General features: G+C 34.7%; 3 protein-coding genes across 3 annotated transcripts; 1 reads left to right on the top strand and 2 right to left on the bottom strand.

The window, feature by feature from the left end:
- Positions 1-15,780: 15,780 nt before the first annotated feature.
- LOC123558421 (retron Vc95 probable ATPase-like) lies at positions 15,781-38,725 on the top strand. Its single transcript, XM_053544615.1, has 3 exons — positions 15,781-15,859; positions 35,575-35,883; positions 35,915-38,725. The coding sequence occupies exons 2-3, from the start codon at positions 35,590-35,592 to the stop codon at positions 37,475-37,477; spliced, it is 1,857 nt and encodes a 618-aa protein (XP_053400590.1). The 5' UTR covers positions 15,781-15,859; positions 35,575-35,589; the 3' UTR covers positions 37,478-38,725.
- Positions 38,726-66,210: 27,485 nt separating this feature from the next.
- On the bottom strand, positions 66,211-84,848 carry LOC123557252 (uncharacterized). Its single transcript, XM_053543615.1, has 9 exons — positions 84,350-84,848; positions 79,334-79,517; positions 78,902-79,005; positions 77,679-77,804; positions 73,764-73,952; positions 72,362-72,462; positions 71,273-71,402; positions 70,084-71,019; positions 66,211-68,948 (listed from the first exon to the last, which is right to left on the bottom strand). The coding sequence occupies exons 1-8, from the start codon at positions 84,417-84,419 to the stop codon at positions 71,003-71,005; spliced, it is 921 nt and encodes a 306-aa protein (XP_053399590.1). The 5' UTR covers positions 84,420-84,848; the 3' UTR covers positions 66,211-68,948; positions 70,084-71,002.
- A 4,220-nt stretch (positions 84,849-89,068) lies between these two features.
- Positions 89,069-113,336, bottom strand: LOC128557331 (uncharacterized). Its single transcript, XM_053544614.1, has 7 exons — positions 112,790-113,336; positions 94,765-94,945; positions 93,886-93,992; positions 93,236-93,364; positions 92,105-92,293; positions 89,797-89,915; positions 89,069-89,221 (listed from the first exon to the last, which is right to left on the bottom strand). Exons 1-7 carry the CDS (start codon positions 112,866-112,868, stop codon positions 89,069-89,071), a joined length of 957 nt encoding a protein of 318 aa, XP_053400589.1. The 5' UTR covers positions 112,869-113,336.
- Between the last annotated feature and the right edge of the window lie 538 nt (positions 113,337-113,874).

Here is a 113,874-nt window from a genome sequence, read left to right as displayed (position 1 = left end):
CCTCGAAGTACCACCTTGACTACTGCATGACATTGTCTCATTGTGGGGGAATATTTGCGCCAACTAATAAATTAAATATTCCCTTGAAGTTCATGGATGACAAAGTTACAGACCGGACATAAAATCTGTTACGAACGATCAAGCGAATGGACACTGCAATTACTATATGCCGCCCCGAAATGGGGACATAAAACTTAATTCATCCACACATTATTCAAATAAGAATATATATATGCAAATGTTAATGTTATATTTTTCTGCCATATCACTATCCGCTGACAGGTAAAAAATAATATATCAAAATCATAAATCAGTTTCCATCTTGTTTACCAGTAGGAAACAATAAACACAATTTTGCTGCCCCGGTTAAGCAACAGTGGTACAAAAGCAGTGACTATGGGTAAGAGTTTCATGCATTTTTATACTGATATATACAAACATTCCACACCAGTAATTTGACCAGATATTTACACATTAATTTTAAGGCTTAATCTCATTACATACGATGCAAAGGTCTTAAATCGTTTCCGTCTGCTCACATTTGCATGATATTGTGACAGATGAGACGGGGAACAGTAAAAGATAAATAATCATTTCTCATATTAAACTCACAAATCCAAAGGTAAAGACTCACTGGTTTATTAGAAACAACTCGTACTGCACCAAACAGGCACATTTTTTTCAACTTCTTAAAGCATGCTATAACACGAAGCTTGAGTTTCCCTTTTTTTTTTTTTGACACGCCTAATAGATTAAAACTTATCAGACTGTAACAGTCTCTATATATCGGGGCAAACTATGAATTTAGAATTTTAAAATAATAATTGCGATGACATAAAAGCACGACTTTTTTCCTCCGGTTACCATAGTTTTAGTGCCGCTTTTGCTTAACCGGGGATACAGCTAATGGATAAGATAGCTGATTTTGTTATTTATAATCATATTGATATAACACACACAAATCTGATGTGAGAATGATCTGGATGAGAAGTATCTAGGCATTCAAAATAAAGTGGGCATCGGCATCCACTGTCAGTCCAAGTGCTTGAAAACTGATATGCTGTTGGTAACATAGCCTAGTTAGAAGCGTTTCAATATCTACATTTATAATATACCTATATAAATTCTGTCAACAAAATATGGCTTGTATTTCACAAGTTATTAAAAAAACGTATTGTACCTTTTTTATTGTATGTTGCCGGTGTACTTTGATTTAATATGCATGAACTGACACCGTTCTATAAATGGCACACACAACAAGTACTCTTATATTCTATTTAAACATCGATAAACACTGAAGATTACGTTGGATAACAAAACAAGATTTAGTTGGATAACAAAACAACAAACAACAAGGTGCAGGCATATAACAAAAGGGTCATCATAACAGTATCTAGATCTGGGACTTTTGTATTCGGCTCTCGTTTATTTTGCCAGGTGGGATCACACACGACGCTTACGCGCCTCATGTGATCAGATCTGGCAAAATCCACTTGAGTCGCCTACAGCATCCCAGATCATGCTGCTATTTTATTAACCCTATTATAGTCGTAGGTCTTGTATTGGTTACCAGTGATGTCCATTAAACTCATCGTATATCACTTCAAATTACCTATTGAGGAATACGTACACTTTGCCTGCAGAAGTGTTTTAAAATTATATCCTCCTCATATATTTTAAAAGTAACGATTTCTACAAATATAAAATGCAAAGTTTTGCTATTTTCCATAATTTCGAATGACTTTTTATCAAAATGTGAACATTTATTGCTCAAACTAAGTGCTAATGATGTTCGAACACTGTTTCAAAAAAAAAAATCACATAAAGATCACTTTCAAAATATAACACTAAGAAGACCTATAAGCACTAACATATGACATCGGTCATGGTACAATCTTCACAATCACTTGTAAATGGTTTGGAAATAAAGAGGTAAATGAACATTCGTGTGAGGTGAAATTAGGTAGTGCGTGAACACAGGTGAAAGAGTGAAGTTGGAAGGCTCGTGTAAGTCTTTATGTGGAAGTCCAAAAGTATCAACGCTAACACATCTGACTGGTTGCTTTTTTAGTGAAGCTGACTAATAAGAATACTGCATTATGAGACTTGTTACCATTTCAGTTCTGGTATTTTTGACCAAGAAACAGCCTGCATCATTTGTAAATGATATATATACATGTAATAATTTCGCATATTCTTATATGCTGTTATTCTCTGATGCCATATTCAACTATTCTCCTGTATAAAACGATATACATTACGTTTAAAGATGTCATATAACAGAACTAATGAACACTACTTTTTGGCAAAGCTACCCACAGCTTGTTCAACTCAATTTTTGTCTTTTCTACAATCAACACAATCTGAACTCATGGCGTTGTTTTGCTGTGCTCAAACTTAGACCTCGTTAGAGTTTGACTTCAAAATTTACTTAAATTAGCCCAAAAGGGAAGGGAATGAATACTTAAACGTAGAAATAAACGTAAAAAAATAACGACACAAAACTATTCTTATTTATAATAATTACAAATGAGTGTCACGTGTTACTTGTGATTTATTGGAGGAAGCACACGCGGTGACGGACGGCACATTGGTGTCAGGTTTTGTACATATTCAATGCGGACGTATATTTTGACGACAATCTACCTAAAAACATATTGCACGAACGGTAAGGCTTAATTTTGAAACGTTCAGTTTTGAAGAAATATATCTTTTCTCGTTTCCAATTTTGGAAACATATTGTACCGTCACGAAGTGCAAACGAGAACCATAGATTTGAAGAGGACAATAAGTAACAATAAGTAATTAACGAAAGCATTTATTCACTGCCTAAAACCTTTGGTAATGTTTCAACAGGTAGGGACAACTTGCGCGTTTCAGCTCTCTGAAATAACGTTCCCTGGAATATGAAATGTGAAAAAGACATCAATTAGCATATGTACTATTTTAAAATCATTTGACGTGACATAAGTCTATTATAATTACACTTATACGATACCACACCACATTAAAACAAATAACGTAAACGTTTGTTTTTTTTTTTTTTTTGTTTTTTTTTGTTTGTTTGTTTTTTTTTTTGGTTCAGATGCGTCCAACTAATCACGCAGGTCTTCGACCTTCGTGATTAGATTACTAAGCAATGAACTCAAAACCTCGTTTTATTTCCCAACAAAGCATGCAAAACTAAACTCTATTTCCTAAATAAAACATTTAAGTTAAATGTTTTCATTAATGTAGGATAAATGAAATCTGCACTAACGTGGATGTTGGTAAGACTAATTCCTTAGAAGACATGTTAGAAATATTTCAGATTATACAGAATAAAACATTTAACTTTAATATTTTAATTAATGTAAGTTAAAATGTAAAAGTAAACGAACTTAGACGAATTTAAAATAATTCCCTTGAAAGATGTTCCAGATCATACCTGGATTTTATTTTTCTGTATCATTATGTGAAATATCAGATTTTTTCTTGAACTTGAGACAGTAGAGGACAATGATTCACAATGGCAACAGCTCCGACGCCAGCACCAGCTATAATAGAAATGATGGATCCATCACCAACAGAAGAGCTTGTTGATGATCCGGTAGTGGGCGTAGAAGGTGTAGAAGGTCCCAAAAAAGCTACAACATTTCAATGTGTCATTTTAAAGGTTAGTGGTGATTTCCTTTTAAGATTTTATACGTTGTATAACGTAAACTAGTAGGTTACCGTTTAAGAAGAAGGGATATAACCTTTACCTAGATCAAAACCCTTCATGTTTAATTTCATTCGAGTGAGCATATTATTTTCACCTTACGAATGTTTTACATTATTTCATGTTAATTCAAACATTTAGATTTTTTTGCAATGCCGTAATCAGTGAAAGCAATACATTGAATTTTCAAAGGTTTTAGCATTTTCAATTACTTCAAGGACATCGGACATTATGCTAGGGATTTTGCCCAAATTTCAATGCCATTCCATGACTTAGGGGACTGCCTAGGTCACTGGGTTCAGGGGTGCCTGAGTTTGAGCATTTAATGACACATTTGGGCACGTTCAAGATGCATCGTTTGCTCTTTTCAAGGTCACTTGATATTGCATTTTTAGTTTTTTGGTTTTTCAGTTTTCGAAATTATCTGTAGGCACTGTCCTTTGTGCTTAGATAATAGCGCTACGCCACATGGCCATGCACATTAGTCCTGTATTTTTTTAATGCCTAGCAAACATTTAAATAAAACAACATAATAATACAATGTAGTAATAAAATAATGACTCGTCCAATATATCAATGGAACAGAACTTCACTAGCTTTTTATGACATTAGACATTTATGTCGATATTCCTTGGGGGTCGTTACTACTATTTCGGTCAGTTTCGGAATAAGTTTCAGTTCAGACTTGTTGGTGAATTGGTGTTAAATCGAGGGGTGTCAGTGTCAGTTCTGAAGGCACCCGGGTCAGTTCAGGAGTTGGTGTCTAGTGAAGTACTGTAAGAGTTGAGGATGCTGGATCCAGTGCTTCTTTGGTTCGAATCAAAGCAAAGGTTGCTCTTAAAATGCATTCTAGGTGTGCCATAATTGTATCATACAACGGGTAAAAAAGGCATTTGCACCACAGTGGCACTATTCCAATAGAAGTTTGTCTATATCTCTTTGTCATGTTAGGTTGAAGACACATACATCTAGTTGTATATGTATAAGCAATTTGCTTGGTTCATGACTTGCGACAGACGCAGTTGTCTCAATCCTGATGAAACGCAGTTGTCTCAATCCTGATGAAAGCCCGCCCGCTTAGCTCAGTAGGTAAGAGCGTTGGTCTACGGATCGCGGGGTCGCGAGTTCGATCCTCGGGCGAGGCGTATGTTCTCCGTGACTATTTGATAAACGACATTGTGTCTGAAATCATTAGTCCTCCACCTCTGATAATTCATGCGGGGAAGTTGGCAGTTACTTGCGGAGAACAGGTTGTACTGGTACAGAACCCAGGAACACTGGTTAGGTTAACTGCCCGCCGTTACATGACTGAAATACTGTTGAAAAACGGCGTTAAACCCAAAACAAACAATCCTGATGACACACAATCGACGGACTTACACTGTCAAGAGGCAGCAGACATGATTGAAAAATTTGTAAGATATATATATATTTCACGCATGACTTTGTCTATGTTTACTATTTATTTATTGCAGTGTTTTCTATGCTTGAAATATTTACAAAAAAAACGAATAAGGCTGTAGATATGTAAGATTGAATAAACACATGCAATAAGTGTCAAAATATTTTAAGTGAAATTCATTTGCTGACACCCTGTATGTAGTTTTTTTCATTTTTTACCATTTTTCCCTCTGTGACCAAGTACCATTTTTGCAACATATGTTTATAATAATTATCTACAAAGGCATGTGAAATATTTTGTTGCGTCTATGGAGAAAAGATGTTTAAAACATAAAAATAATTAATGTTCATATTTCAGTAGAAATGAGAATGAGAAATGTCTACAAAAGCATTTTTTTTTGCTAACAAACTTGTAACATTCATTCGAATATATCAAGAAATGGTCTTTAACTATCCTTATTATGCTAGTTCAGAAGTCTAGCCCTAGGCCAGTTTTACTTGATTTGATAGGAAATCTGAATAGGAAAATTCCGAGGTCCTTTTTAAGAGTTATGGGTGGTTGGTTGTAAGGGTCATTTCAATAAGTGCAGGACGTTGTCCATTTGAAGGTTACGGTGTTTTTTTAACGGACATGGTACGTTATATTTTCAAGCACTGTAAATGATTACATGTATAATATTTTGTTAAGGAGTACATGTATAATATTTTGTTAAGGAGTGAAATAGTTTATCTAGTTCAAGGTTCTAAACTGTTTTCATGGGAATTAATAATAGTAAAACGATCCTTAAAACCTGTCTGTAATAATTTCATAAAGAAAGTGCAAACTACCTGCGGAATTACATAAAGAAAGTACAAAATTTATGTAGAAAAATTATGAAAAGGATTCATTAAAGAAAGATTACGAGAGGGATCCGTTAAAGAAAGAGAAAGAGGCTGATCCGTTGAAGAAAGATCATGAGAAGAATCCGTATAAGGAAGAGAAATAGACTGATACTTTAAAGAACATTTTTGAGAAGGATCCGTTATAGAAAGATTATGAGAGGGATCCGTTAAGGAAAGAGAAAGAGGCTGATCCGTTAAAGAAATACAATGAGAGGAATCCGTAAGAGAAAGAGGCTGATCTGTTAAAGAAGGGTTATGAGAAGGATCCGTTAAAGAAAGATTATTAGAGGGATCCGTTTAAAAAAGATTATGAGACTGACCCGTTTAAGAAATATTATGAGACGGATCCGTTCAAGAAAGTGCATGAGATTTACTCGGTAAAAAAAAAATTATGAGAAGGATCCGTTAAAGAAAGAATATGAGACTGACCCGTTTAAGAAAGATAATGAGACGGATCCACTAAAGAAAGTGTATGAAACGGACCCGGTAAAAAAAGATAATGAGACGAGTCCGTTCAAGAAAGAGTATGAGACTGACCTGGTAAAGAAATATGTTAGACAAATCCGTTACAGAATGAGAATGGGACTGCTCCGCTAAAGAAAGAGTTATATACTGCATTAAAGGAAGAGTGTTAGACTGACCCGATAAAAATATTATGAAACTAATCCGTTAAAGAAAAAGAATGGGGTTGATCCGTTAAAGAAACAGTATGAGACAGATCCGTTACAGAACGGGTATGAGACTGACCCGTTCTAGAAAGCGTATGAGACTAATCTGTTAAACAAAGAGAATGAGACTGACCTATTTATGAAAGAGAATGAGACTGTTCCGTTTAAGAAAGAAAATGAGACTGTGCCATTGAAGACAGAAAATGAGACTTTTCCGTTTAAGAAATAATTTTAGACTGTTCCGTTAAAGAAAGAGTATGAGACAGTTCCGTTAAAGAATGAAACTGAGACTGTTTCGTTTAAGAAAGAGAATGAGACAAAGCCGTTAAAGAAGGCGTATGAGACTTTTCTATTAAGGAAAGAGTATGAGACTTATCCGTTAAAGAAAGAAAATGAGACTGTTCCATTTAAAAAAGAGAAGAAGACTGTTCTGTTTAAGAAAGAGAGTGAGATTGTTCCATTTAAGAAATAGTATGAGACTGTTCCGTTTATGATGGAGTATGAGACTGTTCCATTATAGAAAGAGTATGAGACTTATCCGTTAAAGAAAGAAAATGACACTGATTCGTTCAAGAAAGAGTATGAGACGGACCCGTTTAAGAAAGATAATGAGACGGATCCACTAAAGAAAGTGTATGAAACGGACCCGGTAAAAAAAGGTAATGAGACGAGTCCGTTCAAGAAAGAGTATGAGACTGACCTGGTAAAGAAATATGTTAGACAAATCCGTTACAGAATGAGAATGGGACTGCTCCGCTAAAGAAAGAGTTATATACTGCATTAAAGGAAGAGTGTTAGACTGACCCGATAAAAATATTATGAAACTAATCCGTTAAAGAAAAAGAATGGAGTTGATCCGTTAAAGAAACAGTATGAGACGGATCCGTTAAAAAAACAGTATGAGACTGACCCGTTCTAGAAAGCGTATGAGACTAATCTGTTAAACAAAGAGAATGAGACTGACCTATTTATGAAAGAGAATGAGACTGTTCCGTTTAAGAAAGAAAATGAGACTGTTCCATTGAAGACAGAAAATGAGACTTTTCCGTTTAAGAAATAATTTTAGACTGTTCCGTTAAAGAAAGAGTATGAGACAGTTCCGTTAAAGAATGAAAATGAGACTGTTCCGTTTAAGAAAGAGAATGAGACAAAGCCGTTAAAGAAGGCGTATGAGACTTTTCTATTAAGGAAAGAGTATGAGACTTATCCGTTAAAGAAAGAAAATGAGACTGTTCCATTTAAAAAAGAGAAGAAGACTGTTCTGTTTAAGAAAGAGAGTGAGATTGTTCCATTTAAGAAATAGTATGAGACTGTTCCGTTTATGATGGAGTATGAGACTGTTCCATTATAGAAAGAGTATGAGACTTATCCGTTAAAGAGAGAAAATGACACTGATTCGTTCAAGAAAGAGTATGAGACGGACGTTTATGCCCAATGGAAAGCAAAGTTAGTGGAAAAATAGTGCTCTAAATGCATCCAAAGTTTAAAAGAAGAAGACTACACGCAAGAAACTCTTTCTGCGAGATAATATGAATTTAGAATTTTAAAATAATAATTGCGATGACATAAAAGCACGACTTTTTTCCTCCGGTTACCATAGTTTTTGTGCCGCTTTTGCTTAACCGGGGATACAGCTAATGGATAAGATAGCTGATTTTGTTATTTATAATCATATTGATATAACACACACAAATCTGATGTGAGAATGATCTGGATGAGAAGTATCTAGGCATTCAAAATAAAGTGGGCATCGGCATCCACTGTCAGTCCAAGTGCTTGAAAACTGATATGCTGTTGGTAACATAGCCTAGTTAGAAGCGTTTCAATATCTACATTTATAATATACCTATATAAATTCTGTCAACAAAATATGGCTTGTATTTCACAAGTTATTAAAAAAACGTATTGTACCTTTTGTATTGTATGTTGCCGGTGTACTTTGATTTAATATGCATGAACTGACACCGTTCTATAAATGGCACACACAACAAGTACTCTTATATTCTATTTAAAAATCGATAAACACTGAAGATTACGTTGGATAACAAAACAAGATTTAGTTGGATAACAAAACAACAAACAACAAGGTGCAGGCATATAACAAAAGGGTCATTATAACAGTATCTAGATCTGGGACTTTTGTATTCGGCTCTCGTTTATTTTGCCAGGTGGGATCACACACGACGCTTACGCGCCTCATGTGATCAGATCTGGCAAAATCCACTTGAGTCGCCTACAGCATCCCAGATCATGCTGCTATTTTATTAACCCTATTATAGTCGTAGGTCTTGTATTGGTTACCAGTGATGTCCATTAAACTCATCGTATATCACTTCAAATTACCTATTGAGGAATACGTACACTTTGCCTGCAGAAGTGTTTTAAAATTATATCCTCCTCATATATTTTAAAAGGAACAATTTCTACAAATATAAAATGCACAGTTTTGCTATTTTCCATAATTTCGAATGACTTTTTATCAAAATGTGAACATTTATTGCTCAAACTAAGTGCTAATGATGTTCGAACACTGTTTCAAAAAAAAAAATCACATAAAGATCACTTTCAAAATATAACACTAAGAAGACCTATAAGCACTAACATATGACATCGGTCAAGGTACAATCTTCACAATCACTTGTAAATGGTTTGGAAATAAAGAGGTTAATGAACATTCGTGTGAGGTCAAATTAGGTAGTGCGTGAACACAGGTGAAAGAGTGAAGTTGGAAGGCTCGTGTAAGTCTTTATGTGGAAGTCCAAAAGTATCAACGCTAACACATCTGACTGGTTGCTTTTTTAGTGAAGCTGACTAATAAGAATACTGCATTATGAGACTTGTTACCATTTCAGTTCTGGTATTTTTGACCAAGAAACAGCTTGCATCATTTGTAAATTATATATATACATGTAATAATTTCGCATATTCTTATATGCTGTTATTCTCTGATGCCATATTCAACTATTCTCCTGTATAAAACGATATACATTACGTTTAAAGATGTCATATAACAGAACTAATGAACACTACTTTTTGGCAAAGCTGCCCACAGCTTGTTCCACTCAATTTTTGTCTTTTCTACAATCAACACAATCTGAACTCTTGGCGTTGTTTTGCTGTGCTCAAACTTAGACCTCGTTAGAGTTTGACTTCAAAATTTACTTAAATTAGCCCAAAAGGGAAGAGAATGAATACTTAAACGTAGAAATAAACGTAAAAAAATAACGACACAAAACTATTCTTATTTATAATAATTACAAATGAGTGTCACGTGTTACTTGTGATTTATTGGAGGAAGCACACGCGGTGACGGACGGCACATTGGTGTCAGGTTTTGTACTGAGCAATGAACTCAAAACCGCGTTTTATTTCCCAACAAAGCATGCAAAACTAAACTCTATTTCCTAAATAAAACATTTAAGTTAAATGTTTTCATTAATGTAGGGTAAATGAAATCTGCACTAACGTGGATGTTGGTAAGACTAATTCCTTAGAAGACATGTTAGAAATATTTCAGATTATACAGAATAAAACATTTAACTTTAATATTTTAATTAATGTAAGTTAAAATGTAAAAGTAAACGAACTTAGACGAATTTAAAATAATTCCCTTGAAAGATGTTCCAGATCATACCTGGATTTTATTTTTCTGTATCATTATGTGAAATGTCAGATTTTTTCTTGACTTGAGACAGTAGAGGACAATGATTCACAATGGCAACAGCTCCGACGCCAGCACCAGCTATAATAGAAATGATGGATCCATCACCAACAGAAGAGCTTGTTGATGATCCGATAGTGGGCGTAGAAGGTGTAGAAGGTCCCAAAAAAGCTACAACATTTCAATGTGTCATTTTAAAGGTTAGTGGTGATTTCCTTTTAAGATTTTATACGTTGTATAACGTAAACTAGTAGGTTACCGTTTAAGTAGAAGGGATATAACCTTTACCTAGATCAAAACCCTTCATGTTTAATTTCATTCGAGTGAGCATATTATTTTCACCTTACGAATGTTTTACATTATTTCATGTTAATTCAAACATTTAGATTTTTTTGCAATGCCGTAATCAGTGAAAGCAATACATTGAATTTTCAAAGGTTTTAGCATTTTCAATTACTTCAAGGACATCGGACATTATGCTAGGGATTTTGCCCAAATTTCAATGCCATTCCATGACTTAGGGGACTGCCTAGGTCACTGGGTTCAGGGGTGCCTGAGTTTGAGCATTTAATGACACATTTGGGCACGTTCAAGATGCATCGTTTGCTCTTTTCAAGGTCACTTGATATTGCATTTTTAGTTTGTTTGGTTTTTCAGTTTTCGAAATTATCTGTAGGCACTGTCCTTTGTGCTTAGATAATAGCGCTACGCCACATGGCCATGCACATTAGTCCTGTATTTTTTTAATGCCTAGCAAACATTTAAATAAAACAACATAATAATACAATGTAGTAATAAAATAATGACTCGTCCAATATATCAATGGAACAGAACTTCACTAGCTTTTTATGACATTAGACATTTATGTCGATATTCCTTGGGGGTCGTTACTACTATTTCGGTCAGTTTCGGAATAAGTTTCAGTTCAGACTTGTTGGTGAATTGGTGTTAAATCGAGGGGTGTCAGTGTCAGTTCTGAAGGCACCCGGGTCAGTTCAGGAGTTGGTGTCTAGTGAAGTACTGTAAGAGTTGAGGATGCTGGATCCAGTGCTTCTTTGGTTCGAATTAAAGCAAAGGTTGCTCTTAAAATGCATTCTAGGTGTGCCATAATTGTATCATACAACGGGTAAAAAAGGCATTTGCGCCACAGTGGCACTATTCCAATAGAAGTTTGTCTATATCTCTTTGTCATGTTTAGGTAAAAGACACATACATCTAGTTGTATATGTATAAGCAATTTGCTTGTTTCATGACTTGCGACAGACGCAGTTGTCTCAATCCTGATGAAACGCAGTTGTCTCAATCCTGATGAAAGCCCGCCCGCTTAGCTCAGTAGGTAAGAGCGTTGGTCTACGGATCGCGGGGTCGCGAGTTCGATCCTCGGGCGAGGCGTATGTTCTCCGTGACTATTTGATAAACGACATTGTGTCTGAAATCATTAGTCCTCCACCTCTGATAATTCATGCGGGGAAGTTGGCAGTTACTTGCGGAGAACAGGTTGTACTGGTACAGAACCCAGGAACACTGGTTAGGTTAACTGCCCGCCGTTACATGACTGAAATACTGTTGAAAAACGGCGTTAAACCCAAAACAAACAATCCTGATGACACACAATCGACGGACTTACACTGTCAAGAGGCAGCAGACATGATTGAAAAATTTGTAAGATATATATATATATTTCACGCATGACTTTGTCTATGTTTACTATTTATTTATTGCAGTGTTTTCTATGCTTGAAATATTTACAAAAAAAGGAATAAGGCTGTAGATATGTAAGATTGAATAAACACATGCAATAAGTGTCAAAATATTTTAAGTGAAATTCATTTGCTGACACCCTGTATGTAGTTTTTTTCATTTTTTACCATTTTTCCCTCTGTGACCAAGTACCATTTTTGCAACATATGTTTATAATAATTATCTACAAAGGCATGTGAAATATTTTGTTGCGTCTATGGAGAAAAGATGTTTAAAACATAAAAATAATTAATTCAGTAGAAATGAGAATGAGAAATGTCTACAAAAGCATCATTTTTTGCTAACAAACTTGTAAAATTCATTCGAATATATCAAGAAATGGTCTTTAACTATCCTTATTGTGCTAGTTCAGAAGTCTAGCCCTAGGCCAGTTTTACTTGATTTGATAGGAAATCTGAATAGGAAAATTCCGAGGTCCTTTTTAAGAGTTATGGGTGGTTGGTTGTAAGGGTCATTTCAATAAGTGCAGGACGTTGTCCATTTGAAGGTTACGGTGTTTTTTTAACGGACATATGGTACGTTATATTTTCAAGCACTGTAAATGATTTTTAATGATTACATGTATAATATTTTGTTAAGGAGTACATGTATAATATTTTGTTAAGGAGTGAAATAGTTTATCTAGTTCAAGGTTCTAAACTGTTTTCATGGGAATTAATAATAGTAAAACGATCCTTAAAATCTGTCTGTAATAATTTCATAAAGAAAGTGCAAACTACCTGCGGAATTACATAAAGAAAGTACAAAATTTATGTAGAAAAATTATGAAAAGGATTCATTAAAGAAAGATTACGAGAGGGATCCGTTAAAGAAAGAGAAAGAGGCTGATCCGTTGAAGAAAGATCATGAGAAGAATCCGTATAAGGAAGAGAAATAGACTGATACTTTTAAGAACATTTTTTGAAGGATCCGTTATAGAAAGATTATGAGAGGGATCCGTTAAGGAAAGAGAAAGAGGCTGATCCGTAAAAGAAATACAATGAGAGGAATCCGTAAGAGAAAGAGAAAGAGGCTGATCTGTTAAAGAAGGGTTATGAGAAGGATCCGTTAAAGAAAGATTATTAGAGGGATCCGTTTAAAAAAGATTATGAGACTGACCCGTTTAAGAAATATTATGAGACGGATCCGTTCAAGAAAGTGCGTGAGATTTACTCGGTAAAAAAAAAATTATGAGAAGGATCCGTTAAAGAAAGAATATGAGACTGACCCGTTTAAGAAAGATAATGAGACGGATCCACTAAAGAAAGTGTATGAAACGGACCCGGTAAAAAAAGATAATGAGACGAGTCCGTTCAAGAAAGAGTATGAGACTGACCTGGTAAAGAAATATGTTAGACAAATCCGTTACAGAATGAGAATGGGACTGCTCCGCTAAAGAAAGAGTTATATACTGCATTTAAGGAAGAGTGTTAGACTGACCCGATAAAAATAGTATGAAACTAATCCGTTAAAGAAAAAGAATGGGGTTGATCCGTTAAAGAAACAGTATGAGACAGATCCGTTACAGAACGGGTATGAGACTGACCCGTTCTAGAAAGCGTATGAGACTAATCTGTTAAACAAAGAGAATGAGACTGACCTATTTATGAAAGAGAATGAGACTGTTCCGTTTAAGAAAGAAAATGAGACTGTGCCATTGAAGACAGAAAATGAGACTTTTCCGTTTAAGAAATAATTTTAGACTGTTCCGTTAAAGAAAGAGTATGAGACAGTTCCGTTAAAGAATGAAACTGAGACTGTTTCGTTTAAGAAAGAGAATGAGACAAAGCCGTTAAAGAAGGCGTATGAGACTTTTCTATTAAGGAAAGAGTATGAGACTTATCCGTTAAAGAAAGAAAATGAGACTGTTCCATTTAAAAAAGAGAAGAAGACTGTTCTGTTTAAGAAAGAGAGTGAGATTGTTCCATTTAAGAAATAGTATGAGGCTGTTCCGTTTATGATGGAGTATGAGACTGTTCCATTATAGAAAGAGTATGAGACTTATCCGTTAAAGAAAGAAAATGACACTGATTCGTTCAAGAAAGAGTATGAGACGGACCTTTATGCCCAATGGAAAGCAAAGTTAGTGGAAAAATAGTGCTCTAAATGCATCCAGAGTTTAAAAGAAGAAGACTACACGCAAGAAACTCTTTCTGCGAGATAATATTACATATGAAACATTTAAACAGGGATCAAATGTCCTTTAGAACAGTGCATTTAACAATCATCGTATTTATCAGTAAAATACCGTACCGGGTACAAATACTCTACTCGTATTTCGATGCATATCACTAGCTTAATTAATTCGCGAATTGATTCAATTTGGTATACTAAATTATCCATTGATCTTTTAAATATATATATAATATGTTTTAGCCCGTATATTTTTTATATAATACTACAGAGAATTGTATAGCTTATTGTGTGTAATTAAGTAATAATCTATTGCAAAACAGTGTTTTAACACTATTAACTATTTATACACGATAGGCTGTTATACGTCGAGCGTAATAATTTCACGTGGGGGCCTCCGTGGCAGAGTGGTTAAGGTCGCTGACTTAAAATCACTTGCCCCTTATCGATGCGTTTCGAGCCTCACTCGGGGCGTTGAATTCTTCGTGTGAGGAAGCCATCCAGCTGGCTTACGGAAGGTCGGTGGTTCTACCTAGGTGTCCGCTCGTGATGAAATAATGCACGGAAACCTTGGGTCTTCCTCCACCATCAAAGCTGGAAAGTCTCCGCAAGACCCATAATTACGTTGGAGGGCGTTAAACCCCCTCCCCCAACCAAAAAATAAATAATAATTTCACGAGGGCGTAGCCCGACTGAATTATTTCGTACGTTGTATAACGACCGGAGTGTATACAGTTTACGGCTTTGCTATAAATTAGTTAGATTCTGACTTTTATAATAAAAATTAGTTCAAAATATGATACAACTCTTTCTTCGCGGATGTATGGCGCCAAATGTTAGGTCGTCACGCTCATTTGTTTATGCACGCCTGGACCGGAAATGGTAATTCCTCTTGCGGAATAGTTCAATTAAAGCGCAAATGATGGCAAATTATTCTGCACAGCGAATTACCAACTCGGTGTATGTGTAATCAATCAAGACAGTTGTGCTATGTGACATTTCGTTTTAAACGCGTTATAAAGTAAAATATTTGATCAAATTTGAAAGCGCTATTTGTCGATACGTACATGGCGCTAAATATGACGTCGACGTGACGTCAACATTATATCGTTGAGAAGGTTTAAGTATTGCCTGGTCTATTAGAGTAACTGTTATTAAACCTTGATGAAGTATAACATTTTTGTATTGGTTTTAGAGTTGCAAGTCTGTTGAGATGCAGAACTCTGTAGTAAAGATTCTTTCTTTCTTCATAATGACGGTCATATTTTCTCATAATTTTTTTCTCTGTCTTGGCTCATCTCAACAGAGATAGAGTGGAAGGAAAGAGATACCGTTACTTTTGTTTAGAAAGTGCTTACAAAGAGGAATTTATGGCAAAGATATTTATTTTCAAGGACTCCAACGACTGATACCAATCTGTATTGTTTTGTATTGTATTGCTTATTGTCAAGAGACAATCGTTTATATATATGAAAAAACAAGCGTTAGCACGGTGCACTTATTTTATCAAAGTTTGAATAGCTGATAGATACAGTAACCAAAACATAATTACAATCATTAAATATTGTATTGACTCTTATTGAGATATTTATTATCTGACTTGTCGTTAAATAATCTGTATGTATTTTACAGGACCTCTATTATTATGACATAACTTTGGATAAGTTCGTGTATGTAAGTTACTCTATATAATTTTTAAGACAAAACATTTTCAAAAATTTGTTGAATGTGTTTTGATATTTATATGCATTGTAGTTCATGAATACCAAGTTGAAAATTAATAATGGAACCATTTCTATGCCCTTATTGCAAGCCACTCGATTTCTGTAACAATAAATGTTTAATGGGGAATAAAATTATGCTCTTTTAGTTTTGGAATGTGGCCTTCCTTGACCACCATGTCTTTTCATATGCAGTACTTTGTAGCAAACCAAATACTGTGTGTTAGCTTACATATGCAAAATGGAAATAAAGACAGTGAACTTATTTCTCTTTTTTCTTTAAGTTAGAATCTGTAGGATATTGATAAATGTTTGGACAAGGTAGAGCGCTATTATTTTCGCACAAAAAATATTAATTGCTGACTTTGAATGTACACAATAAATCGTATGTAATTCAACAATAACTTTCTTGTTTGAGTTTTTTTTTCAGTTTTATTTTAGTGAGCAATCCTTTGTGTTTGTGTGAAGCTGATCCGTTAAAGAAAGTGTACGAGGCTGTCCCATTTAAGAAAGAGTATGAGGACTCACCTTAAAGAAAGACTATGGGGCTGTTCCTTTAAAGAAAGAGAACGATGCTATTTCGCTATAGAAAGTGTATGAGGCTGTTCCCTTAAAGAAAGAGTATGAGGATGATCCCTTTAAGAAAGAGTGTAAGATTGTTCCTTTAATAAAATGAGTACGAGACTGTTCCCATAAAAGAGGAGCATGAAGCTTTTCCCTTAAAGAAAGTGTATTAGGCTGTTCCCTTAAAGAAAGAGTATGAGGCTGTTCCGTTAAAGAAAATAGTATGAGGCTATTCTCTTAGAGAAAGAGTATGTGATTGTTCCGTTAAAGAAAGAGTAAGAGGCTGTTTTGTTAAAGAAAGTGTATGTGTTTGTTTCTTTAAAGAAACAGTATGAGCTGTTCCATTTTAGAAAGATTATAAGACGGTTCCTTTTAAGAAAGATCGAGTATAAGACTGTTCCCTTAAAGAAAGAGTAAGAGGCCGTTCCCTTAATGAAAGAGTATTAGGCTGTTCCCTTAAATAAAGAGTTTTACTTTTCAGATTATATTTACTTCACAACGATGTTAAGTGCTGTGCGGCGGCCGTAAAATGTCGCCCCGACTTCATCTCAGTGTTGTTATATTTTCTGGTCCTTCGGGATCATTAATTTCAACTCATTTAGATTTGAAGATTGAATACTGCTTCAGCCGGTGCTAGGGGGTGTGGGCAGTGTTGCATTTTCCATTACTGCTCATGAACAGACTCAATCAAACCGAGTCTGCAATTTTGACTGTTTGCCTTGTTCTCGGTGCTTCCGAGGGATCTTCTTTTCAGATTATACTTAGTCTGTTTCGTTAAAGAACGAGTATGCGGCTGTTCCCTTAAATAAAGAGTATGAGCTGTTTCGTTAAAGAAAGAGTATAAGGCTGGTCCTTTAAATACAATACAATACAATACAATACAGTTTATTCGTACTAAAAGGCATCGGGCCCAAAATACATTTAACATGGCAAGTTTTATCGTACAGAGTAGTATTGTGGGATATTTGTTTCCGTTAACAAACCTTGTTATAAAATAATTATATCATTAAGCAACGTGTTTAAATTGTAATATACATATAATCCAGTCTTACTACAGTTAAATCATAAATATTTATGGGGGACTAAATTTCATGGATTTCGTGGTTGAGTCAATTCACGAAATTTAATCCCAACGAACAATTTAATTCCCATTCGTTTTGTGTTCAAAAGTTGAAATCCACGAATTCATATCCGCACGAAATTGCCGTTTAGACCAAAACCAAGAAATTTCATGCCCATGAAATTAAATGATTTCACAGTATGTGCTAGTCTCTATGTAATCTTCAAGTAAACTAATTGTGTACATATTTAAATAAAATGCCGTTAAAATGGTGTCATATACTACTGGTATAATTTACAAATATGTTGAAACAGTTCACTAAATAAAAACGACATAAAGCATATATACAAGTACAGTGCCAACATATTGAAATTCAACTATCATTGTTTAGTCATTAACTTTTGACTTTCGTGTATGAAATGCTTTTATCAAAAACTTTGAAAGCAGAAAAATAATATCTTTATCAGTGTCATTATATTCATTAACAACAGATTATTTATGACAACTAACCAGTTCTTGATAAACACCGAGACACCACCTGACCCTCGATGACCTTTTGTTCTAGAACGCGTACTGTCATAGCTTTTATAGCCTGGAATAAATTCGTTAAAATCGTCAAATAATATTTGTCATGTTTCACATACACTTACCACGTCGAACTGTTTGCAATAATTTAGGAATTCCTCCTGGTCCCAGTATTTTCTTAGATCTCGGATATTTATTGAACATATTTCAATCACGGTATTGTATTTTGGGTGTCAGCTCACCCCTATTTTTTACAAGGGACAACAGTTTTCCTCTCTTTGTCGAAATCATATTTTTGACCATCTACTATAAGATAGTCATCCTTAAAGTAGACATGTCTCTCTTCTTTGCGACATTGTTGAAAGAAGGGGAAAAGGTCCCTACGAGCTTTCGAACTCCGTTCCGGTAGATCTTCCCCAATTCGAAACTGTAAAAATCCGATTTGCCACCCTTGCGCTTCTCACGAAATGCACCCAGGATTTTCTCTTTAACTTTCAAATTTGAACATTTGACTAACATTGTTTTAGGGGAAGTTTTTCCCGGGAGCCTATATACATTCTCAAAAGAAATTTCAGTCTGAGAAAGCCTTTGTAATTTTATCCGTAACTTTCTCTTCTAATTCTATCGATTTTTCGTTTAAAGTTTCAGGAATATTGAAAACTTTAAGATTTTTTATTTTACTCTGTTTTTCGAGGCATTCTTGTATTGTTTGTCAATGTAGTTTCAACTTCACACAGCTTTAATGATAACGCGTTTACTTCATTTTGTAATTTTGCGTTCTGAGCTTTTGATACTTTATTATCCTTTTCAGTCCTTTCATTGAATTCTGCATCATTTTTCTAACATCGTCTCTAATTTCTGTAACAGTATAAACACTACCGATTATTTATGTGGACCATTAAGTAAATGTCCAAGCTTACTTTTGAAAACAAAACACATAACACTTGAGTAACCACGAGTAATCAAGTCTTACCTTGAATTTGGTTTTCTCAGCTAGCACGATGCTCGGTGATACGACAGGACTATGATAGACTGAAATCTGGAAGGAAAACTTATTATTTTAACATGTGGTAGAAGTATTGCAAAACAAAGTTCCCTGTTAGCAATCTATAACAGGAGATGCCTCTTGAAATTCATGATAATTTACATTTTAGTTCTGAATAAGTTTCACTATATAAAAAATGTTGTAACAGTAATGTGATTGTTTCGAGCCAGTTAAAAGTCCCTCTAAAGATTTCTTGCAGTGTATTTATTTCTCTTCACTTTTAGACGTGAACATATAACATTGAAATATGAATGAGACCCAGTTACTGTAGCAGATGTCTCTTTAATTTTGAAATATTTAGTTTTACTAGTAATAAAGTTTTGCCTTGAATTGGGGTTTCTCTGCTAGCAGCTAGCTTCACGGTAATGTAGGGCTGACTGTATGGTAGCCTGAAATTTGAAAGGAAACTTATTATTTGAATTACACATATACTTTGGATCGGTGTTAATAGAAGTAAAAATAATTATACCATTAGATATGTAGGTTCAACCTTAATCAGACCAGCTTTGGCTTTGCACTAAAAATCGGTCCGGTCATGAAATATTCTGACATAAGTTAAATAAATGACCAATGCTGCTCAAATGGCAGTTTCAATCAGAAAATAGTCTTATTCAACGACACAATTTGTGGTTGCTCTCGGCCAAAGCACTCTGAGAATGCTCAGAACCATAGCAAAGTTGTGTTTTTCCAGAAACGAGTCTAGCATTTACTTTCATATTTTCCTTTGGGTCAAAACCGAGATATAATAAGGAAATTATGTGCAATTCAAGTTGCTAGTGGCTTTTTCATTTTTTGTAAATAAATCTCAGCAATTCCCTTTATATTTCCGGCTGTCGAGGGTGTATCTTTGTTTGGAACAGGGTTAGTCTTTGGTTTGTGAAAATCCACCGAGTATTAAAATAAACGACAATAATGTTACCTGAATCGAGCCACTTTTTGTTCGATTTTACTCGCAGTCTTAGATAATAAGTCAGGTGGTTTTGCCACCACGGTTTAAGAAGGAGAATGTGACTGTTCCGTTGGCGAAAGAGAATGAGACTTTCCGTTAGAGACAGTTTATTAGACTGAACCATTAAAGAAAGAGAATGAGACTGTTACGTTAAAGAAAGAGAAAGAGACTGGCCAATCTAATACCACAGTCACACATACGGCGCGGATAGCTAAGTCTAGCCACAGATAGAAACGTTGTAATCCGTATCGATCTGTACCTGAGCCGTACCTTAAAGTAGTATCAATCCGTACCAATCCGTACGGCTCAGGTACGGATCGATACGGATTACTTCGTTTCTATCCGTGATTAGACGTAGCTATCCGCGCCGTATGTGTGACTGGGGTATAAAGAAAGATAATGAGACTGTTCCGTAAGTGAAAGTGAATAATACTGACCCGTTAAGAAAGAGAACGGGACTGTGCCGTAAGAGAAAGAGAAAAAGACTGACCCATTATAGAGAGAGAATGAGACTGTTCCGTTAGTGAAAGTGTATTTGACTGACACAATAAAGAAAGAGAACGAGACTGTTCCGTTAGAGAAAGAGAAAGAGACTGACCCATTAAAGAAAGTGAATTAGACTGTTTCGTCAGAGAACATGTATTAGACTGACCCATTAAAGAAAGAGAATTAGACTGTTCCGTTAGAGAAAGAGACTGACCCATTAAAGAAAGAGAATGAACCTGTTCTGTTAGAGAAAGAGAATGAGACTCTTCCGTTAAAGACAGAGAATTAGACTGAACCGTTAGAGACAGAGAAGACCCGTTAAAGAAAAAGGATGAGACTGTTCCGGTAAAGAAAGAGTATGAGACGTTTCTGTTTAAGGAAGAGAATAAGACTTTTCTGTTAAAGAAATAGTGCCAAAAAGTAGGACGATAAAATTAGATGTATTTTTTCTTCTAGACGAAGAAGAGACTGAGGAAAGAAAAGAAATGTTTAATTACGAGAATAACGTTTCTTTTGTGAACTGAAATGTTTATGTCTAATGAAAAGCAATCTTAGTGGTAAATGCAGCCTACGTTCGAAAGGAAAGACTACACGCAAGAAACTCTTCCTGCGAAAAGATATTACAATATCAAACATTAAAGGGATAAAATGTACTTTAGAACAGTGCATCTGTCATACATCTTATTTATCTGTAAATTATCGTATTCATGTTGCGATGCATATTACGAGCTTGAAGGTTTAATAAATATGGAGATTTTCAAACTACCTGAAACAAAAGGCAAGTTTTAAAACAGCTTGTAGCGTCGGAATTCACCTATTTTCAATCTATCTTGGTTGCGCAACCGAGATAGACAAATGGAGGTAATGATGATTTTATAAACTTGCATTTCTTATTAATCATTAAGTTGACAACGTATGTAATTGTCAATGCACCTCTAATATAATAAAGCTAATATTCCTATTATTCCTTAGGCAAAATATATTATTTTGATTTACACTAATGCTAAGTTAACGCAATCTTGGCAGGACAACAAGGTTAGGAAAATCAAATTCTAAAGATAATTCCGGTGTATTAAAAACTCAGTGAATACGAATAAGTGTAAATGATCAGCTGGTTAAGTTTTGAGCAAATCCATTAGTTGACCAAAATCTGAGTAACCACCTTTAAAGACAATGCGCAGTTAAATGAAGAAAAAATGCTCAATGGAACATATTTTCTTGTTTCTTTTACAATCCTCGTTCTTTATCTTTAACAGCTCCCCTTGTCTCTCTCGATGTTAAAATGAATATTAATCATGATGACACTAAATACGATAGCAGAAGTAAGAGAAACGGTTGTGATAAAAAAAAAAGTGAGAACTTAAAGACAAAGTACTGGGAGAATGTTAAAAAATGATAACTTTATCAGTTTTATTAACAAACACGTCTTTGGTATAGCACTGTTTAGTGCGTGGCATAGAGCGCAACGTTAGTTAAACTTGATATTCATCCTGAATCCATACGTGCAGTGTAGTCCCTTTATCAGAATTTTTGTTATCCGTGAAGTTAATACATTTTATTACGAGCTTGTTTATACCAGTCGATAGTTATTATTGGTTTAAACAACCTAGCTCTTTGTTACAGCTTTTTAAAAATCTTTTTTATCATTCATTTAGGCCTATACATGAATTTGTCAGAAGTTGTAGGCTGTAAAAGGAATGCATTTTGATGATGGGAAAGTAGTTATTACATGCAGATGATGTAGTTTTGATAGCTATCTCAGAGAAATATCTTCATTGTTTGTTAAACATATATGAGAATGGACCAAGTGCTGCAGTAGTATTTTAATTTCGGTTTGTTTAACGTCACACCTGACAGCATTTATTTACATCTGATCAAAAGAAATTAAAAACCAGTAGTAAAACTGAGAACAAAACAACTAAATAGTTGAACTTCATTATCTATCTACAAAAATTAAGAAAATAAATCTTCAGTCTGATTCCATTTTCTGACCTATAATTATTTTACTATTAAATGATATTTTCTTTATGGAACATATTTTCGTGTTCCTTTTACAATCCTCCTTCTTTATCTTGAACAGCTCGTCTTATCTCGCTCAATGTTAAAATGAATATTAATCATGATGACACTTATATAATAGTTGTCTTGGACTAAGTCAGAAACTAAAATGCCAACATGTACTATTATCGTTATATCAAATCAAATTTCAGTTTTACCCAAATCAACCCTATATTGTTTTGTAAGTACGACACCTGACAGCATTTATTTACATCTGACCAAAAGAAATTAAAAACCAGTAGTAAAACTGTGAACAAAACAACTAAATAGTTGAACTTCATTATCTATCTACAAAAATTAAGAAAATAAATCTTCAGTCTGATTCCATTATCTGACCTATAATTATTTTACTATTAAATGATATTTTCTTTATGATTTACCTTTGCTATTTAATTCTACTTGATAATGCAGAATGCAGCCAAACAATAAGTGTCTCTAAAATATTGAATTTATTGACATGAAAGGTTTATACGCATTAAATAAGTGTACAAATATAACTTATTGATCAAGGTTATTGACAGACTGATAACAAAATTTGGTGCGCACTTTTTGTAATAATGTCCTTGTGCATGATCTCTTTAATTAAATGATATTCAAGATATGCCGCCATTTAAGTTTGAAACGATATAAACTATCGATATGCACTGTTAAAGATTTGAAGAAATAGAAACAAATTCAGATAGTGGAAAGTTTGATATTTTAACATTTGTCTTCTTCGGTAATGTAATATGGTAGATACATTCCGCAACTTACGAACATTAAGTAACCAAAACTTAATTTTCTGCTTTTAGTTTTCATTTTATGCCAGGAAAACACAATTAAGATTATGTGGTAACTTTCCGCTTTGAGAAGAAATCCACAAGTGATCATAGGCATTAACTTTGGAACGGGGGAACACGTTGATAAACTAGCTTCATTGCTACCTGACGTATTTTGGATCATGTGTTTTGTCATTCAGTAAAATGTTTATATAGAATTTACATCTTATACGAATAAGAATATGAAAATACACTATCATATAAGCTGCATGTTATCGAAGGTCATTTCAAGTGTGATTCATTAAGACAAGAGAACTGTTTTTATGTAAACAGAGAAATGTAGCGTACTTATCTTATCCTGGGTCTAAAGATTACCTTTCGAACCAGATTTAACCAAAACCTTACTAGACTTACTAGAAGAGTTAAATTTATGTCGGAATATAAATATTAAGTAAGTATACATTTAGTCAATAATCCCTCACTAAAACTAAAGAGTTTGTAGGGGTAAGCGCTATATTTGTAATTACTTCGTCTAGTCCGCCGTTCCATCCGTCCGTCCGTCAGTCCTTCCCGAGCAATTTAAGACTATAGGTTTATCTTCGCAAAGAGGAGTCTAATGTAACTTGATACACAAAATAAAGTAAAGAGCTCAATCATTTTAATTCTTTTTGAATAGTTTTATAATTAACTGCCTTTTGTTCTTACTTTTTCACATTTTGAAAATTTAAGACAATAAATTTGGATCCGCTCATGGGAACTACTCGATGTAATTTGATAAATGAAAGAAGACAAGATGACAATAAGGGATAGTGAAAAGAATAAAAATATAACATTCAGTAACTTTTTAAATAATCAAGGTATTTACGTGGTTTATTGTCCCGTTTACTACGAATCAGAGTTCAAATGCGCAAGAATTGGACCATGAAGCGTGTTAGAAAAATGTTCTAAAATAGCACTTTTTTTGCAGCAATAGATTTATCAAATGAGATAGTTCGTTCAGTTTTTGAAACCAGCTTTTAGTATGGATACGAATCAGCTTTAGTGACAGCCCTATAATAATGTTATTAAAAATCTGTGTTGCACATTTCTTTGCTTCTTTCGTCAGAACCGTTTTCAGTATTACTTTGTTCACTTTCATTTGTTCTCCTCTATTCCATATTATTACTAACAAATTATTTATTCTAAAATTGTATTTGATAGACTGTGTGTGAAAGGTAAGGTAAGCTACAAAATTGTTAAATATAGGCAATGCGAAAGAAAAGAGAATTGAGAGTATTGAGATGCTATTATGGAGCTTAGATCCAACTTGAAGCTAAAACACTACGTTTCAATTTATCTAAATAACTGACACGGATTTATAACAATAGTGTTTGAACAGAACACAGCATGGATAATCTTTTAGAAAAAGATTTATCTAATAGATTAAGTAGTAATGCAAACATATAAAAAAGATAAAAATTCAACAGGAACAGCCACGTTCAAAAGACGTAGCACCCAATAAAACAAACCCATTATTTGGGTATTTATTGATATGTGTATAATAGATATGTACTTAAAAATACATGGTCACGATAAGATAAGTATACGAGGACAAAACAAACACTTACATGAAGGTAATGGTGTATAATCATTCAGTACTTCAGGGACATTATTATCATTCAAAAATACACATCCTAAAATATACTTTATGTACTTTTATCGCATTTATATAATTGGTTAAATTCGGTAGATGTCTTCTCTATACTTGATAAAATTTTTGAAAAAAGCCTATAACCTTGACTCCTTTCTCCTCCGAAAGCAACACGGATTCATCGCAAGGGTTAAAATTCTGGTTTGCTGAAAACCCATGTTTCTGATTAGATATCTGTCTGTGTCTTAGAAATGCCCAACGTTACTGTTGGTGTCTTCCGCCACCATACAAACTAAACAGTAAGCATTTGTTGACGCAATTTCCTCTTTCCGAAACAAAATTATTTTAAGTAACATGATAGAGGCATAATGGGGCTCAAGTAAACGAGCAAACTTAAACAATCGAAATGCTAAGAAGTGTTTTCTTAAGAATTTTGTTCACTTCTAAAGAAAACAGTTCCTAGACTTTCAGGGTGCTTGGCCTGTTATTTTCATTGGTGAAAATGGCTTATTATTATACCAGATTTATATAGCGCCCTTTTCATGATCAATTTCATGTTTAAAGGCGCTTTACATAGTTCAAATGCAGCCACACAGGGCGCATAATTCATCCTCTACTAGAACAGACACAGAGCGATCTGACCAGAGGGACAGAGTGAGACAAATTCCCCACGACAGAGAGATCAGAAATCAGATACAGGCTTGTCCGGCTAACTTAGCCTAGCTCATTGCGAATAGACAGCCTGGTTCTTTAACGTGCCCAGTGTATAGCACTGATACACGCAAGGAGTGCCTGGGTCCCTGACCAGTACACCTCTAGTTGGGTGGGAAACACTGAAAAGCGTTTCTGAAAATTCCAGAGTAGCTGCCGGGGTTCGAACACCTAACCTCAGGATTGGAAGGCCAGTGTGCAAACCACTGAGCTATCCGTCCACCAGGAAAGAGTTCTGTTTTGGAGTGAATACGACAGTGCCAAAAGACAGAGTTAAGTACTTCAGCCTGGTCGTCATTTGAGAATAGCAAGTTACCGTATGTTTAAGAAAGAGAATGAGGCTGATCCGTTAAATAAAGTGTATGAGACGGGTCCGCTAAAGAAAGGGAAAGAGATTGTTACGTTAAAGAAAGAGTATGAGACTGAATCGTTAAATAAAGAGTATGAGACTGCTCCCTTAGGGAAACAATATGAGGCTGTTTTTTTAAAGAAAGAGTATGAGGCTGTTTTGTTAAAGAAGGAGTATGAGGCTGTTTTGTTAAAGAAAGAGTATGAGACTGAATCGTTAAATAAAGATTACGAGACGGATCCTTAAAGAAAGAGTACGAGACTGCTCCGTTAAAGAAAGAGTATGAGACTGCTCCCTTAGGGAAACAATATGAGGCTGTTTTGTTAAAGAAAGAGTATGAGGCTGTTTTGTTAAAGAAGGAGTATGAGGCTGTTTTGTTAAAGAAAGAGTATGAGACTGAATCGTTAAATAAAGATTACGAGACGGATCCTTAAAGAAAGAGTACGAGACTGCTCATTTAAAGAAAGAGTATGAGACTGCTTCCTTAGGGAAACAGTATGAGGCTGATTTGTTAAAGAAAGAGTATGGGGCTGTTTTGTTAAAGAAAGAGTATGAGGCTGATCCGTTAAAGAAAAAAGAATGAGACTGTTCCGTTAAAGAAAAAATAAAAGACGGATCCGTTAAAGAAAGAGTATGAGATTGGTCCATGGAAGAAAGAGTATGAGACTGTTCCGTTCAAAAATGAGTTTGAGAGTGAACCGTCAAAGAAGGAGTTTGAGACTGCTCCTTCAAAGAAAGAGTATAAGGCTGTCTCGTTAAAGAAAGAGTATGAGGCTGTTTCGTAAAAGAAAGAGTATGAGACTGTCCCGCTAAAGAAAGAGTATGAGACAGTTCCGTTACAGAAAGAGAATGACACTATTCTGTTTAACAAAGAGTATGCAACTGTTTTCTTAAAGAAAGAGTATGAGACTGTTTCGTTAAAGAAAGAGTATGAGGTTGTTTCCTTAAAGAAAGAGTATGAGGCTGTTGCTTTCAACAAAGAGTATGCGACTGTTTCCTTATTGAAAGAGTATAAGGCGATTTCCTTAAAGAAATAATATGAGACTGTTTCCTTAAAGAAAGTATGAGACGGATCCGTAAAAGAAAGAGTATGAGGCTGTTTCCTTAAAGAAAGAGTACGAAGCTGTTTCGTTAAAGAAAGAGTATGAGACTGTTACGTTAAAGAAAGAGTATGAGGCAGTTCTGTTAAAGACGAGTATGAGGCTGTTCCGTTGAAGAAAGAGTATGAGGCTGATCCGTTAAAAGGAGTATACGATTGTTCTGTTAAGGAAAGAGTATGAGGCTGATCTGTTACAGAAGAAGTATGACACTGTTTCGTTAAAGAAAGAGTATGAGGCTGATTTCGTTAAAAAGAGGATGAGGCTGTTCCCTTAAAGAAAGAGTATGAAGGCAATCCGTTAAAGAAAGTGTATGAGGGTGATCCGTTAAAGAAAGGGTATGAGACTGTTCCGTTAAAGAAAGAGTATGAGTCTTATTCCTTTAAGAAACGGTATGAGGCTGTTCCCATTAAGAAAGAGTATAAAACTGTTCCTTCAAAGAAAGAGTATGAGACTGTTCCGTTAGAGAAAGAGTATGAAGCTGTTTACTTAAATAAAGAGTATGAGGCTGTTTCGTTAAAGAAAGAGTATCAGGCTGAATCCGTCAAAGAAATGAATTGAGGCTGTTACGTTTAAGCAAAAGACTGAGGCTGTTCCCTTAAAGAAAGATTATAAGGCTTTTTCATTAATGAAAGAGTATGAGGCTGTTCCCTTAAAGAAAGAGTATAAGACCGAACCTTAAAGAACGAGTACAAGACTGTTCCGTTAAAGAAAGAGAATGAGATTGTTCCCTTAAAGAAAGATTGTGGGGCAGTTTCGTTAAAGAAAGAGTATGAGGCTGATCCGTTAACGAATGAGAAGGTGATTGTTCCGTTTAAGAATGAGTATGAGATTGTTCCCTTAAAGAAAGATTATGAGACTGTTCCATTCTAAAACGAGTTTGAGAGTGAACCGTCAAAAAGGAATTTGAGACTGTTCCTTCAAAGAAAGAGTATGAGACTGTTTCGTTAAAGAAAGAGTAGTATGAGGCTATTCCTTTAAAAAAAGAGTATGAGGCTTTTACCTTGAAGAAAGAGTATGAGGCTGTTCCCTCAAAGATAAAATGTGAAGCTGTTCCATTAAAAAAATTGTATGAAGCTTATCCCTTAAAGAAAGAGTATGAGGCTGATCCGTTTAAAAACGAGTATTAGGCTGTTCCGTTAAAGAAAGTTTATGAAACAGATCCCTTAAAGAAAGTGTATGAGGCTGATCCGTTAAAATAATGCATGAGGCTGATCCGTTAAAGAAAGAGAATGAGATTGTTCCCTTAAAGAAAGATTGTTTGGCTGTTTTGCTTGTTTACCTGTATGTTTCGTTAAAGAAAAAGATGTATGAGGCTGTTCCTTTAAAGAAAAGGTATGAGGCTGTTACCTTGAAGAAAGATTATGAGGCTGTTCCGTTAAAGAAAGAGAATGAGATTGTTCTCTTAAAGAAAGATTGTGGGGCTGTTTCGTTAAAGAAAGAGTATGAGGCTGATACGTTAACGAATGAGAAGGTGATTGTTCCGTTTAAGAAAGTGTATGAGATTGTTCCGCGAAAGAAAGAGATTGAGACTGTTCCGTTCAAAAATGAGTTTGAGAGTGAACCGTCAAAGAAGGAGTTTGAGACTGTTCTTTCAAAGAAAGAGTATGAGACTGTTTCGTTAAAGAAAAAGATGTATGAGGCTGTTCCGTTCAAGTAAGAGTATGAGGTTGTTACCCTGAAGAAAGAGTATGACGCTGTTACCTTAAAGATAAAATGTGAAGCTGTTCCCTTAAAAAATCGTATGAAGCTGATCCGTTTAAGAAAGAGTATGAGGCTGTTCCGCTAGAGAAAGTGTTTGAAGCTGATCCCTTAAAATACGAGTATGAGACTGATCCGTTAAAGAAAGAGTATGAGGCTGAATCCGTTAAAGAAGTGAATTGAGGCTGTTCCATTTAAGAAAGAGAATGAGGCTGTTCCCTTAAAGAAAGATTATAAGGCTTTCTCGTTAATGAAAGAGTATGAGGCTGTAAGAGACAGAACCTTAAAGAACGAGTACGAGACTATTCCGTTAAAGAAAGAGAATGAGATTGTTCCTCTAAAGAAAGATTGTGGGGCTGTTTCGTTAAAGAAAGAGTATGAGGCTGATCCGTTAAAGAATGAGAAGGTGACTGTTCCGTTTAAGAAAGAGCATGAGAATGTTCCGTGATAGAAAGAGTATTAGACTGTTCCGTTCAAAAATGAGTTTGAGACTGAACCCTAAAAGAATGAGTTTGAGACTGTTCCAAGACTGTTTCAAGAAAGACTATTAGGCTGTTCCTTTAAAGAAAGAATATGAGACTGTTACATTGAAGAAAGAGTAGGAGGCTGTTCCCTTAATGTTAAGATATGAAGCTGTTCCCTTAAAAATCGTATGAAGCTGATCGCTTAAAGAATGAGTATCAGGCTGATCCGTTTAAAAAAGTGTCTGAGGCTGTTCCATTAAAGAATATGTATGAAGCTGATCCTTCAAAGAAAGGATATGATACTGTTTCGTTAAATAAAGAGTATGAAGCTGTTCCCTTAATGAAAGAGTATGAGACTGATAGGTTAAAGAAAGAGTATCAGGCTGATCCGTTAAAAGAGAGTATGAGATTGTTCTGTTAAAGAAAGAGTATCAGGCTGATCCGTTAAAGAACAAGTATGAGTCTAATTTCGTTAAAAAAGAGTATGAGGCTGTTCCCTTAAAGAAAGAGTATCAGGGCAATAGGTTAAAGAAAGAGTATGAGGGTGATCCGTTAAAGAAAGAGTATAAGGATGTTCCCTTTAAGAAAGAGTATAAACCTGTTCTTTCAAAGAAAGAGGATAAGACTGTTCCATTAAAGAAAGATTATAAGGTTGTCCCCTTAAACAAAGAGTATGAGAATGTTTACTTAAATAAAGAGCATAGGTCTGTTTCGTTAAAAAAAGAGTATGAGGTTGATCCGTTAAAGAAACGAATTGAGACTGTTCCATTTAAGAAAGAGAATGAGGCTGTTCCCTTAAAAAAAGATTATAAGGCTGTTTCGTTAATAAAAAGAGTATGATATTGTTCCTTTAAAGAAAGAGTATAAGACTGTCCCCTTAAAGAAAGTGTATGAAGCTGTTCCCTTAATGAAAGAGTATGAGATTGTTTCGTTAAAGAAAGAGGATGACACTGCCCCGTTAAAGAAAGAGTATAAGACTGTTCCGTTGAAGAAAGAGTATGTGGCTAACACTTAAAGAAGAGTATGAGGCTGTTTTGTTAAATAAACTGTATGAGGCTGTTCCCTTCAAGAAAGAGTGTGAGGCTGATCCCTTAAAGAAAGTGTACGAGTCTGTCCCATCTAAGAAAGAGTATGAGGATGTGCCTTAAAGAAAGGGTATGAGGATGTTCCTTTAAAGAAAGAGGATGATGCTGTTTCGTTAAAGAAATACTATGAAGCTGTTCCCTTAAAGAAATAGTATGAGGCTAATCCTTTTAAGAAAGAGTATAAAACTGTTCCTTCAAAGAAAGAGAATGAGACTGTTCCCTTAAAGAAAGAGTATGAGGCTTTTTCCCTTAAAGAAAGAGTACGATAATGGTCCGTTAAAGGAAGTGTATGAGGCTGTTTCGTTTAAGAAAGAGTATGCAGCTGTTTCGTTAAAGAAATAGTATGAGTCTCTGTTCCCTTCAAGAAAGAGTATGAGGCTGTTTCATTAAAGAAAAGGTATGAGACTGTTCCATTAGAAAACGAGTATGAGGCTGTTTCTTTATAGAAACAGAATGTGACTGTTCCTTAGAGAAAGAGAATGAGACTGTTCCGTTAGAGAAAGAGTATGAGACTGACCCATTAAAGAAAGAGAATGAGACTCTTCCGTTAGAGAAAGAGAAAGAGACTGACCCATTTAGGAAAGAGAATGAACCTGTTCCATTAGAGAAAGAGAATGAGTTTGTTCCGTTAAAGAAAGACTGTTCCGTTAGAGATAGAGTATGAGACTGACCCTTTTAAGAAAAAGGATGAGACTGTTCCGGTTAAGAAAGAGTATGAGACGTTTCTGTTAAAGGAAAGGAATGAGACTTTTCTGTTAAAGAAATAGTGCCAAAAAGTAGGACGATAAAACTAGATGTATTTTTTCTCCTCGACGAAGAAGAGACTGATGGAAGAAAGAAATGTTTAAATATGAGAAGAACTTTTCTTTTGGGAACTGAAATGTTTATATCTAATGAAAAGCAATCTTAGTGGACAAAAATTGTTATAAATGCGTCCAAAGTTCGAAAGAAGAAGACTATACGCAAGAAACTCTTTGTGCGAGATGATATTACAATATCAAACATTAAAGGGGTCAAATGTACTTTAGAACAGTGCATCTGTCAAACATTTTATTTATCTGTAAAATATCGTATTCATGTTGCGATGCATATTACGAGCGTGAAGGAATAACAAAGTGATATTAAACCTTCGCAAATTGATTCAATTCGGTATATTAGATTCTCCATTTATCCAGATTATCCATTAAATATACATGTATATGACATGTTTTAGCCGGTATATTTCTGATATAATACTATCGAGTATTATATAGCTTATTGTGTGTGACCATTGTTATTAAACCTTTAGGAAATATAATATTTTGAATGGTTTTTATACTTGCAAAGTCTGTTGAATTAAGTTATCTATAATAATGCTTATTTCTTTTTTCATAATGACGCTGATATCTTCTCAATAAAGCCTTTTCTCTCTAGGATCAAAATCAGAGATACGAAATATTGTTAATTTTGTTCAGAAAATGGTATTTAATAGGATCTTATGGCAGAGATGTTAATTTTCAAGGACTTTAACGACTGACGACAGTCTATATTGTATTGTATTGTATTGTATTGCTTATTGTATAGAGACAGTCGTTTATATGAAAAAAGTTTAGCACAGCGCATTTATTTTATCAAAGTTTGAACAGCTCATAGATAAGTAACCAAAACATAATGTTTGAACAGCTCATAGATAGAGTAACCAAAACATAATTACAATCATTAAATTAAATATTGTATTGACTCTTATTGAAGTGTTTATTAACTAACTTGTCGTTAAATTATCTGTATGCACTTTTACGGGACCTCTATCGTAATGACATAATTTTGGATATTATCGTGCGTGTAAGTTACTCTATATAATGTACTTTGTTTTATTTGTATAAGCATTCTGACATTTCCATTTCATTTCACAGTATTCATGTTGAGCAGATTGTTGTTTCTTCAGCTTTATATTTACAAAGAATCAATTACAACTAATATGCAAAAGCAGAACAGACATTTTATTATATCTTTAACATTTATATTTTATCGTTATCATCGTTATATAAAAAATCGAACGTAGATATGAAAGAAACTTTGCAAGCGATAAGCAATATTTGCATACGCCCTATTCTTTTCCATTGAAAATTTTGACGTTCATTTTGTATGAACAGCAAAAGGAAAGACAACGCTGCCTAGTGATAACGGGCCCCTGTTTTGACGACGTCCGCGTATAGTCAGAGAGAACTTCCTTGGATGACGTCACAGTTGTTCCGTCTGGTGAACAGAATTGCCGAGAAGCTGATTGTAATGTTAAATGCAACAAAGTGTGTGAAATTTATAATATAAGCATGTTTACAAATGGAAAGGAAAAATCATGTAAATATAAGAAATAAATTCAAATTTTTCGGAGTTCAGGCGAAAGCGGGATTCATGCATTTGTCGATCCTATTTTGTTGCATGAATACCAAAAAAAAATAATTTCTAAATTGAATTCAAACTGCTGGAAAGAATAATATCAGTTAATCTCAGTTTGAACAAAAGAATGATCTTTAGCATGTTACGTGCCTTTTATAGTATTTCGGAATATACTGATTTCTAAATAAAGGATTAATTGCACAGAGTAACACAAAGACATATTCATTTCCAAAGTCATTATATACAATAGAATAAATATTCGTATCAAGAATGTTTATCGATGAAACAACGGTGGTAACGTTACATTGAGTTTACTGAAAAATCACGAGAACGGTAAAATAATAGCGAATGAAAATGTTAGTTTAGGGAACGACAACAATGTCATTGAAAATACATTCAGACTGATTCAGTGAAGAATTCAGCTTTGAAACTATGCAACAAAGTCGCTTCGTTTAACAGTTCACGCGTGTCCGTTGTCTGTGTAAAACCAAGAAATGAAGTTCTGCAGGAAGATTGCTCTTCATTAAATAATACTAAAATGCAAACACAATATTTAATTGTGCTGTATATAAAAATAATTAATGCTGACGTATTTACGTGTCTTAAGTAGCTTATTGAATTAAAACAATTTTAACTGATAGTTACACTTGAAGGCGAAAGAAGACCGGAAAGTCTTATAAAAATATAATAAAGATAAATTTAATAGACATAATTCTTACAAGAACAAAATGGATACACAACATTTTATGAGAATGTTGGAGTTAATTGTACAGTCATATCCCAATTTATTGTGAATGCAAATATTCAAAATTTTGTTATTCTGGGAGATATCATGTTACATGTACCACTGGAAGTTCTGATACTTTTTAAAGAGGCGGACTTGCAAATTTGAAATATTTGCAAATTAAAATCATGCATACGTTAATAAAGCCTTAAAGACCTTAAATAGGATTATTGTTTTATTTAAATTTGTAGAACTTTTGTCGTATCATATCTTTTTAGTCACTTGTAAATAAATGGAAATATTACATTGTAGAAATTAACAAACACTTAATTTCAAACTGTCCCCAAAGAAAAAAATACAATAAAAATAATGTACTGATAGTAAAAACAGAAACAATGGATCATTTAACAATCGCTGTTCCAGAAAAAGCTGATTTCAAACTTCTAAAATATGTCAACATTTTTTCTCAAAAATTTCCGCACGCAAAACATCGTCCACCATTTGCAAAGATGTTGTGACGTATACGACAGGCGTTCAAAACCAACGACACTAGCCTCATGGATCGGAATCATGTTCACGATATATTAATAGAAAGGTCTATTTTTAAACCTTAAAAATTATCAAAAAAATCTTATATATATATATATATATATATATATATATATATATATATATATATATATATATATATATATATATATATATATATATATATATATATATTCTAATCCAGTTAATTAATATAAAATAATTTAACTCGACCGGTTTCATTCGTTTACGGAATCTTCAGGAGTAAAACTGTACTGTTGACGTTGGTAACGTCGCTTGGTAACGGCGTCGCCTCATTGTAATAAGGGACGTTACTCTTTTGAGTTGTTGTCATACATGTATATATATATTCAGATTTACCACGATTTAGAGGCGCAGGAATTAAATAGAACGTAATAAAATGGAACTTTCTGTAGCAATTTAATTCCAGATGTGATAATTCGTTTGAAACAAGTTTTTTTTTTAAAACAAATGTTTCGTATAGGTACGAATTACCCCTAGTGGTAACTCCGTAATAGTCTGTGTTTCACATTTCGTTTTCTTCTTAACCGGTATCAATATTATTTTGTTCACTTTTATTTGTTATTCTGCTATATAATATTATTACTAACAAATTGCAGAACTTTAGCAGACGCTTTAAAGATTACTGAATGTATTGCTTCTTCCATAATTAAAATCAGCGCCAATATATTCTTATATAGGCATACGAAATGCGAAAGAATAGAAAATAAAGAGTATCGCGATGCTTCCGGGGAATATAAATCCAAGCTTAAACATTATGTTTCAATCAACGATATCTAAATAACTGATATAGATTTTTTACAATAATGTAAACAAGAACACAACATAGATAACCTTTTTTAAAAAAATAGATGTATTTAGACGAAGTACTAAAGCAAACATTTAAAACAATGATAAAGATCCAACAGGAATAGGCACATTCAGAAGACGTAAACCCCCGTTAAACAAATCCTTCTCAACACGGTTTTTATTGATATGCATATAATAGATATAAATACAAAAACAAAACAAAGATGTGCTAAAGAGAGTAAACGAAAACAAAAAAGCACATTAATAAAGGAACACAATGGTGCATATTCAGTACTTCCAGGAGATAATTATCATTCAAAAATACAGTGCCTATAAAACGATACCTTATATACATTTTTCGCCTATTGTTTATGTTAGATAGTCTTCTTCTTTGTACTTACTTGATAATACTTTTGATACAGTCTTGAGCGTTGACTCCTTTGCCCAAAACCAATACCGAGTCCTGACAGGGATCAAAATTATGGCCAGTAGAAAGTCCATGTAAATGTCTAGATACCCGTCTGTGTCTTAGAAATGCCCAAAGTCGCAACTGGTGTCTTCCGCCACCATAAAAGCTAAATACATGTAGTAGATATTTGTTGACGCAATTCCTCTTTCCGAAACAAAATTATCTTTATGAAAATGATAGGCTCATGATGGGGCTCAAGTCAGCGAGAAAGCTTCATTAAAAAGAAATTTGTACATTGGCATTTCATTATCCTTCCAGGTACAAACAATCGAAATGCTAAGAAGTGTTTGTTTCAAGAATTTCGTTCACTTCAAAGAAAAACAGTTTCTGGACTTCCAGGGTGCCGGGCCTTTTATTTTCATAGGCGAAAATGGCGCAGGAAAGAGTTCTGTTTTAGAGGGAATACGACGGTGCTTACACACAGAGTTAAGTACTTCAGTCTCGTCGTCATTTGAGAATGACAAGTTATCGTATTTTATATGCATTTTTGAGACTGAACCGATGAAGAAAGAGAATGATGCTGGCTCGTTAAAGAAAGAAAATGACGCTGACCCGTTAAAGAAAAAAAAATGAGACTAATCCGCTAAAGAAAGAGACTGGCACTGACCCGTTAAAGAAAGAGTATGTAATATGCGGGGTAGTTGTTATTCCAAAATCTTGGGAAGATATGACTCTGAGATACAAATTTGCTATGTACTATCCTGAAAGGAATAAGCCCATGCAAAAACATCTTCTCTGTGTAAATACAAAAGATGGTCGCATACATGTACATGCCTTCAAGACACCGGGTTCGAAAGAAAACGTCGACTCTAAGCAAAAGTTCATCAAGGCTATCTTCGAAAATACACCAGATATCGATGAATGTATTGAGACATTTTTGCTATCTGAACTGGACCCCGCAAGGCCTATCGAGGAGACTGAAAATGAAGATGGCCCATTAGACTTATTAACAAACAGGATTGTATTTACCTTTCCTCTCCGTTCTATTGGTCCATTGCAATGGTCAGAAAGTGAGCGCATTAGACACGATAAACGAGAAGAAAACTATGCTGAAGCAGAAAGAAGATGTGAAATTATTAAAAGCTTCCTTATGGATGAGAACCAAACACGATTTGATAGAACCAAGGAGGGTCAAATATTCAAAGCATTAACAAAGTCTGAGGCATACAGTTTTGGGCTCAGTGATGACAGCAGTAACAGTGACAGGCAATTGCTTTTGAATGGCAGTACGTTCGCCCTGCTGAAAGCCCCTGAAGGCATTTTAGAGGCAAAAGCCTTTTCCATTCTAATGTCTGGTAAACAGTACAAAACAATCATTCTTGAAGAACCTGACAGAGGAATGCATCCTCAATTTATTGAAAGAATGGTACACTTGATTAAACAATATGAAAGCGAAAAACGTGTTATTCTAACAACGCACAATACGGCATTCATCTCACCATGGACTTTATCCGACTGTTTCGTTTTCAGGCAAAATTACAACGAGTGTTGTATAGTTTCTGGAAAGGCTATTGCTATGGACACCAAAAAGCCTAAAAAACAAAGAATCTTTATGAAAAAGTTAAGACTTCTCACATCTGATCATCTGTCAGATATATTATTTGCGAAGAAAGTCCTGTTTTGTGAAGGAGATTCAGATTTTCTATTCATAACTGAACTAAAACAGCAAATTCTTTCTGGGGATGCCAAAACAATATGTATTTTCAAAGGGGATACATTTGACTACATGAAACTTGAAGACAGTCTTGTTGAACTCACAATCGTAAAACTGAATGGCAAAGGAAATACTAAATTGTGTCAATCAGTTAGTAAGGAAATAAAACTGGATGCATTTTTTCTCCTCGACAAAGAGACGGGAGGAAAGGGAGAAAAGTTTGGAGATGACACGAATGTTTTCATTTGGAAATACGGTGATATAGAAGACATGGTAATTAAAATGTGCATGTCCAATGTCAAATTGAAAAGCGATCTTAGTGAGCAAAATGTTACTGTAAATCTTGACAAATTTCAAAAGAAGAAGGAATCAAACGAAAAACTGTTTCTGCGAGAAGATGTTTCAATAGCAAGCATAAGAACAGGGGTCAAGCTTATTTTAGAACAGTGCAAACCTGAAAGTGATCTGGTTTCTTTCATCAGATTCTTGTACTTGGGAAAAGCCTAACATTGCGCGTAAATTCATTTCATAACAAGTATGCTGTAAACTCGAAACAATTCTAGAGAGTATGCGACATGTTGTTATGTTCTTGTAATTAAACGTGATGCAAATAGCTCATGCTTAAAGTAGGTGTACTGAGAGTCATATTTATTAATGTTGTTGCCGTGTTGAGCAGTTTCGATGCCTGTTGTTGGCTCGAATAAACGAGTTGCAAAATACATAAAACTTGCCTTAACAATCGAAAGACTTACTGGAAAGAAACATACATGATGGCGATCAATTATTACAGCTCAAGTTAGTTTAAGAATATAGAACTGTGATAAGTATTTTGCATAACAGAGAAGAAATGAAGTGATGAGGTTAAAAACACAGACTAAGAGTAAAAATGATCGATAATGACAGAAATGATGGAGTGAGCTACAGATGATCAGAAGGCATATTTGATAGTATGCAAGATGTACTTAAAAATGCTTGATAAAAAATAAGAACACTATGAAACATTGAAGCTGGGAAGAAAACAGAATAATGCAAGACTCAATAATAAGAGAAAAATGTCTTATTCGAATCAAGATATAAGATTAAAAGCGATTTCAGTTAAGCAAGTGGTATAATTGCATTGTATCCCTAAAGTAAACGACTCGATTAAATATTGATATTAACGTTTCATATACTAATAGTTTATTTTCAATCATTGCATTGTATTAATGACATTGACAGCATGTTGGAAAAAAACGGATGGACATTTTAAATTTATATATCAAATTATTTGTTTCATTGTCTTAACCAGCTTTTATTAAGTAACCGCTTACATATGATGTAATATTTTTTTTTATCTTTCAGTTAATGTTTTTGTCCTTATTGGAATATGAATGTTGAGGTATATCCTATTTTGAATGTCAACACAGGTAATAACAGTTCATATTGTGTACGTGTCATACTCGTATAAGGACATTTTCAAGAACAGCCTTGCAATCCACTGCATTTATATCGAAGAATCACAAGAATATATTCAGTCATGTAGTTATAACATTTTCTCCACATTCTTTCCGCGCAGACACTTGCTGACATATCAAAGCTTCATGTATCGAATACCTTGAACGTTTTCCTAATCTACATGATGATTTTATTGGTTGATAATTATTAAAGGGGCATCAAGTGTTGTTCTTTACGCGGCCTACACAGTGCGTGTTTGACCAATGTATACAACCAGTGCTGAACGAATCACATTTTATTTGTAATAAAGTTGCACTTTAAGATTTTTCTTCTGGATACTTCCATATTACCATTTGCCTTATTTTATATGCCACTGTCAATTTAGCAATGTAAAAACAATGTGGGTACTTGTATTTCTCAAATTGTCCATGCAACCACTAGCGTTAGACCAGAAAAAATGCCACTGTACATGTTATACCCTACCCCTTGGTATACTACGAGGGTCCTTCAAAAAGTTCTGTCACTAATGAGTTTCCGTAGTTTTATCCCAGGTATTTTTAAAATGCTTCATTGTACTTGAAAGGTGAGTGTCAAATAGCTAACGATACCTCTTTATTTCGTGCAAATTGCTTTTCAAATGGCCGAGTTATTTCAAATTGAAATACATGCAGTCATATACTATGACCAAATTTACTTGTCAATTTTTAAGATGGACGAAAAGACTGAAATTCGTAGCTATATTAAATGACGCGCTAGGCTTAATATAGGTTCAAAGCAGATTTTTGATGTGGTATACATGGACCTCAGGCCATTTCAATGCACACATCTTTTTCGATGGATTAAAGCTTTTAAAGCTGGTAAATTATCTGTCAAAGATGATACCCGTTCTGGTAGGCCTAAAACCTCTGTTATCAAGGCAAACATCGCTGATATAACAGCTGTGGTCGAACAGGATGCGCAAACAATTCTGAAAAAGCGTTTGGACCTGAGAAAGGTTTGCGCTAGGTGGTGATGGGGAGCAAAAGAAACAATGCCTTAAATGTCCCCGAGAACTTTTGAAAACATACAAAGGCTGTGATAGTCGGATTATTTCTAACTTGCTAACACGTGACGAAACCTGGACGCACATGTTTGAGCCACAGAGAAGGGCTGATAATAAGCAATGGAAGCGAAAAGATAAAGAAAACGCCCCTGTATAGCCAAGAGAGCCATAAGTTCTTCAATTCTAGTGGGTCAGCCGTTCAAGTGCCTTGTCCATCTGGTCATACAGTCACTGGACGATTTTACAAGAACTCTGTACAGAAGAAAGAGAAAAACTTTTACAATAATAACGTCTAAGCAAAGGATGGTCAGGAGTCCATCGTATACACGTCAACGCCTCCTCTCACAAGTGCGAGGTTGTAATGTCTTTTTTTGGCTTCTGAATAGGTGGAAGTTGTAAACCATCCGCCTTATTTACCTGGCCTGAGTCCCTGTGACATTTTGTTTTATTTCCATGGCTTAAGAAAATGCTTTCTGGAAAGAAATATACGTTCAGAAGTTCTCTTGGCAGCGCCATTTATCAGTATCTCAAACACATAGCAAAAGAAGAATATTTAATATCTGCTTTCCGCGATTGGGTAAAAAGGTTACAAAAATGTGTTTCGGTAAAGGGGGGATACTTTGATGGTTTGTAATAAAAATAATTTTGATAAAACATAGCACAAGAAATCCGAACCCAATGACATAACTTTTTGCAGGACCCTCGTATAAGAACCATGGTCATGAAGAGGTAAATGTACTAACCCATTTCAATCGCGCATTTCTCACCTAAAACTCTTAGTTCGGTAAATGGGTACTATGCATTCATAAAAAGTGGTAACTTATTTTACATCGTGCACCAGTCACATTGTCTCAATATTTCATATAACAGAGACACGCTGCATATTTTATTATTTTAAAATTATTCTAATTGGCTGATATGTAAATGTATGTCAATCGTAGTTTAAGTACAAGTATAAGCTAGAATGTATACATGTATATACAAAATAAATCTGCAATGTGAATTAGATAAACAATACAAATGTGTACACAAAGATGACTTTGGTTCATCAGTTCGAGTTTTATCGTATAACTGTTAATATTTAGTATTCTGTCGTTGTTTTATTTTTTATTGTTGTTGTTGTTGTTGTTTACTTTTCATCTAAAAATGTGTGCACACGGCCTTGTCGTCTTGACCGGAAGTTCATTAGGGAAATACATCCAATCATCCAAGTTTTATTTCTGGAATGTTCACGAAAGCATAGATTATGCAGAGTGTCTCTGTGATATGACATATTGAGACAATGTGACCGGTGCACGATGGAAGATGAATTACCACTTGTTCAATATCCAAAGTACCCACTTACCGAAATGTGCGCTTAAGGTGAGAAATGACTTGATGTGGGTTCGAGCCTCACTCGGGGTGTTAAATTCTTCATGTGAGGAAGCCGTCCAGCTGGCTTACGGAAGGTCGGTGGTTCTACCCAGGTGCCCGCTCGTGATGAAATAATGCACGGAGGGGCACCTGGGGTCTTCCTCCACCATTAAAGCTGGAAAGTCGCCATATGACCTATCATGTGTCAGTGCGACATTAAATAAGGTGAGAAATGCACGATTGAAAGGGGTCAGTATATTTTCCCGTTCATGACCATGATTCTTATGGTATACGTAGGGGTAGGGTATAACGTGTGCAGTGATGTTTTTCTTTCTGGCCTGGTACAGGTGGATACAACTCATGCAAAATGATTATCATATAAACACAGTAGAATGCAGTAAGTCTGTGTTGGTCTAAAGACATTTCTTTTATAAATTTACACATCAATAGTTTCAATACATTTGCTAATAAATACATGGATGGTCGACAGATGTATGTTTCATCTTATTACTGTTCAGTGAAAAAACTAAGCTGAATAAACCAAACAATATGTTTAAAATGAAATAGAAAACTAAAAAGAAAATCTTAAATTCTGATCTGAATTAGTTTTTCTTCAAAGATATATGAATCTGGACCTTGGAATAACCACATGGAATAAAAACAACGACAAACTATTGACTTTGGCCTTAATCAAAACTAATAAAACAGCGTCAAACAATTGTATTTGAACTTAATTACAAGGAATAAAAACAACGACAAACAGTTACATTTTACCTTAATCACAAAAGTAAACACAATGACAAATAATTGACTTTGACCTGAAAAATAGGAAAAAAACACAACGACCAATAATTGACTTTGACCTTAATCAAAAGGTATAAAAACAGCGACAAACAATTGAATTTGACCTTAAACACAAGAGGGAAATACAATGACAAACAATTTACTTTGACCTGAATCGAAAGGAATAAAAACAACGACAAACAATTGAATTTGGCCTTAATCATATCAGTTAAACAGAATGACAAGCAACTGACTTTGACCTTAATCAAAAGGAATAAAAACAACGACAAACAATTGAAGTTGGCCTTAATCACAAGAGGGAAACACAATGACAAACAATTGACTTTGACCTTAATCAAAAGGAATGAAAACAACGACAAACAATTGACTTTGGCCTTAATCACAAGAGGGAATCACAATGACACACAATGGATTCTGACCTTAAGCAAAAGGAATAAAATAACGACAAACAATCGATTTTGGCCTTAATCCCAAGGAATAAAAACAACGGCAAACAATTGACGTTGGCCTTAATCAAAAGGAATAAAAACAACGGCAAACAATTGACATTGGCCTTAATCAAAAGGAATAAAAACAACGGCAAACAATTGACTTTGGCCTAAATCAAAAGGAATAAAAGCAACGACAAACAATTGACTTTAGCCTTAATCACAAGGAATAAAATCACCGACAAACAATTGCCTTTGGCCTTAATCAAAAGGACTATAGCCTTAATCACAAAGAATAAAAACAGCGAATTCGTAAGTATTTTAAAACTAGGACTGAAAGATCAGTATATGAAAGCAGGTTGTTTGTTTATCACAGTGTTACCCCTACCGGAAGGTGTCAGTTATGTTGGCTTATGAAAATCCTATATACATTGAACAGCATTACCTCCCGAAACATATTTTTTAGCGCCAGGCACCAGGCAGGTAAGTAATCGGTGACCATTATTTAACTAGCTGGCGGCAGACCAACCGGTCTCTCTTTAGAAGCAAAACCTGCCTCTGTCGGGGCTCGAATCTTCTACCACCCGATTTCGGGAAAAGCGCCTCATCCATTACCACTACAGCTCATTATATATACGTTCAAATGATTGATCTTTATTATCTCATTATAAAAATAGATACGCATGAAGGTAATCAGTGATAAGAAACTCTCAATAACATCATTTCGATTAAACGATACCTACTGAACACTAGGCCAGTTCGCTGCACGTTAACTCGATTACAATGTCACATATAGTTAAACCTCGGTTTTCCAAAGAAATTGCCTTAATTGCTCATAATGCCTTTGTTAAAAATCTGGCTTACATTTTTTCCGTTATGAACATTTTAACATATTTCGTGTTAAATCCTATTTACCACAATTGTTTCTCTAATATTTTTCAAAGTTTTAATACTGATGAGCAAAGATTAATTTTTATTATTTATGCATAACATCTATTTTGTATAGCTGTGACATCTGTTTTTAACATAAAATGTAAAGCCTTATGTAACTTTAAATTCAATAAGGCGACTGTTGCTGTAATACAAAAGCAGGCTGACAAAACCGAACACAGGTCGGTAAAAATTGTTATCAATACAAAAAGTATAGCCACGTTAACTACAATTCTAATGACAGAGGATGCTTAATTTATAGATGAAAGCAAGGAGACAATGCCAATTCCACCGAAATTTTAATTGATATATTAAAATATGGAGACAATTTTAATGATACCAAATGTTTAATTTATACGTTAAAGTATGCAGACAGTTGTAATTATATATGTATTACAGCAAGAAGGGAATTCATTATTTATTGTAATAATACATTATTTTTAAATAGTTAGATTAACCCCGGGTAGTAAGAAGGGTTTTTAGTACCGTCAAAAGCATTGGATAATCCTGTCTGGAATGCAACAATATTGTTTCTTTACGTATTTCTTTTTGTTCAATAAAAGCACTATTGTCCTAAATAATGAGAAAATACACACTAGAATAAAGCATTAGTTGGGGACTTAGTGGCCGGAAGGTTAAGGTCACTGACTCCTCACCGCTGTGGGGTTTTAAACCTCGCATTGGTTGAGAAATCTTTCATTGTGTCGGTGTAATGTTAAACCTAATAGATAAACTGGCACATGAATCTCTACCTCTGTAGGTTGTTCTATCGTTGTGTTCAGAAATGATAAATGACTTTGTGAAATCAAACGAAAATCAAATATCAACCTTTATTAAGAAGTATATACATAATTCTGCACTCGATTTCATTTAACAGAAGAGAAGCTATTAGAAGCTATTATCTAAGATTGATATTAGACCTCTGTATGTACATAAATTAAATGCCGGAATCTCTACAACCAATAAATATAAAAATATAACACAGTTCCATATTAGATAAACAGTAATTTTATTAAAATACAGAATTAATTTGTGAAGTAAAACTCTGATTCAACCTTAAAACGAGAAGTTAATGCGTCTAAGGCAATAAATGTATTTTATTATTAAGGATCAGTTTAACTTTCTCACAGCCACAGTTTTGAAACTTTACATATCAGTAGTCTTCAAAACCTTACTTAAAATGAGTACCTTTTTTGATAAATAATTAAATCTGAGTTAGTGTCTAAATGACACACAAACAAACATTAATAATGATAATAAATGTTACTTTTACAATGTAGTTAAAAATAGCAGCATAATACAACAACAAAAAATTAACATCGTTTCCTAGAAATTAGAATACAGTTTACATAATAATAATCGATAGCTTGCAGTAAAACTTTTGCTTGTCCACAGTAACCGTTTAGAAGAATAGTGGCTCAATTAATGGTCACCACCGAAAACCCATGATACTGGCGACACCCCCAGAAAGTTGTTAGTAATAGTGCAAGATAGACAAGACGCTCTCTTTCCGCTAGCTTCACGTGTTTTTCAGCATGTCAGTTGTAAAATCGAATGTTAGTTATTGTAACTGAAGCATATATAGGTGGATCGATTCACGAACCCTGGTTTTGTAGTTAGACAATGTTACCACTGAATCACTACTTCGACTCTAATGTGATTTGGTACAGCAATCTTTAAGCTGTGAAAAAGTTTTAGGCCAGATGGTAGTTTTAAAATTTTGAGATAGAAACTATACAAAACATAAATCTTTATTCAAACTTACTTCAACAAAATCAGAACTTGACTAATAAGCATTGTCTACCTTGAAGGATTTAATTATGTGTATTTTACGGATATGTACCACAAAATGCTTTAAACATATATGGGTAGAACATCCATATAGCCTCATCCTGAAGAATAAACATGTGACAAAGTTACAGGACAGTGTAAACAAAAGAAACACCGTCAGGCGAACCATTAACACGCGTACTCGTTACAGAAGGCGTAACATGTAAACATCAGTATTTCAATGTAAAAAAAAAACAATATTTTACAAAGTACACATTTTACCTAAATTTGAAAATAAAGTACTGGTTTCGTAGGACATAATATATACAGTAAAAAATATAAACAAATACAAGGATTCATAAAATAGATCATATTTTTGAAAAGAATATATAATATATCAGTCGACTATCTGCATGCCCCTTCTTTAATTAGAATCACTATACTCTACTATATTGTAAGTATTAAACGGTATACCAGTGTATAGTGAATATAATCAATAGGACATGAATATATTTCGCAGATCTTTTGTGGCAGACTGAACATTAAGTAACCTTAAAATTGATATTTATAAAATAATTATTTGTTTTCTTTGTTTTGTTTTTGTTAGGTTTAACGTCGCACTGACACAATGATAGGTCATATGGCGACTTTCCAGCTTTCATGGTAGAAGAAGACCCCAGGTGCCCCTCCTTGCATTATTTCATCACGGTTGGGCATCTGGGTAGAACCACCGACCTTCCGTAAGCCAGCTGAATGGCTTCCTAACATAAAGAATCCATGCCCCGAGATAGGCTCGAACCCACATCGATGAGGGGCAAGAAATTAGAAGTCAGCGACATTAACCACTCGGCCACGGAGGCCCCTTTCATAAATAATCGCTACAAAATAAATACATACTAATACTAAATAACAGAATGTATGTTAAAAAAATATCATACAATCACATACGAAAACTTGTTATTCGTAAGTATATAGAGCGTACCATAGTTTATCTCAGAAAATAAAAGTGATCTATGAGATGTTATATTATTTGTACATATATAAATAATTTCTTTTTTGATTTCTTACCATTTTAAATAGCGTCAAGCGCACTTTGGCCTCATTACAAAATGACAGTAGTAATCCTTGTCAACATAACACGTAGGTAATGTTATATTTCGAACTATTTTACTCTAATTCATTTTCCTATTAAATGTCAAAAATACAGTAACAAATCAAAGTCCACGTTAAATGGACTTTTACATCGAAAGGGCGTCCGTGTCCAGTGTTAGTGGTCGTTGACTCTGCATGCTTTGCTCGTCACAGCTGCTGGTTCAAAACCTCGCTTCAGGTGAAGACTTCTGTGGAAGAGTGATTACGGTCGCTGACTTCTAATCACTTGCCTCTCAACGCTGTTGGTTCGAAATATCGCCTGGGATGTAGACTTCTCTCAGGAGAGGCAGGCATTCGGCTTGCTTATGGAATGTCAATGGTTCTTTCGGGTGCCAGTCTATGTCTGAAATAGTGCCTGGAGGTATACCTAAGGTCCCCGCCTTTAAAAGCTGGAAAGCCGCAATTTGACCTTTAATTGTCGGTGTGACGTTAACTGAACAACATCCAATTATAATATCGACACATTAGCCGGAACGTTGGTAAATGTATGCGTCAATTACCAAAGATAGATCGAACCTTCAGCTAATCTTCTTAATCTCCTTTCAAAATTTTGATGAATTCAGCAAGACAATGTTCAGGTTTGCAATTATCTAAAATGAGTTTAACGCTGTGCTCTATGTGAACACTATCACAGTCTTCTTCAATAAAAAGTTTTTTACCTGCCATCACCTTTCTTAGTTTATATTGAAGGGCGTCATTAGTCTTACATATTTCTTTCACCATATCTTCTATGTTACCGTCTAGCCAAAAGAAGATATCGTTTGACAAGAGTTCTTCCCTAATATTTCGCCAGTCCTCACGTTCTCTCACGGTTTTGGCTTTTTCTTCTTCTATTCGTTCATCTTTATTGAATTTCTTTATTTTTTGTCTAATTCCTGAGGCAGCATCTCTGTCAACAAGACAAATATGTTCCAGTTGAAGCTTTTTTGATATTTCTTGACAAAAGTAAACTTTATCTTTGCCATTCATTTTGATAAATGTAAGTTCTGTAAGACGTTTCTTTAGCTTGTTGCAAGCTTCTTCATCTCCTTTGAACAGATTCTCCACTATCCTACTTTCCCCTGTCAGTATTTGGTGCCTGACTTCTGTGAAGAACAATAATTCAGAATCGCCCTCGAAAAAATAGAACTCTCCTGGCAAACAGAATATCAGATATATGGTCTGATGTCAACAATCTTATTTTCTTCATGTTGGTATTATCCCCATTACAAACAATCGATCTGCAAGATATCACCTGACATTCTGTGCTGTGGCGCCTGAAGACAAAACAGTCTGGTACCGTCCAGGCTGTTATGAGCGTTGTGCTGTGTGTCGTTAGAATCACACATTTTTCATTCTTCATCTGTTTCATTATCTGAGCCATTCTTTCTATGAATTGAGGATGCATTCCCCGATTCGGTTCTTCTAAGATAAGCGTCCTGTATTTGTTACTAGACATGAGAATAGCAAATATCTTTGCTTCCAGAATCCCCTCTGGAGTTTTCAACAAAGCATATTTCCCCCTAGGTAAAGAAACTTTGCCATCTTTAAGCTCAAAATGGTATTCTTCGTCTTGCGTTATTTGTTTGAAAATGTTTTGTTCTTTCTTTTTGTCAAAGTTTCCGTTCTTGTCTTCAAGAAAACATTTAATTATTTCACATCTACTTTCAGCTTCCGCATAATTATTTTTCCGTTCTTTGAGATCTACTCGTTTACTCTCAGACCATTGTATTGGTCCTATTGCTCGCAAAGGAAAAGTAAAGACAACATTACTTGATAAAGACTCTAATAATGCTTTACATCTGTCCGTGCCTGTTGTAGGCTTTGCGCTTATGTTTCCAAATACAGATTGGATATACTCGTCGGCATATTCGCTATCTAATTTTCGTTTTGTAACTGAATCCATAAATTCGATGAAATCGGTACCGTCAATGTGGCCTATGTTGAAGATCTTCATTTCAGTTTCACCCTGAGACGTTTTGGATACATCAACAAAATTAATGCACATTGGTACATTTTCTGAATTCCTTTTACCCATATGTTGTTCTGGAGCAATGCCCTCTCCGTTATTCTCATCTAGGCTCATCGCTTGGCTTTCTGATTTGCTTTCATCTGAATTAATGACTGTGTCGTCTGATTCCATTTTTTCTTCGATTTGTTGACTATGAAATTCATCATTTACGTATTCATTGTCGCCTACTTCCTCCGATTTAACGCCACTTTGTCCCATATTGTCAGGAAGAGAAATAATTCCGCACATAATATGTTCTCTTTCTATCGGATTCATTTCAAAATTGCAAATGAAATATGACAGCTGATTCGAATTAGGTGATGTCGAAACTGTTGTGCTAAGCTCTGATTTCAAGCAGCGACGAATTCCTTCCAAAACAGAACTTTAACCGGATCCATTTTCCCCAATAAATATAAAAGGTCCATCACTCTGAAGATCAAGAACCTGATCATCCTTAAACTTCACAAAATTCTTAAAACAAACTGATCTGAGCATGGCTAATGACACAATCTGAAATATTGAGAAATCATTCTAATTATCATATTTGAAGGACATAACTGTAAAAAGGTGTTATCTCTATTACATAATCTTAAAAAGTGTTTACATTAAAGTGAAGTTAGTGTATGGTGGACATTTATCTCGAAGTTCACTTGTAATGCGACGGCCGTATTCAGATTATGACATGATGAAATGGTTATTTCATTTTTATCTTTTCAATGTAAACGTTACATTAATTAAAAAACAAAGACAAATATCAAACAGGGAATGCCACGTACCAAAAACGCAGCCTCCCCAAAACGAAACACACAGCACGCAGACGTGCACACCACAAACACACACACATACTCGAAATATACGTGCACACCACACACACACACACACACACGCACACATACACACACACACACACACACACATACACGCACGCACGCACGCCCGCACGCACGCACAAAGGAACACAGTGGGGCACCGCCTTGGAACGGTCAGTGGCAAAAACACCACTGGGGAGCTTAAACCGGTTTATGGTGCGCACCCAACCTCACTCTTACCCCCACCATGTTCTAAAGACATGGGACAGTGTAAATAAAAGTAATCCCCTCCAGGTGAATCTCTAACACACGTTATGGAAACAAAAAGGCATGGCATGTAAAATACAAAAATGCTCGTGTATAAATATATAAAAGCAAACCTTAAGAACCAAAAACGTATGTACTCAATGCCTTTGCAGAAGACAGAGCAACAAGAGAAACACCCTTAAGGGCCCGACGAAACAGGCAAGAAGATCCCTTACCATGCTTAATTTCTATAATGAACTTGTCCATTTTCCAATTTGGACAGTATCATTAACTGTTAAAAGGGATGCTTACCAAAAAGATAGTGGCTGAATAGTGAACAGTGCAGATCATGATCAGGCTGCACGCAAAGGCAAAAGCAATGGTGTCCAGCATGGTAAGGATTAAACTTGATCGTAAACCGTGCTATCTTAAAGGACGTATTAATCTCCAGTTTCGTTTTCATTTCCAAAATATTCCGACATGTATAAATGAGGCAAGGACCCTCCACTACCTGTATGGAGAAGTGGTTAACGCTTATCATGCTGGACACGATTGATTCTGCCTCTGCAACCAGTGAAGATTATGTAATGCAAGGACATGTACAGGGACATTATTTCGTATGCTATCATTAATTTAACTGTTTCTTATCATATTGTACCTACAGTACTATCAGCCTATCAGCCTATCAGTAACCTTTATCAAGTCGTTGATGTAAAAGATAAAACATTTAATGCGCAATAAGCTGTCAAGATAAACGTTTAAATCAATTAAAATTAATTTCCAATAAGATTTGCCTTAGGTTCAGTGTATATAGAAGAATGCTGTCAAACAATAAGGGTCACAGAAAAATATATACAGTATATATATATAATTTCATAAGAAAATATTTCAATGCCTTTCAGAAAATTGAACAAAATTCAGCAAAATGCCCCCTTTTTAATCAGATTATCACTGGGATTATACACGTTTTTATGTATTAACGTCTGCAGGAGCCCGCGGGAAGTTCACAACATATCCCCAGGGCTTCTGCAGACGTTAATACACAATTATTTTTTTTAAACGTGTATTGTCGCTATTCTGGCATAAAAAAACACGACACAACGACAATTTTGTTGTTTTCATGTGATGACTTTACGATTCTGTTACAATTTTTAATTACCATTCTGTTGTTCTTGGAAACGGTAAACATGTTTTAAATATCCATAACCGGGGTCCACAAATCAACAACGATACCAAAAACATGAATTGAAGGTTTCGACAAGATTTTTTTATTTCTCGCTATTACAAACATGACATTACCCATAATTTTGCATATCACTTAAAAATTTGGTAAACAATTACAGGAACACAATTTCAAGAATAATAACTTTACATTCGAGTTATTTTGAGTACGAACTAATTTCGAGTACAGATGAGTACGAATATTGTGACAAGCTTTAAAAAATAGTATCTATGCAAGAATGAAGATTTATCATTAAATTTCGATAAGAAAATGATAAAGTTAACAAAGTATTTGGGGTTTTTTTACTGTTTTACTACCTACTGGTTCTTAAGTAAATTTGGTCAGACAAAACTAAATGCTGTAAAGTGCCATATAAAAATGTATAGGGTTGATTAGGAATAAAGATAATACTGAAATCTGATGGGACATAATGAAAAATAAAATTTTGAAAGTTTTGTTTTATAAATATCAATAACTGAAGTTTTAATATTTAATTTAAAGCCGTGACCACAAAGAATTACAACTCTTGCCTTAGGCACGTACTAACAAGAGGTGATATCTATTATAGTTTACATCCCTTGCAATTACACAATTGAGTGGAAAATGAAAATGGTTTTAGACACAATATCACAACAATTTTACAACGAAGACAATCAGGATATATTCATACGTGTTTGGTTTACCCTTAAAAGACTGCTTCAGATGTTTTGTCGGCTTATTTATGGAAAAAATCACTTTTAATAAGCCGATAATAAAATGAAATATCACTGAGTATATTATAGAGAAGATACTACAGTTTTGCTTGTATCAGAATGTCACATTTACGAACAGGTGTTGTTATACCTAACAGTATTTCATATACGTATAACGTATCAAGACTTCAACTGGACACAGACCAAGGCCTATATCTACACTGGAACAACAACTCAAGGTCTGAAGCTTCAATGTTAAGGTACTACTGCACTGGAGCAAATATCTGAGTTATAATAACTTCGTGAGTTATCAATGGCTTGTTCCACTTTACATAACCTCTCTTTGAGGGATGTTCCACTTTACATATCCTCTCGTGAACAGACGCAATCATACCAAATCAGCTATTATTATGTCTCTCCCCCCCCCCCCCCCCCCGCGCTTCTCGCCCCCCCCCCCCCAACCACCCCAGGAGACATATTATTTTTGCCATGTCCGTCCGTCCTTCCGTCCGTCCGTCCTTCCGTCACACTTCATTTCCGATCAATAACTGGAGAACCATTTGACCTAGAAACTTCAAACTTCACAGAATGGCAGGACTTATGGAGTAGACGATCCATATTGTTTTTGGGGTCACTCCGTCAAAGGTCAAGGTCACAGGGGCCTGAACATGGAAAACCATTTCCGATCAATAACTTGAGAACCACTTGACTCAGAATGTTGAAACTTCATAGGATGATTGGGCATGCAGAGTAGATTACACTTATTGATTTTTGGGTCACTGCCTTAAAGGTCAAGGTCACGGGGGCCCGAACAAGGAAAACTATTTCCGGTCAGTAACTTGAGAACCACTTGACCAAAATGTTGAAACTTCATAGGATGACTGAACATGCGGAGTAGATGACCCTTATTGATTTTGGGGTCACTATATTAAAGGTCAAGGTCACAGGGGCCTGAACATGAAAAACTATTTCCGATCAATAACTTGAGAACCACTTGATCAAGAATGTTGAAACTTCATAGGATGATTGGACATGCAGAGTAGATGATGCCTATTAATTTTGGGGTCACTGCCTTAAAGGTCAATGTCACAGGGGCCCGAACAAGGAAAACAATTTCCGGTCAGTAACTTGAGAACCACTTGACTCAGAATGTTGAAACTTCATAAGATGATTGGTCATACAGAGTAGATGACCCCTATTGATTTTGGGGTCACTCTATTAAAGGTCAAGGTCACGTGGGCCTGAACATGAAAAACCATTTCCGATCAATAACTTGAGAACCACTTATCCCAGAATATTGAAACTTCATAGGATGATTGGACATGCAGAGTAGATGAACCCGATTGATTTTTGGGTCACTTGATCAAAGGTCAAGGTCACGTGGGCCTGAACATGGAAAACAAAATCCATTCAGTAACTTGAGAACCACTTGACCCAGAATGTTGAAACTTCATAGGATGATTGGTCATGCAGAGTAGATGACTCCTATTGATTTTGGGGTCACTCTATTAAAGGTCAAGGTCACAGGGGCCTGAACATGAAAAACCATTTCCGATCAATAACTTGAGAACCACTTGACACAGAGTGTTGAAACTTCATAGAATGATTGGACATGCAGAGTAGATGACCCTTATTGATTTTGGGGTCACTTAGTTAAAGTTCAAGGTCACAGGAGTCTGAACATTGAAAACCGTTTCCGGTTAGTAACTTGAGAACCACCTGACCCAGAATGTTGAAACTTCATAGGATGATTGGTCATACAGAGGAGATGACCCCTATCTATTTTAGGGTCACTCTAATAAAGGTCAAGGTCACAGGGGGCTGAACATGGAAAACCATTTCCAAATAAGAATAACAGAGTAGGTGACCGCTATTGTTTTTGGGGGTCACTTTTTAAAGGTCAAGGTCACAGGGGACTGAATATAGAAAACTCTTTCCAAACAATAACTTGAGAACCACTTGACCCAGAATGTTGAAACTTAATAGGATAATTGGACATGCAGAATAAATGACCCCAAATGATTTTGGGGTCACTTGATCAAAGGTCAAGGTCACAGCAGCCCGAACATGGAAAACCGTATCCAATTCATAACTTGAGAATGTTGAAACTTAGTGGGATGATTGAACATGCCAATTAGGTGATCCCTATTGCAGCCAACCATCAGTGTCTCTTTGACTTCCGCTCTTCTCCCCTATTGACTTCTTGCATATACGACTATGCAGTGGGGGAGACATGCGCTTTTTTATAAAAGCATCTTCTAGTTTTACTTGGTTGCATTCTTTTTCTATCACAAAAGCAGTCTTTAAGTGCCTTGTGGCGGCTGGAACAAGTATCCCTGTACTTGGACTCAGTGTTGTTATATTCTCTGGTCCTTTGGGATCATGGAGTACATTCATTTTTACTATAGTAGAATTCACTTAAGCCAGTGCTAGAGGGTGTGAGGGGTGTTTACATAACCTCGAATGATCCGAATCTGCAATTATTTTGTTTGGTTGCATTCTATGCTTCCAAGTGATCTTTTCACATATATTTTATTTGTATTGTATAATATACGTTTAGATGGAAACAGCACGAGGCTGACCAAGGAGTGTGCGCGTAAATGCAGTTCACCAGTGTTAGTGTATTGTGCTTGAAAATATGTAATATTTATTCGGTATAAAGTATTCTTAGCATTGCCAATTAATTGCATAGAAATGCTTTCATTTCAGGAAAATCACCTTTCATTTACTGTAATTTTAATAAAATCTGTAAAAAGATCCTTTTGAAGCATAGAATGCAACCAAGCAAAATAATAGCAGACTCGGTTTGACTGAGTCTGTTCATGTGAGGTAATGGAAAATGCAACATCTCTCACGCCCCCTAGCACCGGCTTAAGTGGAATTCTATTACAAAGATATTGAATGGACTCTATGATCCCAAAGGACCAGAAAATCTAACAGCACTGAATCCAAGTATGGAGAGACTTTTTACGGCCGCCACACGGCACTTAAGGATTGCTGTTGTGATAGTAAATAAAAATGTAAAAAGATCCTTTGGTAACATAGAAACCTTAAAACTTAATTAAATGTATCCTTAATTATGGTTCCTAAAACTAAAATAAATGAAAAAGCAATGGGTAGGGCTCTAAGGACCTGTGACAGATTTAATTTGAACTTGTGTAAGAAAGTCTGTAACGTATAGTATATGGCCAGTTTACCAAGCTTTTAGATTTTGAAAATTATTTTCATTAAATAAATTATGAAAATGCCATATCAATTTTATCTTTTATAACTGTTGTGTATGGAAAACAGGAATTATGTAAAGTTTTATATCCTTTATCCTAGCCTTCTCCAATCTTTAGCATTAACTTGTTTATACTTATTCTACACAAAATGTGCACATGAGGTGTTTGGGCTTAGCTGAAAGATAGTCCAAAGCCCAAAATGTATAAAGTGAGTTGCTCTTCAATGATTTGGAATATGTTCATTTATATTACAAATAAAGGCATTATTCTGAAATAGGCTTATCAGATTGTAGACATTTGTCCGTCTGTAAGAATCGCAATACAGATAAACATGTTACGCCAAAACTTGTGAGAATATACAACATTTTAGATTTTCTATGAATAGTATGTCGCATATATGTATGTAAAAAAAAGAAAACAAAAAGACGCAGAATAGAAGAGGATAGCTCGGGACCAAAATTAACATGTAAGAATTCTATTGCTGTTTTTTTTATCGTCATCTTTGTTTTGAAAATGTTATTCGATTTTCGTGAATTTTGTAGTATTATGTTTTGATATGGTATGTTCTTATATTTAATGATATTTCTAAAACATATGCTAGTCATTCTATTGATGAATAAAATACAATATTGAAATAAATAATTATATTTTGTAACCCCAAAGTTAGTATGAACAAACTTTCGTCTCGTTCTAACTGTTATAGTCATGTAAAAGTTTTCTTTTACAAGAGTTTAGCATTGTAATAATTAACACTATTATACCATATTTTAAATGCACAGTATTGTTTGTTTGAAAAATACTTGTACCTTATACAAATGTATGTTGTAGATGCAATGTAGCCACATGCCGTATGATACCATTCCGCAGATGTTGCCGGTATTTTAGGACTTGCAAATTACATTTTGTTTAATAAAATTTTGAAAACCACAACATCTGATTTTACACTTAATTTATGTCATCAGGTCATTGATGCTTTTGTGCAAGTGTTCAAACGTCATTTGCATCTTTCAGTATTCTAACTGTAAGACGGGTGTATATAGTGTAAATTTGAAAATCTTGTTCCCAATATGAGCCGTGCCCTGAGAAAACCAACATAGTGGCTTTGCGACCAGCATGGATCCAGACCAGCCTGCGCATCCGCGCAGTCTGGTCAGGATCCATGCTGTTCGCTTTTAAAGCCTATTGGAATTGGAGAAACTGTTAGCGAACAGCATGGATCCTGACCAGACTGCGCGGATGCGCAGGCTGGTCTGGATCCATGCTGGTCGCACACCCACTATGTTGGTTTTCTCATGGCGCGGCTCATATATGATGCAAATGAGTCATGTTTTACGCTTTGTAAGACTTTTTGTCTACCTACTTATAGCTCTTTAAAAGAGTAAAGGTTGATTGTTTCGTTGGAAGATCGAGTAAGCACCATAAGTAATATTTTGTATGTAAATTTTGATCTTTCAAGTATTACAACTAAAACAAAATAAAATAGAAACACATTTTGTTTTTGTTTCATGTATTTTAATGGTGATTTAGTTTAACAAATTAATCATTGAGTTCTGTTTCGTATCGTGGATTTACTATTGATAAATCTTTGACATAAATAGTTATTTGTTTCAGGAGAGTATTAAGTCGTCTTTTACTGAAAAATATACAAAACGGTAGAAGCATATAATAAAAGAGTTATCATAATCCTAGTAGCCTTGTCTGGGATGTCGTATTCAGCCCCCGTGGATTTTACCGGGACAGATCGGACTGGGAAAATCCAGTCGAGTGAATACAACATCCCAGATCAAGCTACTGTTAACATTTAGCCTGCTGACGGCAAGTGATTTTACCTTTGCGCCCAGTGCAGACCATGATCAGCCTGCACATCCGTGCAGTCTGATCATGGTCTGCACTGTTCGCTATTCAGTCAGTACATTTTCAGTGAACATCCCTTTGAATAATAAATGGTACTGTTCAAATTGAACGATGGACTAGTCCATTTTAGAAATATAGCATGGTAAGGGTTAAAACAACACTAATATATTTACAACAGACTGTAATAACAGTAGGTTACGAAAGGGATTTTTGTGTACAGCATTATTAATACCTTCAACTCTCCGGTAAAAGTTTTACATGAGTTCTTGAGTGTAGAAACAAAAGTGACCTTTTATAGGGTCTGTCCTTGTTCTGTGCCATTTATATTATTCCTGTTCATTTTGGTATTTCGGCCTAAATAGGAAAGTGAAATCAAAACCACAGGCTAGTCAAAAAAATAATAAGTCTATTTGTTTTGGATTTACCTACTAGAAGAGTATTAATTGTGTTGTTTTAGAAAAATCAACACTCTCAAAGCTTGCGACAGAGCGAAGCAACTTCGTCTTAATAATGCATTCAACACTTTTCATCATAAATGTCCAAACTATTTGAAATAAATCTTTACTAAGGTGTTCGAGATACATTCAAAGATTAGATTGAGTTAAAAAATTGTTGGTTGTAATGTGTCATCCCTCGAGTCGCGTACGTTCCTCTATGAGGCAATTTCTGACTGGAATGCTCAGCCCAGTAGTTTTAAAAATATATAAAGAAAGGCATTTTTTTATCTGTTTACAGATGGTAAATCACTAAAGCAAACTGAAATCATGCTTTATTAATATTATTAATATGTTTCAATAAAATTCACTTGTAATTATTATTTACTGAGGAATTTAAGGTTACCTCCTCTGAACTATGAACGGTGGTCAAATAGACGATACACCACAAGAAAGGCCTTGATTGATTTCAAACTGTTTGCAATACCTTGATTATATTCATGATGGACTTCATTTATGCGTGTTGTAATGAACAGGACGTCATGCGACAAACTGACATCATAATTGATGTTATAATGATTTCTTACCGGTTTGTGTATCAACAGTTGTTTATCTCAGAATATGCAGACATTGTTCTTTGTTTAACTGGCAGTGTAATAAAGCCATGTTAGAATATTGTGTTTATGACGTTTTATCTGAATACATGGGTAAATCTATCTATACGTAACCCTAAATATACAACATAACATCACACTTGGCTAGCCATCAATCGCGAAACAACACTCATACAACATAACATCACACTTGGCTAGCCATCAATCGCGAAACAAAACTCAAACAACATAACATCACACTTGGCTAGCCATCAATCGCGAAACAAAACTCAAACAACATAACATCACACTTGGCTGGCCATCAATTGCGAAACAAAACTCATACAACATAACATCACACTTGGCTGGCCATCAAGCGCGAAACAAAACTCATACAACATAACATCACACTTGGCTGGCCATCAAGCGCGAAACAAAACTCAAACAACATAACATCACACTTGGCTAGCCATCAATCGCGAAACAAAACTCAAACAACATAACATCATACTTGGCTGGCCGTCAAGCGCGAAACAAAATTCATACAACATAACATCACATCATAACATCACACTTGGCTAGCCATAAATCGCAAAACAAAACTCATACAACATAACATCACACTTGGCTAGCCATCAATCGCACAACAAAACTCATACAACATAACATCATACTTGGCTAGCCATCAAACGCGAAACAAAACTCAAACAACATAAAATCACACTTGGCTAGCCATCAATCACGAAACAAAACTCGATCAACATAACATCACACTTGGCTAGGAATCAATCGCGAAACAAAACTCAAACAACATAACATCACACTTGGCTAGCCATCAATCGCGAAACAAAACTCGTACAACATAACATCATACTTGGCTAGCATCAATCGGTGAACAAAACTCAACAAACAAGATACATCATCATCACTTGGCTAGCATCAGATCGCGAAACAAAACTCATACAACATAACATCACCTTGGCTAGCCATCATCGCGACAACAAAACTCAATACAAACATCACATCAAGCATCACAATTGGCTAGCCATCAGTCGCAAAACAAAACTCATACAACTAACATCATCACTTGGCTAGCCATCAATCGACAACAAAACCACAAACAAACATACACTTGCACACTTGGCTAGCCATCAATCACAAAACAAACTCAAACAACATAACATCACACTTGGCTAGCCATCAATCGCGAAACAAAACAACAACAACTAAATCACACTTGGCTAGCCATCAATCACAAACGTAAACTCGTACAACATAAAGCACACTTGGCTAGCAATTAATCGCGAAACAACCAGACAACATCACTCACTTGGTAGCCATCAATCGCAAACAAACTCGTTACAACTAGAGCACACTTGCTAGCAATTATCGCGAAACAAATCTCAACAACATAACATCACTCTTGGCTAGCAATCAATCGCGAAACAAAACTCGTACAACATAACATCACACTTGGCTAGCAATCAATCGCGAAACAAAACTCAATACAAACCCCTATAAACATCACACTTGGCTAGCCATCAATCGCGAAACAAAACTCATACAAAATAACATCACACTTGTCTAGCCATCAATCGCGAAACAAAACTCGTAAAGCATAACATCACACTTGCTAGCAATCAATCGCAAACAAAACTCAAACATAACACACACTTGGCTAGCATCAATCGCGAAACAAAACTCATACAACATAACATCACACTTGGCTAGCCATCAATCGCGAAACAAAACTCATACAACATAACATCACACTTGGCTAGCCATCAATCGCGAAACAAAACTCATACAACATAACATCACACTTGGCTAGCCATCAATCGCGAAACAAAACTCATACAACATAACATCACACTTGGCTAGCCATCAATCGCGAAACAAAGCTCAAACAATATAACATCACACTTGGCTAGCCATCAATCGCGAAAACAAAACTCGTAAAGCATAACATCATACTTGGCTAGCCATCAGTCGCGAAACAAAACTCATACAACATAACATCACACTTGGATGGCAATCAAACGCGAAACAAAACTCATACAACATAGCATCACACTTGGCTAGCCATCAATTGCGAAACAAAACTCATACAACATAACTTCACACTTGGCTAGCCATCAATCGCACAACAAAACTCATACAACAAAACATCACACTTGCACACTTGGCTAGCCATCAATCGCAAAACAAAACTAAAACAACATAAAATCACACTTGGCTAGCCATCAATCACGAACGTAAACTCGTACAACATAACATCACACTTGGCTAGCAATCAGTCGCGAAACAAAACTCAGACAACATGACATCACTCTTGGCTAGCCATCAATCGCAAAACAAAACTCGTACAACATAAGAGCACACTTGGCTAGCAATTAATCGCGAAACAAATCTCAAACAAGATAACATCACTCTTGCCTAGCAATCAATCGCGAAACAAAACTCGTACAACATAACATCACACTTGGCTAGCAATCAATCGCGAAACAAAGCTCAAACAATATAACATCACACTTGGCTAGCCATCAATCGCGAAACAAAACTCATACAACATAACATCACACTTGGCTAGGAATCAATCGCGAAACAAAACTCAAACAACATAACATCACGCTTGGCTAGCCATCAATCGCGAAACAAAACTCGTACAACATAACATCACACTTGGCTGGCAATTAATCGCGAAACAAAACTCAAACAAGATAACATCACACACGGCTAGCAATCAATCGCGAAACAAAACTCATACAACATAACATCACACTTGGCTAGCCATCAGTCGCGGAACAAAACTCAAATAACATAACATCACATCATAGCATCACACTTTGCTAGCCATTAGTCGCAAAACAAAACTCATACAACTTAACATCTCACTTGGCTAGCCATCAATCGCACAACAAAACTCATACAACAAAACATCACACTTGCACACTTGGCTAGCCATCAATCACAAAAACAAAACTCAAACAACATAACATCACACTTGGCTAGCCATCAATCGCGAAACAAAACAAAACAACATAAAATCACACTTGGCTAGCCATCAATCACGAACGTAAACTCGTACAACATAACATCACACTTGGCTAGCAATTAATCGCGAAACAAAACTCAGACAACATAACATCACTCTTGGCTAGCCATCAATCGCAAAACAAAACTCGTATAACATAAGAGCACACTTGGCTAGCAACTAATCGCGAAACAAATCTCAAACAAGATAACATCACTCTTGCCTAGCAATCAATCGCGAAACAAAACTCGTACAACATAACATCACACTTGGCTAGCAATCAATCGCGAAACAAAGCTCAAACAATACAACATGACACTTGGCTAGCCATCAATCGCAAAACAAAACTCATACAACATAACATCACACTTGGCTAGCCATCAATCGCGAAACAAAACTCATACAACATAACATCACACTTGTCTAGCCATCAATCGCGAAACAAAACTCGTAAAGCATAACATCACACTTGGCTAGCAATCAATCGCAAAACAAAACTCATACAACATAACATCACACTTGGCTAGCCATCAATCGCGAAACAAAACTCATACAACATAACATCACACTTGGCTAGCCATCAATCGCGAAACAAAACTCATACAACATAACATCACACTTGGCTAGCCATCAATCGCGAAACAAAACTCATACAACATAACATCACACTTGGCTAGCCATCAATCGCGAAACAAAGCTCAAACAATATAACATCACACTTGGCTAGCCATCAATCGCGAAAACAAAACTCGTAAAGCATAACATCATACTTGGCTAGCCATCAGTCGCGAAACAAAACTCATACAACATAGCATCACACTTGGACGGCAATCAAACGCGAAACAAAACTCATACAACATAGCATCACACTTGGCTAGCCATCAATTGCGAAACAAAACTCATACAACATAACTTCACACTTGGCTAGCCATCAATCGCACAACAAAACTCATACAACAAAACATCACACTTGCACACTTGGCTAGCCATCAATCGCAAAACAAAACTAAAACAACATAAAATCACACTTGGCTAGCCATCAATCACGAACGTAAACACGTACAACATAACATCACACTTGGCTAGCAATCAGTCGCGAAACAAAACTCAGACAACATGACATCACTCTTGGCTAGCCATCAATCGCAAAACAAAACTCGTACAACATAAGAGCACACTTGGCTAGCAATTAATCGCGAAACAAAACTCAAACAAGATAACATCACTCTTGGCTAGCAATCAATCGCGAAACAAAACTCGTACAACATAACATCACACTTGGCTAGCCATCAATCGCGAAACAAAGCTCAAACAACATAACATCACACTTGGCTAGCCATCAATCGCGAAACATAACTAGTAAAGCATAACATCATACTTGGCTAGCCATCAATCGCGAAACAAAACTCATACATTCAACATAACATCACACTTGGCTAGCCATCAATTGCGAAACAAAACTCGTAAAGCATAACATCACACTTGGCTAGCAATCAATCGCAAAACAAAACACATACAACAAAACATCACACTTGGCTAGCAATCAATCGCAAAACAAAACTCATACAACATAACATCACACTTGGCTAGCCATCAATCGCGAAACAAAACTCATACAACATAACATCACACTTGGCTAGCAATCAATCGCGAAACAAAGCTCAAACAATATAACATCACACTTGGCTAGCCATCAATCGCGAAAACAAAACTCGTAAAGCATAACATCATACTTGGCTAGCCATCAATCGCGAAACAAAACTCATACAACAAAAACATCACACTTGGATGGCAATCAAACGCGAAACAAAACTCATACAACATAACATCACACTTGGCTAGCAATCAATCGCGAAACAAAACTCAGACAACATCACATCACTCTTGGCTAGCCATCAATCGCAAAACAAAACTCGTACAACATAAGAGCACACTTGGCTAGCAATTCATCGCGAAACAAATCTCAAACAAGATAACATCACTCTTGCCTAGCAATCAATCGCGAAACAAAACTCGTACAACATAACATCACACTTGGCTAGCAATCAATCGCGAAACAAAGCTCAAACAATATAACATCACACTTGGCTAGCCATCAATCGCGAAACAAAACTCATACAACATAACATCACACTTGGCTAGCCATCAATCGCGAAACAAAACTCATACAAAATAACATCACACTTGTCTAGCCATCAATCGCGAAACAAAACTTGTAAAGCATAACATCACACTTGGCTAGCAATCAATCGCAAAACAAAACTCATACAACATAACATCACACTTGGCTAGCATCAATCGCGAAACAAAACTCATACAACATAACATCACACTTGGCTAGCCATCAATCGCGAAACAAAACTCATACAACATAACATCACACTTGGCTAGCCATCAATCGCGAAACAAAACTCATACAACATAACATCACACTTGGCTAGCCATCAATCGCGAAACAAAGCTCAAACAATATAACATCACACTTGGCTAGCCATCAATCGCGAAAACAAAACTCGTAAAGCATAACATCATACTTGGCTAGCCATCAGTCGCGAAACGAAACTCATACAACATAACATCACACTTGGATGGCAATCAAACGCGAAACAAAACTCATACAACATAGCATCACACTTGGCTAGCCATCAATTGCGAAACAAAACTCATACAACATAACTTCACACTTGGCTAGCCATCAATCGCACAACAAAACTCATACAACAAAACATCACACTTGCACACTTGGCTAGCCATCAATCGCAAAACAAAACTAAAACAACATAAAATCACACTTGGCTAGCCATCAATCACGAACGTAAACTCGTACAACATAACATCACACTTGGCTAGCAATCAGTCGCGAAACAAAACTCAGACAACATGACATCACTCTTGGCTAGCCATCAATCGCAAAACAAAACTCGTACAAAATAACATCACACTTGGCTAGCCATCAGTCGCGAAACAAAACTCATACAACATAACATCACACTTGGCTAGCCATCAATCGCGAAACAAAACTCATACAACATAACATCACACTTGGCTAGCAATCAATCACGAAACAAAACTCAAACAACATAACATCACACTTGGCTAGCCATCAATCGCGAAACAAAACTCATACAACATAACATCACACTTGGCTAGCCATCAATCACGAAACAAAACTTATACGATCAACATCTATTGTTGCTGCAGTAATGAATAATTTGTCATAATTATAATTAAAATCACTTTCAGGGTCGCAGTGTTTTCATCCTGTTGTGATTTTTGTTTCAGTAAAATCGTTTCGTCGAAAGAGGGTTTTATTTGCGTGTGGAATTCCTCTTTTGAAATTTGGATGGATGCACAGTAGTATTTTTGTCTTCTAGTTTGTTATATAAACATTTCAACAGCCATGTTTTCTAAACCATTATAGAACCAAGAGAAAACGTTTCGAGTTCATTTAAATTGATGTTTCAAATTATTCTTTACTAGTATACTTTGTATTATCTTCTAAGAATAAGACTTCAGAACGCTACGGTCTCACATAGTTGACTGACTTGAATGGCTGGCAAACGGGTTAAAATACTGTATTCCTGAGCGAGTACATTCAGCTAAATAAGTAGTATTTGTTTCAGCAGAGTACTAGGTCATCGTTTGCTTAAGATATACAAAAAGGTGGAGGTATATAAAGAAAGGGTCATTATAGCAGTAGCTTGATCTGGGATATTGTAATATTAATAACAGTCAATAATAATAGTAGGTTACGAAAGATTTTCTTTTCGGTGCTTTTTCTTCCTTCTCTCTATGCCATACAGTATTCAGTTTAAACGGTATAACCACAATTTATAGCCTTAATCGTATTGTTCAACATGCTAGGTACATGATACAATAGATAAAACATTAACTCTCGATTAACTCGCAGATGCTTTTATTCAAATGATGTATACAAAACACAACAAATCATGTAAGAAATAAATAAATAATATAAATTATCACAGCAGGATTTCTACAAATTACCAGAGACTACAATTGAAAAGAAGTACATGCCCACATACTGCTTCATTTTAACGGAAGTGATAATTGATATGTAGTATCTGGGTACATGTTTGGTCATTTTTATTACCTGTATTTTTTAAACCGGACAAAAAACTTCCTGAACTTTGACCTCCAAGTGAGACCATTACCTTTGCGTTAGGGATCTGGATTTTTGCATGACACGTAATCTCATTCTGGAAATCCTTTGTGCAAACATATCATATTAAAATCCATTCATGGATGACAGAATTTTGAGCCGAAAAGGAAAAAGAACCTATTGTCCTTTGACCCCAAGTGTGACCTTGATCTTTGAGCTAGGGGTCTTGGTTTTGTGCATAACACAATCGTCATAGTATGGGATACGTTTATTCCAAGTAATATTAGAATCGCTTCAACGATGACAGATTATGGACCGGACAGGATAAAACCACTATTTACCTTTGACATCTGGGTGTGACCCTGACCTTTGGACTTGGAGTTTGGGTTTTTTTCCATGACACGCCATTTAACATACATTAGTACCATGTTCTAAGAAGTATTAAGATCTCGTCAAGGATGACAATATTATGGATCGTACAGGAAAAACATTACGTTTGACTTCCAAGTGTGACTATGTTCTTGGGAGTTAGGGGTCTGGGTGGTGCGCATGACACATCGTCTTATTGTAGAATACATTTGTGCCAAGTAATATTATAATCGCTTAATCGATGACAGAGTATGGACTGGACAGGAAAAAAATACCTTTGACCTTTGACCTCTGAGCGTGACTAGCTATTTGGCATGAAACGTCGTCTCAGTATGGGATACATTTGTGCCAAGTAATATCAAAATCCCTTCAAGAATGACCACGTTATGTACCAGACAGGAAAAGACACTAACGACCTTTGACCTCTTAGCTAGGGTCGATTGTTGTGGATAACATATAGTCTAATTATGGAAAACATTTTGTTCCAAGTAATATTAAAATCCATGGATGGAATGTTGATTTTCAGGCCGGACAAGAAAAATACAATGATGAAATTTGACCTCAAAGTGCCACCTTGACCACTGAAATAGGGGTCTGGATCATAGGCATGACATGTCGTCTCATTATGGGGAATATTCGTGCCGACTAATAATATTTCCCTTCATGAATGACAAAGTTACATACCGGACATAAAATCTGGACGAACGAACGATCGAACGGACACTGCAATTACTATATGCCGCCCAGAAATGGGCGAGGGAGGGGGGCATAAAAACTTAATTCATCCACACATTATTCAAATGAGAATATAGAAAAGGAAATGTAAATGTAATATTTTTTCTGCATTATCTCTATCCGCCAAAAGTTAAAAAATAATATATAAAAAATCATAAATCCGTTTTCCATATTGTTTACCAATGGGAAACAGTAAGCAATGTTTGCTACCCCGATTAAGCAATAATGGTACAAAAAGCAGTGACTATGGTTAAGAAATTCATGCATTTTCATACTAAATTATACACATATTCTAATCCCATTTGACTAAATATTTACACATTATCTTGAAGGCTTAATCTCATTACATTCGATGCAAAGGTCTTTCTTAAAATCGTTTCCGTCTGCTCACATTTGTATGGTATTGTGACAGATGAGACAGGGAACAGTAAAAGACAAATCAGCATTTCTCGTGTAAAACTCACAAATCCAAAGGCGTAGACTCGCTGGATTATTAAAAACAACTTTTATTGCACCAAACAGGCAAATTTTTTAACTTTGTAAAGCTTGCTGTAACACGAAGCTGGAGTCTCCACTTCAATTCTTTTTCGACACGCCTAATAAACTAAAACTTATCAGACAGTAACCTTACAGTCTATATATCTGGACTAACTGAATTTAGAATCTTAAAAAAATAATTGCCATGATATAAATAAGTATGAATTTAGAATCTTAAAAAAATAATTGCCATGATATAAAATGACTTCTTTCCTCCGGTTACCGTTGTTTTTGTGCCGCTATTGCTTAACCGGATACAGCTAATGGATCAGACAACTGATTTTGTTACATATATAATCATACTGTTATAACACACACACAAATCTGATGTAAAAATGATCTGGATGAAAAGTATCTAGACATTCAAAATAAAGTAGCTATAAGTCCACGTGCTTGAAAACTCACAAACTGTTAATAACATAGACCAGTTACAAGCTTTTCAATATATACATGTCAAGTCAAGTCAAGTCAAGTCAAAAACCTTTTATTTCACTCATTTCATGAATACATGAATAAATGAGGTGAGATTTTTTAACAATGTATTTGAGGCTCATAAGAAAATAATAGTATAATTCAATTCTAACAAAATATGATGAGTTTTCACAATAACGCTTTTCATATCTAGATGTCATATGTCAGTATTACAATATAATAAATAAATAAATAAATAAATAAATGATGCCCCATTCGGGCATCGGAGAGTCATAAAATGTACAGAGCTGAAAATACAAAATATCATTTATCTTAGCTGTGACAATATAATTTTTACAGATTTGCACAATTTTAAAATTCTTTTTTATTTCCAGTATTTATGAGTTATTCCAATTTAAATACATTTGGATTTCTGAAGAAATATGGTTTGATAAATTGTTTTCGTTCATTTGAAAACAGGTTACACTCGAAAAGATAATGAAACTCGTCTCCTAACTTATTTTCACAGTTGTTGCATGTTCTTTGGTTTAATGGTAATCTTGTCCAATTTCCTGTTTCTACAGGTAACCTATGGTTTCTCGTGCGAAATTTTATGATAGAATGCAATAGAGACTTTGGGGTATTGGATAGATATTTTTCTTGACCAAATGAAGTTTTGAATAATCTGTAAAATGTGCTATTGCTAGAATTTTCAACTAACGAGTACCATGCGTTTATAAATAAATCCTTTAGTTTGTATTTAACTGCCATATAACTGCCATTTTAAGCTATTTGTGAATGTTTGTTGATCCCATATATTATTAACCGCACTTGATTAAAATAGACTGAACATCTATTATATACCTATATAAATTCTATCCACAATACGGCTTGTATTTCACAGGTTAATGCGAACAACAGAAAAAACGTATTGTACCTTTTGTAATGTATGTTGCCGGACTACTTTCATTTAATATGCATGAACTGACACATAAATAGCGCACACAAAAAAGTACTCTCATATTCTATTTAAACATCGATAAACATTGAAGATTTCGTTGGATAACAAAACAACAAACAAAAAGATGCAGATATATAATAAAATGGTCATTATAACAGCAGCTAGATCTGGGATTTTGTATTCGGCTCTCGGTTATTTTGCAAGGCGGGATCACACACGACGCTAACGCGCCTCGTTTGACCAGATCTGGCAAAATCCCAGCATACAGCATCCCAGATCATGCTAATATCATAATAACCCTATTATATTCGTAGGTCTAGTATTGGTTATGCCATTAAACTCATCTAACTTCACTTCAAACTTACTAATTGAGGAATACATTAACAATGCCTGCAAAAGTGTTTTAAAATTATATCCTTCTTATAAGTTTATAAATAACGATTTCTACACATATGAAATGTATAGCTTTGCTATTTTCCATAATATTGCATGACTTTTTATCATATTGTGAACTTTATTGCTCAAATTAAAATTCTCATGCTGTTGTTCTGGACAGCTATACTTCGAAATATGTAATGTGTATAAAATGACTGTGACTCAATGCAGACTTGGAGCGCCGGTATAAATTACAGACTCCGGTACATACCGGATTAACTAAATTTGAACGAAAATACCTTAAATGTATATATTTTGTAACCATGGTGATACTAACCCTAACCTTTATTTTACCTGCATATTTTTGCCGTGCGCTACAATTGATAATCACTTTCGGTCATGCGCAGAAGACCGCTCCAAGTCTGCAATGAGTTACATCGGTATAAAATATGCAATACAACTGACAAGATCTGTTACAATTTTGTACTCTGTTCTACAAAAATACAACACCTTATGTAGTACAGCGTGTATATTAATTCACATACATATCACACGAAAAAAAAAACACTTTAAAAATATAACACTCAAAAGACCCAGTAGCACTGCCATATAACATCGGCCATTGTACGATCTTCACAATCACTTCTAAAATGGTTTGGGAGTAAAGGTAAATGAACACTCGTGTGAGGTGAAATTAGATAATGCGGGAACACAGATGACAAAGTGAAAGTGGAAGGCACATGTAAGTCTTTATGCGGAGGTCTAATAGTATCAACGCTAACACATCTCAATAACTGGTTGTCTTAGAGTTAAACAGTGAAATTGACCAATAAGAATACTGCATTATGGGAGTTGTGTCTGTTTTGATTCTAGTATTTTTGACCAAGACACAGCCTACATCATTTGTAAATTATATACACATGTAATAGTTTCGCATATTCTTATACGCTGGTATTATCCGTCTCTATATTCAACATGTAGTTCGTATTTATTCTTCTGTACAAAAATCGGATATACATTTATGTTAAAAAATGTCTAATCACAGAACTAAAGAACAAAACCTTTGGCAAAGCTATCTACATCTTGTTCTACTCAATTCTTGTCTTATCTACAATCAACACAGACTGACAGGCGGTGTGTTGCTGTGTGAGACCTCGTAAACGTTTGACTTCAGAATTTACTTAAACTAGCCAAATACTGAAGAGAATGAATACTTAAACGTAGAAAAAAGTGTAAGACAAAATAATGACTCAAACGTGTCTATATTAGTTACAAATGAGTGTCACGTGTTACATGTGATTGTTTATAGGAGGAAGCACACGCGGTGACGTCACATTGGTGTCAGGTTTTGGTGGTAATGGTGTCAGTAGATGTCTCTCTGGTGGTTCAACGGTTAGTGCTGGGTTTGTGTTTGCATCCAGCTCCTCTACATGCACTATATGGCCATTTCTTGTGTCTTCTGTAATTTTAAATTTATTCAAATTAGATACACTTTTTGTAGTGTCATTGACATTAGCTTATTAAACACAGATCTGTATAATCGTTGTCTACTTATATATTCCTTATACATACTGATAGATCTAAACAACAATAAAATTTGTCAGAGAAACAAATATACTGTAAAATATTTTAACGGTACATTATTCAATACGCAATTATATTTTGACGACCATCCACCTAAAAACATACCGGTATTGCAAATATGCAGATGGCTAAATTTTGAAAGAACCCGTGTTGAAGAAATATATTTTTTCTTGTATCCAATTTGAAAACATGTTATACCGTGACGAAGTGTAAATGATTGAGGAAAACAATAAGAAATTTAAAAAAGCGTTTATTCACTGCTTAAAAATGATGGTAATGTTTCAACATGAAGGGAACAATTTGTGCGGTTCAGCTCTCTGAAATAACGTTCACTGGTTCAAAGAGTTCTATTACATATATTCAGTAGGCAAAAGTCACTAACAGGGACGAGGGGGCGGGGGTGGGGATGGCTACCAAATGAATCCTATCTACAGGCCCTTGTTTACTGCTGGGAACAAGTCCAGCAGTAAACCCGTCGTGTGACGTCAGTTTCCTGCGGAGGTCACAGTCTGTGAAGGTTCTCCAATGGAGAACCGAAACTGTCACAAAGGTAAATTATATGGTATATAAAATGTCAAAAGGCATCAATTAGCACATGCGCGTTTCTAAAACATTTGATGTGACATTAGTCTATAATAATTACACTTACGTGATACCACACCACATTAAAACTAATAACACAAAATAGTACAAAACATATCAGTGCCTGAAACACATCATCGGCTCGTTTTGCAACTGTGTGCTTGTACATAATAGAAAATAAAACATTAAACAGTAAAATGGTTTCATCAATGTAGGATAAAATGTAAAACCGCGCTAATGCGGATGTTTGTCAGATTTATCTGTTAGTAGAGACTTTCAAAATATTTCAGATTATACCTATGTGTAGAGAATAAAATATTCAACTTAAATATTTTCATGAATGTAAGGTAACATGTAAAAGCGAACAAACTTGGACGATGGTAAAATTAATTCCTTTGAAGTGATGTTCCAGATATTTCAAATCATACCTGGTAGTTTTTCTTTCTCTGTATCATTATGTGAGACGTCAGATCTTTTCTTGAACTTGAGACAGTAGATGGCAATGGCAATAATTATCAGTATTGCAAGAACGCCGACGACGGCACCAACTATAATAGGAATAATGGATCCACCACCACCGCCAGAAGAGTTTGTTGATGCTCCGGTAGTCGGTGAAGAGGGTGTAGAAGGTGTAGAAGGTCCAAGAAAAGCTAAAACATTTCAATGTGTCATTTTAAAGGTTAGTGGCTTTTTCTTTATCAGATTTTTTTTACTTTATATAACGTAAACCAAAAGGTTATCGTTTAACAGTAAGGGGCATAATCTTTACCTAGACCAAAACCATTCATATTTTACTAGCATTTCATTCCAGTTAGCATATCATTATCCCCTTAGGAAATGTTTAACATTCATTTTGTTTCATGTCAATTCAAATACTTAAATCTTATCTATTGTTCGTTGTCAATGGAAGCACTAAGGTTTTTGTATCATCAACAAATGCCGTTATCAATGACTGCAATACACTGACTTTTCATAGGTTATAGCATTTTCAATGACTCCAGTTCCTTGCGGGGTAGGGGTGGTTGGCGGTCAGGGTCATTTCAGTAAGTGCAGAACGTTGTCCATTTGAAGGCTACGGAGCCTTTTTTAATGGGAACAGTACATTATCTTTTCAAACATTGTTGTAGGCGGCATTTTCAATGATTACATAAATAATATTTTGTTAAGGAGTGTAATATGTTGTCTAGTTTAAGTTTCAAAACACAGTTTTCATGGGGATTAATAATAGTAAAACGATCTTTAAAACCTGTCTATGATAATTACGTAAAGAAAGTATGAACTACTTACGGAATTACATAAAGAAAATACAAACCTCATGCTTGCGGAATTACATACAGAAAGTTCAAACTACTTACGGCAGGTTTCTGAAATGTTGAGAAATGACGTAAAATTTTGAAAAGAACATTCAGCTACTATTCAGTTATTTATATTATTGGCGGTGGTGATATCTATATAATATATATTATCGTTACGGGTCCCTTATACTTAAAAATAGTTATAGTATGTCAAGACATTTTTAAAAAAAAAACTTTAAATACAGGATAATAATTATAAACACGATCAAAATTAAAATAGTATTTTGTGATAAAATTTAGCTACAAATTCCTGCTGGTTTACCTTTGGCTGTCATAGTTACAAGATAACCGATGTCTGACCCGTCATGTAGTTTGGCATACGAGGTTGGAGTCTGACCTATTGTACAATTATTGTACACGACGGAAGCAGCTGTTCCCGCGCTGTTAGAAACCTGTTATACAACAACATTCAAAACAATGTCTATTATCTTGTAACACCATTTGTTTTATATCGAAATAAGAAAAAAAATCAATTCTACGCTGGTGTCACAGACTTACATGCATTCTGCATACAGTGCGGGCAACTTCACGCTCCGAAAGCGTTTCTATGAATTTTCCTTACTTTTCCATTAACATATTCACTTTCTTCCAATAAGTAAAATATGCCATAATTTTGTGATCTCCCGAATGATACGTTTGATCTATACAAACTTTAGTTACAACCTTCCCGTCTTGGTTGTTGGAAAAGTCAACAGGCTGATTTTTTATACTTCTGACATAAATACTCTTTAATATTTGACAATATTTTAGTACAGGTAGATCTGATGGACAACAAGAAACGAAGGATAAAAACATCAGATTATATTATCACACTGTGTAAGGAAAAAAACTTAAACAAAATGTTGCATTTTAATATATGGAATCCGGTGACGTGCAAGAGAGGATTGCTATATGAATAATAAATAACGTGAGTTTATTTCACTCGACCCAATCATGAGGTAGATCCAAAGAAAGAGTTATTTTTTTTATAAGTAAAATACAAACGAACCATGAGCACGTGATTATAACAACTTGTATAAAACGGATATATATTACATAATGAACATAAAAACTTAGCATCTTATTCGACAAAATAAAATACTTAAAAATAATGATAAAGTTGACTCTGTAAAATAATTTGTTTGGAGCATGTGGCTGACGTCAATACCACTTTCATATGATGACGTCATAAGAACAACTTCCCCAAACACAGTGAACTACGTGCATGATAAAAGAATAACCGACAAGTATACCAAATTGAAACCCATTCATACTGAATGAAAAACAAAGCTGTCACTAGACGTTTTGTATACACACTCTATTAAATGTAATCTACGAAATGTTTGAGTCGTGAATCGTGAGTACTACTTACAATGCAAGCAAATCTGTACGTTGGAGAGGCGTCGGCATTGTAAACAACCGTATACTCGTACGTTGATGTTAAATTCACCATGCAATAGACCTGTCCTCCACCTGTGAGTAAAACCATACAATTATTCTCATTGTTTAGATAGCTATAAAAATAAAAATCAAATTACACACGCTACTATTATTTTGCTTAGGTTACATCAGTCGTTTAACCCCATTTAGCGGCCGTAAAAAGTCGCCCTGTATACTTGGCTTCAATGCTAATATCTAATAATGACATCCTGCTTATGCCAGTGCAAGGACAAGTAGGTGTGTTTTAGGTTACAACACACTAAATAGCTGTCCTTTATTCTATATAAAACTGACATATTTCCAATGGCCGCAGCACACATCAGGACCCAATTTATATGTCTTTAACTTATATTTCCTTGAAGAATATTGTCAGTACTGAATAAAAATCAAAAGAAAAATTGGGTCATGTTTGATGCAAGAAAGATATTTTCAGTTAAACACACAAACTGCAAAATCAGCTAAAATGAGACTCCAAATTGTAGTGGTGGTGTATTATCTAAGTTTCAAAGACAAATTGTGTCATGTTATTATTCATGAAGGTTACATGTCAAATATAGATCTGTCATGATTGTGATTTAAGCAAAAACAATGCAAAAGAAAATAAGGAATACAGCTCTACAGAGAAAAAAAAACAGAACTATTTGAATCGCGCCATTTTCCTATTTAGTGTTTGTATGCCTTTTAAATTTCGTTATCTTTCATGAATACAACCACACCAAGTCTACTTTTGTTCAGTATGGTTGCGTTTTTTTTCTATAAGGATCTTCTTACAATTGATTTAAGGTTAACGTTACACGCCGCAAAATAATTTATTTATTTATAATAGCTTTGAAAGACCTTAACTAGTTTAACTGCTCATAAACGCAAATCATTTCGAGAAAAGTATAAATAAAAACAAGTTGACGAATAATTTGTACTGGACTAAAGAGTAACCCGACCCTGGAATATCTACATTCATGAGGCAGAACAAGATGCCCTAAAAGCCATATGTTCAAAGCTATATTACAATTACTAAAAAAACCTTTAATTTCTTATTCAGTAATTTAACTGAACTAGCCAGTGCTGCTGTATTAACCAGCTCTCCACATGTAATTAATAACCTCCACAAATAAGAGGTGATAGATGTATTGTACAGATAGTATAGAAAAATATAGGCCTCACCATAGGTCCGAAACTACGATCTCTTGTTCTACACGTATTGAGCTATGCAGGCACACAGACCGACAATTCGAAAATCAGTAATGCAAGTTTTTACTAGATAATAGCAATAAAAGTAATCATTTGAAAACAAACAGTACAGTTTTAAAAGTTATAAAGATTAAATAGTAGCTTACTAGAATAAGCCATTTCAGTGCTGCACGCAGGTGACGTATAATCAAACGTCATCATTGTTCTGTCCGTACAAACATCCCAGTCATCAGTTGTATCTTGACAAGTTTCTGCTCCCTGGTCGTCCGTGTGGGTGTAATCCATCTTTGCAAGTAGGGAAGGAGAACAATACTGCTTTGAAGCACTTTCAGACCCTGCCACAAAAGGGAGACACAGTTTTAGACTGAGTGTCTATAACAATATGACAATTTCACGGATAGAGCGGCATAACTGCACGTTTCCTTCTTCTTTGTCTTTTTTATTTTAACGTCTTTTCATTGTTTTAGAATGTGTCTTCGTCATACAACTTTAGTATACTGTGAAATCATTTTTATTCGCGTAGGACGAATTTTCGCGTATTTCGCGCTAGGACCGATTGTCACAAATTGACATACGGGCCTTATTTTATATGTATTGTAAATGCAGGTATTGCATCATCTTTTTGTAAATTTTTGAGTTATTGAGGTAAATGTCAGATTTCACGCATGAAATACCTCTCATGTTTTTCTATATTTCATAACATAAATTTCCATGTAAATTTCATTAAATTCTGTTCAGTAATAAGAAAGTTGATATTTTATAAACTTCAGTAATTTATGTTTTTATCCCCAAAACCACTATAATGGGCCTCAAATTGTCAATTTAAATTCGCGCCAAAGTAGTTAGATTTCCCGGCTATATCGTGAATCCCGTGAAAATGACAATAGTCATAGCTCACGGCTTAGCCGTGAATCCCATGAAATTTAGTATTTGGCGGGACATTATCCTTTAAATAGACTGGACTAGATATGCCTTGCGCACACCACCTTACGACTTTATAGACGAATCTATGTCTGAATTATTTTCTTGCTAGAAATTTATGCTCGATCGAGGTAAGAAATTTATTTGTTAGATTTTTGTATGATTTTTGCATTACGATTTTTATTTGGTAAATTTTTGTTCATTCTACAGAATTCTGTAACATTTACTTTTCGGCATATGATTTTAGCTAGTTTCGGTATGTCAGGATGATTTATTAAATTTTTCAGACTTTTGTAAATTATTTGGAAAGAGGAATCTAAAATGTTTCATTTATCTAAGATGTTAAATTTGTACTGAAATTTGTAACATGATAATTGTAAAGCACTGTTTCAAAAACTTATGTCAAATATTTTGTTAATTATGGAACGCCATCACTGCACTGTATTGTTATGTATAACTCTATATGGCAAGTCTAGTACCATGTATGTAATATATTATTGTAATATGAAATTGTGTGCCAGTCTATTGCATACACATACAATGTCCGTTTTAGTGTATGGCATTTGATATTATATGGATGCCAACTATCATATAACGTTTGATTTACATTGAATTTTGTTGATTTGTAGTTGTAAATAATAGCTGCAGTTTATCATGTCCGTATCTATAATGTTTCATCATATACTTTTCATATCTTTTTCATACTTTAACTTTAGTCTTTTAAGTAAGTAATTTTTTGTAATAATGGAAGTAATTAGTGACGTATTTTTAATCATGTGACGTCTGAACTTAGTAGCACATATGTTTTGTATAAGTAGCACGTATTATTTATGGGAGCCTACGGAGGTATGGTGTACCCAAAGGAGCAGTTTTATGCCCTGACTTATTTGTTTTGCTATGGTGCTTACCATATGTTATATATTTTAGCTTCTTCCGCCAGACGATTTTACCTGGTGATGTCATAACCCGGAAGTGCAATGCCCGAGGTTCACTTGTCTTCACTCGCCTGGATGTGATATTCCCAGCGCAGAGCTTTCGTCCCATGGTTGTGCCGTAAACCGCAAAGACGATGATTTTTGTTATCCTCTGAAGTCAGCTCAGGGATGCAATCACCTACCACCATAGGGAGCCAACACGGAATCAACGTATTCACGGTTTAAAGGGACTGTATTTTGAATTTAGAAGCTGCGTTTTGTTTGTGCTACTTAAAGTTCACAATTACATTAAAGACCTGTGTCACGTCAGATTAGAATGGAAGTATAAGAACTTTTGTATCTAGAGATACTGAACTTTCTTTTTTTTTTTCTTTCTTATAATCAGTTTTTTTTCTTTTCATATCTATTCATTGTTAATAATCATCTTTTGTAAATAAATTTGTAAATATTGTAAAGGGTGTTGATTTGTTCTGATGGTTACTGTCGCCGGTACGGCCTTTCCTGTCACACCGATGCGCAAATTTAAGACCGCGCTATTATTATTATTTGATTATATTGTTTCCTTTCTAAAATTGAAAATGCGCGAATTAAAGCCCGCGCGAAACAGTCCTTCTTAACGTTTGCGCGAAATTTCATTTCACAGTATTAAATTCTAAGATGAAATTTGGACCGATTGTGTCTTTAGAGTACATTGAACCGATTGTATTTTTTTTTAATGGATTTTGATAGATTTTTTATGTGGATAGTGCCATTGCAACAGTGAAAAAAGATAATAATGATGGGGTGCTGTCTATAACGGACAAGGTGTTGTATTATAGGGGAATGGTATCGCAGCTATGATAACAATTTTCAACGTTCATATATTTCTGGCTTAAATTCAATTAAGTATTGCGCATTTGTAAATGAATATAGTGGTCAATGATTTCTTGGTAAAACCAGCAACAGGACTAAGAAAAGGCTTTTACATTAAATTATATAATTTTAGTTACACTGGATATGTTTTTCTTTTCAAATTTCTCTCCGCAGTTCCATGTATCTTTGCTTAAGTATTATACATAAATTACAATAAAACATTTACCGACAGCCATTAAAGTATTAAAGTAATATCCAAATAGATAATACATGTTCATTATACCTATACATACATTTATTTCCAAAACCGTCTGATTCATATTCATTTCCCGGGTTTTTGTGAACACTGGTAAATCTTGTGCCTGGTAACAAACTTAGCAATGAAACTCAGATAGCGATAAGAGTCATTTATCAAATGCTTTTCACAAATATTTGCTTTTGGATTTCAACTTATTTTGTGTCAAATTAAATCTGTCAGCTTGAAACAAGCTGTTGTTTCCGGCACAGTGGGTCGTCTGGCTAAAATAGAAAAACCTACGGACTCCAATCGCTACCTTGGTTATTCTGAACTTCGTTGTCTGAACTTTGGATATTCTGAACTTTGAACTTTGGTTATTCTGAACTTCGGACATTCTGAACGTTGAATCTTCTGAACTTCGGACATTCTTGACTTTGGATATTCTGAACTTCGGACATTCTGAACTTTGGATATTCTGGACTTCGGACATTCTGAACTTTGGATATTCTGAACTTCGGACATTCTGAACTTCGGATATTCTGAACTTTTTAACATTTTCAGCCTTAATCATGAATATGATGCTCTACTTTCTGTTGTAAAAGTTTCAATTGCCGTCATTCATGGTTTATTACTAAATTACTACATGTGATCATATATAATATCTCATATATAGTAAATGAAAATAATGATCTAGATAACATGACTGTGTTCGTTTTTTATCAATTGCTAAAACAAAGTCTCTAATGTTGTAAGAACTTGTTGTCCGTCCCTTTTGCCCTTTGATGAATTATGTTTTAAATGTTATTGTAATAAACTCGTGGCAAAGGTTGATAAAATATAATTAAATCGACATAATGAATAATATATAAGCCAGTAGAGTAAGAAGTACAGTGTTCTTGAATTTTAGAACTGCAGTGGACTATTTGGGATAAAATTGATGCTGAAAAATCCACATATATATGTTAACGAGGTCTAGGGTTCAACCTACCATCCTCCACATATAGTTATGTTTTTAAGCAGAACTATTTAACTATATTCCAGTAGGCTACTCTAAAATTGTAGTACAATGTTTTAGGAAAACATGGCTGGCTGATTTTGATATTATAGAAACCAACCTGACTTGACCATAAAATGGAACTCAGCGGCAGGAACGGTGTTTGTCCCACAGATGTTGGCCTTTCCAGTAATAGTCCCATCTGTATCAAACTTGCCGCGTTCGTACCCGCCGGTATCTATTTGATCTGAAGAACAAAATGTCAATATCAAAATGATATTGTTGTTCGAAAAACTATCTCAAAACTAGACACCAAAATTTCAAAAAGAATGTTAAAATTATAGGAAGAATGATATTTTTGCTGATGATATTTTCTTCTGGATTGAAGCGTACTTCAAAGAACGACAATTTCATCGGAAGGCTAATGGGTGGGTCTTTTGGCTAATCTGTTTAGATGTTGGAAAGATCGATATGTTGACGTTTATTTCGATTTTCTGGTCCATCACATCCCCTTATGTTGTAAAATCCGTCGCCGGCCGCATCGGACATGGATTTTTCCCCCAGATCTATTTTACTATGTACGACCTTTTCTAAACTTGTGTATCAGAAAAGTAATACTGGATTTTATTGCACGGGGAAGGAATATATAGGTGTAGAGACACATATTCATAACAAAACATTAAAAACCAACCACAACCTAGTGACTGACTTTTTCCTCCAACAAGAACTTCGCGAAAATCACTTTGATATTACTGATTAAGTACAGCTATACTACAAGAAAAAAGGCGAACAATTCAGACCCTACCTGAATTGATGTATTTTCACAACTTCGTCTGCAAACTTATTCAGTCAATTTCTTTTCAGTATAGTTTTAATAATTAAGATAAATAACTATCTTACACTGTAGGAACAAAGCGTGGCCTACACTCGGTGCATAATGCTAAATTCATTCAAGTAAATGTTTAGACATTTAACACATTGTCGTGGCCTACTATGTCATTGTCATTTTGTAACGAAATACTAATACATCTTATTTTTTCGTGCAAATCATGTATAATTGCTATCACGGAAATAACTGTATTCTTTTGTATTTCCATGATGGTAATTATACATGATTTGCAAGTTAAATTTGACCAAACGTAATAAAACATTGAGATAATATTTTATTATACAGTTTAAACTGCGAAAGTTGCTGTATCATGCATTTAAAAAGTGGTAAAATAGTTACAAATGTTTGTTTTTTTTTTTTTTTTTTTTTTTTTTTTTTTGGGGGGGGGGGGGGGGGGTTCACCTTAATGCTGTTGTAAAATTATAGATGATTATATGTGATTGTGATAAGCTTACCATGTTTCTGATAATAGTAGTACGAGTCTTCGGTGATCATTGTCATCTCAAAACAAATAAATGTTGTCCATGTCCCTCCTACATAGTCAAATGTTTCTGTGGACCTGAACAAAAAATCTCCCAATGTAAAGGTAACAAATAATGTTAAAAGAAGAATTGTATGTAAAACTGAGGAGTTATCTGCCTCTAGCAAAGAGTGGACTGGTAGTTTCAAGTACAGTAGTCTTATATCGTGGATAGTTTGTTTATTTTTACATGAAAAGCAAATGAAACAGTACTATTTTGTCTTTTATATGTTAAAATTTCTTCAAGTTTATGTAAATGTAATTAGTTTTGCCATAAAAGCCATTTTATATTCGCAATTCTTTTACTTGCGGAATATTCAAGACGCCAATGAAAGAAAATAAAACGCGTATGAATATATGCATGTACTTGATTATAAGTATGCCTTCTGTATCAAAATAGCTTTGATCAAGACACTCCCACTGATCCACGGTAGTTCCTTGTACGGTAATGGACCATCCTGTTAGCGTACCGGTGCCAAATATGATGTCACCCCGTGTATTGTCACGCCACGTGGAACTCACGAACGTTGTTGGCCATGTGCATCCACCCTCTGACAGTAGAAAAAAATGGTATGATTTTATAAGATACTATAAGTTTATTAATATAAATTTCACATTGCATTATTTACAAATACATAAAATTAGGCTGGAAAATCACATATAAAACCTTTCTTCTTAGAAATAACGAGACTATATCCTTGCTACCGTACATGACGGGTATTCCAGTATTTTGCCGGTTAAAATCGTCGGATATCACGGTGTAAGAGGACTCACGTGCCGTAGTTTATGAATGCATGCGTAAATCTATACACAACTATAACAAAAAAGTGGTTAAAAGCATTCGTTTAATATTATTTCTTCTAATATTACTGGTTGTAGGTGCGGATGGAAATATCCGGCTCTTGGCTAATTGTTTATTCCGGTCATTCTGCAGGAGCCTTGTTACCGCCTAAAAAGATACCCTCGAACAAGATACATGTATTTTAATCCGCACACCCAACCAGTGAAAGATTCATTTCATGAGTGGCTAAATAAGTCTTATATTTAAATACAATTAACAACAGCATCAAAACTTATAATTTGTCTAAATGTACTCACTTCCTTTTATAAGTCTTAAAATCTAACAAAGTTGTAAGACAATGTGAATATTTTCTTCGTAAATGTTTACCCAATAAACGGTTTTCGTTTTTACTTAAAATACTAAAACTGGTTTTGGCAGACAATATAGCAATGTCTGGATTTGTAACCAAACCAAGCTACCTTTTCCGCATCATACAAAGCTGTGATTCTGTAATCTTCTAAATGTAAATCTTTACAAACAGCATTGTAACATGGGCTATGCAAAAAAAGCATGAGGTGCGTCCTCAATTGTAAAGGTGCAATTCAAGCACCTTCTGTCTGTTATAGGATGCCCATTGTATTTACCATGTTCTACTTGCATTGGAGCTGTACCATTTCTAAAGTTCATATGACCTATTTACAAAACGCCATTCCTGTTTTACTTCAAAATTCTGTTCAAATATACCATAAAGTTTAAGCTTATTTACACCGGCTTCATTACGAGAAGTATCTCTGTTAACATGACTGTTAGTTTACAAAGTCATCAAATACATTTGGCATAATTATTTCAGCTACCTTTTTTCATCTTCGACATACACGTAAATTCCAGTTCTTACGTCCCATTCCTTGTCTTTGTTTTTTACTTATGTAACACCTTTCTGTTCAACCTTGCCTCATACATGATAAAACATTTTACATCAGCAAAAAAATCGATATCCCCATTAACCACTGAACTTTAGGGTGTATCACCATTTAAAAACTACCGATCAACTCTTTTCTGAACTTCTATTATACACGGAAACGTTTGACTGCATATAAAATAATAAAGTAAACAATACAAATGTAGTTTCATAAAGTTTGGTAAAAACTTAAACTGAAGTCCACCAAATGCCTTTGTTTTAGCTAGCTCTATTGGCTTACAGAATCACCGTTCTAGCTGTGACAGAGTAATGTAAATGCTCTTTCAATACAAGACTGTGCAGAATAATTATTGGTGTATTATGAAAGTGTAAAGCTCTGTCTACAAATCTACTAGTTCATTTTGAATTCTTTTAAAAAGTAACTGTTATACTACTTATAACAGTCATATCCAAATGCTTTCTTTTACAAATAAAATCATGATTAAAATATGTTTTTTATATTCTTAAATTCTCAATAACTTTTCAGCTCCATAATTTTCGATTATGTTTTTGAAAATTACCTTACTTGTCATTTTTACATTAAGTAATTTACAAAAATTTCTTTAAACTTATTAATCAGAATCTTGATTCCTCTGGCTTTGTTCTGGAGCCTGAATCAAGTAAATCTTAGGTATGGCATAACAAAAAATCTGAGAAATATTGGTGACATTATACCGTATAATTTTGTTCTCACTAGGTGATATCAGATTTATAAAAATGATAAGAAATAAATGTGGTTACGAACAGTTCTAACTTTATTGTCCGTTTTTCCTAAGGCTTTGCAGGTACCACTGCCTTAAACTGGTCTCTAATAATGAAGATTATATGGCAGTTAGTTTTTGAGTCTAATATAAAGCTGTTACAGACAAAAAGGGGTATTACAATCAGTTAAATAAAATAAGATTAAAAAGGAATATTTAAAAGAAACACATGATACAATATGAAAATTCTAAAAGGCTATAATTGTCATCAAACAGTGTTGATCATTTGTATTAATTATGACAACAATAAATAATTCCAATCAACTTATTTACATGTTTTTGATAAAACATGTGAAGACACTGCTTCTGTGGGTTTTTCTTTGTTCTATTTCATGATAATGGATGTTTATACTTATTTGATCATAATAATTGTATGGCCATGTTTTCTGTTCTAAAGTCGAATCCTATATTAAATCTTCACTTCCAGTGTGGTTAACGCCAATAATTACGATTTTCTCTATCCAGGTCATGGTAGGTTACAAAACCATATTGCATTTTGTAATTTCAGACTTGTTTGAAATCTACTGCAATTCAAAAAACACCGTATGTAACAATGAAGAAAATTTTGAAAATTAAATGTATTACAAATACGTTAACTTTACAATTTTAGTCAAAACTGTCTAGTATAGAGCTGTTTATGTCCAATATATGTAAATACCGTTTTAACTGCAAACAGGCTTTATGTAAATAATGTAATGAAATTATTCATTTTGAATGTTAGCGAACCTTGGTCGTTTTCATCGTCTTTATTTTGAGTTGAAGTTGGGTGCAATTTTGAAAATCTAATGAACCAAAATGCTCTTTTGAAATTAAACACACAGATTCACTAAGACTGCCTGCCACGTTAAGAAGAGCTTACTGTTCAATGAAAGAAAAATAGTTCACAGCAAGCATTTGGCCTATTTGAATTCTACATTATGAAGACACTGATTTAAAAAAAAAATTAAATACTGCCATCAAAGTATGTAAACCATGAGACTAGTCAGCAGTCTGTCTATTATGCTAATGTTTAACATTACCGAGAATGAAAGATTTGTAAAGTACATGTACTGGTGTAACATTGGTGTAACATTGACCAGTTACGCAAAAGTGGAACAACTGTATCTTTAGGTTTATATATTGAAATGCTTTGTTCTCAGCTTGACAATATACTTGCAATTGCTCGCTATAAAGAAGCCTTCACGGAACTCGAAAGCTTCGGTCTTTTTCGTTGCTTTTAACAAAAATCAAATCGTAATACCGACCTGTTGAGACGGACTGGAATAATTAGTAAAAATATATGTTTGGATGTGATAGTTACACCAGAATGTGGTTGTATGTGATAATATGTTGCAGTAAATAAGTGAAAGGTCGTAAGTGCTATAGCATCTCTATAGATTTACGAACTTATACTTCTAAGCTGTCGAATTAGTGTATTTGCAGTATCCATCAGTTATCAGTGGAAATAGAACTAACAACACTTTCGCATGCATTGTCACCATTGTAAACGGGACAAGTATATTGTGTCATTTCATCACGGCGGTGTTCTCAATTTAGATCATTTAATTATGACCACAGTGTCATTTCTAATCAAATGTCCGATATTTGAAATTTGATTCATTTTTACCTTAAGAAAATTGACAAGTTACATATAATCAGTGCAACTTAGCCCAACAAAGTACATGTATGATATTTTAAAAATCATTTATATACACAACCTTAAAGTAAACATAGCGTGGACCCGAAATGGCACTCGGCAATTTCCGTACACTTACGTATTCAAGTTAACCCATTCGGCATTCTCCGACCGTAAATGTAGCTAAACGCACAACTGTGATGGATTTCCGTAAAAAAGCGATAAATACCTAAATAACATACCGAGATTATGCAAATTGCCGATTGTTTTACGGGTCCACTACCTAAAACAATTTACTGAGGTGCTGCCACTTGTATGCGTTAAAGAAAATGACTATTGCGTGAATGCTGTTACAACTTTACCATTCATAAACAGGTTCGACCCAAAGTTGTATATTTCGCTTAATTGCTATCTAAGATTTAAAGGATTCTCTTACATTTTATTGAATATCACAAAACGCAAAGCCCGTAAAAGTCTCTAAATCAATCCGAAACTGACATTACTTTGCCTGCTTCCATGCTTCCAAAGGTTTTTCACGAACATATTTATAAGCGTTTTGTAGATTTGATACAAACATCTAGATATGACACGTTTACATTTTGTATAGCAACTGTGAAAATCTAAATTGCTCTAGTTATAAATTATTACCGTCTTAGAACCGCGAAATAAAAATAAACCTTTTGAAAACTAGAAGAAAAGTATTTTTATCCCTAATCGAAAGATATAAAAGACGAAGCTTGAAAAACTTTTCCGTGCTAATTAAGATGTTTATATACACATTTAACTTGAGAATAACTTCAGAAAAAATTTGAAAAGAATGTCATCGTGTAATAACTGTATTGAAAGTCGAGTGTTATCAACAATCTGAAATTTCATGCTTTCAGTTTTTACTACAATATTCAAGAACTCTAACCTTTCTTTTAAAAGGTAGTAAACCAAAAGCCTAATTCTTATTTGAGGTATTCCAAGTTTATATTTATCACAGGGATCATTTTTGACAGTCTTTTTATAATTACTAATTTAATTTGATAGGCGGTGATTACTGAACGAGATAGTGATGATCGTCGTCATCATCATCATAATCATCAGCATAGCAAAAATCATTATCATCATCGTCACCATCCCCATCAACAAATCATCATTCATCATTAGCAGCAACATCATTATTTATTTATTTATTTATTTTATATTTCTACGTAAATATTTGAAAAAAAATATAATATACTTTTTAACAATCTGAATGTGATTAACTTTGGTCTGAGACTTACCACAAAATTTAGGAGCCACCTCAAATAATATCCAGAACCATAAGGCAGTTAACGTCGGACTGAAGATCATTTTTATTTCACATCTTTAACACAATTTTTCATAAACACTTATTTCATCTAAAACATTAGATTTCTTATCTTGGTAGCACAGTTAGACACAAATCCGATAAGAAATGATAGAAATCGCCTCCACTATCATATAGTTTCTCACACAAATTTTGCAGAATTTTTACAAAATATTATAAGAAAAAAAAAAGTAAAATATAAATGTGCTCTTAGTCCTAAATATTGAAATATTTTATCAATATTGTGCCTTGTTTCCCGTACATGTGAGCATCTGCGTATGAAAACGGTACACAAGTAAATGGTAACGTTTTAAAAGGTAATCCATGTTTCTCATTACGAATTAGCGATCCATTTACATCACTGATCCGCAATAAGTCATTTATTAAAGTTTCTTTTGGTGGGTAAATCGATACGAAACCCCGGTCAAACCTTTGGCCCGTGCGTAACAATGCCTGTGCGGTAGCAACGTAATAACGGTTTCAATAACTGATATAAACTTTCACTGATGTTTAACAATCCGGGAATCAAAGTTCAGAATTTAATATGTTAGGTATTTGGTATGAAACTGATTCCTCATCTAAATCTCTAAATCATTGCAGAGTACAATGCATTTTGCATGTTTATCAAAATGCTTTAAGATTTTAGTGTACATTGCTTGTGTATTATGTAAGATTTACGAATGTAACGCATTTTGCAGACATCTTAAAATTCTTTTAGAATTCATTGTGCGATGCATTTTTCATAATTGAGCCGCACAATGAGAAAACCAACATAGTGCATTTGCGACCAGCATGAATCCAGACCAGCCTGCGCATCCGCGCAGTCCGGTCAGGATCCATACTGTTCGGTTATGGTTTCTCTAACTGCAATAGGCTTTGAACGCGAACATCATGGATCCTGACCAGACTGCGCGGATGCGGATGCGCAGGCTGGTCTGGATCCATGCTGGTTTCAAATGCACTATATCGGTTTTCTCATGGTACGGCTCATATATTTTATATTGAATGCGATAACATTGCATGTATCTTAAAGTTTATTAAGGGTTTAATGTGCGATGCATTTTGCATGTACTTTATAACGCAATACTGTTTTAAACCGCAATACATTTGCAAGTATTATATCATGCAATGAGTTCAAGTTGTCATTTGTCTTTTGAAGAACCGAAATCGATTCAGGACTTGTTTTTACATGTGCTATTTTAGTGAAGTATTGCGACCGTGATTATTCAATTCTGATTTCATGGTTTTTGTACATAGAGGATATTACATGAGTGTCTTTTCATATTGAATTTATTAAACGAGTTGAATAAAATAATAAAATGCGAGGCTCTGCCGAGCATTTTATCAATTTTATTCAACGAGTTTAATAAATTCAATGTGGAAAGTCACAAATGTAATATTCTTTTTATCACATGTTAGCCTTTCTTGTCGGAACATCAAAGATTCAGCTTTCTTTTACTATATAAACAAGACAATTTGACCGACGTCGCTTATACACTAAATGACGTCGACGTCAAAGCTTTATTACACTAGTGTATTATCATTTTTATATAATGGCTTTATTTCACTCCCGCGACGTCAAACATGTGATAAATTACTGTACTTATTATTTTATCACGACGTGAAAAGAACGACGTTATTGCCATAATATCTTGCATGTTTAAGCATCCATTTGTAGTGTCACAATCTGTGCGTAGTACAAGCGTATCGCTATATAGACCGCTCGTAGGTTACATGCTGCTAATTCATTTCTTAACGTTTATTTCATATAAACAATTAAATATTCAGATCTCATTTGCACTACTTTAGGGCTATTCAGTGATATGTTAACTATATATAGCCAGTTATCACAACATATTATTATGTCAAAATGGCGTTGAATTACTACATGTATGTATGCATTTGCCTAACGAACTAGACTAAAACTTTTAAATACCAAAAGCCATCATTGTTTTGGTCTTTTTTTAACGCATCTAAAATCAATAAAAATGTCTCTATCACATTATTATTTGACTTATTTGTATCATTCCTGATTAATAATATTGAATTTCACCGGTTAATAGTCAATACGGACCTCGGGTAAAAGTTTTGACTATTGGCCGGCAAGTCGTTCAATGAGTCTTTTATTCCTTTACATCACAATGAAATTTTCATTTTTTTTTTCTGCAAGCTTTGACTTAAGTCCAGTAAAATTTAGTGATGAACTATAGACCGGTCAATATACCACAAGCTATTGCAATTTATATGTGGGGTCATGTAATGGATTTGATTACTTTACAGGTCCTGACTATATAATTTCATGTGAACATTTTATAAGTATTTGTAATGTTCTGTTACAATAATAAACATCGTTAGTGATGTAAACAAACATGAATGCATTCAATAGACGTGTATGTTTTCTTTAACTTGGCAAGTTAAATAACATCTTTAATGTTATAGATTAAAATTGTCCCTCTTTTAAAGCTTTCTCAACTATCAATGAAAACCAGCACAATGAAATATCGATTACAAATCAAACATCGATATATTAAATTTAAATTTCACAAGTCTACATTATAGGATGAAACTTAAAACTTCGGTACATTTCCGCGACAATGGTTTGTATCGATTAACACTTTCTTACATCAAAATTTACAATGTTATTTAGATGAATTTATTCTTAGATGATTTATTGTAAAATAATTTTTACAAATTGCATGTCATAATGTGTAGAGCGTTTTGAGTCTTTAATTCTGCGCCAGACCGAAACAAGGGTAATGACGGTTCATTTTTTTTTTTTTTTTCATAAAGCGGACTAAACCCTCAACGCGATTGTATTAGAAAAGAAAGAAACGAACTTATATATTTCAATTCAACGTACAAATTCCTTACGAGACAAGGATATATAAAGGACATTTGAGCCGCACCATGAGAAAACCAACAAAGTGTATTTGCGACCAGCATGAATCCAGACCTGCGCATCCGCAGGCTGATCAGGATCCATACGGTTCGCTAACGGTTTCTCAAACTGCAATAGGGTTAGAAAGCGAACAGTATGGGTCCACGCTGGTCGCAAATGGACTATGCTGGTTTTCTCATGGTGCGGCGCATTTGTTTGTTTCTGTGTCAGACTGAAATATCTTTCACGAGTGAAAACGAGATACAATATTTTCAGTGGTTTGGTTGTGCCACTCGCAAAGTGTAACGTATTTTGATCTTACATCATGTTAAACAAAGTTTCTCTTTTTTCATGTTTTGACTAAATTTACCCATTTTATAGTTTCTTAACAGAAATACAAATACATTTTTTCAAGGTGAAAATACCAGATAAAATTCCAGTCTAAATATTTCTATAATTCACCGAGAAACATGTATTAAATAAGTTTACTGCTTGTTTGTTCCTTTTTTTTTTCAAATTCGTTTTTCATCATCAACGCCTCAAAGCTAACTAAGGCAACTATTAGCACTACACTACTGTAGTCAGAGAGGCACTACGCTATTGTAAATTAGAGCAGCTGATTTGTCAAATATCAATGAAATAACAAATACTTACGACAGAAAACTGAAAAAGATTGAAAAAAGTAAATTTTATTGTAACCATCAATACGAAATATGTTTCGAATAATTTATCAATTTATTGGAGCCGTGCCATGAGAAAACCAACATGGTGGCTTTGCGACCAGCACGGATTCATACCAGCCTGCGCATCCGCGCAGGCTGGTCAGGATCCATGCTGTTCGCTTTCAAAACCTATTGCAATCAGAGAAACCATTAGCGAACAGCATGGATCCTGACCAGACTGCGCGGATGCGCAGGCTGGTCTGGATCTATGCTGGTCGCAAAGCCACTATGTTGGTTTTCGCATGGCACGGCTCATTTATCTAAATGCAAATTTATTAATACACGTTACTTCTTTAAACATTTTTTATATATAATGCTCATTGTCCGAGCATTTAAAAGATCCAAGAGTTATCACTCTTGATAAAGTATAGGATGATGATGACAAGACAAAGAATAAGAATATTTTTAATGTAGTATGGTAGAGTATAAGGGTGCACTTATACCTCCTTGCTGTTGAGGTAGCTTTTATAGCAACGTGGTAGAGTGTCTGCCTTAGGTGTGAGAGGCCCCGGGTTCGACTCCTGGTCAGGCTTGAAGTATATCAGCCTGTTACATTTGGCGTCCAACATTAAAACTCACGAGTAGATATGAATGGACACCTTGGAACGTTCCACAGAGGTTCAAACTCCTGGAATTCGAGGACGAATTCTAAAATAAAGGGGGTGTATATAGTAGGTTAGAGTATAAGGGTGCACTTATACTTCCTTGCTATTGAGCTACCTTTTATAGCGACGTGGTAGAGTGTCCGCCTTAGGTATGAGAGGTCCCGGGTTTGATTCCCGGTCAGGCTTGAAGTATTTTCAGCCTGTTACATTAATATGACATTCACTATTCATCAGATTTCATTTCATAATGAGATTTTATATGCAGTATTTGAAACATTGGGGAAAGGCGAGAAGTAACGATTTGTCCTTGCCACTAGAAACAAGACAAGATATTTGAGCCGTGTCATGAGAAAACCAACATGGTGGCTTTGCGACCAGCGCGGATGCGCAGGCTGGTCTGGATCCATGCTGGTCGCAAACGCACTATGTTGGTTTTCTCATGGCGCGGCTCATTTATACAATAAAATCTTACCATAGGGCAAGAACGAGATGCTAGCTCCTATCACAGTCCCGTCATGACTCCGCGGAACATACAAAGATGTCTGATGGTTGGTACAGTTATTGTACACTATAGTTGCACTGAGACTATTTGATGATATAGCCTGTAATGTGTAACTTCCAATAAATACATTGCTTCTCGATTTTAGAAATTTTCGGCACAATACATTAACTACCAACAACATCTGAAATTCTGCAATCGCCTGTATTGTTGTCATTTGAATAAAACAGAATAATGTTCTGCTTTCGTTCTCAACCCTACCATATAGCAGACTGGAACAAGATACGATCTGATTTCCTGTTGCCGCTATAATCCATCGCCGGAATGCTCTGCCTGCACCATGTTTTATCTAGAATAGTACACACATGTTTCAAGCATTCAAGAACTCTACCATTTTGTGCTGCATGTTATGAGTCTTCAGACACATATGCTCAAGTTACATATCCATTGAACAAATAATCATACTATATAATAGATATTTACATGATATGCTAACAGTGACATTGCACATATGCTTAACCTGTTAACGTTAAAAAATCAATAATTAGATTGTTAACACACCAAGTCATACGTTAACAAAACCAAAACACTATTTAGAATCATGTTTGAATTCAATTATTGACAAATTATTACATTTTTTTTCTTCAAACTATAATTTATATATTGATAAAGACTCACCATACACGAGAACCTGTATATAGTGCTGCTGACTTCATGAGCAGTAGCTTGTGGATTATAAAGTTGTATGTAAGTATCTGAACCAACCGTCGAAGTCGCTACACAGTGCACACTGCCACCTTCGAAAAGGTAAGCAAACAATTCAAAATGGCACATATCGACACATCTTACATTAGTTCGGCATGGTAAATGTCAACAAAACAACTGTAAGTTTAACATGGCTCATACCGTCACATCTTACATTAGTTCGACATGGTAAATGTCAACAAAACAACTGTAAGTTTAACATGGCTCATACCGGTACATCTTACTTTAGTTCGACATGGTAAATGTCAACAAAACAACTGTAAGTTTAACATGGCTCATACCGGTACATCTTACTTTAGTTCGACATGGTAAATGTCAACAAAACAACTGTAAGTTTAACATGGCTCATACCGGTACATCTTACTTTAGTTCGACATGGTAAATGTCAACAAAACAACTGTAAGTTTAATGTATCTGTATGAGCCATGCTTTAGTTCGGCATGGTAAATGTCAACAAATTTAAAACAACTGTAAGTTTAGCATGGCTTATACAGATACATTAAACTTTAGTTCGGCATGATAACTGTCAACAAAACAACTGTAAGTTTAGCATGGCTCATATCGACACATCTTACATTAGTTCGACATGCTTCATTTTCAACAAAACATAAGTTCAGACGACTCATGTTACCAGATCTTGCATTAGTTCGACATTGTTCATATATTAAATAAAAACAATATAAAAATCAAAATGGCTCATACCAACACAACTAGACCATAAGATACATTTTGTATCAGTATTATCAGTATATCTCCTATTCCTATCAGTTTCTACACTTAATGTAATGGACTTATAATGAATACCAGCGATTTCCATTCACTGTAACGGACTTCGGCTTTCTCCATCTAGTTGCTCGATCGAGCTACATTAGCAGCCGAAGAATTCCGAAGCAGCGTCGGGAGCTTACGTCACGTAAATTGCCAAATTTCATTATGGATCCATTTCCTTGTCATAATCTCAGCATATTTGATTTTTTTCTGTCAATATTTTTTGCATTGTCAGTTTCAATAATTATAATTAATAAGTAATGAATTCATTGTCAGTTTCTAAATCAATATTTTTGCGACTTGTCTTATACATTTGAGCCGCGCCTTGAGAAAACCTGGTTAGGATCCATGCATATTGCTTTCAACGCCTATTGAAATTAGAGAAACTGTTAGCGAACAACATGGATCCTGACCAGACTTTGCGGATGCGCAAGCTGCTCTGGATCCACGCTGGTCGCAAAGCCACTATGTTGGTTTTCTCATTGCGCGGCTCAATTTTCCTTTTTCAACAGCAGTCATACTTGCAGTATGTGCCACTCTCCGTCCTAAGGCGGTGCCAAATGGTGTCCTTTCTTTGTTTTGCCTAGTCAGTGTGTTTTAGTTTGTGTATTGATTTGCAGCTTAGATTTATCATATAGTCCAAACTGCTGAATGTTTTCATTTCTGCGAGTAAGTGTTCTTAGAAAGCAGCTTTCCCTATTTGATCTAGTATCAGAATGTCTAAACTTTTTTTCAGTATTGTCCATATATTTCATATTAGCACGTCTTTTATGTTGCATATCTATAACTGTCTTCCTCGATTCAATTAGACAAAGGCGGACAAATTTCCTCAACAACTCATTGATTTTGTTTAATAAAAACTTCAGAATTAAAAAAGGTTATCAACGTAGAAAAAAGGATGATTACAACATAGAATAAAAAAGATGATAAATGTCCATTTCAACAAAATCGATATATTTTATCCGCCTTAATGGGATCTGCTTTATGCGTGTTTACAATATCTGTGATAATTTCATTACCAGGTTCTTTTGAAGTAGAGTAGCAACTGCACTGGAGTGTTATATAATATAAAAAAGAAGATTTTTAAGTCTACCGCATAATCAAAAACTGCAAATATTTTCTTTTTTTTTACCAACACCTTTCGGTTTTTTCTGTGCAAAACGTAAGGATCCAAGTGGAATAAACGTGCATTTATATGTTACTTCAGTGGATTGATCATACTTATGTTTTATATATAATTATGTTTCTTAGCGCATTTTTATCACTTAGATCTGTGTTTTTGATGAGTAGCCATATCTTTATATGTATTTTTCAATTATGATGTGTTGCGCCTGAAAAAATTAGAGAACCTTCTATTACGAGTCATAGTTCAAATGAATTTAAAAAATATGAAAAGACTGGCAGAAAACGGTTACAAGCTATATACATGCAAGATACTTGTTAAGAAACTTACTTGCATAGACAATAGATTGTCCTGAACAAGGGTCATCGAATGCCAGTTGTGTTTTGTCCGTGCACACGTTCATGTGCTCAGTATTACTGGCGTCGTTGCAAGACTCGGTACCAGCAGAGTCGGTGTAATCAAAGTCGAATCTTCCAAGTATCACAGAAGGACAAGTGATGTATGCAGAGGCTTCTGAACCTTATCGTACATAGGAAATAGTGATTAGCAACGCAGTGGACATAATTCATACATTAGTATTTAGAGGTTTTATACCCGAATAACGTAACTTGGTAGTTCCATGATGATCAAGAGATATACGTACATGTATATGGAATTGTTTTGTTATTAGCTTTATTATTCTATAACTAATTAGTCGTGATGTCTATTATTAGTTGTATTAAAACACCACATTTATCATACTAAAATACAAACATTTCCAGAGGTTAAAACATGAATATAAATGATAATAAGACTTGGGTAAGTGGGTTGGAAATTTCCTGTTGATTACGTATTTTCTACATGCGATTTCGGCATTCACCGGTTGTTATGAAAAAGACTTTTCTGTTATGGCCGAAGGATGCCGAAATCACGTACGGAGATTTACGTAAACGCACGGAAATTGCCGATCGTCACTACGGGTTCATTACCTAATAGACAATCTCCTTCGGTCAAGTGTTATACAGTACTAAACAGACTCAGAAATAACTTCAAGATTTCAAGATTTAATTAGATCATGGATTATTACAACCATGTGATCAGAACAATAACACCATAACAAACAAGTAACTAAACATGTATATAAACAGCTAATGAAATGCTATATATATGTTTGAGACAGGTCATCGAACTCGGATAATGGCCTTTGGACCGAGTCTACAGGTATAGGTCGAAGCAGTTACATCTACGAATTTGTGCAACGGCATTTGTTACAGTTTGGCCAAGATGATTAAATGCAACTCAGATTTGTCCGTACGAAAAATCCGTTTCTATAGCATTTACACATAGTTGTACATGTATATATCGATGTGCAAGTCTGCACTGACATAAAGTAATAACGATGCATATCTGGACTTGAATTCTTTGAAACTTTGTTTACAGAAGTGTTAGGAATAAAAGATGTACAGATAATACATAAAATACCTTGTTTAATAATAGTAACAAACTCTGCCCCACTGGCGCCTGTAGCTTCGTCGCAAACACTTGCAATGGTCCCGGTATCACCGTCAAGTACCGGTTTCGTCCTATACTCACCGGCATCCTGCTGTTGAGCTGATAAAGAATTATTTTTTGTCAGCTATGTTTAAAAATTATCTTGACATGTGATACTGTAACGCATACCAATATGTGTAACTATTCTGTTAGAACTCTATAATCGTATGATTGTGTTCGACAGCCTAGTGCCACCATCAACACTAAAGGTGGACATAAAAACGAAAATATTTAATTTCCCGTAACTGTGGGCATATTTGGCATTGCAAGAGCAGAGTGAAAATTAAGCATTTTAGACTTTGAATGTTGATGATACGGACCCAATGCCTATTTCACCATCAATAAAGCTATGCTTAAAGTACAATATATTAAAATGTAATGACTGGGGTAAACGTGTCAACACCACTATTGCGTCCATATTTTCTAGTAACTATATAGTACATTAGTACTTCGGGTTTGCTTCCTTCCAGTTTAATCAATACCCTACCCAGGTGTTATTTACAGTTTAAATCGGGCATGAAACGGGTGGTTAAATGGACTCTTTTTATTTGCCACATCCATAAGCAAAGAGCTATACTCACGGTTCAGACGGTAATATGTATAAGACACTCCAGCTGTCAGTTCAGTGAACTTCAAACAGATATACGTGTACCATATACCGCCAATACTGTTAGCAGATGATGTTGATCTGAAATATATATTGAGGAATATTAAGATACTATAAGTCACGCATTAAGTGATGTCATATTGAAAAGCAGCGAATTTACTAACTTGTTTACTTGAACTATATACATGTTAGCTTAAAGAATTTGAAAAATACCGACATCTAGATGCCATTTACGTGAAATGTACCATATAACCATATAATTCAGTTAAACATAGCGTATTGCACAGTGTAGGGAAACTGAAGTTATGGTTCACGTCTGCAAAATGAATGTAAAATCTTTCAACTGTGCTTTCAAATTTTTTGGCAGAAAATACAGAACAAATGAAGTTCAAGAACAAAAATTGAAATGTAATAACTGTCTAAGAGCCTTAAAATATCCACTTGTCGCCTTGCTGCATAACTCTTCGTTCTACTACAGTAGTTACATGTCATGAATCTCATCTACTATTTCAAAAATGCTTTGGGCATAAATGATTTGTTTCATTTTTTGTTGGGTTTTGACGTCAAACCGCGTATGTAGACATTCTAGGTTTTTGTGATGGAAGAAGATAAAAGATGACCCTTCGTACATCATTTCTGGCATGGACTGGCACCTGGGTAGAAACACCAATGTTGTGTAAGTCACCTGGATGGCTTCCTAATATAAAAGAATTCCACACCCTCAGGTGAGGTTTTGAAACTGCAGCGGCAGTGGGAAAATGAGTCTAAATAAGTAAGTGACCTTAACCACTGGGCAACGTACATAAATGATATTTATAATTATGAGACTTTGCAATACGAAATTATATCTGACCTTATAAGTATGATTTTATCCGTATCAAAGGTCTCCTCAACGCATTCGTAATTGCTCAAAGTAGTGCCGTATATTGGTATGGAAAATCCACTTAACGTGGATGACGTGAAGACAATCTCTCCTTGTTGACTGTCGAGCCATGTAGTACCGTCAAATACTGATGGCCATGTGCACGTTGCATCTGAATTGTAAAAAATCAAATGTGTATTCCTTTCTGCTATATTTTACCGTTTCTTTTTGTTCCGGGCCTACTTTGTGATGCATGGCTCAGTGGCTGTGTTTGGAGTGCTCTGTTCTTCCGGGAAATCTGCTCTCATGTATCACATGACTTATTTTCATATAAACTGTGCATTTGCGTCTCCTATGTGCATGTATATATGATACAACTTATTTATTCTTTATTATGTTGAACGCCAGTAAAGAGTCTAATTTGTTCTGTTTTTCAAATTAAAGGGGTTTGCTATTTTCTCCTTTACTTAGCTTGTCAACCTTAGCTAAAACTTTTCCTTCAACTTGTAAGTTTCAGAAAAGAAAAATCAATTTACTCACGCTTAAGTCGTGAGTAAATCAATTATTATCTTATTTTCATTATCTTACCATAGAAACAAATCAACAAACATCAAATAGGTTTAGGCTATTGTATTGACAGCTAACATTGTTACAATACTCGCGGAATAAATGCAACATTTCAATAATATTCTGTAATTATTCCCTGTATCATTGGTGCCTAGGTTCTGTGTCTGAAACGAGACTAAAAGCAATTGAATTTCAAATTATCAAGCATATAACACATGTACTTCCCAATATCGTAACAAGAAATAGACTGTCGATTGTACTTCGGATTAATATATAATAATTAAATGAGAAATAATGGTAATCTTAACATGATTATGTTACGATAGAAAAACTCATGGATGATGAGAGTAACAGTCATACGTTTGAACCTGTTGACAAGGCCTGTTTACGACAACAACCTATATACTATAACCAGCTCTATATTATGACAACTGTCTTATATGTTTGTTTGTTTTGTTTTGTTGGATTTAACGTCGCACCGACACAGGATAGGTCATATGGCGACTTTCCAGCTTTAATGGTGGAGGAAGACCCCAGGTGCCCCTCCGTGCATTATTTCAACACGAGCGGGCACCTGGGTAGAACCACCGACCTTCCGTAAGCCAGCTGGATGGCTTCCTCACATGAAGAATTCAACGCCCCGAGTGAGGCTCGAACTGTCTTATATGAAAACATGTATACAACGACCAACCGTATACTATAACCGTAGCTATATTACGAACACATGCATTTATCATTACCTGTATATTACGTCCATCTGTAAACTATGGTCACTAGTATACTAAGACCACCTGCATATTATGATCACCTGTATAGTAAGACCACCTGCACAATATGACCACTTGTATACCACAACTATCTGCATATTATGGCTCACACCTACATAATATGACCATCTGTCCCAGACCCAAAAAAGGGTGGGAGGGTGGATCATAGTGTACACGTTAGCTGTCAATATTTTAAGCCTCAAGTGGCGAATACACAACTGCACAATCTTATATACCATGACATATAACACGTGAAGATCATGAATTATCCCGCTCAGCCAAATCAACCACTACCGTATTTACCAAAATAACAGGTACCGTATAAATGATAATTACGAATCGATAATTACATATCTTTGAGCACGGCGAGTGTTTTAGCTGTGCATATTTCTTTCTATTTATCATGTATGTATATAAGTAAATCATTTAACCATTAATTTGGCGCATTTATTACTCATTCATATACATATAGATTTGCAAGTTGTAGTACACACTGAAAATTATAGGCTGTAATAGAAATAGTAAATGTAAAAATAATCTGCACGTAACAGTGTAATAACATCAGTTTCTGACATTCAAAATGTCCCAACCACGTGCCCCTTACAATAAATAATGATTCCACTGATATGCAGTTTGTACATTGCACTAGAAAACTAATTCTTCATCCGAAAGACAAATAGCAAACTAATATTTTTTTTTCCAAATAAAAAACCTTTGAGAACTTTATAACTGTCTTCACTGGCGCAAATTTTTGTCACGGTGGATTGTAATGTACTATATTCGTCATGTACAGCCGAAACAAGGATTTCTATATGTAATGTACTAATTCTTCTCTTTGTACCACTAAACTGAGTTAAGACAGGCAATGAACATTTATTACTTGCCTTTTGTTCAGCTAACGAACGAAAGGTTCAGGATATGCTGCAAGTCTAGGAGAATGAAAAAAAACAGCAACGTTGTAATCTTATTTAATTATAATTCTAACTGTGCTATATTAAATGAAGTGTGATTACTTGTTAACTTATAAAGACGACTTTCAAAACTTAATAGGTAATTTGTCTAGTCAATTCAATTGATTCAATATCATCACCCGTCCTTCAAACCTCGTGGTCATATGATATTATTCCACAGTATAAACAGGATAGACATTGGTGCCTTCTTTTAATAATAAAATCTGTAAAAAGATTCTTTGGAAGCTTAGAATGCAGAGAATGCAACCAAGACTCGGTTTGACTGAGGTTATGAAATGTGCAACACCTCTAACCCCCCCCCCCCCCCCCCCCCCCCCCCCCCCCACTAACGACACTGAATAAACAATGCATAAACATTGTAAGGTCGCCTTTTTATTCTTATATCAAATTGAACAATTTTCAATGGCTGCTGCACGCGCAATATGACACTCAAATATCCGTAACTTATAATTAAGAGTATGTTCTGCTTATGCCAGATGAAAACAGATCTGAGCCGCGCCATGGGAAACCAACATAGTGGCTTTGCGACCAGCATGGATCCAGACCAGCCTGCGCATCCGCGCAGTCTGGTCAGGATCCATGCTGTTCGGTAACAGTTTCTCCAATTCCAATAGGCTTTGAAAGCGAACAGCATGGATCCTGACCAGACTGCACGGATGCGCAGACTGGTCTGGATCCATGCTGGTCGCAGAGCCACTATGTTGGTTTTCCCATGGCACGGCTCAATTATTTTCTTGTCATTTGGTTCATGACGTTCATACAGTCTGCATGTTATAAGTGAACACCGCTTAAGCCGGTGCTATAAGGGGTGTGGGAGAATGGGTTGCACGTTTCATTGCCTCTCATGAACAAGCGCAACCATATCGAGTCTATTATTACTTTGTTTGGTTGCATTCTATTCATTTAATATTAGGACATTTTTATAGATTTGATCAGATATCATATCAGAAGTTCTTACAACTTTGGAAGAACGTGCCATTGCTAAATTAAACATTAAACGAAAAGTGTGAGTACTGTCCTATGCAAAAAATGTATTTTCGGTCAAAATAACACATGCGATCCATACTGCAGTGGTGGGGTATGAAATTTAAGAAAAATGGCTAACCATTTAGGCAGCCATTTTAGTGTGTTTATGGCGTCATTATGTTAACAAAATGCTGAATTATTCATATAGCAAATACTCTTTAAAATAGATTAACTTCTATGAGTTTAGGATATAAAACACGATAATTTCTTTCGTTCTGTTTGGAAAAAGTAGAGGAGATATTTTACGGAATAACAGAAATACAGTTAAAATAAATATCTAAAATTACTTAAATCCGCCATTTGGTTTACGTTACTATGGAAACGAAATGGCTGCCATTTTGTTCTGTGTAACTTTCTCATTTCGATTCTTACACTGCTTTATATGATTTTAAAAACGTCTAGATACAGAATTAACATGAAAACAACTTTGCTCTCTAAATGCTCTACAGAACACAAACCTGAGACCTATCCGAATAAGCCAGTATAGGTCATTTGGCTTTTCAGTGTCTGTCAACATAGAGTCTAAAATATATGGAGTCCTGCAAGTGACTTGCTTTATTGCATGTTACTAAATGCAGTAACACATTTGCACTGAAGTTGAACATATATGAGCAGCATCAAGCTTGTGTGCCAAGCAGCAAAAAGGGTTGAAGGTACTAACTTTATATGGTTATAGGGAATCGATCCTACCGATTTTCGTCGCGAAAATCGGGATCGATCCCTCTACGGTAATACTATCGAATTAAAAAATGTGTACTTCCGGCATGTGCACAGAGCGTCTGACTTCGGATTTTTTGAAAGAATACGCTTTTCATTGTGCCCAATAAGCGTCCACATAATTTGTCCGAACCGCAACGTCTTGCACATAAGTACAAATATCACGGTGAGGATGCGTACACCGGATATTGCCATTTAGTGATAAGGTATTTTCCGAAAACGTGTTTATTTTTCGTCAACAAGGTAAGTAAAACACCTTTTTACTATTGTATTATACTACTACGGAAGAAAAGAGCATTACTTTTAATAACTAGATATCTCACAAGCGCAAAATGAGTCAATCTCATGAAGAAACGCTAAAATTTGTAATAAAATGGCAACTTTATCATCTGATAAATGCAGGTCGGGGACACATTTCTCCCGATATCGTCACTGATGGTCTTGTGATAAAAATTCTGAATCGTATGATTTATATAGTTACATACAAAGAAAACATGTGCAAAATTTCAGCTGTGTAAATGTTCAAATGACGGAGAAATCGATGATAAACGAGCGCCGATGGTGTACTGTGTATTACAAATATATGTACTGTGTATTGCCTGTATCACATTTAACTGTACTGTGTATTGTTTACATTATCCCTGAGTTTTATAGAATGAATCTTACAAAATGTACATTATCATTTCCTTTTCAAAGTACAAAACAGTAATTTCTTTAGCCCTGAAGATACGTGATGTTTTACATGATATTTATAGCGTTTACTCTGCTGTAATTCATGTAATAAGCTCTAAACGTAACTCACAGTCGCCATAGTGTAAAAGTGGGCAATATTTTTTGTTATGCTTACCAGTTGTAAATGTATATATATTCTATTCTTCCATTGAGCATTGTTTAAGCTGATATTACATGGATTATCTCAAAAACTTTTGCATAGACTTACTCTCAATATCTTGCAGAAAGCCCGGTCCTACTAATAAATACTATATTGGGATTTTTTTCGTTGCAGATTCAACTTGTGTATGTGTGTTTATGGCTGGCTCGACGAACGAATCTAAGGCCATTGTATGTCATTTTGTTGAACACCACCCAGATTACGAGAATATTATAGTACGCTAACGACCAAAACCGCAAAACAGTAAATTACAAGATAACACCAGACATATGCAGAGAAAAAAGCAGAAAAAATACTGTTGATTCAGAAAATATTAAATACATGTTTCAAAAAGGAACCCGCTTACAAAAGGGACCAATTTGCAACAGAAAGAAACCTTTGATTGGGCAGATGGTGAGGAGCCTGTTCACTGACGGCAGTGGAAATGTATGCTACCTACCTCGCCATCTAGCAGAACTCAAGATTTACACAAGGCTACCAGTACAAAAATATAATCTAGAGACACATACACGGCGGTGTACATGAAACTTTCAAAGTTACACAGAGTGCAATTCCATGGACAGACAAGGTTTTCGGAGAGTATTGTTATACAGTATATGAAAGAATGTGACAAAATAGCTGGATAAATAATAGCCTTTAATCAGTTTGTTTGCCAAGAAACGTTTTCTTTAACTGATTTTATAGTTTCCTATATTTCTTGACGTCGCAAAAGTTTTCATCGACAGCTTGGTTAATATGAGGTATAGTGAAGAAGTTGTTTTGAAGAGCAGGCTTATAACTCTTCCAATGATTTAACAATTATACAACTGCCTGCATAACAGAGGCCGTATTTCTGACGCTAAATTAAGAGGAAAGAGAAAAGCAAGACAGACGAATACTTATTGACATTAAAAGAAGCAGCTAGTTACTGCATAAATGTGATGAGTGTACATTACTTCCACATAAGATTGGGCATTGATACTGAAATAGGTTCCGTTGTGACAGATTTATTTTACCAAACATTATTTGACAATCAGTATTGTAAAAGCCATGTTTTACTTTGATAAAGAACAAATAGTCATGCACATTGAAATATTTATTAAACAAACTTGAAACCTAAACCAAAGATCATAAACATTTTACATTCAACAGTTTGAATACATGAAAAAAAATCGAAATGATCTTCAAGTCAGTTCCCGATCGTTTGTTATAGTTCGAAGTTGACCTTGACAGAAAATGTACTATTTTGTTTAACAGGGAAGTTGATCACATAACAGTGATAACGAACTATTGGCATAGAAATGACATATCTTGCAAATTAAGTGTGCAAAATATATTTCAAGAATAACACATGGCACTGTTTCCTCCTACTTTTAAAAGAAAATGGCTCAGTGCATATGACACCCATTTTGTTTCGTATGAAGCAAGTGGTGAGCTAATTACCTTTCAGAACAATGCATTTAAAGCAATAAAATATTTTTACAGATTTTATTGACTATATTATTTTAAGAAAATTTCAAGTGAAACTAGTTCGAAGGTTATACATCAAATGAGTCTAAGGTTATTAAGGAGAAACCACTTTAAAAGTTCAAAGCACCTACGACCTTGACCTTTGCACTATTGACACCATAATCGATAAAGGTCTTCTACCGACCAAGGTTTATGTCTCTTTGTAGTATGAAGGCAAAACGATAACATATTTTCATGTTTGCTCTTCTTATAAGGGGAGACGTTTTCCACACTTATAGTCATCATATCCTGTGTTATATTATTATAAAACTTCACGGCTGAACTTGTGGCTGGGCCTTTTATCGGCAATGGCTAGTCTTTAGACAGTTTCTCTGAGTGACTATTGGCATGCCGCTGTAATTGTAAGTTGTAATATCTGTATTCAAACTGGTGCTTGTTATTTTTGCAGTGAAGTCTAATGTCATCTGCAAACAGAAAAAGACAATCCATCATTTGGGCCATTGGAATTAGATGCCTTTTCTATCTAATGACCATAAATGCTGAAAATATGCTCGTTTTTCAATATCAATACTCAGTACACTAAACTGCAATACACAGTACAAATATTACTTTGAAAACTCAATACACAGTACACCATCGACGTTCATTTATCACCGACTTGATTTAGAAAGCTGCAATTTTGCACATTTTTTCCTTGTATGTAACTAAATAAATCGTACGATTCAGATTTTTCCCACAATGCAAATAGGTTATGGTATCGGGACAAATGTGTTTACGGCATGCATTTATCAAATGATAAACTTGTCATTTTATCATAAATTTTAGCATTTCTACTTAAGATTGACTCATTTTACGCTTGTGAGAGCATATACACAGTATCTAGTTTTGAAAAGTAATGCTCTTCCGTAGTAGTATAATATAATAGTAAATCGGGGTTTTATTTACCTTGATGACGAAAAATAATCACGTTTTCGGAAAATACCTTATCACTTACTGGCAATATCCGGTGTACGCATCATCACCGTGAATATGGGAGCAGTGTTGTTTTTATCCAAAAATCTACCTTTAAATTGATAGGGAATCGATCCTACGCGATGCGACGAAAAACCGGAATCGATCCCTCTAAGGTAACATGCGATATGCCGAATGAGATATTTACTGTCGATTTGAAAAATGTGTACTTCCGTCCGTGCCAGTTCTTTCAAATGTTATGGTACGAGTTTAAGTCGGATCGATTCCTGATTGAGGCAGTGCCTTATTTCATATATTAGTCGAACTTGTCGTTGCTTTAGATATTTAGATGTGAGTGTGCTTTACATGCATGTCATAATTGCTGTCGATATGACAAAAAGAAATCTTGACTTTTTTGAAAAAAAAAGAGGGACCCTTTGTGAGAATATTAAGATATTTAGATCTTGAAGTTTTTATGTCATATAAAAACAGAAAAATAATCTGTAAAACTTAAAGCTGAAATATTTGATAGAATTCTACCCTTTTGTTTGTGTTTTTTTTAAATATGTAATATTCTGCCATTCTATACATTCTCTTGTTATCCTTGTATAAATTGACAAAACTAATGTTGATTTTTACCTGAATTATAAATTATACCCTACCATAGCTTTTTATTTAAATTTAATCGATGTGAATAGAAAATGAATTAGTTATCTTTTAAAAATTATCCGGCTTAGTTAAAAAGAACGAAAGATACAAAACAAACCTTTATACATTTGTGCATCAAACACGCTATTATTACATTTAAAAGAGTGTCACATTTATAAATGAGATAAAAGGCATGGTTTGCACTTCGGAGACATCGTCTATTTTCACTTAAAAATAGAAATGAATAAGCAGTGTCTAGTGGTATTTAAATGCGCTTCATGTTCTTCTGCTGTAATTACGTCGTATAACATTGCTAACGTGCACACTGTTTCAAATATTACTCGAATCATTTTTACCTTATTGGTCAGTATAGTCTGGTGGTTTTAGCCCCTGAAAAAGGTTTATGAGGGCCGGAATGTTAATGCTTGGAGATAAAGACTTTATTAAAGTTTAAACATCCCTGGTTCATCTGGGTGCTGTCTCCAAAAAATATATGACCACTATATGCAAATTATAGAGGTCAAAAGGTCATGCATTAAAACTGATATTTTCACTTAAGTTTTGTCACTTATCCAATGATTCATGAATAATTTTTCATTATACAGGATTTGATTTACAATATAAGGATTAAGTGAACCATACACTTGTATCCAGTTAATAAATTATGACTCGCACCCGAAAACGTATTGTATGCTCATATATTAAGGTTAAAAGTCACAGGGTATATAAACAGAACAAAATAGCTAACCGCATTTGCTAATTTTCCAATATCTTTGCAAATTCTGTAAATACAAATTTGAAATTTAGCATACTTTTAGAACAAACTGTTGTTAATAACATAATAAAATTTCAAAAATATTAAGTGACGCCAACATATAAATTTTATTCAATTTACTAACTCACCCCATTTGTAAAAAAGTCACAAAAACACATAAAAGCTGTGTTTTAGTGAACAAGTGAATACTATTTGTAAGAATAAGAACTGTTCATATTAACATTTTTTTTCTAGCGAATGGTTAAATATGACACGAATGGTGAATGCTGTTTTTAGAAAAAGCAAGTTTACGAAGTTATTTCATTATCTTCCCAAAATACGTTTTCGTTTTTAGTATGTTAACATGCACATTGTTAACATGTTTGTTTACTTTTTGTGACCTGTCAAAAATTGGTTTAAATCATAAAATGAATGAATACTATTTCTGAAGACGTGTTTTGGTTTTGTTGTAAGTTCGGCATTTTATCAATTACATATTGTTCTGAGTGTACATTACATTTCAAAAAGTATTTTATGTTATTTTTTTGAAGATATTGGCAAATAAATATGAAGGGCACTTAGCTATTTTGTTCAGTATAAATTTAGTTATACACAATTTTAGGAAAGCTTTTATTTTGCAGATTAAAAACGTCCCAATAAATCTTTATGTAATATTTCGAAGAAAAAGTAGAGCTATTGCTCTCGCTCCAGCATCGGAGTCGGCATCGCCGTTGGTTAAAATTTTTGATTAAGTCAAATATATTTGTTACTATCAAAGCTATTGCCTTGAAACTTAAAATGGTTATTTACTATCAAAGTCTACACCAGGAGAAACAATTCCCATAAATTTGATTTGAATTTTGATGGAGTTATGCCCCTTTCTGACTAAGAATTTTGGTTAAAAATTTTGATAAAGTCAAATATCTCTGTTACTATCAAAGCTATTGAGTTGAAACATTAAATAGTTTTTTTACTATTAAAGTCTACACCAGGAGAAACACACTCTCTAACTCTGATTTGAATTTTTACAGAGTTATGTCTCTTGTTAACTTAGAATTTTTGGTTAAAGTTTTATAAAGTTTTACTGGCAAAGCTCTAATTTAGAGTCAAGAAAATGAGAAAATGTTGAGTGCACTGTCTTACGGACAGCTCTGACTTGTTATAATTCGGGTTGAGACTGCTAACCAAATAATTCTGATTTCTTGTTAAGATAATTTTCTTTTATCTAACTAATGCAGTCAGTTTGATCATACAGATGCTTCTCAGTTTAAATGTCACAAATATATGTTAAAGATCCAAAGGTCGCAGTAATAAGTACTATGAAGTATAAATAAACATGATCATATTGCCTACTGAAAAGATGCATAACCTTGCATATAAAAGGGTATTATTTATCAACTACTTCAATGTTTTAATAATAAACCATTCAATTATGATAATATTTGAAAAAAAAAGAAAAAAAGAAAACCTTTGCCAAAAACAAAAATGTTCTTTCAGTAAAGCTGTGGCTTGCGTCTGTGTTCATATTCTGGAAATGTAATTTTGTTAATAGCATTTTTATATATCTATCAGAACCAATCGTAATTTCATTTTTGAATTAGTTCTAAAACTGAAGAAAAACACATTTCTTATACTAATTTGGGTGCATGTGACCTTGACCTTTGCACATGTCATATTGTTTATAATGGTGAATATTTAAGTGGCGTCGTTGGAAAATACAAACAAAAATTGAAACCAATATATGTATTTGTAACACTGGTCGGGATATCAGCCGCAACCTTGAATTGAACCCAGACCGCTGTAGCCCAGTATGCTAACTTCTGCGCCACTCACTCTCTATCAATAGAGAGTTTAAATGCACAAAGGACATACTCTAATTAAGTAACGTATGTACCAATAAGCTGCATCTGGCGAAAAAATGCACTTTAAAGTAATTTACACTAAGAATTATTCAAAAGTCATTTTAAGATGCCTATTAACTAAGCACTGTAACCTAATACTCATTGTGTAACTTTGAAAAGTTTGTCAATCTTAAGTGTTAATGTAACGTAGGTTTTGGTGAAATAAATGGTACGCTAAACAAAGCATGATATACTAGTACTCAGTGGTAGACAGTCATTGCTCAAAGTGTGGTAAATTGTGGGAGAAGGCATTTTATTCATTAAAATTATGTAAAAGCGACTTGTTATAAGAACTCACAAATATAAATAAAATCGAATTATACATGTGTTATGCAGTACATTGTTTCAAAAGTAAATATAAGTATCGGTACATATATTACCATGAAAGCATGCTGAAATAAAACAAGAGGACTGTCTTACGGGTGCAAATGCTCATCTGATTTTTTTGTCTCTGTATAATAGAAATATTGTCATACCCATGATATTTTAAGTTCAGAAGGGGTCGTAATTCTTGCAAAAAAAAAAAAAAACAATGTAGAGTTACTGCACTTGCAGGTTTAAACGGCGAATAACTGCTCGAAGTTTTAAAGCAATGACTTTGACCGTTAATGAGAAAAGTTGATCTAAACGCAAACTTTAAGCAAGAAATCTGATATTTTCTTAGTCCAGAAGGGGTCATAATTCTTGCAAAAAGAAGGATTGAGTTATGTTTCTTGCTTTACAGGGTCAGTCTTTGATCGTTAATAAGTGTTGCAAGTTTTAGAGCAATAGCTTTGATAGTTTAGGAGAAAAGCTGACCTAAACACAATACTTGAACAAGAAATCTGATATTTTCTATTTTCAAAAGAGGCCATAATTCTTGCAAAAGCAGGATGGAGTTATGTTTCTTGTTATACAGAGTCAGCTTTTAATGGTTAACAAGTGCTACAAGTTTTAAAGCAATAGCTTTGATAGTTTAGGAGATAATTAACCTGACCATAAAACTTAAATAAGAAATTTGATATTTTTAGTCCAAAAGGGGGCATAATTCTTGCAAAAAAGCAGAATGGAGTTACGTTTCTTGCTGTGCAGAGTCAGCTATTAATGGTGAACAAGTGTTGCAAGTTTTAAAGTAATAGCTTTGATAGTTTAGGAGAAAAGCTGACTTAAACATACAACTTAACCAGGCAACGCCGACGCAGACGCCAACGTCGATGAAGATCAAGTGATGACAATACTTTTCAAACAAGAACTGTCACTGAAGACAGCGCGCTCGACTATTTTGATGCTGGATAGTAAAACTTGGCATAACTGAGGAAACTGGAGCTGTCACAAGAGTGATTCCAATGGTGGATGAAGATATTGCATAATAGTCCGAGCCAAAAATATTAAGTAATAAAAGAGGTAAAGATAAAGTGTATCGAACACTATATAAGTATATTCTAAGCAAAAAGGGGGCATAATTCATTAAAGATTGGTGCAAAAGTAATGCACCTTGTGTCATATGATGTGGGTGATGATGTGGAACAACATCTTCAAGTTTGAATTAAATATGCATTTCATAGTTATAACTGTGATATAGTGAATATGCATCACAATTAACCTTAAATTCTAAGTAAAAGGGGCTTAATTCATGAAAAAATGTACTAGAGTTATGCACCTTGTGTCATATGATGTGGGTGATGATGTTGTACAATTATTTTAAGTTTGAATCAGTTCCATTCAGCAATAACAGAGATAGAGTGAAAGTGCTTTAAATCTTTAACCTGAAATTCTAAGTAAAAAGGGGGAATAATTCATGACAAAATTGTGCCAGAGTTATGCATCTTGCTTCATATGATGAGGGTGATGATGCTGAACAACTACTTTAAGTTCGAATCAAATCCATTCAGTAATAACACAGATAGAGTGAAAGTGCATCAAAACTTTAACCTGAAAATCTAAGTGAAAAGGGGGACAAATCACGAAATATTGGTACCAGAGTTATGACCCTTAGGTCAGATGATGTGGGTGATGATGAGGAATAACTATTTTGAGTTTGAATCAAATCTATTAAGTAATTACAGAGATAAATAAAAAAAGAGAAAGTATAAAAAACAAAAACTTTAACCAAAGTTGGGACGCGGAAAGACGCCGACGCCTGGCCGAGTAGGATAGCTCTCCTTATACTTCGTATAATCGAGCAAAAAATCAGATGAGCCAAAAAGGAACCCCATATTTTATAACAATGCTTAAGATATCTGTGTTAAATTATATACAAACATTTAAATATGCTGACAAAGGGAATATACAACTATCAAAGATCAAGTGTTGTGTTGTACATGATATATATTGATGATAACATAAGTGCCAACGAGCTGAGGTCTGATTTAACAAGTATATAATATGGTAAATATTAATCTTGATGTCTATAGTATTGATTGTGACCATCTGCTGATATGTTTTCTATATAATTGAACAATCCCTTACACAAGTAGGGTACCATAAACCTTTTGACAAAAGCTTTGTAACAATCAACTGATGTCAGTAACGTAAGTACATGTACTGTTTAGACCACTAATAAGAAAGTAATGTCATTAACAATATGATTCAGACAACTACATTCTATAAAGGGAGATAATTTAAAAAATGAGCGAGATAGACTCATCATTTAATACACTTCAGTTTCTTTCAGTGGTTTTTATAGTTGTGTGAAATTTCAACAAAAATGATTGGTTAAATTTAGAGTTATTCTTTGGAAAAGAAATGTTATATGTAAGTTTAATAAAGGGAGATAATTCAAAAAGTAAGCTAGATAGATTTATTGTACTTTTACAAAGCACTTTTCCTTAATGTCCTTAATCTTTGTATGAAGTTTGAATGAATTCCATTTATCATTTTTGGATAACATATTAATAGTATCTATAGATGACATTGTCTCAACGTAAATAGATAAAGTGCACGACCTTTTACCCTAATTTCAGACATTGTTTCTATTTGTCATGTTCTGTTTTAGCTTTGCATCAATTCTAAGTGACTAAAAATAGTTTCATAATACATTTAGGGTACAATTTTCCAGAAAAATTGCCAGTACATAATCATTGAAAAAAAGCTACACAAAAAAGTTGCAAAATCAGAATTTCATAGCATGACCTTTTGACCCCTCTAATTTACATAAAACATCGTTATATTTTTTGGAGACAGCTATCAAAGTAACCAGTAAGGTTCAAGCTTCAACAAATATGTTGTCTTCGGGCATTAACATGCCGGTCCTCATACAATGATTTCTAGAGCACTTTTATCACTAAAACCACCAGACTAGTATATTGTGTTCTACGTGGCAATTTAAAATGTTTATACATGACGATAGAATTGCTGTCTTAAATTACGTATTCAAAGGCACTTTCAGCAAAATTTTCGGTAATTTGAAGATATAATAGACACCAATTCATATCTGAAAATAGGAAGAAAAGACTTCAATCCTTGTATAACTTTAGGTTTAGTTTTCCATACAGATCTAGTGAATTTTTTTCAGCGGGAGTTATTTTATTCACACTGTCTTGTCTTACTTGTTGAAAATAGTGCGAGGTTTGCATGCCCCAAACGCTATTAAACCTCCGGTTACCTTTATATTGGTTGCTGACCGTTCCAAGACGGTGCCCCCTATTTTCAACTTAATATTTGAGCCGCGCCATGAGAAAAACAACATAGTGCGTTTGCGACCAGCATGGATCCAGACCAGCCTGCGCATCCGCGCAGCCTGGTCAGGATCCATGCTGTTCGCTAACGGTTTCTCTTATTTCAATAGGCTTTGAAAGCGGCCAGCATGGACTCTGACCAGACTGCGCAGATACGCAGGCTGGTCTGGATCCATGCTGGTCGCAAACGCACTATGTTGGTTTTCTCATGGCCCGGCTCATTTGTCTGTTACTCATATCGTCTTCTGCTGTGGTTTGCAGTCACGGTAGGGAGACTGCGCTTTTGGAGCGTAGCTTTCCCTGTCGAATATTTGAAGCCTTGTTCTTTTCTACTGTCTCCAACACCACCACCCTTTTATCTGCCCCTTACCCATTTTTATATTTTGCATATAATTAAATTGTACATGTTGTTGGATATTTGAAGCAACCCTTCTGCTGTATTTTTCCGTTACAGTGACTTGTGTTGCGGGCCTACTTTGCGATGCATTTCTCTATGGCTGTGTTTAGGGTGCTCTATTCTCCCGGAAAGTCTACCCTTACCTTTTTTTTTTATCTAATTAATAACTGGAATATTAACATCAATTAAACAAATCCACATGCACCTGCTAGATCTATCAAGAGATTGGCACTAGGTAGCGAGGTCAGTTTTTCCTATATAAATATAACCTCCCTATTTTTCTGACAATGCACATCTTCATCTCAGAATAAAGCAGCAATTTCACAGAATGGGAATAAAAGAAGAGCTTATACAAACGTTGATTTGTCAAAAATGAGACGGCTAACGAGCGGGTACAGCTTTTTATACATAGTTGCACAGAAAAAATTTAAAAAATGTTTTCGTTGGAAACAAGTCGCCATGATTTGAAATAACTTTAAGTGGTGACCCTCTTTGAAAATTGCTGTAGGCTACTTGGTTTCTGAGTGCGAGACTAGTTATTTATATGGTTATACAGAAATTGAAATGCTTTCTTTAGAAAAACACAATTGATTCGATTTCACGGAAATTAGCATTAAGTGATCCGCTACCAAAATGTGTAAGGGCACATGCCTTTAAACTTCTGGAGATTCTGATTAAATGTTTCACAAAGTAAAACAAAACTGATCATGGCTGCTGCCACCAGTGTCAAAAAGAATACTCAGTTTGAGAAATCTTGTCAGTTCTTAAGACCATCCTAACAACACAACCAAAAATAGTTCCAAGCTTTCCAGGTAAACAATTATCTACACAACGTGCAGAATATGCAAAGCTACAATATATGCCTTAATACCATTTTTAATGTAAATTCGGCGACTAAAATCAATACAAACTGAAGTCAACGTTTTTATTAAAACAACCACGTGTATGAATACAAATATGCAAATTTATGGTCACGTGAATAAACGATGACCTCATGTCATCTGAACTGGAGCGATGATATTGATTAGCTATTGCATAGTACTGCCCCAGAGGTCACGTAGCTTATAACGTATAACAGGTAGCTTATATATAGAAAGCTAGCCTGGGAATCCAGACTGACAATCCAAAAATGTTTCCTAACCGCAGTATCGCATGTATAACTCCCGAAATTTAAGGCTTTATTTGATAAAGAACAATGACTTCTGCTAGCAATAATCCGCGGCTAAAAATATAAACGGAATTTCAACGGAAAAGTTTCCAAACAGTTCCGGTCCATAGACAATACCAGTTTGTACCTCTGATAGCTTTTCCAGCATGTTGTAACACTTTTCTAATATGTCAGAACAAACCTAAATGTTCGTCATAGCTATCAAATTGTAAGATATTATATTAATGCAACCCTAGTGATCTAAGAATGTTACTGAATTTTCGACTGCATTGTTAATTAGGCTATTTATAGTTAACACTAATTAGCGCAAATTTAGTGAGATGAGTTATGAACAGGACAGTAATTTATTGATATAACGTGAACGTTATATCAAGAACAAAATATACTAAAACATGCTTAGCAATACGAGAGTGAACAAAAATAAGAAAATCATTCGATATTGTTTGCAATGTGACCTGCCGTGAGAATCAAAGACATGTATGTTTTCTAAATAATATTCCCTCACGGATAATCTTCCTTCAGCAAATGTACAATATAAGATACTATATGTATGCATAGATACACATGTATTCGGTACAATTTCGTCTGACAAAACACGAATTATCAACGTGGAAACCCACAGGTCGCCCCAAGCTGACAAATGTTGCAAGCTCGCTTTGACTAAGTGGTGCTACTGTATCACGATTTCCTCAACGTGTAAGCCCGTGAAAGTGGGCGCAGCGATGATACTAATACTCGCCTTTTTGAAACGGTAATCTGTCAGATTGTAGCAAGTCGCCGGATAACAGATTTGACCAACATAAAATTGAATTGTTTCAAGACAGATTCTGCTCACTTCAGCTAAATTCATTCGAATCGCACCATGAGAAAAACAACATAGTGCATTTGTGACTAGCATGGACCCAGATCAAACACTCTGGTCAGGATCCTTGCTGTTCGCTAACGGTTTCTCTAGTTGCAATAGGCTTTGAAAGCTAACAGCATGGATTCTGACCAGACTGCGCGGATGCACAGGCTGGTCTGGATCCATGCTGGTCGCAAACGAACTATGTTGGTTTTCTGATGGTGCGTCTCAATATATCTGGATTGATACAAATATATGTATAAAAATTAAAACGGTTTCGTTTCGCCAGTTACATATTTTTCGACGTTTTTCTCGGTCTGACTAAAGTAAGTTTGTCTGACTTAATGTCAAGCATTTTCGCGAAGCCTGCTGTTATGTCTAGCGAACTTTTGAGTATAACAGATGGAGTGATAATTAATGCACCTCTAAAATACACTGGCTGCAGAACTGACATTCTGAGATGCATTTGAGGTGCATGTTTGTGTTGTTTTCTTTCACAAAAGTCTCATGAAAACCACAGCTATCTGATACGGACTAAATCAGTGTGTATAATAATTCATGACAGACACTGCCCAAAAGCTTTAAAAAGAAATCTTAAAAGCTGAATGATTTGGAGAAAAGGCTTGTATTATTTATTCCGTAAAACATCTTCGATGTAATTTATGTTTTAGTTTTCGTCACAAATAATCAAAAAGGATCAAAACTATTCGTTAAAGACTGAATCAGTGTGTATGTAAACAGTGACTGGCAGGGCAGTGAAAAAGGATTAATTTTGAAACCAAAGCCGAATATTAAAAAAAAAATGCCAAAAAAAAGTTCTTATGGTTTATATTAACAATTCCTTAGTTGTCGCTTTCTTTGTAATATTTTAAACATTGATTAGCAGCCACCATCAGCGCTTTGAGCACTTTGATTAGTTATAAAAGCACTTTAATAGCCTGTAACGTAATATTGTAGAAAATAAATCTAATGGTATAAGGTGTATTAATAAAATTTTATTTTATGTCTTACTTGATGATAATGAATGAGGCTTTAAGATATGATATAGGCTTTGCTGTTGTACATTTGTGTTGTACATTTGCAGGTACTTTTTCACGTGAAAAAAACGTGCAAAAATGCAAAATACATATATCCTATTTATAGTGTCAAACCGTATGTTTCATCCACAGATGATACTTCTGTGCAGATATAATAAATACAGTACAAAGATATTTCTTTTAATAAATGAATTCATTGATTATAAAATATATTTCATGGGATTCTCGTGGAAAAAAAAATCCAAGCTTTTGTAACACACAGAGTACTTACTTGTTCGACATACAAGAAGAAATATGGTTAAACAAACATATATCCATATATAAGCTGAAAATTCCATACGTTTTCCCATATCAGTTTCTTTTTTTTTTCTTTTTGCTCTTTTCACCTTTTACTTATCAAAACTTTAAAACTTATTTTAATGTACCTAAACGTATGATGTCGGAATCAAATATCATAATTTATATTCACTTTGAATTTCAGTAAAAATATTTTACTTTCTCTCTCAGAATTTAGTCCGCATTGTTGCTTGACGAACAAATATTTTTAATACGTAATAAGAAACGTAAGAACGCTTTTCAGTGCGCTTTAGATAATTTTTTCTTAAGATCTGTCTTTAAATGTCAGGACCATGTAATTTCAATATAATTTTAATGTCCTTTCATGAGTAAGAATGATATTTAACACGTTTTTGTAAAATCATTTTACGACACAAATAAGTTTTGTTGTATCGTGGATAAAGTTCTATTTTTCAAAAGTACCAAAGATTCTTTTCTTAATTCAATAGGTATATACATACTATGTCTTTTATCTATCATGTCACTCATTGCTTTCACCACTCTTTTATTATTTATTCATATAAAGAAAAACATTTATACGAAATCGATTTTAATTTTTGATTTATTGAAATACAATGTCTTTGCTGTTGGACAGGTAAAATAGACTCAAATCAATACATAATCTATTCATTCAATACCTACAAATTAATCTGTATTGTATAAACTTTTTTAATGTTGTATGCGCTTGTACAAGATGGCATTTTAAATTGCAGTTGATGATGATGATTAACATAACAACAATGATTGCTCTCAAGATAATAATAACGACACCGAGAGGGTGATGATGATAATGATGATGATGATAATGGTGGTGGTGGTGGTGGAACTATGGTGTTGATAATAATACACATAAAACAACACTCATGATTATTATCACGATCATAATTACTAATGATGACGATGGTGATGATGACGACGACGACTATGAGGATGATGACATTGACGATGATGATGACGATGGCGATGATGATAAAGTGCTGATGATGATGATTAACATGACGCTTATGATTCTCATCCCGA

This window comes from Mercenaria mercenaria, chromosome 5, assembly GCF_021730395.1.
Source record: "Mercenaria mercenaria strain notata chromosome 5, MADL_Memer_1, whole genome shotgun sequence".
NCBI lineage: Eukaryota > Metazoa > Mollusca > Bivalvia > Venerida > Veneridae > Mercenaria > Mercenaria mercenaria.
The sequence above is the reverse complement of the archived record's forward strand: the minus strand, read 5'-3'. Positions and strand labels throughout refer to the sequence as shown.

Coding starts and splice junctions, on each gene's coding strand:
- LOC123558421 (XM_053544615.1), top strand. CDS start 35,590: ATGCTAAGAAGTGTTTGTTTCAAGAATTTCGTTCACTTCAAAGAAAAA. Junction 35,884..35,914: donor CTGACCCGTTAAAGAAAAAA/AAATGAGACTAA, acceptor AAGAAAGAGACT/GGCACTGACCCGTTAAAGAA.
- LOC123557252 (XM_053543615.1), bottom strand. CDS start 84,419: ATGATCTTCAGTCCGACGTTAACTGCCTTATGGTTCTGGATATTATTT. Junction 72,463..73,763: donor CACTGAAATGGCTTATTCTA/GTAAGCTACTAT, acceptor TTTTACTCACAG/GTGGAGGACAGGTCTATTGC. Junction 71,403..72,361: donor CGTACAGATTTGCTTGCATT/GTAAGTAGTACT, acceptor GTTGTATAACAG/GTTTCTAACAGCGCGGGAAC.
- LOC128557331 (XM_053544614.1), bottom strand. CDS start 112,868: ATGGGAAAACGTATGGAATTTTCAGCTTATATATGGATATATGTTTGT. Junction 94,946..112,789: donor TCTTCTTGTATGTCGAACAA/GTAAGTACTCTG, acceptor TTTACAATTCAG/ATGCAACGTGCACATGGCCA. Junction 89,916..92,104: donor ACAATCTATTGTCTATGCAA/GTAAGTTTCTTA, acceptor ACCTTTTCGAAG/GTGGCAGTGTGCACTGTGTA.